Genomic DNA, 144,179 nt, shown 5'->3' on the forward strand with positions numbered 1-144,179 from the left:
GTTCTCAGCGGGGGGTCGACTGGGCACGTGGGTAACGCGCCCGGTGAAATCAGTGTGCTCCGCACGGAATCGCAGGCTAATTAGAGCCACTTACCTTTGCTTCCGGGTTTCCCGCTGGAAAGCTGCGCGGCGGGCGGACTGCGCATTCGCAACAAGGTCTGTCAGCTTGAGGAGCCCTATTTAAAGGGGCAGTCCACCAATGCTCCTCCTGCAGCAAACAACCAATTCTGAACCATGGAGCAGGCCAGAGGGAAGGCTGCCCCAAGATTTTTGGACTCCTCACTCCAGCTGCTGCTGGATGGGGTGAGGAGGAGGAGGGAAATCCTTTTCCCGTCTGATGGGAGGAAGTGCCCTCCCTCCACCACGAAGAAGGCTTGGCTGGAGGTGGCCGAGGAGGTCACCAGCAGCGGCAATGTGCTACGAACCTGGGTCCAGTGCAGGAAGAGATTTAATGACCTAACCAGGTTAGGCAAAGTGAGTATACTTACGCATTCTCCCACACTCCGTCTTCCACATCACCTCCACCACCACACAACCCCTTCTGCACTGCCACCACAACGCTCTCGCATCACTCCTCACATCCACTCAACTATCATCCTCACCTTGCCTGCACGTACGCACCGCCCCTGTCCCCATTCGAACACTACCACGCAACCCAATCCTCATACAATATCATGGCTATGTTGTACACGCACCCTCCCATGCATCTCCCTCACGCTCAACCCCACCCACACCAATGCATGCAGCGGCTCACCATGCAACCATCATTCAATCACGCCTCTGTGTTTTGCCTTGATAGGAGAAGAGATGCCAGAACACCCGGGAGAGGGCACGGACTGGATGGGGCCCGCCACACCAGCTGGTCCTAACAGACGCGGAGCAGCAGGCATTGGACATCAGCCGCACGCTGGAGTGCCTGTCCGTGGCGGATGCCGAGACTGGGAGTGCACAAGCAGCCGGTGACAGAAAGCTAACACTCAGCACTCATGATAGTGAATGATCTTAGCATCATTTGGCATCTGCAGCACCTCAACATCTGTCCATATGCCTAATATTGCTTTCTGTTCTCTTGCAGGGCCATCTGCGAGCGCCGTGACCGTGGAGGGCGATTCCTCAGAGGACCTGCCAGCCTCTGAGGGTCCATCGTCACATCTGAGACATGCATCCACCAGCGCAGATACATACACCTCGGTGGGTCCCCGTCCTCACTTAGTTGGGCTTGCACATGGTGAGTCACCACGCACATGTGAGCATGAGCAGACCCTGGTGGCAGGGGCAACCGTGGAGAGTCCGCGTCGGTGGGAGCACTCTTCTCTAGGCTCTGCTCAGCTGGACCCCGATGCTGAACCCTGGGGGCCAGCCGTGAAAGGGAGAGTCATCGAGGGGCAGCAGCACATTGCCGAGGTACTGGAACAGTGCCACGCGCACTCTCCACAATCGTGCAGAGGATGGTGCAGTCCAACTCCTGCATGAAGGGAATGGTGGCACAGGTACAGGAGGGTATCTCCGAGATAGTGTCACAGGGACGTGACGGCATCTCTGAGATAGTGTCGCGGGTAGGTGCGGGAATGTCTGCGATGGAGGAAAGGCTAGCCTCCCTCGAGTGTCAAGCACGGCTCAACAATGAGTCCATTTAGGCGCTGACAATGGCCGTTCAGATTCAGGGTGAGCAACATTCTGCTGCCTTGAACAGGCTGACAGATACTTTACAAGTGGCCTTCCAAGGCCTCCAAACTGCCGTCCAGCAGGGTGGAAGGAGTGATGTGGGCCTGGGCCATGAGAGGGATGATGGTGAAAGGGGACATGGAAGTGGGGACGCCACTCAAGGCGCTCCCACGTCTCACCCGTTGTCCCCCTCTCAACCAGTACCCGCAATGCTGCCCCCTCTCCAGGTGGCCGAATCTGCCCCTGCACAGGTGCAGGTGGAGCAGTCTTTGGAGGGGCCCTCACGGGCACCCAAACCCAGAGGGCATTGGCCCAAAGCATCTCATCGGTCAGGGCATGGACAAGAGCAACCTGCCACTACCTCTGCTGAAGCCACAGGGGTAGCACCATGTAGGGGTTCCCGGAAACGCAAGGCAAAGGTTTTGTGAGCACAAAGGGAATGCACAAGGGTGTCTGACGATTTGTCATGTTTTTTATTTATATTTGTTTTCTTTCACATGCACAATAAATATTATAATTATCACCACTACTGCCACGTCTTGCCCATTCTTGACTGGCTTGTGGAATAGGTCCCTTTCATGGGGTTCACCATGAACACACACACTTGATGCCACCCATTGAGTCACTGCAGAGTGGGTGTAGGTGTATTTGCAGGGCTCTTTTGTGCAGACGACTGAGAAACGTCGGCGATGACCCCGGTGGCACCCTGGAAGGATGTGGAGGAGAAGTTGTTGAGGGCAGTGGTGACTTTGACAGCGACAGGTAAGAAGATGGTGCTCGGGCCAGCCGGGAGCAGCTTGGCATGAAGGAGGCCGCAGATGTCCACGACTACATGTCGGGTGACTCTGAGCCTCCGTGTGCACTGCTGCTCAGAGAGGTCCAGGAGGCTGAGCCTCGGTCTGTGGACCCTGTGGCGAGGGTAGTGCCCTCTGCGATGCATCTCTCTCTGCGGTAGCCCTCCCTCCTGCTGTACAGGTGGATGTGTCACAGCACTCTGTTGTGGAGCTCCACGTGTCAGAGGTGGACGGCGTGGATGGCGAGGCTGGCGAGGCTGGTGATGCTGTTCGCCCTCCGAGGAGGTCATGACTGCAGCTACGGCGGCCCCCATCCACAAGATGTACATCTGAGGGGGTCCGCAAGGTAGGTACATGTCTCCGGACCCCGGGGTAAGTGTGCAGGTTGGTGACTTTGACTGTCAGGAGGAGGGTGGTGGAGGCCAAACTTTGTCCCAAGTGACAGAGTGGCCTCCTGCAATGGGTGAGGGTCTCCCCCGCCCCACCTGTCAAATGGACCTTTGCAGCTGCCACAGGCTGACAGCTGCAACACGTCCATTTGACCTGGGAGTGTTTCCCGCAGTGTGGGAAACAGTCCCAGTTTGCTCTAAAATCCCAACCCACCTCACATAATCCCTTAATCAGGTCAGTTAATGACCTGAAATACCTAAATAAATACTTTCAAGTGGCATCCCACTGGCTTTAATTGCCTGCGGGATTCCCACCAGCGGGGGCTGCGCGCGCACGCTGGCGCGTCAGCGGGGAATCCGGAAGTGCACGGGTTCGGGGCGGGCTCCGGTCCCGCGCCGGGATTCTCCGATTTTCGGAGCCCACCCGCCGAGAACGCACCCGATAGCGGGTGCTAAAATGACGCGCTCTGTCTCCCAACCATTTACTAAGCCATATTACAAGGTTACCTCCAATTCCACGTGCTCTCATTTTTACAAATAATCTCTTATGCGGAACCTTATAAAATGCTTTCTGTCCACATAGACAACATCCATTGATACTCCCCTATCCACCATGCTGGAGACCTCCTCAAAAAAATCAACTAGATTAATTAGACATGACCTACCCTTTGCAAATCCATGCTAACTCTCTTTGATCAACTGATAACTGTCTAAGCATTCAATCACTCTGTCTCTGATGGTAGATTCTAGTAACTTCCCCATAATTGATGTTAACCTGACAAGTCTGTAGTTATTTGGTTTCTCCATCCCTCCCTTCTTAAATAATGGAGTGATATTTGCAATTTTCCAATTTGAAGGCACAATTCCTGAATCTAGAGAGCTTTGAAAAATTATGACTAATGCATCTGCAATTTCCTCACCTATTTCTTTTACTAGCCTGGTGTGGAGCCCATCAGGTGTGGGAGATTTGTCTATCTTCAATCCCATTATTTTCTCCATTACCATTTATACTACTTATACTAAAGCCACTATGTTCCTCCCTTTGTCTTATTTTTAGGTTCCCTTGGACCACTGGTATTTTGTCCTCTTCCTTCACTGTGGAAACAGATACAAAGTATTCATTTAACAAATCTGCCAATTCCTTATTTTCGATTACAGTGTCACCTGTCTGTTTTTAATGGGTCCACATTTCCCTTAGCCACTCACTTTCTCTTAATATATTTATTAAAACTTTTGCTGTTTGCTTTTAAGTTTATTTTTCATATTCCCTTTTGTCACCTCTTATTCCTTTCTTTGTATCCCTTTATTGTTTTTAACTATTTACTTCCTGCACCACACATTCCTGTTTATTTTACCATGGGCCTCCATTGCTGCCAGATCAAGCAAAGTCACTGTTTATATTTCCAAGTGGAGCTGATGGTCGATGAACCTCACATTTGACATTGGTTGGTAGAGCAAAATGTCTTTGAACAGACTCTTATTGCTAATGCCGCACAACAATGGGAGAAGGATATACTTGCCTTAGAGGGGGTACAAAGAAGGTTCACTAGATTAATTCCTGGGACGAGAGGGTTGTCCTATGAGGAGAGATTGAGTAGAATGGGCCTATATTCTCTGGAGTTTAGAAGAATGAGCGGAGATCTCATTGAAATGCATAACATTCTTAGAGGGCTTGACAGGGTAGATGCTGAGAAGCTGTTTCCCCTGACTGGAGAGTCTAGAACTGGGGGTCATAGTCTCAAGATAAAGGAATGGCCATTTAGGACCGAGATGAGGAAAAATGTCTTCACTCAGAGGGTTGTGAATCTTTGGAATTTTCTACCCCAGAGGGCTCAGTCATTGAGTAAATTCAAGATTGACTTTGACAGATTTTTGGACAATAAGCGAATCAAGGGATATGGGGATCGGCGGGAAAGTGGAGTTGAGGTAGATCATCAACCATGATCCTATTGAATGGCAGAGCAGGCTTGAGGGACTGCATGGCCTACTCCTGCTCCTATTTCTTATATTCTTATAAGAACATAAGAAGTAGGCCAATCGGCCCCTCGAGCCTGCTCCGCCATTCAATAAGATCATGGCTGATCTGATCCGAACCTCAAATCTAAATTCATGTCCAATTTCCTGCCCGCTCCCCGTAACCCCTAATTCCCTTTACTTCTAGAAAACTGTCTATTTCTGTTTTAAATTTATGTTCTTATGTTCTCATAGTTCAGAGTGCACATATGTGTATATTGGATTTTTTTATCTATAATGAATAAAATTATGGGCCAGATCTTGCTGGAGCAGGGCATCTCATGCCATGTCCCATTCATTAGATTTTTTTCTGCACCCTTCAACTCAAAAATGTTTTGTGCCGTAACTTGCTGGAGGTGCGAGATGATAACGGTGTGGCGCGGACAACGGAGCATCTGGGACCTCAGCGAACGATGGGACCAACAGTGTATCTCTTTAACCAATGAGATTTAAGGATTGAGAAAGTGATAGAGGAACGACTGAGAAGGAGGGTGAATTACAGTTAAATCAGGTACAGAAAGAGAAAGAGAAAACAGGGAGGCCATTTGTGCGAAGCAAAGAGTGGAGCATCAAAAATCGACCAGCAAATTCTGGAGATTCACAGCTCACAGCTTATCTCTTAATCCCCTGAACTTGCCGGCCAATTTGCATTTTAATAATGGTGTCCATCGTTAACATACTGTTACTTTTCCAGCAAGATCTGGCCCTATGCAATTTAGATTATATGACATTTTAAAAAGTTGGGATAAATGGTTCATTTTCGGACTGGCAACCAGTAACCAGTGGTGTTCCACAGGGGTCGGTGCTGGGTCCCCAACTCTTTACAATCTATATTAACGATTTGGAGGAGGGGACCGAGTGCAACATATCAAAATTTGCAGATGATACAAAGATGGGAGGGAAAGTAGAGAGTGAGGAGGACATAAAAAACCTGCAAGGGGATATAGACAGGCTGGGTGAGTGGGCGGAGATTTGGCAGATGCAATATAATATTGGAAAATGTGAGGTTATGCACTTTGGCAGGAAAAATCAGAGAGCAAGTTATTTTCTTAATGGCGAGAGACTGGAAAGTACTGCAGTACAAAGGGATCTGGGGGTCCTAGTGCAAGAAAATCAAAAAGTTGGTATGCAGGTGCAGCAGGTGATCAAGAAAGCCAACGGAATGTTGGCTTTTATTGCTAGGGGGATAGAATATAAAAACAAGGAGGTATTGCTGCAGTTATATAAGGTATTGGTGAGACCGCACCTGGAATACTGCATACAGTTTTGGTCTCCATACTTAAGAAAAGACATACTTGCTCTCGAGGCAGTACAAAGAAGGTTCACGCGGTTAATCCCGGGGATGAGGGGGCGGACATATGAGGAGAGGTTGAGTAGATTGGGACTCTACTCATTGGAGTTCAGAAGAATGAGAGGCGATCTTATTGAAACATATAAGATTGTGAGGGGTCTTGATCGGGTGGATGCAGTAAGGATGTTCCCAAAGATGGGTGAAACTAGAACTAGGGGGCATAATCTTAGAATAAGGGGCTGCTCTTTCAAAACTGAGATGAGGAGAAACTTCTTCACTCAGAGGGTGGTAGGTCTGTGGAATTTGCTGCCCCAGGAAGCTGTGGAAGCTACATCATTAGATAAATTTAAAACAGAAATAGACAGTTTCCTAGAAGTAAAGGGAATTAGGGGTTATGGGGAGCGGGCAGGAAATTGGACATGAAGCTGAGTTCGGATCGGTCAATGCCCTGTGGGTGGCGGAGAGGGCCCAGGGGCTATGTGGCCGGGTCCTGCTCCGACTTCTTGTGTTCTTTAGATTTGTGGTTGGGATCAGATCAGCCATGATCTTATTGAATGGCGGAGCAGGCTCGAGGGGCCGATTGGCCTACTCCTGCTCCAATTTCTTATGTTCTTATGTTCTTATGTTCTTATATCATAACATCCCTTAAAAGCATAAATCCACATTCTCGTGACATTCAAAATGCTGTGTCTGATAGCATGACAACAAAAGGTCATGGCATTCAATTTGCTGGAACTGGAATGTAATCAGACGTGTTCTTTCTAATGTTTCAGTTACAGTGAATGTGCTGTTTTTTAACAAAAACATTCATGTGAAGTCGCTCATAACTAATTAGTTTCCGTGTAGATGCAGGAGGAAAAGAAGTTTAAAAATTCTTAAATAATATACATTCTAATAAACACTCTAATTATTTTAGCTCTAAGAATAAACTAAGTCATAGAATCTTAGAATCTTAAGTTCAGAAGGAGCCCATTTGTCCCATTGTGCCTGAGCCAGCTCTTTGAAAGAGTTGTCCAATTTAGTCCTACACCCCAGCTTTTTCCCCATAACCCTGCAAATTCGTCCTCTTCAAGTACATGTCCATTTGCTTACTGAAAGTTCCTATGGTCATAGTTTAAAATGCTGTGGACTCTACCTCCTGTCCTTGGTTCACCTGAAAGTATGAACGTTTGAACCTTTTGCTACGTCATATGTGGCCTTGATGAGCCAAATAAGCCATGGAGGATACTGTTACTTTTTAAAATGTCATATAATCTAAATTGCATAGGGCCAGATCTTGCTGGAAAAGTAACAGTAGAGCTTGATCATTTACTCACTCATCATCCATATACATGTTCTTTACAGCAAGACTCACACAATAGCAATAAGGAGCAACTTTTTTCCCTCTTCTAAGACAGGTGCAGTACCTGAGCAGAAGTAAGAATGCATGATTTTCCTGTCCTGGGCAATTTGCATGGCCCAGGCACACTCCAGGTTCAGACCCACTCCCTAGCTGCACGTGGCACCCAAAAATTAGGGAGCTCAGCCAAAAGGTTCTGAGGCCCAAAGCTCCTCAATGGGGGTGAAGATCCTGCCTTCTGCCCCAAATCTTTGGTCTGCCTCAGGACTCGCATCCTTGGGGGCTTTAGGGCACCAGATTTCTCCAGATGCATCAATGCTGTGGCACCCAACTGACATAAATAGCAAAATGAGGTGGGAGGCCAGTATTGCCTCCTCTCGTGTCATTACATTGGGCTGCGCCCACTCCAGGCACAGGCCCAGTGGCATAATGCCCAGGATATCTCAGGGGAGGCCGAGACATGATTCTCTGCCTCTTTCTCCTCTTCACTGCACCTGGGGAACATCAAAATCTAATGGAAATCAGGTAAAAGGATTGCACTGCCAGACATATCTGGCTTGAAAGCCCTAAATTCTTCCTCCTGTAAACAAAAATGCATGTTTCAATTTCTCACGTAAGTTAACCATAGAATTGTAATTAATTACCACATGCACTGGAAGTAGCATTGCGAACAGTAATACAGCAACTGCTTATGCTAGAAATCAGATAACATTGCAAATGGAATACTCCTAGAGCTTGCATTGGCAGGATGGGCCGAATGACATCCTCTGTACGGTAGATTCTGAGGTTTTTGGGGAACTTCTTTTAACTTGCGACATTCTGTTCATCTGCCCAGAAATATGGGGGTCCTAGTGCAAGAAGATCAAAAAGTTAGTATGCAGGTGCAGCAGGTGATCAAGAAGGCCAACGGAATGTTGGCTTTTATTGCTAGGGGGATAGAATATAAAAACAGGGAGGTATTGCTGCAGTTATATAAGGTATTGGTGAGACTGCACCTGGAATACTGCATACAGTTTTGGTCTCCATACTTAAGAAAAGACATACTTGCTCTCGAGGCAGTACAAAGAAGGTTCACTCGGTTAATCCCGGGGATGAGGTGGGGGACATATGAGGAGAGGTTGAGTAGATTGGGACTCTACTCATTGGAGTTCAGAAGAATGAGAGGCGATCTTATTGAAACATATAAGATTGTGAAGGGGCTTGATCGGGTGGATGCGGTAAGGATGTTCCCAAGGATGGGTGAAACTAGAACTACGGGGCATAATCTTAGAATAAGGGGCTGCTCTTTCAAAACTGAGATGAGGAGAAACTTCTTCACTCAGAGGGTAGTAGGTCTGTGGAATTTGCTGCCCCGGGAAGCTGTGGAAGCTACATCATTGAATAAATTCAAAGCAGAAATAGACAGTTTCCTAGAAGTAAAGGGAATTAGGGGTTACGGGGAGCGGGCAGGAAATTGGACATGAATTTAGATTTGAGATTAGGATCAGATCAGCCATGATCTTATTGAATGGCGGAGCAGGCTCGAGGGGCCGATTGGCCTACTCCTGCTCCTATTTCTAATGTTCTTATATGGTGGGTAGGGGGATTTGAACATGACTGGGAGCACGCAGAGAGGCCACGCAGAGCAGGACAAGGAGCCAGAAGAGGGAGGAGGAGGAGGAGGTGCAGGGCACTCAGCAGGAGGCCATATCCAACGAGGGCCTTCAGGGACCAATTCTCTTACCTCAACTTCAGCGACGACCAGTGCATCCGATGGCTGCGGTTCACGAAGGGGTCATGACTGAGATTTGTTAACTGCAACAGCCACACCTGCAGCCTCAGAGCAGGGCTAGAACAGCATTGCCTGTGGCTGGCAAGGTCACCATGGCACTTAATTTTTACAGCTCTAATTCCTTTCAGGCTGCTGGTGATATAAGCAACATCTCGCAGTTTGTAGTGCACTGCTGTATAAGGGAGGTCATGGAGGCTCTGTACGCATTCAGAAACAGATTCATCACGTTCCCTCTTGACAGAGACAAGCATGAGTGAGCACGGGGGTTTGCTCACATTACAGGCAATGCACCCTACACCCATGGTGTATATTGCCTTGCGTGCTCCACATCAGAACTTGGCCATATTCATGAACAGAAAGGAATTCCATTCCCTCAATGTGCAGCCAGTGTGCGACCTCTCGCAGTGCATCATGCAGGTCAATGCCCACTATCCTGACAGCAGTCATGATTCCTTCATTCTGCGGCAGTCCAACGTGCCACCTATATTTCAACCAGCACGGCAAGTCAAAGGCTGGCTACTGGGCTACAAGGGTTATCCCCTCATGAAGTGGCTCATAACTCCAGTCCGGAACACAAGCACACATGCACAGCAGGCATACTGTGAGAGCCATGTTGCCACACAGAACATCATCGAGCATGCCATAGGCATCCTCAAGTAACGCTTCTGCTGCCTGGACTGCCCTGAGCGTGTATCAAGATTTGTCGTTATATGCTGCATGCTGCACAACCTCGCAATTAACACATGATATGATTGAAACAACGTGAGACTATTCACCCTTGTGCATTCCCTTAGTGCCTGTTATTCGTGTGCCTTTTCCTTTTCTTGTGTTCCTACAAGTTGCATCCCTAGTAGCTGGAGCATAGGTGGTGGAAGACTGCTGACCTTCAATTAAGGAGCGTGTAGAAGGCTTTGGTGGACAACTTGGTGCAGCTCTGGGCCTGGAGGGCCCGGCTTCAGACTGCACCATTTCAGCCTGGGCTGCTGAAGTCTGGCTTGGCTGGCTGACAGGCAACAGCAAGGGTACTGGCGGAGTAGCAGGGGTGGGAGCAGGAATGCTGTTATCCTGAGAGAGGATAGCAGGTTCGTCTTCCATGGCACCACTGTCCCGGGGCGGTGCCTCAGCAATCCTGGTGACCTGCTGGAGAATAGATTGCTGGAGCGCTGTGACGCCCTGGAACCCCATTCCACAGTGGAATCCAGAGCCACGGTAGCAGCAGTCTTGGCTTCTAAGGCTGTAGTCTGAGCTCCAAATGCAGCAGTCAGACCTTGGACGACAGATGTCTGTGCTGAAAAGGAAGCTGTGACATTGGTCATCAGACGCTGCACTATTGTGGGTTCCACAAGTGTGCTGATGGAGGTGACCACCCATTTCATATGTGCAACGATGGGCGCCAAGCTCTGTGCAAAGCCCTGTGCCAAGTTAGAGCTGGCCTCCTCCATGCTGCTTGACATTGTGCGCAGGCTTTCTGGCAAACTTTCCAGCGTACCAAGCATTTGGTGGTGTAAGCCCATCAGCTGTCGTCTGTAGCCTGGCCCATCGAAGTCATCATCTGACTCCTCTGCAGCAGAACTAGTGAGTGACCTCGTCCTCTGTTGAGCTGGCACCTGCGGTATCTGTTCCCCCCGTCCCAGCTCCTGCGCACTTGTGCCCGATGTCTCACCACGTGCAGATCTTTCTGCTATGCTAGCCTCTAAAGTAAGCGCAGTGTCAGTATCTGAGCTGGTGGCTGCGAGTGTAAGATCGAGTGACGGTGTGTCTGCATCATCACTGTCATCTTCTTTTGCCTCCTCTGACGGTACTGGTTCCAGTTCTTGGGTATCTGAAATGACAAAGGGACACAGGTTGAGTTGTGGTGAGCGGAGAGGAGAAAGTAAGACGTTCGTGCTCACACCATCTGCAGCACGTGAGTCAGAATAGATTGTGGGCTGAGGGAAAAGTGGGATGTAGGAAGGAGGATTAGGTATGCAGAGACCCTCATAATCGATACCTCCAGCACCTCCAGTGGCCACGGCCTCAGCGACGGCCCATCCAATGATGGACAACACAATCTCCTCCATTGGGGTGAGGATGTATAGACGCGTCTGGCCTCCCCCAGGTCTTTCCTGCTGCCTTCTCCTGCAAGAAAGAGGGAAGTGTGTCAGTGAGTGTCCTGCAAGATATTTGGGTGATGCGGCTGTCATGGTTGTGTGTGACCTGTGAGTTGTGGGTGTGCGGCTTACTAGAGTGGTACTGCGTGAGGGTGAGATGCAGCATCTGATCTGAAGAGTTGCTTACTGTTGGAAAGAGTTTGCTGGTAGGTGAGTGACAGGGGATTTATTGCTGAGGACAAGGCTAGTGGTGCAGTGGATGAGGCTAGTGGTGCAGTAGGATATGCTGCTTGACTGTTGAACTCACTCACCTTGACCACTCGTGTCAAATTTCTTCCTGCACTGCATCCATGTGCGCGGTGCGGTCCTCCTGGCATTTACATCATGTGCCACAGCCTCCCACTGCCTCTTCAGCATGTGTCGAAATGGCCTCCTGCCCCCCTGCAGATAAAGAATTCCCCTCCCTGCGTCCAAGGCCTCTCTTGCACCAAGGCCTCTAGTGCATTGTCCGAGAACCTTGGCGCGTGCTGGCTCGTAGGCGCAGCCATTCCTCGCTTTCCTAAGCAGAGTTAGTTGACAAACAAATTCCAGCCAGGTCAGGCTAGGGTGTGTGGCCCAACTAAGAGTTCTATATACAAATGCACGGAGTATAAGGAATGAATTAAATGAACTACAGGTTCAAATTCAAATTGGAGGGTATGACATGATAGCTATTACTGAGACATGGCTGCAGGATGGTCAGGATTGGGAACTAAATATACCGGGTTATAAGGTCTACAGGAGTGATAGGGAAAATGGAAGAGGGGGAGGAGTAGCCTTCATGATTAGAGATGAAATCACTTCAATGATAAAGGGGGATATAACGAGGGGTAAGCAGCCAACAGAGACCTTATGGGTTGAATTGAGAAATAGGAAAGGATCTAAGACTATTGTGGGAGTTGTATATCGGAGCCCTGGCAGCAGCTCTGAAGTGCTAGATTGTATAAATGCAGAGATTAGACAAGCGTGTAAGAAAGGCATAGTGGTCTTAATGGGGGACTTTAACCTTCACATAGATTGGGAAAAGCAGACTAGCAACTGTCAGTAAGGTAGTGAATTTCTTGAGTGTGTCCGGGATAGTTTTCTGCAGCAGTATGTCCTAGAGGCAACAAGGGGGCAAGCCATACTAGATTTAGTAATGAGTAATGAACCAGATTTAGTTAACGGCTTAACTGTGCGTGAACATCTATCCAATAGTGATCATAACATGATCGAGTTCAATGTAGTGTTTGAAAGGGAAAAAAGTGAATCAGCTGCTAAGATTCTAGACTTGGGCAAGGCCGACTTCAATGGGATGAGACAGGGACTGTCCACAGTAAACTGGGCAAATCTGTTCATGGGTAAAACGACTTATGATCAGTGGGAAATATTGAAAGAAACATTTAACGTGATACAGAATCGGTTTATACCCCTGAGGGGCCAAAAAAAACAGCCATGGACAACTAAAGAGGTAAGGGACAGTATAAGAAATAAGGAAAGGACATACAAAAAGGCAAAAAATGGCACAGATCCTGGCGAATGGGAAAGATACAAAGAGCAACAAAGGGTCACAAAACAGATAGTAAGGGCTACAAAAAGAGAGTATGAAAAGAAACTCGCAAGGGATATCAAAACCAATACGAAGAACTTTTATAGTTATATTAGGAAAAAGAGGGTGGTCAGGAGAAGTGTTGGCACCTTAAAAACTGAAAGTGGGGATATTGTCATTGACAATGGGGAAATGGCGGACATGTTGAACAATTACTTTGCGTCAGTATTTACAGTCGAAAAAGAGGATAGCATGCCAGAAATCCCAAGAAAACTTATATTGAATCGGGGACAGGGACTCGATAAAATTAACATAAGTAAAGCAACAGTAATGAAGAAAATAATAGCACTAAAGAGTGACAAATCCCCAGGACCAGATAGTTTCCATCCCAGGGTTTTAAAGGAAGTAGGTGAGCACATTGCGGATGCCCTAACTATAATCTTTCAAAGTTCTCTAGATTCAGGAACTGTCCCTCTAGATTGGAAAATTGCACATGTCACTCCGCTTTTTAAGTAAGGAGAGAGAGGGAAACCGGGGAATTATAGTGCTGTTAGCCTAACATCTGTTGTGGGGAAAATGCTGGAGCCTATAATTAAAGATAGGGTGACTGAACACCTCGAGAATTTTCAGTTAATCAGTGAGAGCCAGCATGGATTTGTGAAAGGTAGGTCGTGCCTGACAAACCTGATTGAATTTTTTGAAGAGGTGACTAAAGTAGTGGACAGGGGAATGTCAATGGATGTTATTTATATGGACTTCCAGAAGGCATTTGATAAGGTCCCACATAAGAGACTGTTAGCTAAGATAGAAGCCCATGGAATCGAGGGAAAAATACGGACTTGGTTAGGAAGTTGGCTGAGCGAAAGGCGACAGAGAGTAGGGATAATGGGAAGGTACTCACATTGGCAGGATGTGACTCGTGGAGTCCCGCAGGGATCTGTCTTGGGGCCTCAATTATTCACAATATTTATTAATGGCTTAGATGAAGGCATAGAAAGTCTCATATCTAAGTTTGCCGATGACACAAAGATTGGTGGCATTGTAAGCAGTGTAGATGAAAACATAAAATTACAAAGCGATATTGATAGATTAGGTGAATGGGCAAAACTGTGGCAATTGGAATTCAATGCAGACAAATGTGAGGTCATCCACTTTGGATCAAAAAAGGATAGAACAGGGTACTTTCTAAATGGTAAAAAGTTAAAAACAGTGGATGTCCAAAGGGACTTAGGGGTTCAGGTACATAGATCATTGAAGTGTCATGAACAGGTGCAGAAAATAATCAAGAAGGCAAATGGAATGTTGGCCTTTATATCTAGAGGACTAGAGTACAAGGGGGGCAGAAGTTATGCTGCAGCTATACAAAACCCTGGTTAGACCACACCTGGAGTACCGTGAGCAGTTCTGGGCACCGTACCTTCGGAAGGACATATTGGCCTTGGAGGGAGTGCAGCGTAGGTTTACTAGAATGATAGCCGGACTTCAAGGGTTAAGCTACGAGGAGAGATTACACAAATTGGAGTTGTATTCCCTGGAGTTTTGAAGGTTATGGGGTGATCTGATCGAAGTTTATAAGATATTAAGGGGAACAGATAGGGTGGATGGAGAGAAACTATTTCCGCTGGTTGGGGATTCTAGGAGTAGGGGGCACAGTCTAAAAATTAGAGCCAGACCTTTCAGGAGCGAGATTAGAAAACATTTCTACACACAAAGGGTTGTAGAAGTTTGGAACTCTCTTCCGCAAACGGCAATTGATACTCGCTCAATTGCTAAATTTAAATCTGGGATAGATAGCTTTTTGGCAACCAAAGGTATTAAGATATATGAGCCAAAGGCAGGTATATGGAGTTAAATCACAGATCAGCCATGATCTTATCAAATGGCGGAGCAGGCACGAGGGGCTGAATAGCCTACTCCTGTTCCTATGTTCCTGCAGCCACGGTGCATCTCCCCTTTAAGAGGTTCAGGCTGCCTTTAAATAGTGCCAGCCACTCCCGATATCGAGGCCCCCTGCTGGTGCGTGCAGCCATTCAACAACGTAGGTAGCGCTGGCTGCACGCTGTAATCACAGAAATCATCAGGCAGCAGGAATGTTACGTGCTGCCTCATCTCAACGACTGGGCATGGGATAATTGCGCACAGTGCCTGTTTTTGAGGGTTAACCAATTTAACCCCCAGTAAATCTGATCATTCCTGTTGCTCTTTTTTATCGCCTTACTGTGAAATAAAGCAGCTTAATGATTTGTATCAATCGCCTCACCTAATGTTAACTTGGTCCACCTTCAGTTATTGAAGAAAGATCATAGAACCATAGAAAAGATACAGCACAGAAGGGGGCCATTTGGCCCATTGTATCCGCACCGGCTCAAAGAACAACCAGGTGCCCATTCTAATCTCACTTTCCAGCACCCGGTCCGTAGCCCTGCAGCTTACAGCACGTTAGGTGCAGGTCCAGGGACTTTTTAAAAGAGTTGAGGGTCCCTGCCTCTACCACCAATTCGGGCAGCGAATTCCATATACCCACCACCCTCTGGGTAAAAAAGTTTTTCCTCATGTCCCCTCTAATCCTTCTGCCAATCAACTTAAATCTATGTCCTCTAGTTCTTGAACTATCCGCTAGGGGAAACAAACTTCCTGTCTACTCTATCTGGGCCCCCCATAATTTTGTGCACCTCAATCAAGTCTCCCATCAGCCTCCTCTGCTCCAAGGAAAACAATCCCAGCCTATCCAATCTCTCCTTGAAGCTGCAATTTTCAAGCCCTGCCAACATTCTTGTAAATCTTCTCTGCACTCTCTCCAGAGCAATTACGTCCTTCCTGTAATGTGGTGACCAGGACTGCGCACAATACTCCAACTGTGGCCTTACCAGCATTTTATACAGTTCCATCATTACATCCCTGCTTTTGTATTCTATACCTCGGCTAATAACAGAGAGCATTCCGCATGCCTTCTTCACAACCTTATCTACCTCTACTGCCACCTTCAGGGACCTGTGCACATGCACTCCAAGGTCTCTCACTTCCTCTACCCCTCTCAATATATACCTGTTTACTGCGTATTCCCTTTTACTGTTTGCCCTCCCTAAGTGCATTACCTCACAGTTCTCTGGATTGAACTCCATTTGCCACTTTTCCGCCCACTCCACCAACCCATTGATATCTTCTTGGAGTCTACAGCTATCCTCTTCACAATCAACTACACGGCCAATTTTTGTGTCGTCTGCAAATTTGCCAATCATGCCCCCTACATTCAAGTCCAAATCATTAATATATACCACAAATAGCAAGGGACCCAACACTGAGCCCTGTGGCACACCACTGGAAACAGATTTCCATTCGCAAAGACATCCATCGACTTTTACCCTTTGTTTCCTGTTACTGAGCCAATTTTGGATCCAATTTGCCACATTTCCCTATATCCCATGGACTTTTACCTTTCTGACCAGTCTGCCATGTGGGACCTTGTCAAATGCCTTACTAAAATCCATGTAGACAACATACACTGCACTACCCTCATCAATCCTCCTTGTCACTTCCTCAAAGAATTCAATCAGATTTGTAAGGCATGACCTTCCCTGAACAAATCCATGCTGACTATCCCTGATTAGACCATGCCTTTCCAAGTGACAGTTTATCCTATCTCTCAGTATTGATTCTAATAGTTTGCCTACCATCGAGGTAAGACTGACCGGTCTATAATTGTTCGGCCTTTTCCTCGTACCCTTTTTAAACAATTGTACTACGTTTGCAGTCTTCCAGTCCTCTGGTACCTCCCCTGTATCTAGTGAGGATTGGAAAATGATCCTCAGAGCATCCGCTATTTCCTCCCTGGCTTCCTTCAATAGCCTAGGAAACAATCCATCCGGTCCTGGTGACTTATCAACTTTCAAGGATTCCAGTCCCTCTAGTACTTCTTCTCTCGTTATGTTTACCTTATCCAATATTTCACACCTCTCCTCTTGACATGAGTATCCGGTCCAGATCACCAGGGGATTGCATTGTTACACCCCTGGTTTATGCTATCATACATGTAGATATCGGGCAGTGTGAGTCAACTGCCAAAAAGGCAACATGCTCAGTCAAGACCATTTATAGGAAGTGACTGATGCAACTGAACCCAAGAAGGCAGGTCCGAATTTGAAACAGCTTTAGTAGCTCTAGTTGCAGCGTTCATAAGAGAAACTGTTTGGCTTTTATTCCCTTTTTACCAAGGGACTCCCCTGCAGATATCTCTGAAATTGCCACACACTCCAGGGTGCACTGCAGTTGTGAAAATCCAGCATGCATTGATTATATTTATGTTTATATTTATGTGTTGAGGATGAGGATGAGAGCAAGTACAAACCCAAAGCACCAAGATGGCTCTGGATCTCTGTGAGGTTGCACACCAGATGAATCGGCTTCAGGCTAAAGCACTTCTGCTGCTGCGAGTACAGCCTTGACCTACATGCTTTCAGGCCCTTGTGCAGTCCAGGGTTGGTGGGGGGGAGGGGTGTGGTATGGGGCGTGTCTGGTTGCTGTATAAGTGGAGTGACCTATAGAGATATCACTGACATTCACTGGCTGTTTCAACCTGCCCCTTCTTCTGGTCTCTTTGCCACACTGCCAGTAGGCCTGAGGGTTGCCAGACCGCATGACAGTATTGGCACAGTACATGGTGAATAATATTTCCTCTTTTGTTTGAGCTACCTCTCCTGTGACCCTGTCTGTGGAGGCTTCCACAATGCATCCAAGGACCTGTATTGACCCAGCTGGAGCATTTGTGAGAGAATCTAAGATCTCAGCCATGAGATGCTGTGCCAGATCAATGTGGAGTCGCTACTCGCTCCAAGAATGTCGGCATGTCTGTGCAGGAGGACTCTCTCTCACCCTCCAATGAGGGGCCTTCTCTTTTCCTCCTACTGCTCTAGCTGTTCGTGCCCTCCAGTGTTCAGGGATTCCACCTCAGTGATCCCCTCATACTCTATCTATATTCCCCTGTGTGGATGTAGCTGGGCTGCTACGTGCCAAGTCTTGGAATTGTGACAAGGTGGCAGATGAGATGCTTCTTGTAGGTTCCATGGGGGGTCCAGCCGCTGATTGCTCGGTCATTCCAGTGAAGACATAAAGAGGGATAAACTTATAGTCAAATTAATAATTAGGTGAATGTGTATTCATGGGCTTCATTATCACTTTCATTAGCACGGGACGATCCTGCAAGTTGATATTTACAGACACATTAACCACGGACTGGGAGGGAAGGAATGAAAGAGAACATTGAATCCTCAGTGGGGACATGCCCATTCATTTCACCATCTCCTGCCACCTATCTTAAGTTGTGTTTCTGCAGCTGCATTGCCCTTTTCTCAAATGGGGTGACTGGCTGAATTGTAGCAGGTTCTTCTGTTACATGTCACCTTCTCCTGCAGAGATATATAAGATTCCCATGACTTACTGCAGTGTCAAGACCCCCTACAACACTAGCAATGCCTTTTTAAGAAGTAGTCGCAATTACTGGGAAGGTGGTGCTGCTTTAACCGATCTTTCATGCATTAGATCATTGTAGATGATTGTATGGAATGAGTGTGACTTGTGACCACTGAGTCAATCGTTACTGTGCATAAGACTCATCTGATGCTATTCTAAGTAGCTGATTACATTGAATGCTAGGAAAACACGAGCGGCTCGATTTTAACTCCTGGGCGGGAACACATCAAAGCGAGCAGCGTGTCCGTCCAGGAGTGGAAGGAGGCAGGATCAGATAATTTTAATGGCCGGGCCTCATTAGCATGCTGCTTGTAGATTTCCTGACCACATCGGCCCTGGGATACGGTCTCCGGCACAAGGAAAGTGCTCCGGGAGGGGAGTCCTAGATGGCTTAAGACTTTATGGCTCACAAACAATTTTTAAATTGCATAAACGTTCACACTTACTTTGCTGGTGTGGCCATTAACCTTCTTTTGGCATTGCTCCCATTTCGTTGGCATGTTCCTGCTGCCATTGATGACCTCATCCACCCCTTGCCATGCCCTGTCTTCCACTGTCTTTATGACCTTCTTTCAATGGCAAGGAAATTGGGCATCCCTCCTCTGCTCCACTTCCTGCAACAGCTATTTAATTACCTTGTCATCAAAACAGGGAGCACTTCTGAGACCAGCCTTGTTTACCAGCATGCTGATGGATTGCAAACTGTTTTCCCACTGCTGCCATGAAATCTTGCTCCTTTGCACTGCCACATTATAATGTATCTTCTGGCAAAGCTCACTTCTCAGAAGCAGTCCAGGATATTTGTCTGCAACTTGTAGGCTTCCATGATGCTCATCTAGGCTCAGGCTTCCTTGTTCCCTCCACAGGCTCTCCCAAGATCCCAAGATGCTCCAACCCCATTAAGCAGCCACCTACCTTTAAGGCCTGCAGCAGTGCCTCATTTTCCTGTGCCTCATGACTGCACCCAATAGGAGGCCTTAGCGCCAATGCGCATAATGCCCATGGCATGCAAATTAGTCCAAGAAGAAATTGGGGTGCAATGAAGTTACATCAGGCACAGTGCTATTCCAGTGCATTGCCTAGATGTCGCGTTCATTTCTATGGGCCCTAGAATAATCGCCCCCATTAATTGGCCATTTATCTTGTGCAATTTGTGGGACCTTACTGTGTGCAAATTGGCTGCTGAATTTGCCTCCATTAGCAACAGTGTAACACTCTAAAAGCAATTAATTTGCTACAGAGCACTTTGGGACATCCTGAGGATGCGAAAGGCCCTATATAAATGAAAGTTCTTTATTTATAACTACTGAAATACTTCTTCTTGAATGCCAGTTATTGAATTAAACCCTCATGTAACTATTGTGACTTTCTCTTGTGGTGCATAAGACTTCATTTTGTTTCAGGATTTTCTTGAAAATATCCCATTATTTTTGTGTGCCTCAGTCATCTGCACCCAGCTCCCTCTCCCATTTAATTGCTGCTAAATCTCTGTTCATTACTGTAAACTGAGTCTTCTTAAAATGTGGCCTCAGTATACTATTTGCCTACATCACAACAGTGACTACTCCTTGAGTAATTAATTGGCTGTGTCGTAGTTTGGGAGACATATAAATGCAAGTTTGTTTTCTCTTTAAAAACTATTTTGTGATTAAGTGAGAGTCTGATAGTGAGCTGCATAAAAATGGCATCTGTGAGTTGTGTAAATAATTATGGGTTGTCATTTATCTTGACTGTACCATTTTTATGTCCCTTCCTTGTTTTCTTGAGTTTTAGCGATGTTCAAAATAAAAACTAGTGTTTACTTCTTTTCCCTGAATTTACCAGAGTTTTATGGGGTGACTTTATTTCTCACTTCGAATTGATTTGCAGAAAATAGTTTTTTTCCCTTGACTACTCAAAGGGTCAGATGTTGAGACATACGTCAGAAAGTGAAAATTAAAACAACGCACTGGGAAATGAAAGTGAAATCATAATTTACCAGCTTGACGTAACTGACTTTCTCAAATTACACCAGTTGGACCGATACTGGAAAAATATACGATAAACATTGAGTCAGATGTTTTATAAGAACAGAGGCATAATAACAAGTAGTTTTATCAGGGACACTAATTTATTAGCACTGGGGGTGACCCTGACCTCTGGGAGCACTGAAAATGGGGTTAGGATCTGGAGGTACTGGACTCTTAGAATCTAGCAGTATTTTGAGAGGAATCTTAGAGCACCGAGATAGAGGCCCTAGGGTCTATAAGCCCTGCAAAGAGGGGTTCTGGGAGCATTGGGAGGAAAGTTCTTGGATCTGGGAACACTGGGAGTGGTATGGAGGTTTGTTAGCACTGAGAACAGGTCCAAGCGACAAGCAATCTGAAAGCAGGAGGGGAGTCCTTGGAAGGGGGATCAAGGATAGACCGCACAAGGTGGGGAACAGGTAGGTAACAGCCTGGGGCCTGAAATTGAGGGGATTGCAACAAATGACTTCCGTGTACCATTAACATTAGGTGAAAAACCTGAAATTTACATTCAAAACACCTCAAAATACAGGTAAAAAAACAAAATAATGGATGGGCCTGGGCGATTTGCAACACAGCACCACCTAGTGATAGGAGACTTGCAACTGCAGCACAACAAGGAAAAAAGGTTTTGTCATTATGAAATGTCGACATAGAAAGCGTGACTCAAAAATCGTGTCAGAAGAAGTAAACTTAATGCGGACAGGGCGTTTGCATCATACAAGGAGAACCTGGTGTGTGATAAAGCCCTATATAAATCCAACTTTTTTCTTCTGTGCTCATGAACTAAAATAACTAAAGGATAGATTTTCCACTGCTATCCACCTGTGGACATGCCCATACAGGGGCTGGGGGATTGGCTAAAATTTTGGAGCGGGGTGGTTACCCTGAAAATGTGCCAACGGCACACACCCTGCCATTTTCTGACTAGACCACAATGGAGGTGCTCAAGTGGCTTGTGCTGTGAGAGAGTGTGGGTCTCATTAAGGCATTAAAAATTATGTAACTGAAGGCAAAGCTTCCATTGACAAAGTCCGTGGGATTGCTCTCACATAGTTCCACTCTTACCTATCCGTTCACAGCCAGAGTATCTCCAGCAATGCCTTCTCTTCCTACCCCCTTACCTGTTACCTCTGGAGCCCCAAAGGATTTATCCTTGGCCCCCTCCTTTCCTCATCTACATGCCTCTTGGCGACATCGTTCAAAGACTTGGGGCTAGCTTCCACATGTCGCTCACAAGCCCAACTCTACTTCTCCACCTTCTATCTTGATCCCTCCACTGCCTCCGTGTTGTCAGACTGCTTGTCTGACATCCAGTCTTGGATGAGCCACAATTTCCTCCAGCTAAACATTGATAAGAACAAAGCCATCATCTTCAGCCGCCACCACAAACTCCATACTCTTGCCACTGATTCCATCCCCTTCCTCGGCCACGTCTTCAGTTAAACCAGACTTTTCGCAACCTCCCTATTTAACCCCGAGTTGAACTTCCCACGCCATATCCTCTCCATCACAATGCCTGACCACTTCCACTTCTGTAACATCGCCCGCATTTGTCCCTGCCTTAGCCCATCTGATGCTGAACCCCTCCTCCATGCATTTGTCACCTCCAGATTCGACTATTCCAATGCTTTTCTGGCTGGCCTCCCATCCTCTATGGTCTGTAAACTTCAGTTCATCCAAAACTCTGCTGCCCATATCCTAGCCCAGACTTGATACCACTCACCCATCACTCCTGTCCTTACTGATCTACATTGGCTCCCCCAATACCTCCAATTTAAAATTCTTATCCTTGTACTTAAATCCCTCCCTGACCTTGCTCCTCCCTATCTCTGTAACCTCCTCCAGCCCCACAATCCCTTAACCCGCGAATTCTCCATTCCGCTGACTCTGGCCTTTTGTGCATTCCCTCCACCTTTGCCCTACCATTGACAGCTGTGCCTTCAACCACTTAGGCCCCATGCTCAAGAATTCCCTCCCTACAACCCTCCACTTCTGCACCTCTCCTCCATTAGGACTCTCCTTAAAACCCATCACTTTGACCAAACTTTTGGTCACCCCTCCTAATATCTCCTTCTTTTGCTCAGCGTCCGTATTTTTGATCATGCCTCTGTGAGGCACCTTGCAACATTTTTTCCTTTTAACTATCCTGATAGACAAAATTATTATTATTTTTAGCTATCAGGAACTGAATATACAAGGTTATCAGGTTTTACAGGGGCAATAGGGAAACTAGTAGATGGGGAGGAGTAGTCTTAGTGGTTAAGGATGAAATTATTTAATTGATAAGAGAGGATAAAACGAGAGGTAAGCAGACAGCGGAAACGTTATAGGTAGAATTAAGAAATAGAAAAGGATTTAAGATTGTAGTGGGAGTTGTGTATAGGCCCCATGGTAGCGGGTGTGAAGTGGCAGAATGTATAAATGCAGAGATTAGACAAGCATGTAGCAAATGCAGAGTGGTTTTAATGGGGGATTTTAACTTTCATATAGATTGGAATAAGCAGATGAGCTCATATGAGAAAAGTAACAAATTACTTGAGTGTGTTCAGGACAGCTTTCTGCAACAAATGTCCCAGAACCAACAAGGGGGCAGGCCATATGAGATATAATAACGAGTTAACAGCCTAACGGTGCATGAATATTCATCTAATAGCCATCATAACATGATCGAGTTCCACGTTGTGCTTGAAAGGGAGAAACCCGTAACCCGTAACAGCTACCAAGATTCTAAATAGGTCAGGCTGACTTCAACGGGATGAGACAGAGACTGTGCACTGGGCAAACCTGTTAACGGGTAAAATGTCAGAAGATCAGTGGGAGGTGTTCAAAAAAAATTTAATGTGATACAGAACCAGTTTATAACCCTATGGGGCAAAAACTCGTCTTACTAAAAAAAACAGCCATGGACAACAAAACCATACAAAAATGCAAAAAAATAGCACAGATCCTGGCGACTGGCAGATATACAAAGAATAGCAAAGGGTGACAAGTTAACATGCAGGTACAGGAAGCAATTAGGAAGGCAAATGGTATGTCAGCCTTTATTGCAAGGGGGTTGGAGTACAAGAGTAAAGGAGTCTTGCTGAAATTGGACAGGGCTTTTGGTGAGACCACACCTGGAGTACTGTGTGCAGTTTTGGAATCCTTACCTAAGGAAGGATATACTTGCTTTAGAGGCGGTGCAATGAAGGTTCACTAGATTGATTCCTGGGATGAGAGGGTTGTCCTATGAGGAAAGATTGAGTAGAATGGGCCTATACTCTCTGGAGTTTAGATGAATGCGAGGTGATCTCACTGAAACATAAAAAATTCTGAGGGGGCTTGACAGGGTAGATGCTGAGAGGATGTTTCCCCTGGCTGGAGAGTCTAGAACTAGGGGACGTAGTCTCAGGATAAGGGGTCGGACATTTAGGACTGAGATGAGGAGAAATTTCTTCACTCAGAGGGTCGGGAATATTTGGAATTCTCTACCCCAGAGGGCTGTGGATGCTGAGTCATTGAGTATATTCAAGACTGAGATCAATAAATGTTTGGACTCTAAGGGAATCAAGGGATATGGGGATCAGACGGGAAAGTGGAGTTGAGGTCGAAGATCAGCAACGATCTTATTGAATGGTGGAGCAGGCTTGAGTGGCCGTATGGCCTACTCCTGCTCCTAATTCTTATGTTCTTATGCTGTTATGACAAAACAGATAGTAAGAGCTACAAAAAGGGAGTATGAAAGGAAACTTGTAAGGCATATCAAAATCAACACAAAAAATTTTTACAATTATATTTGGAAAAAGAGGGTGGTCGAGAACAATGTGGGCCCCTTAAAAACTGATAATGATGATATTGTAAATGAAAATAAGGAAATGGCGGACATTTTAAATAATTAGTTTGCTTCAGTATTTACAGTAGAGAAAACTTGGGGTGCCCGGGACGGGGACTCACCATAATTAACGTAAGCAAATTAACTGTAATTAAGAAAATAATGGCACTAAAGAGTGACAAATCCCCAGGACCAGACGGTTTCCATCCCAGGATTTTGAAGGAAGTAAGTGAGAACATTGCAGATACCCTAACTATAATCTTCCAAAGTTCTCTCATTCAGGAACCATTCCTTTTGATTGGAACATTGCACATGTCACTCCCCTATTTAAGAAAGGTGAGAGAGGGAAACCAGGGAATTATAGACCAGTTAGCCTAACATCAGTTGTCGGGCAATTACTATAATTAAGAATAGAGTGACTTAACAGCTTGAAAATTTTCAGCTGATCTGAGAGAGCCAGCATGGATTTGTAAAGGGTAGGTCATGCCTGATGAACCTGATTGAATTTTTTGAAGAGGTGACTAAAGTAGTGGACAGGGGAATGTCTATGGTTGTTGTTTATATGGACTTCCAAAAGGCATTCGATAAAGTCCCTCATGAAAATGTTGCACCCTTGTTCAAAAAAAGGTGTAAGGATAAACCCAGCAATTACAGGCCAGTCAGCTCTTAGAAACGATAATCCGGGACAAAATTAATCGTCAATTGGACAAGTGTGGATTAATAAAGGGAAGCCAGCACGGATTTATTAAAGGCAAATCGATTGATTGAATTTTTTGATGAGGTAACAGAGAGGGTTGATGAGGGCAATGTGGTTAATGTTTTGTATATGGACTTTCAAAAGGTGTTTGGTAAAGTGCCACATAATAGGGTTGTCAGCAAAATTGAAGCCCCTGGAATAAAAATGGCAGTGGCAGCATAGATACGAAATTGGCTAAGTGACAGGAAACAGAGAGTATTGGTAAATGGTTGTTTTTCGGACTGGAGGGAGGTGTACAATGGTGTTCCCCAGGGGTCGGTGCTGGGACCACTGCTTTTTGTGATATATATTAATGACTTGCACTTGGGTGTACAGGGCACAATTTCAAAATTTGCAGAGGACACAAAACTTGGAAGGGTAGTGAACAGTGAGGAGGACAGTAATAGACTTCAAGAGGATATAGACAAGCTGGTGGAATGGGCAGACACGACAGATGAAATTTAATGCAGAGAAGTGCGAAGTGATACATTTTGGTAGGAAGAATGAGGAGAGGCAATATAAACTAAATGGTACAATTCTAAAGGGGGTGCAGGAACAGAGAGACCTGTGGGTATTTGTGCACAAATCTTTGAAGGTGGCAGGACAGGTTGAGAAAGCGGTGAAAAAAAAAATGGGACCCCGAGCTTTATAATAGAGGCATAGAGTAACCCGCCCAGTAAAATCCGTCCGTTCCACATGCAATTGCGGGTAAATTGAAGCCACCTAATGTGGCTTCCGGGTTTCCCGTCGGAAACCTGCGCAGCGGGCGGACTGCGCACCTGCATCTCAGACTGTCAGCTGGAGGAGCCCTATTTAAAGGGGCAGTCCTCCAATGATCCTGCAGCAAAGAACCACACAGCACCATGGAGCAGCCCAGGGGAAAGGCTGCCCCCAGGTTTAAAGATGCCTCACTCCAGGTCTTACTGGATGGGATGAGGAGGAGGAGAGAGATCTTCTACCCGGCGGACAGGAAGAATTGGCCTGCCTCTGCCGCCAAGAAGGCGTGGCTCGAGGTGGCAGAGGAGGTCAGCAGCACCAGCAACATCTCCCGCACCTGGATCCAGTGCAAGAAGCGCTTCAATGACCTAACTAGGTCAGCCAAAGTGAGTACACCTACTCATTCTCCTACACTCCATCTTCCACATCACCGCCCCCACCCCACAACTCCTTTGGCACTACCAACACTACTCCATCACATCACTCCTCACACCCACTCAAAGCTCATCCTCAACTTACCTGCACTTACTCACCTCCCCATTACTCATCCCACCACTACCACTCAACCCAATCCTCATGCAATGTCATGGCTCTGTCTCATACTCACCCTCTGATGCATCTCTTTCACGGTCAGCCTCACCCAAACCAATGCATTCAGCGGTTGGCCACGTCACCATCCCTCACTCACGCCTTTCTACTTTCTCCCCTTATAGGAGAAGAGAGCCCAGAATGCATGGGAGTGAGCAATGACCGGAGGGGGACCGCAACATCAGGTCGTCCTCACGGACGCGGAGCAGGAGGTTCTTGAATTAAACCGCACCCTCGAGTGCCTGTCCGTCAGGAACGCCGAGACTGCCACCCGACAAACGGCTGGTGAAAGAACTTTAACATTCAGCACTCACAATAGCAAATGATGTTAACAAGCCTTGCCATCTTCAGCACCTCAACATTTGTCATCATGCTTAATATTGCCTTCTGTTCTCTTAGAGGGCCTTCAGTGACTGCTGTGTCGGTGGAGGGCGATTCCTCAGAGGACCTGCCGGCCTCTGAGGGGGCACCGTCACATCTGAGGGAGCCATCCACCAGCGCAGATACACACACTTCGGTGGGTCCCCATCCTCACTTGGTTGGGGTCTCACATGGTGAGTCACCACACACGTGAGCACGAGCAGACACTGGTGGCAGGGGCAGGTGTGGAGAGTCCGCCTCGGTGGGAGCACTCTTCTCCAGGCTCTGCTCAGCTGGACACAGATGCTGAACCCTGGGGCCATCCTTTAAAAGGAGAATGATCGAGGTGCAGCAGCATATTTGCGAGGTGCTGGAACAGGTGCCACGTGCACACTCCACAATCATGCAGAGGATGGAGGAGTCCAACTCCTGCATGAGTGGAATGGTGGCACAGGTACAGGAGGGGATCTCTGAGATACTGTCACAGGGACATGAGGGTATCTCTGAGATAGTGTCGCGGGTAAGTGCAGGAATGTCTGCGATGGAGGGATGGCTAGCCTCCATCGAGCTTCAAGCACGGCTCACCAATGAGTCCATTGAAGCCCTGACAACAGCCCTTCGGACTCAGGGTGAGCAACATTCTGCCACCTTAAACAGGCAGGCAGATACACTAGCACTGGACTTACAGGGCTTCACACGTCCTCCAAACTGTCGTCCAGCAGGGTGGTAGGAGTGATGTGGGCCTGGCCCAGGAGAGGGATGATGGCGAAAGGGGACATGGAAGTGGGGATGCCACTCAAAGCACTTCCACATCTCACCTGTTGCCCTCCTCTCAACCAGTACCTGCATTGCTGCCTCCTCTCCAGGTGATCAAGTCTGCCCCTGCACAGGTGCAGGTGGAGCAGTCTTTGGGGGGGCCTTCACGGGCACCGAAACCCAAAGGGCGTCAGCCCAAAGCATCTCATCGGTCAGGGCATGAACAAGAGCAACCTGCCTCTGCTGCAGTCACAGGGGAAGCATCACGTAGGAGTAGTCAGAAGTGTAAGGCAAAGGTTTTGTGAGCACCAAGGGGATGCACAAGGCTGTTTGACGGTTTGTCATGTTTTTTATTTATATTTGATTTTTGTTCAACTCACGTTAAATATTATATCGTCACCACTGCTGCCACGTCTTGGCCATTTTTGACTGGCTTGTGTAATAAGTCCCTTTCATGAAGTTCACCATGAACACCCACACTTGATGCCACCCATTGGGTCACTCTACAGTGGGTGTATGTGTAGTTGCACGTCTATTTTGTGCAGGGGCGGGGGAGGGGGCTGATGTAGCCGCTCCTCTGTCCAGGTGGTGAGGACTGGACTCTTCACTGTCTGATGGTAGGAGAACCGTTCACCTATCAGTGACTCCCTGGCCTCACGAGCATCCAGGTGAGCCGCTGTTCTGCCCAGGATTGCTCCTCCTCCTCGTCCTCCTCCTCCTCAATATGAGTGGCAGATGTGGATGGGGCCTCCTCCAACGGCACCTCTCTCTGTTGTGCCCTGTTATGCAGAGCACAACAGACGACTATAATGTGTCCCACTTTGTGTGGAGCGTATTGAAGCACTCCCCCAAGAATGATCAAGGCACCTGAAGCACATTCTGAGCAGCCCTTTAGCATGCTCAATTGCAGACCTGGTAGCGATGTGGCTGTTGTTATAGCAACGCTGTTACTCGGTGGTGGGGTTCCTCAGAGGTGTAATGAGCCACGTGTGCATGGGGTATCCCTTGTCCCCGAGGAGCCAGCCCTTGCGGGCGTTCGGTGTGCGGACAACGGGCGGGATGTTGGATTCCTGGAGGATGAAGGAATCTCTTGCGGTGGTCACAGATGAGCTGAGTGTTGATGGAGTGATAACACTTCCTGTTGATGAACAGTCCTGGCTCGTGTGGAGGTGCTCGTATTGCTATATGAGTGCAATCGATTACACCCTGCACACGTGGGAAGCCAGCCACAGCGTGAATTCCCACTGCCCTCTCAGTCTGGCTGAGGTCATCCATGGGGAAGTTGATATTACGCGAGGCCCTGCGAAACAAGCCGTTGGTGACCTGCCTTATGCATTTGTGTGCAGACGACTGAAAGACTCCAGCGATGTCCCTGGTGGCACCCTGGAATGATCCGGATGTGAAGAAGTTGAGGCCAGTGGTGACTTTGACAGCGACAGGTAAGAAGATGCTGCTCGGGCCAACCGGGAGCAGCTCGGCATGAAGGAGGCTGCAGATGTCTGCGACTACCTGGCGACTGACTCTGAGCCTCCGTATGCACTGCTCCTCAGAGAGGTCCTGGAAGCTGAGCCTCGGCTTGTGGACCCTGTGGCGAGGGTAGTGCCTCCTGCGACGTCGCTCTCCCTGTTGTTGCCCTCCCTGCTGTTGTGCAGGTGCCTGTGGCGCAGCACTGTGTTGTGGAGCTCCACATGGTGGAGGTGGACGGCATGCCTGGCGAGGCTGGTGATGTTGCTCGTCCTCGGATGAAGTGATGAATGCAGCCATGGCACCCCCCATCCTGACGGTGTGAGTTTGAGGGGGTCCGCAACGTAGGTAAATGTGTTTGCATGGCAGAGTTTAGGGTATAAAATAAGAATTTTGAGTGGAAAGACAAAGGTGTTGCAGCCAAAACTTTATCTGATGTGACAGAGTGCCCTGCGGCAATAAATTAGGTATGTCCCCCACCTGTCAAATAATCCTTTGCATCTCCCACTGGCTGCTGGCTGAATCACGTCTGCTCCAACAGGGAGTGTTTCCCACAGCACGGAAAACACGCTGAGGATCCTGCAAAATTGCACCCCTGCCAAAATCTCCAGTCAATGAGGTCTATCAAGTACCTCAACTATCTAAATAAGTATCTAAATTATCATCCCGCCGGCTTTAATTGCCGGCGGGAGTCCCGCATGCGGGAGCTGCGCGCACACCCGAATGCATCATTGGAGCATGGCTCCGAACCCACTCCGGGATTCCGCCATTTTCGGAGCCCCCCTGCCCCCAATGCACCCGCTCAGCCATCCCAAAATTGGCCCCATTGTGTCCAATTCTGGGCACCGCACTTTAGGAAGGATGTGAAGGCCTTAGAGGGGGTGCAGAAAAGATTTGCTAGATTAGTTCCAGGGATGAGGGACTTCAGTTACATGGATAGACTGGAGAAGCTGGGGTTATTCTCTTTAGAGCAGAGAAGGTAGAGAGAAGATTTGAAAGAGGTGTTCCAAATCATGAATTGTTTAGATAAAGTAAATAAAGAGAAACTGTTTCCATTGGTGGAAGGGTCGAGAACCAGAGGACACTGATTTAAGGTGAGTGGCAAAAGAACCAATGGCGATGTGAGGATAAACTTTTTTATGTAGTAAATAGTTATGATCTAGAATGCACTGCCTGAAAGGATGGTGGAAGCAGTTTCAATCGTGGCCTTCAAAAAGGAATTGAATAAATACTCGAAGGGGAAAAATTTGCAGGGCTAAGGAGAAAGAACGGTGGAATGGGACTAACCAGATTGCTCTTACAAAGAGCCGGCCTCGGCTTGATGGGCCGAATGGCCGCCTTCTGTGCTTAATTCTACGATTGTATAAGAGACTGTCAGCTAAAGTTGAAGCTCATGGAATTGAAGGCAAATTATTGACCTGGTTAGGAAATTGGCTGAGCGGCAGGAGACAGAGAGTAGGGATAATGGGCAGGTACTCAAATTGGCAGGATGTGACTAGTGGTGCCCCACAGGGATCTGTGTTGGGGCCTCAGCTATTCACTGTATTTATTAACGACTTAGATGACAGGATAGAGAGCCAAATATCCAAGTTTGTCAATGACACAATGATAGGCAGCATTGTAAGCAGTGTCGATAGAAGCATAAAATTACAGAGAGATAGTAATAGATTAAGTGAATGAGCAAAACTGTGGCAAATGAATTTCAATTTAGGTAAGTGTGAAGTCACCACTTTGGACCTATAAAGGATAGATCAGAGTACTTTCTAAATGGTGAAAAGCTCGAAACATTGGAGGTCCAAAGAGAATTCGGGGTCCATGTACATTCATTAAAGTGTCATGGACAGGTACAGAAAATAATCAGAAAGGCTAATGGAATGCTGGCCTTTATATCTAGAGGACTAGAATACAAGGGGGCAGAAGTTATGCTATAGCTATACAAAGACCTGGTTAGACCACACCTGGAGTACTGTGTTCAGTTCTGGGCACCGCACCTTAGGAAGGATATATTGGCCTTGGACGGAATGCAGCATAGATTTACTAGACTGATACCTGGACTCCAAGGGTTAAATTATGAGGAGAGATTATACAAACTAAGGTTGTATATCCTGGAACTTAGAAGATTAAGGAGTGATTTGATCGAAGTTTTCAAGATATTAAGGGAAACTGATAGAGTAGATAGAGAGAAACTATTTCCACCAGTTGGGGAGTCTAGGACGAGGGGACATAGCCTAAAAATTAGAGCCAGGACTTTCAGGAGTGAAGTTAGGAAACACTTCTACACGCAAAGGGTGGGAGAAGTTTGGAACTCTCTTCCGCAAACGGCCGTTGATGCTAGCTCAATTGTTAATTTTAAATCTGAGATTGATAGATTTTGTTAATCAAAAGTATTAAGGGATATGGGGCTAAGGAGTTAGGTCACAGGTCAACCACAATCTCAATAAATGGTGGAACAGGCTCAAGGGGCTAAATGGCCTATTCCTGTTCCTATGTTCCTGTTAGTTTCACATAGGAATACTCCCAAGATTATGTGTTCTTAAAAATATTTCTGCTTTGCTTGTCCCCCTGCTTTCTTCTGCCGCAGTTTCTTCATCCTGGGAGGTGAGGCAGTTAAAGTTGTGAAATACAGCAGCCAAATTCAGTGTGACATTTCAGATGGCATGAATGGAGAGGGGGTGAGGTGGGAAAACCGGTCCTGCAACATTTTCCTCATTTCTAATTTGGAAAGTTCTGCTTTTACAGAGTTTTTGTTTTCATAAGCTTTTGTAAAGCTTCTTTCTGAAACCTGATGAAACGTAGTGAGAGGAAGAGGCAGAGAATAGGATTGTCACCTTTTTCCAAGGCCAAAACTATTTGGCAGATTCCCTGGCTGCAGGCTCTTTCTCTTTTTAAAGACAGACTTCAAAGAAGTCGCGGGGGACGATAAAAAAGTGCAGCAAAACCTGCAAATTTTAGATCTGTGACACCCAATCTGAGGCCACAACACAATAAGATGCTAGGGGAAACTTCACTCACTCTTAGAAATAAAACAATGCTAAGAACCCCTGGGACCATTGAAATTTATCTTTGACTTACATGTTTACATCTTATCTTAGCCACATTGACATTTGACTTGGCCAGATTTAGAAAAGATTCCCCTCAGCACTGCAATTATCTGATTTAGGAGTTATCCATCAACAGCAGCACTGTAAATAGCAGTTATTAAGCCCACAAAATTGAAATGGCTAAATTCAGCAGAGGGAAAAAATAGAAAGCATTTTGCACATCGCAAATTTGCATTTTACATCACACCTATGCTAGATCTCTGAAACATCTATCCATTTAGTTTCATTCCCCTGCCCTTTCTCCCTACCCTCAGATGTCAGCCTTGGCTCTGAGTCAGAAAGTTGTGGGTTCAAGTCTCATTCCAGAATTTTAAGCACATCATCCAGGCTGACATGAAGGAGTTCTGTTGGAGGTGCCATCTTTCAGATGAGGCATTGAACAAAGGTTGTCTGCTCTCTCAGATGGATGTAATAGATCCAATGGCAGAATTCAAAGAAGAGCAGGGCAGTTCTCCTGGTATCCTGGCCAATATTTATCCCTTAAACAACATCATTAAAAATAGATTATCTGGTCATTTATTTCATTGCTGACCGTGGGACTTTGCTGTGCGCAAATTAGCTTCAACATTTCCCTACAACAGGGACTACGCTTCAAAAATACATGATTGGTTGTGAAGGACTTTGGGACTTTCTACGGTTGTGAAAGGCACTATATAAATGGAAGGTCTTTCTTTCTCTCAGCTTAAATGAACAGAAAATACTTTCTGTTTCTCTTGCATCAGGTTTATCAGTGAGAAGATCTGGATTTCACTATTTTCACACAAGATTCTGCACAATTCTAACCTTTGAAACAACTTAGCCCATGCCCCAGGCTTTATGAAATTGAATGGAAATGATTCCTGGACACAGTGGTGTGAGACAACATTGAAAAGGCTGTCTCACATTAGAGAAGATTGACACCATGTGCAGTATGATTCCAGTGTGGTGTCAAACCAAGTTAAAAAGTGCTCATGGGTCCATTGCACCCTCTGCATGATTTATGAATTTGAGCAGAATTTTTAAAAAATGTTTTGAAATTTTTTAAATGTGCAGCCTAGGAGTGAAGCTTTCTTCCAATAATACAGCAGAACTGCACTTTAAATTACTCTGGGGATTTAATTAAAATGCTGTTGTTTTTTTCTGCTCTTCATCTTTCGGGTTTTTGTGACCTACTGCACTCCTGGTTTCATTTTGTTTTTAGGGCTCTCTCTCTCACTTTTTTTTTGTGAAGTACACCAGGTGGTGCTGTGGGTTCTCCTGATCAGACTCAGACATGAGGAGAAATAAATAAATGAATTTTAAATCAACACAAACTATTCTACCTCCCAGCACATACATCTCTGCCTGTCTTTCCTGCTAATTCCATGTTGTTTATTTGAGGCTCCTAAAAATGCATATGTAATAGCATATGTAAGCTAAAAAACTGAAAACAACTATGTGTACCTGGTTGCCAAAATAATCGCAAATCATTGACCCCAAGAGAAATGAAACAATCTCATGTTTTACTCTTTTACAGGGCTATTAGGTGAATACATTTGAGAGGTCCTCTACTCTGCACTTTTTGCAGATTGACTGGAATTGAAGAAGTATTCTGGAGAATTAGGACATTGCTGAGAAATGGTGAAGCAATGCAGAACAGTCTTTCTCAAATAACCAGAGGCATCTGAGAGATTGTGGATGGGATGTTGGTCAATGGAACATTGAATGACCCATAAAAATGTGAGATACAGATTCAGAAAGTGAATGGGGGATGTTTCACTCCGATTGCATTTGGGAGGAGTATTTTCAGGCAGGATAACAATATGAAAAGCACCCCAAAAACAGCATTTCATAGCTAAAGTGGTGCAAGATGAAAGAAGACAGGACAGGGAGATCTTCAGGTACCAGAGACTGACTACCAAACAAGCCATTATGCCACCAACTATATGTTATGCCACCAACTAGCTAGCAATGATCAAGGGGAACTGACTCAACATGCTCTGGAAATTGAAGTTCTTCCAGGCTAGCATTGGAATCATCTGCAGCAGCAGCCAAAGTGCTGCCCACACATGTATCAAACAAGTGATCACTACGGCCAGCACAAGAGTGAGGGTGGCAGATAGAAGCTGGACATTTTCAGGTGAGAAATGAAGAGCATTACTTATCCATGCTGCTCTTGTGAAGTCAGTGAACCTCTTTCTGCGCTGTACAAAGGTCCTGGGGGTGATGCCGGTGGCACTGACCCTTTCAGTCACCTTTGTCCAGGCCTGCTTCAGGGCGGCCTTGGTTACACCCTTGCGGGATTTGGGGAAGACCTGCTCCCTTCTTGTCCTCACTTCCTCCACGAGGGTCTGGCTCCTAAAAAATATGTTCCACAGTTGCGCAATGAACCATGCAAGCAAGGAATGCAACCTCGCTTTGAGATGTGCGTCCCCGCTTTAAGTAGGAATCGGGAGTAGTGCTGGAAATTGAGTGCAAGAGTTCCCCACGCACCTCCGGTACCTGGGAGTCTACCTCGGGCCTGCCGAGGAAGCCTGGCCGGCGAACTGGGAAGAGCTGGAGGCCAAAGTCACCGCTCGCCTGGCGCGCTGGACAGGACTGCTCCGAGTGTTATCCTACAGGGGTCGTGTGCTGGTCATAAGCCAGCTGGTGGCCGCCATATTGTGGTACCTTTGTGGTCACTTTGACCCCCCCCACCCCCCGCTGAGTTTGTCGCCAAGATTCAGAAGAAGTTCGTCGACTTCTTCTAGGCCAAAGGGATGCACTGGGTCGCTGCAGCGGTCCTGAGTCTCCCGCTTAGGGAGGGCGGTCAGGGGCTGGTGTGCGTCCGCACCCAGGTGGCAACTTTCCGCCTTCGGACGCTGCAGCGATACCTGTACGTTGAGCATCCTCTTAGATGGCGTGCGCTGGCGACGTATTTTTTCCGCCAGCTGCACGGCCTGAACTACGACACGCAGCTCCTGTTCGTCTCGCTGCTGGGCGGCCGCACGTCTTTGCAGGAGCTGCCTGTCTTTTACCAGGATCTGCTCAGGGTCTGGACCATGGTTGCCTCCAGTCAGAGCTCTCGCCTGTCGGGGGTAGCGGCCGTCCTGCAGGAGCCGCTGCTCGGGAATCCGTTCCTCCGCGATGTCGGCTTCGGCCGCTCGTGGCTGACGGAGCGGAGGGCTGTGGCCGGTCGGGTGACCAGAGTCAGGGACGTCCTGGATGGCGGAGGGTCGGGTTGGCTGGAGCCGTGGGCGCTCGCCGCTCGGATGTCCTCGTGGTGTGCCGGGGACACGGCCGCCGCCATCCAGGCGTTGAAATCGGCGCTCGGCCCTGACTCCACTCGGGGTGTGGAGGCGGCTCAGGCGTGCGGAGCCATCCCATCCTACCTGACCCCCGTTCGGACGGAATTCCTCCTCGGCGGCAAAGCCCGAAACGTCACTCGGAGGGCTGCGCCTCACAACTTGAGCCATCTCTCGGAAATTCCCTCCGTGCCGTTTCACTCCGCGCGGAGGGAATTCCTGTACAGGCTGCTCCTGCACACTCTCCACTTCCTCGTCCCTCGCCCGGACACACCCGTCCTGCCGTCCGGCGGAGACGGGGGTCCCCAGTGGGGGGGCTCTCTACACAGGGGTCCTCCCGTGCTACTTCGGGGATCTGAGGTGGAGAGTGTTGCACGGAGCGGTCGCGTGCAATCGGCGTCTACGCCATTTTACGGACACCCAGGCCGCTTGCATTTTCTGCGGCCTGGAGGAGTCCGTATTCCACATGTTCACTGGGTGTGAGAGACTGCAGCCCCTGTTTCATTATTTGGAGGGGCTGCTCCTCAAGTTCTGGCTGCATTTCAGTCCCACGCTCCTAATCTTTGGCCGTCCGGTGAGGAGGGGGGCGGGCAGGTCGATGGATGTCCTCGTGGGCCTGCCCAAGGTGGCTATCCACAGGTCTAGGTTGCTCGCGGCCTGTGGGGGCGGTCGCTCGGCCTGTCTGCCTCTCTTTCGTGGACTGCTCCGCGCCCGGGTGGCCCTGGAGATGGAGCACGCGGTGTCTGCCGGTACGCTTGAGGCTTTCCGCGACCGGTGGGCACCGCAGGGGCTGGAGTGCATCCTGAGCGAGGAGAATAAAATTTTAATTTGAAACATGGTCTTGGTTCTTTTTAGTTTTTTAAGCACACCCTACACCCCCCCTTCTTATAAAAGGGGGGCCTAATCTGGAAATAATTTGGAGAAAAAAAAAGTCCTAATCAGCCTGAGGCAGAGTCCGAGGCCCACGGGCTCCTGAACATCAACGCGCATTCAAAGAAAAAGTGCAAGAGTCCCAGGTGTTAAAATGGCCGGGACCTCACGGCTAAAAACATCACAGCAGTGTGACGCCGCCCCGCCCCCTGAACGCACGATTCGCACCCCTGGTTAAAATCGTGGCTCATGTGTTAATATCTTGCTGGCTGCTTACCTAAAGAGAGCAGTGGGCTTGAATGGTGACAATGTGATGAGGCAGCACGCTTTTTGTGTGCTGGTGCCTGTCCTCGAGAGCTGGTGGCGGCGGTTGACTCGACCTAAGGGATGATCGATTAAAATTCTACATTTCCTTTAATCCTCCCCGCTTCCTTCTATCTCCTGGAGTTCAGGGCCTGACAAAGACCAAGCCTGTGGGGCTTTGGTGACACGGAGGTCGATCTTGACTTTTGGGCAACGGACGGGGTCACTCGCTGGCCGATCGCTCGTATCCATGGCGACGAAGCGGCCGCAATTAAAAGTCACCGACCTCATTAACAAGGGGCCAGCGAGCTGTGGGCATCCCAATGCCGCTCGCCATATTGAGGCCTCTCAATATCGGGCCGGCCCTGCCACGAGTAAGTTGTGGCGTTGTGTGGCAGGGAAGTCATGAAGTTAATATATAATAGATATTAAAAATCTTACATTTGCATGTACTTCCTGTCAATTTTCTACATTAAAAATGGGAATTACCACGGTAAGTTTGCCGTACTGTAATTATACTCTTCACCTGAGTGATTATACTCTTCACCTGAGTGGAGATGCTGCAGGCCAGTGGGAGTGGTTAGAGGATTCCAGGTGACAGCACAGCAAGGGGGAGGGGAGGATACAGCAGTTGAATTATCGTTCAAAGGGGAAGAGGTGGGGTAGTGATGGGAGTGAAGGGGTGGTGGAAGGAGCACGAGGTAATGGGAAGGTGAAAGGATAAGAGCACAATGGGAGTGAATGGGTGGGGGTAAAGGATGAGTGACTGGGGGACTGGATGAGAACCAAGCTGATGAGAGCCTAATTTTCCCTCCAACTCCCACCCCAAATGCAGCTATCAGTGGCTCTTCTCCCTGCCACACCGCCTCATGCTACCCACCATCTCCCATTCAAAAAGAAAGAAAAAATAAGTAAAAGACAGACACTGAAGGAGAAGAGGACAGTGAGAAAAACAGAAAGCAGAGTTAGGGAGAAAGAAGAAGGAGAAAAGAGAAAGAGAGTGACAGAAGTGGAAGAGGAGAGAGGGACGAGCAGAAACACAAAGACAGCAGAAACAGGTAAGAGAAGGGATCATACTCTGCAACTTATCAGTTGTATTATGAAAACTTCAACACTGAGCAGCACAATGTCATTATTTTCTTTAAATACACCAAGATTTTAATTGGTTTTGTAATACAATCATTACAATTATACACATTCAGATAATCTTTCATCTTGTTGTTTTAGATAGTAAACGACATAACTTGCAGCCATTGTTTCAGTCTTCTGCGGGCCTCCTATGCTGTCTATATTTCCTATCCTTGCTACAAAATTGCAGCAAACAGAATCTTTCCAAATTAGTTTAATTTTTTTTTTATTTGTTCATGGGACGTGGGCGTCGTACAACATGGGCATGTAATTGTTCCTTTTAATGCCTTTCTATAGCAGAACATCCCCGGCCCCCCCCACCATGATCACTTGCCACCGTTTTGCGAGCTATTCTCTCTGTACCTGAAGCATGTTCAGTAAATGCTGGAGAAATAAAATGAAATCCCTTTTTTTTGGCTTTTCAATGCCATTCTTTTCTTGACCATCAACGTAAGTGAGAGTTGCTTGTGTTTTGTTTTCTGGTTGCACTACCCCACAAGCAATGCTTTAAAAATCACTAGCTGCATCTAACTTAGCCAGTGAATCTCAAAGATTTTAGTACGATGTGGCACAATCACCCCCAGAAATTCCTGAGCACAGGAGACCCCAATGTCACTTGAACAATATCCACTACATCATCTTGCATGTCCAACATTTGCCAATTTATTTTCATAATCAGGAATAATTATTTATATTTATCCAATATGGGGTAATTTTCTGACAGTGCTCACAGCTGGGAGTCTTGCATGCCAGGTGTGCATATTGAAAATGTGGGCATGTACCACACAATCGAATTTCTAATATGCATTGTCAGTAGGCAAGGCTCCCCACTGGGAACATGAATTCAGAAAATTATCCCTGTAATGTCAACAAATCGACTGCACTCATTGATATTACAGCCTTTATGAACGGACGTAGCAATGTCATAGAAAATACTTTTTAAAATACAATTTTTAAAAATTTGTTCATGGGATGTGGGCGTCGCTGGCAAGGGCAGCATTTATTGCCCATCCCTAATTGCCCTTAGAAGGTGGTGGTGAGCCGCCTTCTTGAACTGCTGCAGTCCGTGTGGTGAAGGTTCTCCCACAGTGCTGTTTGGTAGGGAGTTCCAGGATTTTGACCCAGCGACGATGAAGGAACGGCGATATATTTCCAAGTCGGGATGGTGTGTGACTTGGAGGGGAACGTGCAGGTGGTGTTGTTCCCATGTGCCTGCTGCCCTTGTCCTTCTAGGTGGTAAAGGTTGCAGGATTGGGAGGTGCTGTCAAAGAAGCCTTGGCGAGTTGCTGCTGTCCAATCTGTAGATGCGCAGAAAATCAGAAACACTTACTTAGGCCTTGAACTGTGCAAATATTATCAAGTGAATGTTTAATGCCTTTGTCCCCTATTCTAGCAGAGGCCAAAGCACCTCCACCAAGATAGTAGAGAAAAGGAATTTTGTAAGAATTCATTAAGCATTTCTCACTGTCATTGCCTAAATTAATATCACTTTAAATTCCTATTGTGTATTCTCAGGGGGTAGATTTTGAACATGCTTCCCGAGTGTAAAACCGTGTTGCGGATTGGCCATCCAATAGAGAAACCGCCCAATTTTCATTTACGTTGGTTTCAATGTTGAACATTCAAAATCTGCCTCCAGGTCTTTCTGAGTAATTGTACTAAAATTGTATGGAGTAGCCTTTCAAATATTCTAGCACCAGTTTTGTTAAATTTAAAATGTGCCATTTGTAAAACAGTTTCATGCACTTTAATAGTGGAAACATCAATCTTTCTGGTATATTAAAATTTTCATTCATATTGATAAATCAACAATTATACATTTAGAGTATCGGCAGTAGAGGTCAGAGGAATGGAGTCCAACGTATAGTTAATCTTAAATTAAACTGTACAACAATGAGGCATTCCTGTTCCACTTGAAGAATAATGAAGATCATACACTGTGACTCAGGTTGATACGTAATGTGCATTATAGTGTGCATTGTTGGAGATTCCTCTTAACTGATTTTCTCTCCTTTTCCAATGTTACCTCTGTTTGCAAATATCTGCTCAAAAGCAATTCATTACTACAGTATTAGTACAATGTAGACTGAGTTTAGTTTACAAATAGCGGTGTTTATACTTCAGAATGGATTAAATTACTATTGGGATTATTATCTGAAATATATTTTATTGCATTAGTTTATACAAAACTGCAAACAACATTAATTTAATGATTTTCTTCAAAGAGGCAGGCACTGGTAAATAAAAAATTACTATTAATCCCCAGCACAGGCACAATGGGGGTGACTTTAAACCCCAAGAACGGGTGGGTTGGGGGCGGGTCGGAGTTGAAAATAGTTTTTTTTTGGGCCGCGACCGATAAATGTTTGGACTTGGCATTCCCAGTGGGAAGCCTGTACATTTCCGCGCCAACGTTAAACCCGGAAATAAAGCCGGGTTGCGGTCGCGACCCAAAAAACAACTATTTTCAACTCCCACCCACCCCCAACCCACCCGTTCTTGGGGTTTAAAATCACCCCCAATATGTTTGATGGAATTCTTCTGTGCTGAAATTTCGATCTTTCTATAATTGCTGTCAAATTATATGTAAAGCAAAAAAGGTGCTTTCTACATCTTAATAATTACCCATTAGTAAATCAAAATGTTGCCTTTATTATGAAAGTATCCTGCATGAAGTTTGTGGTTGATCTCAGTTGTTCCCAGTATTTAGCATTGAGTTTAGGCAGAAAGCCATTCACAAAATAACATGAATTAATAATAATATTCTTTCACAAACCACTCAGCCTTTCAGTTGTGGAAGGGTCAGTCAATAACCCAGAATGTCCACATTTGATGACTATTTTCCACAACATACCTGTTGAAGATGTTGACGAATGTTCTCTCTTATCTGTTGATCAGCCAAGTTCAGATTGTCACTTGTGACCGTAACTCTTAGGATATATTTCCGTTGTGCTGCACATGATGTAAAGAAGTGATTAATGATTGAAGCAAATTGTAGGCAGGATGTTCCTTAAATATTTCAGTTCTCTATGGATAATTGTATAGATACAGACACGATAACCAAATGCTCTATGAAACATGATGGTAATCTGGTTACTTGACTGGTGAGTGCAAAACCGGTGGGCGTGCATGTAAATGTCAGGTAAAATAAAAAGAAAAACTCCAGACGCTGGAATTTTGTAATAACAACAGAAAATGCTGTAAATACAGAACAGCATCTGTAAAGAGAAATGATAGGTTATTCACATTTGAGGTGTATAACTCTTCAAGAGAACTGAAGATCGAAAGATAAACAAGCATTTTAATAGGTTTGGAAAAAGAAAAGAAGGAATGAGGGCAGACAGAGATAAACATTAACAGCAAAAATCAAACATGTATGGTACACATTTTGCTGCTTAGACCATCAAATAATTATTTCACTGCAAAAAAAAATCGAATGTGGTAAACTGACAAAGTGGGCAAATTTAGTAGTCACTTGTGCACTGAAATTATACTATGGGAGACAAACTAATGAACTATTGCTAATGAGCTCATCTGAAATGGCAATCTATATTCTGTTAGCAGACATGAAATCATTTACTTTAAACCGATTATTGCCTCAAATAAAGGAGAAAGGAAAGTCAAAAGATGGCATTAAAGTCATTACGAAAATTTTATATTCCAATATTTATGCTGTCCAATTAATGTTAAATAGAACATTACTCATACAGCTGGATTGTGCAAAAAAATAAACTTTAGAGTTAATAGGAATTGTGCAAATGAAATGTACCATCACAAAGGGAAGAATTGACTAAGTTGATGTGGAAGAAACGATGACAGCTGCAGTTAAAGCCTCCGATTGTATTGCTGCAGATTTGTTGACAGGTTGATGTGTTGGTTGCACATTCATCGATATCTGGAGATAAAAGTCCAATTACTCCTCACTCAGTTTAATTGACATTAGACCGTACATTGTCAACCTACATCACATGTTTTCAACACATCATGATGCGTGATATAATATCAGATTTTTCTTTACATTCAACAGCAATAACATTAGTGTTGTTCTTCTTTCAATATAAAATTGGCATTATGAAACCCTACTAAATGTATGGATACTATTCACTGTGACTTTCCTCTCCCGCCCTCACCAAACCATAATGTTTCTACCACCATTTATGTTAAATGACAGGAACATTGATTGATGGCGAGTCCAGAGCTGCAAAACACAGGCCTTTGATTCAAAACTGAAACTTGGTTGAAATTTCTGAGTAACTCACTGATTTACCAGAATAGTTTCATCAAATTCTGCAATCAAAACATCCCTACTGTTTAGGGACACAGAAAATGATAGTGAGTCTCTGATCGTTTAATTATTAACAAGCACAAAAAACTTTGCTTGAAGCCATTTAGATTGTGTAGGGAAATGAGAACTGCTGAAATGAGTGTAATTTCCAAATCATCAATTGCAGAGCATCTGTATGTTTGAAGACTTCCTACCATCACAAAGAGAAGTGTTGGTGCCGTTGATGCTGAAGCCAGGATGGCAACTGCAGTTAAAGCCTCCGATTGTATTGTTGCAGATTTGTTGACAGGTCGATGTGTTGGCTGCACATTCATCAATATCTGGAGACACAAGTTCAATCAGTCTTTAGTCAGTTACTGAATTTCTTAGGCATATTATGTCAAACAAATGATGTGTTTTCAACAGATCCCGATGCACGTTAAATTGCCAGATTGCTGGATACATTCATCAGTAACATCACGGGTTTTGTTTTTCTTCAAAATATAAAATTGTCATCAAAGCACTTGCTGAAATTATGGATACTATGTGGGTAAAATCGAAGGTCTGCAGACACACATATTGGGTGGTAGTGTATCAGCCATCCATTATACACCCAGCCTCATTTTACCCGTGTTGGCCCCTTGGGAAAATCTTTGATGAGTGCTCCTTGCACTGTGCCAATTCAGACAGTGTGTGTTTTGCTATGATGGGTTTGTATTCCCCTTATCTTGTTCTTGAAGACTGGCTTATTGGTATTCCTTTTCGGTAAGTATGCATACACCTCTTTCAGTTCCAATATTTTGGGTGATCTGCACAGGTATCAACAGCTGCTTTTAGCATGTTTCCCAGAAGCTACCCTTCCATTCTGTTTTCACCTCCAAATGGCTGGGGTATGGTTAATTGTATTACAACAGATAGGCATGAACATTTGCAGGAAAATGAGCATTAATTTGAATATTTTTTGCTTGTGACCACATACAATCTAGCCATTAATTGAGCAATGAATCTTCCTGTTGATTAAGGAGAGGCCATTGCTTATAGGCACACACGTGACATGATTGTAACAAATGGCACCACGTACCTACAATTAAGAAAATTGGATTTGCCTGCCTGGGTGCTGCTGAATACCAGTGTAGGACTTTTTGGGTGCTAAATTGGGCTGTGTAGCCCCCATTGTTTCGGTGCTACGCGGCCTCTTGAATGTCCAAGATGGCGCCTCGGCTGCACACACACGTTTCCAGCATGACAATGCGCCGAATTCCATCTTGGTATAGGAGTTAGCGCATGCGCAAATACCGAATGCCGGAAGCATGTAAAGTAAGGAGAAAATGAATACAATCAGTGTGCAACGCTGATTTAAAGTGATAAGTCCCAAAATGGTGTCTAACGCTCAACTCAATGCACAGTCTTAACCCCGACCATCTGAACGTGTCTAAGAGTGCCTGGATGACCCCCCCCGCCACCGCTATTTAAAGGGACCATGTAGGATTTACAGGTTAGTAGCTGTACCATGTAGGATTTACAGGTTAGTAGCTGCCGAGACATTTGTAACTGTTTTTGGACGTCTCCTGTACTTGAATATCAGGACGTGAGGACATGGCCTAACATTTAGTGCCAGGATATGCAGGAGTGAAGATAGGAAATGTTTCTACAGGCAAAGGGTGGGAGAGGTTTGGAACACCCTTCTGCAAATGGCAGTTGAAGCTAGCTCAGTTGTGAATTCTAAATCTGAGATTGATAGATTTCTGTGAACCAAGGGTGCTAAGGGATATGGGAATATGGAGCTAGGTCACAGGTCCAGCATGATCTCATTGAATGGAGGAACAGGCTTGAGGGGCTAAATGCCACTGTCACTTGCTGCCTCCTGTTATGCCCCACCTTCTGCAAGAAATCGAGACGTGTGCCTGGGTGATGTGCCTGTCATGGTTGAATAGCTGCCAGTGTGTGTGGCCTGTGAGTTGTGGGTGGGCGGCTTGCAACAGGAATCATCTGATTGAAAGAGTTGAGTACTGATGGAAAGAGTTTGTTGGTAGGTGGGTGATGGGGGATGTAGTGCGTCGTGCAATTGGTAGGAGACGCCACTTGACAGTTGATCTCACTCATCTTGACCACTCATGTCAAAGCATTGAGCTGCTTCCTGCACTGCATCCATGTTCATGAAGCTATGCGCCTGGCATTGACATTGTACCCCACTGCCTCCCACTGCCTTTGGAGCATATGCCTGGAGGGCCTCTTGCCCCCCCGCCCCACCTCGTGGATATAGGATGTCCCTCCTGTCCACCTTTTGCATAAAGGCCGCTAGTGCATCAGCAGAGAACCTTGGTGCATGCACTCTCGCAGGCCTGATATCAACTCAGATCGGCAGATTGGTGAGGTCAGGCATGCAGATTGGAGGATGTGGGATTTAGTAGTGTGCACCCTTTAGTCAATGTTTTAACATAACTCACAAGTGTGTAAATATAGGGACGGGACCTGCATCTGTGTTTTACATGTACGATGTCTGATCTCCGTTCAGACTCCGTGCAGACAGCAAATTTTTCCCCTTTTGTGTGCAGGTGCATATTAACAGAGGGGAGGAAAAACAGTGGATAAGGCCAATTTTCGGGCGTAGGTAGAGTGATCCGCTATTAACCCGTGCCCAATGGCCCCTGTGCAGGCAGGACAAGACTTTCGGCTGGCTTCATTATTCACCTTCAAGCAGCTTTGGAATCAGCGTCGACACCAGGATTCAATGCAATTTGCACTTTCCACCAGGAGGGGGAGCCCCAATCTCTTAAAGGGAGGATGGCTCTTAAAATCTCTGAAAGGTAGCCGGTACCTGCTACTTGCTAAAAATAGAAGTCTGCTGTCTGCACAGAGTCTGAATGGAGATCAGATATCGCACACGTAAAGCACAGGTGCAGGTCCCATCCCTATGTTTACACACTGTTGAGTTATGTTAAAACATTGAATAAAGGTTGCGCACTACTAAATCCCACATGCTCCAATCTGCATGCCAGACCTCACCAATCTGCCGAGTTGAGTTTCTACCATGCCTGTGAGAGTGCGTGCACCAAGGTTCTCTGATGATGCACTAAAGGCCTTGGTGCAAGAGGTGGACAGAAGGATGGATATCCTATATCCGCGAGGTGGGGGGGGGAGCAAGAGGCCCTCCAGACATATGCCCAAAAGGCAGTGGGAGGCAGCGGGGGAAGAAGTCAATGCCAAGCACACAGCACCATGAACATGGATGCAGTGCAGGAAGAAGTTCAATGCTTTGACATGAGTGGTCAAAGTGAATGAGGTCAACTGTCAAGTGGGGTCTCCTACCACTGGCCGCATCCACTGCTCCACCACTACACCCCCCCCCCCCCCATCACCAACATACCAACAAACTCTTTCCATCAGTACTCAATTCTATCCCTCTAGAAATTAACCCGAGTGCTTGGTTTGCTTTTTTTAAGGCCTTATTAACCTGCGTCACTAGGTTTGGTGATATGTGCATCTGTACCCCCCGGATCCTTCTGCTCTTCTACCCCATTTAGACTCTTGGTTTCCAAGGAGTATGTGGCCCTCCTTATTCTTCCTACCAAAATGTAAACCTCACACATCTATATTGAAATTGGTTTGCCAATTGCACACCCATTGTTCAAGTTTATTAATGTCTTCCTATATTTTGTTGCAGTCGTCCTCAGCATTAACTATACCCCCACCCCCCCCCCCCCCCCAATTTAGAAATTGTACTTCCGATTCCCGAGTCCAAATTGTTTATGTAAATGGTGAACAACAGTGGTCCCATCACCGATCCTTGTGGAACACAACTTCCCACCTTTTGCCAGTCTGAGTAACTACATTTAACCCCTACTCTGTTTTCTCTTTTTTAGCCAGCTTGCTATCTATTCTGCAAATTGTTCCGTGACTCCACACGCTCTGACCTTAGTCATGAGTCTACCATGCAGTACCTTATCGAAAGCCTTTTGAAAATCCAAATATTTTACATCTATTGCGTTATCCTTGTCTACCCTTTCTGTTACTTCTTCAAAGAATTCAATAAGGTTGGCCAAACATGACCTTCCCTTTTGAAATCCATGCTGACTATTCTTTATTATATTTTTGGTTTCTAGATGTTTTTCAATTATATCTTTGAGTAAAGATTCTATTATCTTTCCCACCACCGACATTAAGCTAATTGGTCTATAGCTAATTGGACTTGTTCTATCTCCCTTTTCAAATATAGGAATCACATTAGCTGTCCGCCAGTCCTCTGGCACTATTCCCTTTTCTAATGAATCTTTATACATATGTAATAGTGTCTCTGCTATCTCTTCTCTAACTTTTTATGAACATAAGAAATAGGAGCAGGAGTAGGCCATACGGCCTCTTGAGACTGTTCCGCCATTCAATCAGATCATGGCTGATCTTCGTCCTCAACTCCACTTTCCCACCCGATCCCCATATCCCTTGATTCCCCTGGAGTCCAAAAATCTATCCATCTCAATCTTGAATGTATTCAACAACTCAGCATCCACAGCCCTTTTGGGTAGAGAATTCCAAAGATTCACAACCCTCTGCATGAAGAAGTTCCTCCTCATTTCAGTCTTGAATGGCCGACCCCTTATCCTGAGACTATGCCCCCTAGTTCTAGACTCTCTAGCCAGGGGAAACAACCTCTCAGCATCTACCCTGTCAAGCTCCCTCATAATCTTATATGTTTCAATGAGATCACCTCTCATTCTTCTAAACCCCAGAGAGTACAGGCCCATTCTACTCAACCTCTCTTCATAAGACAACTGTCTCATCCCAGGAATTAATCTAGTGAACCTTCATTGCACTGCCTCTAAGGCAAGTATATCCTTCCTTAGATAAGGAGACCAAAACTGTATGCAGTACCTCAGGGGAGGTCTCACTAAAGCCCTATACAACTGTAGTAAGACTTCCTTACTCTTGTACTCCAACCCCCTTGCAATAAATGCCAACATGCCATTTGCATTCCTAACTGCCTGCTGTACCTGCATACTAACTTTTTGTGTTTCTTGTACGAAGACACCCAAGTCTCTCTGAACACCAACATTTAATAATTCTCACCATTTAAAAAATATTCAGTTATTCTGTTCTTCCCACCAAAGTGAATAACCTCACATTTCCCCACATTATACTCCATCTGCCACCTTCTTGCCCACTCACTTAATCTGTCGAAATCCCTTTGCAGTCCTCCTCACAGCTTACTTTCCCACCTAGCTTTGTATCATCAGCAAACTTGGACACATTACACTGGGTCCCTTCATTTAAGTCATTAATATAGATTGTAAATTGCTGAGGTCCAAGCACCGATCCTTGCGGCACCCCACTGGGTACAGCCTGCCACCCTGAGAATGACCCGTTTATCCCTACTCTCTATTTTCTGTCCTTTCACCAATCCTCTATCCATGCTAATATATTACCCCCAACCCCACAAGCCCTTACCTTGCGTAACAACCTTTTATGTGGCATCTTATTGAATGCCTTTTGAAAATCCAAATATACTACATCCACTGGTTCCCCTTTATCTGCCTTACTAGTTACATCCTCAAAAAACTCTAATAAATTTGTCAAACATGATTTCCCATTCATAAAACCATGTTGACTCTGCCTAATCATATTATGATTTTCTAAGTGCCCTGTTACCACTTCCTTAATAATGGATTCCAGCATTTTCCCAACGACTGATGTCAGGCTAACTGGTCTGTAGTGTCCTGCTTTCTCTCTCCCTCCTTTCTTGAATAGTGGGGTAACATTTCTTCTAATATGCGCAGATGCAATCCATCCTGACCAGGGGTTTTATTCTCTCTAATTTTGATTAGTTTATCAATTATCTCCCCCCTTTCTATATTAAATGTCTTTATATATTTTTTGATCTCTCCTTCTAATGTCATGTTAGTCTCCCTGGTAAATACGGAGGCAAAGTAGCTATTCAATACTTCTGCGATTTCCCTGTTGTTACCTGTGAGTTTATATTGTGCATCCCTTAGTGGCCCTGTCCCTATCCTGATTTTTCTTTTGTTATTTATGTGTCTGTAAAATACTTTACTATTTCTTTCCGTATTCCTTAATAATTTAATTTTGTAGTCTCTCTTTGCCTTCCTAACTTTTTTCGACTTCTTTCCTAACCTTTTGTATTCCCTTTTGTCATCCTTTTCTTTGTTGTCTATGTACTTAGTGTATGCCTTTTTCTTTAGTTCCAATTTTCCCTTTATTTTGCCCTTTATTCATCCATGGTGTGTCATCACTGGCTCGTTTGTTCTTGCTTTTTAGTGTGACATGTTTCTCCTGGACTCTATTGATCACTGTTTCAAATGTTTCCCACAGCGATTCTATTTTTTTGTTTGTCAGTAAATATATCCATTTTATTTTTGCTAGTTCCATTCTCATCCCCTTAAAATCAACTTTTTTCCAGTTGATTTTGTTATGATTAACACACATGAAAAACAAACGTATAGTACTAATTTGCGTTAACATACTTGTTTACTCCTAGAAGTAATTTTAGGAGCATGGCGAAACATTAACAACTACTCCATTTACACTAATGCATCATATTATTGCACCTTATTGCACAGTTAGTGCACGTGGTAGCGCTAATACAAAAAGGGTATCACCCTTATTCAGGCTATAATTCTTTTGTGTGCTTTCTTTTTAGCACTGATTAATGCATTGGTGTCAAAAGCCTATGTGTGCTATTTTAACAAAACCGTTAACGTATTTAATGCAGGTCCTTTTAAGAGACGGATTGACCACCTGAGGAGATGCCCTCCAGCAGCGCCAGTTATGCACAGACCCCGGCTGAGGCACAGAAGTGACCAAGTGGCTGAGATGTCAACATGAGCTCTGTCTTAGCAAGCATCAGGGCCTACACAATAACTTCCAGAGGCAGTAACACCTCATCAAATCAAACACGTAGCACTGAGAAAGCGGAGTCATTTTCAAATATAGTGCTAATTGGGTGGAGCGTGCACTCTGTTCACCCAAGGGAGTCGTTGATGGACCCAAGCCATTTTTGTGGTCGAGCTTCATTTAAATGAATACAGCGAGCTGTCAGCACAAAATTTGGCAGTGTGGCCGATTTTGATGTGTCTGCAGCAGCACCTTAAAGGCAAGGGATATGTTTTGATACCTCTCAGAAATCTTTCTAGATTTGCATTACTTTTAAAAGAATCAGTCTGAAATATCCAACAAAGAAAACTTTTTATTCCTACCTGTTGTAGAACTGACTGTGCTTGTTGCAGTTGTGATTGTGGAAGTTGCTGTTGATTGAAGTATGGGTGGTTGAGTAAAGGTCTCACTAGTTGTTTGCATTGTTGTGCTTGTTGAGCCTAAAGTAGACACAAAGGTTGGTATTGTACTCATTGATGATATGGATATAGATGTGTCTGTTGTTGCTGTTGAAGTACTTAATGTAGCTGTTCAAACAAGATCTAAAGTTCGATGTAAAATAAAAGACCAATTATGTCTTTCCCTGAAAAGAACGACAAAGGGGGGTAGAGCTTGACTTTGTGTGATAGTGTAAAACAGGTGCTAGCACAACAGCAGCCCGTTTTACATCTCTCCCAATTTTTATATCAATTGAAGTCATTGCATATGTGTACCCTTCGAGTCCACAAACATTACTTCCTGTTGTCACGATTTTTGGTCACAGCTGTCATGTCACATTTAAAATTGAAACCGCTTACATAAACATTTATAATGGGAAATCCCAATGTAAACAATTGGCTAAAATGACTTGTTGATGAACCAAACAAATCACTCAAAATGCTTTTGCAAGAAATTTTCATCTGCCATTTTTTCTCAATAACAAAAATTTAGAATGTCAAAAATAAGATTTTAAACAAAATTTTAAAAATCTAAAAATTAAATATTTCACAATAACATGATTAAATTTACCCATTGAATCATCTTTCAGAACCTGAAATTGAACTCCTGGTGTGCTGCCAGCATAGGAGCACTTTGCACAGCTGCCACGCGAAAGAGATCTCCCCAGATTTTGTGCTATCTTTATTAGCATATGAGTGTTTTGCTGACAGCACACATTATGCAGCTCATACAGGTAAGGCAATTTCTAGAGAAGTGCCTTGAAAGTGAAGGTGCACCACCTTAAAGCTGCACTGACACTTCCTGTGGGGCACAAAAAGGGTGGTTTTGAGACGAACTATGGTGAAAGTGGTGGAAAATGAATACAAAGTTTGACAATTTCCAGAGTAGAGGCGGGAATTCTGCCTTTACTGAGAGAGCCTTGAACATCATGTTAAACAATGTGCAGACAAGGAGGCATGCCACCTTTCAGTATAAGGGGCACTCTCCTCAACAAAATTCAATCAGGGCTGTGTGGGAAATTGTGGCAGAGCAGGTGAGTGCAATCTCTGAAGTTAAGAGGACAGCCTTCCAGATAAGTAAGAAAGACATTCAAGAAGTTTGTCAAAGATGTACCTATTTTACAATGCCATACCTATAAAACACATCCTTTTTCACTTTCAGTAGTTTCATGATCACCTGGAATGCTTTCTTATCTCTACATGCCCCTTACCTGGAACCCTTTTACAAATGGCGGGAAGGCACATTAAAGATTTCTTCACTACTCTTTTGCCGTGGGGAACCTGTTTCAAAAATGCTTCTTCAGGTTTCTGCTCCAGGGGCCATATACTGTGCCTCATGTTCTGGCTCATCTGTGGCCTCCTCTTCTTCATGCTCTATCTTAAGGAGAGTTGGTGGAAACCCAAAAGGAATATTCATGTTGTGTGTCAAGTTGCCTTGACCAGGAAAGATGTCTGGATGTTTTAGGGTGTGGAAGTCAAGTTCTCAAACAAATGTCTCCAGACGGCTGCTCCACTCATATTAAAGAGAAGTACGCAGAAATTCCAAGGCTGTCACAAGTCACAAAAGCCCAATAAAATAAAACTGGCACAACAAAGAGGAAGCAACAAGCTCACCAAAGTAGGATATGAGGGCAAAGGTCTGGAAATTCCAAGGGCCCAACTCTCCCAGTCTGAGTATGGTGGAGTGGAACCTATGCCCGCTGAAGTCAGAGAAGGCTGACCCCACCAACAATTCGGATGTCAGCTAATTTAAATACTACTGGTGGGACACGAGCAGGATCTCACCAGCAAGGGGCCAAATACACGAAGGGGACCAGGAAAATTATGGGAGGGAGCGGAGCAAGTGCGGTACTTCCCTATTTAATGAGCTCCATCTAGAAGAGGGACTGAAATGGCTGGAGCTAAAGACGGAAAAGGTGAGCTTCCAAATTTGAATAAAGGATATTTGGTTGACTCTCTCTGTGATTGAAGGGTCTTGCTGATTCTGTGAGGTCCATTCTCCCACTGAACGTTGGGAACCAGAATCCTGTTCCCTGCACCAGTGGAGAAGCTGGTGTGTGTGCCTCAGAGCTTGCTTCCCTTCATAGCAGCAGCATAGAGAATCATTCCATTAGCTCCTTGCTGCACCCTTCATTCTTGCAGGACCAGGATGCCAAGGAGCCTATGACAAAGAGTTAACCTGTCCTCTATCCATCCTATGACTTGGGGGCCTTGAAAGAAGCGCCACCTCTATCCCAAAAGACTCATGCTATTTTGCAGCAACCATCTACATCTTAGAAGCCAGTTCATAAGGTGCACGTAGATGAAGTGTTACAATAGGGCAGATCAAATCCTATGTGATCACAAGGGGTGTGCAGAGTAACAGAACCAAATAATGTTTTTGTAAGTAGTTATAATAAATCATTGCAATATTTGATGTAAGGATTGCTTATTGTTTGATTCACTTTTATGACAATGGGGAACAGATAATATGTTGAGGCTTAAGATTAGAATGTGATGGCTAGCTATGAGGAGCAAGGGTTTTACATAGGCCATGGAGTGCTTGATGAGAGGAGGCAGATCTTTGATGGGCTGAGACTTTCAAATAATAGTGCTCAATTCATCTGTTAAGGTGTGCTGAATGAGTCTGTCTCTCAGGTGTCTAGCAGCTGTTGCCATTGCACTTGCTTCCAGTTCTTCATAGGTCAGGTCTACAGCATCAGCAGTATCATCATCAGCTCTGTGGCATCTTCTGGGACAATCCTTTCCTAATTGCAAACTTGTGAAGCACACAACATGCTACCCCAATTTGCAAGACAATGCTGGGACAACCTGCAAGGCATCCCTGGACACCAACCTGAATATTCAAACACCAGAAACTTCCTTTGAGCATCCCAAATGCTTGCTAAATTTTTATCCTTGCCTTCATGTGTGCAGCATTGTAGTGCTCCTCTGTAGCACTGGTGATCCTATGAAGAGGTGTTATGATCCAGAGGAGTAGTAAGTATCCCTTGTCAGCCAGCAGCCATCCTAACCCTTGTTGCTGCTGTTGAAATAGACCTGAGGCACAGGACTGATAAGTATGAAAGCATCATGACAGCTCCCAGCATGTTGAGAACTCACATGCAAGAGGCTGTGCCTGTTATCGCAAATGAGCTATACGTTTAGGGAATAGATGCCTTTGCAGATCATATAAATATGAAGGTTGCATTTGGGGCATGCAATTCCACATGAGTTCAATCAATAACCCTGACAACCCTGGGGAATCTAGTAATTCTGACAAATTTGATTGCTCTCCAGGTTCTGTGTGGGAACATTCTCAATTTGTAAAAAATGACCTGCCTTGGCAAAGAGGGCATTGGTGACTTGCCTTTTAGAGGAGTGCACAACAAATTGGCTGATCTGACAAAAGTTCTTTATGGCCCTCTGGAATGAGCTTGTGGCATAAAAGCTGAGAGCTGTGGTAAAATTCCGTGTGACAGTGAGGGTCGTGCGTGCTGTGGATCTTGGTTGCAGATATGGCTGCAGCAGCAAACAGAGCTCTTCCAAAGCTTCATGCCTGAAGCCTCCTGAGACAGAGCTCCTGGGAAATATCTCAGGAAGTGGACCTGGGTCTATATATCTTGCTGAGTAGGGAGTGCTGGGATCTCTGGTGCTGCCAGACTAATCTTGCTTCCTTTATGGCCTCCTGTAGCCTTCAGTTCCTAGCTCCTTTACAGCCTCCTGCTCTCCCCCAGCAATTGGTCATGTAAAGTGGGATTCCCATTGGTAAGCCCATTGTGCAGCCTTCAGTTCCTTGCTCAGTAATTCTCTTGAAATAGAACGCTCTCGTAGGGGTGGGCTTCCTCAGCTTATGAGTGTTTTTTTTTCCCCAATACATGCAGTGAGTTCCAAGATATGGCCAAAAGTGCCCACAAGCAATTTCATTTCAGCAGTGTCCCTGTAACCAAATGCTTCCGCCATGATGAGCAGGTCCTGGAAACTTCATCTTTTCAGCAGTGGAGCACATTCTTAGGAGCATATGGGAAGAAGGAAGTCATGAAATGTAGGATGGATGATGTCATCCCATCCTAACTTTATCATTTGCATGTGGCTGCCACTGTACAGATGGGTGCTTCTTCAGCCTGCCCTGAAATTGAATTTATGTCAGGATGCTTCTGCAGTGGAACCCTGGCGTAACTCGGCCCTGTCAGAAATTCCCGGCCCTCAAAGATGGAAATTTTCACTTATACCCCGCCGCAACTTCTTTACCAGGAATTCTTTTTAACTTTAAGAGGATCCAGGGGCTATTGCTTTGGCCGCCCTACCCTGCAACTTCTTTTGGCATACAAGGATGACAGATTTTGAAATTGCTCCTATATCCTGCATCAACTGCATTATTGTCAACAATATCAGCAGGAAATGCCTATTAAAGATGAGGTCTGATCCTTACTATTTCCTGTTGTTGTGGAACTGACAGCGATTGTTGAGGTTGTTGTGGATTCGGTTGTCGAAGGTTGAGTGATGTTCTCTGGAGTTGTTGGAACTGTTGTCCCTGAAGTCCATGTAGAGGTCAGTGTTGCAGTTGTTGATTGTACTGAGGACGGAGTGGTTTCTGTTGTTGTTGCAGTGTTTGACGTAGCTGCTTGAACAAAACGGAAAAATCAGTGTGGGACACTGTAATTAGTGCATTACAGACTGCGCTGTCTTTTCTGATTCAGTAGAAGCTTAGTACATAAGAAGAATTCTACATATTATCAAGTTTATCAATAATATTCTCACATATTAATGCTTCAGGCGCTTCCTCATAAAATATATGCATGAGTATAGACTAAACAAAGCAACAATCTGAAATATGTTGTAAACTCTGGCATGAGTTGCATTATTATCAGCAGCATCAGTACCAAATGCCTCCTATTAACAACTTGCATTTAAGTAGCACCTTTAACGTAGTAAATCTTCCCAAGGCCCTTCACAGGAGTGTCTGAGCCACATATAGAGAAATTAGGACAGGTGACCAAAACCTTGGTCAAAGAGGTAGATTTTAAGGAGCATCTTAAAGGAGGAGTGGGAGGTAGAGAGGAAGAGAGGATTCGGGAGAAAATTCTGGAGCTTACGATCTAGGCAGCTGAAGGCATGGCCACCAATGGTGGAATGATGAAAATTGGGATGCGCAAGAGGCCAGAATTGGAGGAGCGCAGAGATCGCAGAGGGTTGTAGGTTTGGAGGAGGTTACAGAGATAGGGAGGGACAAGGCCATGGAGGAATTTGAAAACTAAGATGAGAATTTTAAAATCAAAGCCAATGTAAGTGAGCGAGCACAGGGGTGATGGGTGAACAGGACTTGGTGTGAATTAGTATCCGAGCAGCAGAGTTTTGGATGATACCAATTTTACGGAGGGTGTAAGGTGAGATGCCAGCCAGGGGAGCACTGGAATAGTCAAGTCTACAGGTAACAAAGGCTTGGATGGGGATTTCAGCAGCAGATCAACAGAGGCAAGGGCGGAGACGGGTAATGTTACGGAAGTGGAAGTAGGCAGTCTTGGTGATGAAGAGGATATGGGGTCGGAAGCTCAACTCAGGGTCAAATAGGATGCTATGTTAAGGATAAGATCAGATCTTACTGAGAAACTGAGTGCTGCTGAGGGGTTTGTTGCTGAGTCAGATGTAGATGGTTGAGATTGGTCTCTGTAGTTGTGTTTGTTGACCCTAAAGTAGATGTAGGGCTCGATGTTGCAAACATCAGTTCTACAGATATAAAAGGTGTTTCTGTGATAACTGTTGTAGTAGTTGATGCAACTGTGTAAATGAAATGGAAATTCAGTATAAGGGCTTGACATGACACTCTATTTTATTTATTAAAGGTTACTTCATACTAGTTACATTTTGAGAAATAAAACATTGCAATGCTCAACTGGGCCTTTGATGAATTAATGTTGCCAATTGTTGCTGCTACAGTTCTGATTATAAACCAATATAAAGTTACAGGTTTTGATAGCATTCAGAAATTATATTCAGTTGCATTATTTTCACCACCATCAGTGCCAAATGCCTGTTAAAGATAAGGTCTGATCCTTACTATTTCCTGTTGTTGTGGAACTGACAGCGATTGTTGAGGTTGTTGTGGATTCGGTTGTCGATGGTTGGGTGGTACTCTCTGGAGTTGTTGGTACTGTTGTCCCTGAAGTGGATGTAGAGGTCAGTGTTGCAGTTGTTGATTGTACTGAGGAAGGAGAGGTTTCTGTTGTTGTTACAGTGCTTGATATAGCTGCTTGAACAAAACCTAAAAATCAGTGTGGGATACGATAATTAGTGCATTATTTAATGCGCTGTCTTTTCTGATTATCATATTGGCAGTTTCAACAATAATTTCTTCACACACTAATGTTGCAGGCTCATGTTCATAAAATATATGCATGAGTATAAACTATAAAATAGATGGGATGAACCTTGCTGGAAAAGTAACGGCCTGTTTACAACGCACACTGTTATTAATGAGTAAATCGGCCAGCAAGTTCAGGGGATTAAGAAATATGCTGCAAGTTGCGAACCTCCAGAACTTGGTAATCGATTTAAGCCGGTCCACTGTTTGCATCGCACAAATGGCATCTCACCCTTAGCCTCACATTATTTTTAAGAACTTGCTGGATTTGCATATTAATTGCCCATTAAACTGACTGCAGAAAGTTAGGGATGGAACTTAACAGCGTCAGTACCTTTTTAACAACATGATGATTGTTAATACAATGGCAATCAACCTCTCTGTCCCAGAGAGGGAATATTTAAACTGTTCAACCTCATTCCTGCATGTAGTAAATTGTTGTTAGAGATTTTCAAAATGTCAAATTTTATATTTTAATTTTTTTTCTTATTATCCCTTTCTGCCTCTTTTTTCTCTCTCTATTAATCCAATCTTTCTTTCCTTCTATTTATTTCTCTTTCTGTACCTGATTTGACTCTAATTCACCCACTCAAATTCACCCACTCGAATTCAACCTCCTTCTCCGTCATTTCCCTGTTTCTTTCCCAATCCTTAAATCTCTCTGGATAAGGAGATACATTGTTGATCCTGCCGTTCACTGAGGTCCCTACTGGGCTGGAACTTGATGGTGTATACCGTTAGTTAGACATTGTCCTGCACCCTTCAACTCAACATTTTTTTGCATCATAACTTGCTGGACATGCGAGATGACGACGGTGTGGCAAAGACAACAGGGCATCTCCTCAACCTCAGTGAATGGTGGGATCAACAGTGTATCTCCTTAACCAGGTACAGAAAGAGAAATAAAGTAGGGAAAAATGATTGGATTAAGAGAGCGATAAAAGATGCGGTAAGGAAAAGATGTACGAGCCGCAGCCTATTCAATCTTTCTTGATAGGCATAACCTCTCGTTTCTGGTATCACCCAAGCAAATCTTCTTTGGACCTTCTCCAGTGCCTCTATATCCTTTTTACTGAGACCAGAACTGAACGCAGTACTTCGACGCAGGTCTAACCAAGCTTCTGTACAAGTTTAGCATAACTCCTCTACTTTTCAATTCTATCCTTCTAGATATGAACCCCAGTGCTTGGTTCAATTTTTATATGGTCTTATTAACCTGCGTCGCTACTGTGTATCTTTACCCCTGAATCCCTCTGCTCCTCTATCCCAAGTCTCCTTATTATTATTCCTACCAAAATGTACCACCTCACACTTATCTATATTAAAATTCATTTATTTTTAATTCATTCATGGGATGTGGGTGTCGCTGGCAAGGCCAGCATTTATTGCCCATCCCTAATTGCCCTTGAGAAGGTGGTGGTGAGCCATTTTCTTGAACCACTGCAATCCGTGTGGTGAAGGTACTCCCACAGTGCTGTTAGATAGGGAGTTCCAGGAATTTGACCCAGCGACAATGAAGGAATGGCAATATATTTCCAAGTCAGGATTGTGTGTGACTTGGAGGGGAACATGCAGGTGGTGTTATTCCCTTTCGCCACCTGCCCTTGACCTTCTGGGTGGTACAGGTCGCGGGTTTGAGAGTTGCTTTTGAAGAAGCCTTGCCATGTTGCTGCAGTGCATCCTGTGGATGGTACACACTGCAGCCACAGTGCGCCGGTGGTGGAGGGAGTGAATGTTTAAGGTGGTGGATGGGGTGCCAATCAAGTGGGCTGCTTTGTCCTGGATGGTGTCAAGCTTCTTGAGTGCTGTTGGAGCTGCACTCATCCAGGCAAGTGGAGAGTATTCCATCACACTCCTGACTTGTGCCTTGCAGATGGTGGAAAGGCTTTGGGGAGTCAGGAGGTGAGTCACATGCTGCACAATACCCAGCCTCTGACCTGCTCTGGTAGCAACAATATTTATGTAGCTGATCCAGTTAAGTTTCTGGTCAATGGTGACCCCCAGGAAGTTGATGGTGGGGGATTCGGCAATGGTAATGCCGTTGAATGTCAAGGAGAGGTGGTTAGACTCTCTCTTGATGGAGATTGTGATGTGGTGGCAGTTTGTGGTGTCGATGGTAGCCATGATGTGGTGGCAGTTTGTGGTGTCGATGGTAGCCACACACAACCCTGCCACGGTAACCTCTGCAAGACATGCCAGATCATCGACACAGATACCACCATCACATGAGAGGACACCACCCACCAGGTGCACGGTTCATACTCCTGTGACTCGGCCAACGTTGTCTACCTCATACGTTGCAGGAAAGGATGCCCCAGAGCATGGTACATTGGCGAGACCATACAGACGCTGTGACAACAGATGAACGGACACCGCGCAACAATTGCCAAACAGGAGGGTTCTCTCCCTGTCGGGGAACACTTCAGTAGTCATGGACATTCAGCCACCGACCTTCGGGTAAGCATACTCCAAGGCGGCCTTCGAGACACACGACAACGCAAAATATTCGAGCAGAAATTGATAGCCAAGTTCCGCACCCATGAGGACGGCCTCAACCGGGATCTTGGGTTCATGTCACACTACACGTAACCCCACCAGCGAACAAATCTTATCTGTTTTTAATATAACGGGTCATTGACTGTCTTCCTTCTCTCTCTCTCTTTTTTTTGGGGGGTTTGTATATTCGGTGGCCTTTTAGGTGACACCTTTCTGTCTGCTCACTGTGATTGCCTTGGCAACGGGCAGTAATCACCAGGCATTGTTCTGTGATTTTCAAATGCGAAGGATTCGAAAATGTCATTTCGACACGATTCACCTGAGGAAGGAGGAAGCCTCCGAAAGCTTGTGGAATTTAAAATAAATTTGTTGGACTATAACTTGGTGTTGTAAAATTGTTTACAATTGTTGGAGATTGTCATTGCCTGGCACTTGTCTGAAGCGAAGGTTACTTGCCACTAATCAGCCCAAGCCTGAATGTTATCCAGGTCTTGCAGCATGCGGGCACGGACTGCTTCATTATCTGAGGGGTTGAGAATGGAACTGAACACTGTTTAATCATCAACGAACAGCCCTACTTCTGATCTTATGATGGAGGGAAGGTCATTGATGGAGCTTCTGTCGATAGTTGGGCCTAGGACACTGCCCTAAGGAGCGACTGCAGTGATGTCCTGGGGCTGAAATGATTGGCGTCCAACAACCACTACCATCTTCCTTTGTGCTAGGTATGACTACAGCCACTGGAGAGTTTTCTCCCTGATTCCCATTAACTTCAATTTTACAAGGGTTCCTTGATGCCACACTCTGTCAAATGCTGCCTTGATGTCAGGGGCAGCCACTCTCACCTCACCTCTGGAATTCAGCTCTTTTGTCCATGTTTGGACCAAGGCTGTAATGAGGCTCAGAACCCAAACTGAGCATCGGTGAGCATGTTATTGGTGGATAAGTGCCGCTTGATAGCACTGTCGACGACACCTTCCATCACTTTGCTGATGGGGCAATAATTGGCCGGATGGATTTGTCCTGTTTTTTGTGGACAGGACATACCTGGGCAATTTTCCGCTTTGTTGGGTAAATGGCAGTGTTGGAGCTGCACTGGAACAGTTTGGCTCGAGGCACGGCTAGTTCTGGAGCACAAGTCTTCAGCACTACAGCTGGGATGTTGTCGGGGCCCATAGCCTTTGCTGTATCCAGTGCACTCAGCCATTTCTTGATATCGTGTGGAGTGAATTGAATTGGCTGAAGACTGGCTTTTATGATGGTAGAGATCTCAGGAGGAGGCCGAGATAGATCATCCACACGACATTTCTGGCTGAAGAAGGTTGCGAACGCATGTGCTGGGCTCTGATCATTGAGAACGGGGATGTTCACGGAGCCTCCTCCTCCGGTTAGTTGTTTAATTGTCCACCACCATTCACGACTGGATGTGGCGGAACTGCAAAGCTTTGATCTGATCTGTTTGCCAATTACACGCCCATTCTGCAAGTTTATTAATGCGTTCCTGTATTTTTTCGCTGTGTTGCTCAGCATTGTCTACACCCCCCTTAATTTGGTGTTGTCTTCAAATTTAGAAATCGTACTTCCGATTCCTGAGTCCAAATGGTTTATGTATATTGTGAACAACAGTAGTCTCAGCGCTGATCCATGTGGAACACTACTTCCCACCTTTTGCCAGTTTAGCAAGTACCTTTAACACCTACTCACTCTTTTCTGTTTTGTAGCCAGCTTGCTATCCATTCTGCTACTTGTCCCCTGACTTCCTGTGCTCTGACCTAAGTCATGAGTCTACTATGCAGTACCTTATCGAAGATCTTTTGAAAATCTTAATATATTACATATACTACTTTGCCCTTGTCTACACTTTCTGTCACTTCTTCAAAGAATTCAATAAGATTGGTTAAGCATGACCTTCCCTTTTGAAATCTGTGCTGACTAATCTTTATTATATTTTTGGTTTCTAGATGTTTCTCCATTACATCTTTGAGTACGGCTTCCATCAGCTTTCCTAACACCGACTTTAAGCTAATTGGTCTACATTTCCCTGGATTGTTTCATCTCCCTTTTTAAATATAGGAGTCACATTAGCTGTCCGCCAGTCCTCTGGCATATTCCCTTTTCTAATGAATTTTAATACATATGTAATAGTGCCTCTGCTATCTCTTCTCTAACATAAGAAATAGGAGCAGGAGTAGACCATGAGGCCTCTCGAGCCTGCTCCGCCATTCAATCAGATCATGGCTGATCTTCGACCTCAACTCCACTTTCCCACCTGATCCCCATATCCCTTGATTCCCCTAGAGTCCAAAAATCTATCTTTACATCTTTTTTGATCTCTTCTTCTAATGTCATGCACACTGTACTGAAAATACTGAAGCAAAATAATTATTTAATATTTCTGCGATTTTGCTGTCGACCCCATTAAGTTAAATATAAAATTAAAGCAAGTGGAGATAAAAAGTCATTTCTCCAAATTAAAGAATAACAACACACTGCGCCTTGTGTCCCTACAGACTGATCCTTACTACTTCCTGTTGTAGTTGAACTGATCCCTGTTGTTGAGGTTGGCGCTGATTCAGAGGTAGATGGCTGAATGGAGGTCCCTGTCGTTGTTGGTAATGTTGTGCTTGTTGTGCTTGAAGTAGATGTAAAGATTGGTGTGGTAGGTGTTGATAGTACAGGTGTAGAAGATGTCCCAGCAGGAAAAGTTATAGTAGGAGTAGTTGATGTAGCTGTGGAAACAAAATGGAAATTCAGCCTCAGAATGTAATATGCAACTCAAATTCACTTGTTCTATTAAAATTACATTATGTAACATCTGAGAAATATAATATTGCAATGTCCAACTATGATATGTTTCTATACTTACATTGTTAAGCGTTGTCACTGCAGCACAGTATAAAGCAACAAAATATAACAGGTTTTAAAATCTGTCCTAATCTTTAGCATGAGTTGCATTATTTTCAGCATCATCAGCACTAAATGCCTGTTAAAGATAAGGTCTGATCCTTACTACTTCCTGCTGTTGTGGAACTGTCAGCGATTGTTGAGGTTGTTGTGGATTCGGTTGTCGAAGGTTGAGTGGTGCTCTCTGGAGTTGTTGGAAATGTTGCCCCTGAAGTAGATGCAAAGATCGATGTTGCAGTTGTTGATTGTACGGAGGAAGGAGAGGTTTCTGTTGTTGCAGTGCTTGATGCAGCTGCTTGGACAAAACAGGAAAATCAGTGTTGGACACTATAATTAGTACATTACAGACTGCGTGTTTTTTCTAAGTCATTAGAAGCTTAGTACATGAGAAGAATTCTGCATATTATCATATTGGCAGGTTCAACAATAATTTCTTCACACACTAGTGTTGCAGGCTCATGCTTACAAAATATATGCAAGAGTACAGACTAAAAAAGAGATATTTAGTTTAGATATTGATAAAAGATCATCCTGCTATTGCTTTCCTTCCAGAACATGCAGTGTAAAATGCCTGATGAAGATAATTTCTCTTGCTTACCACTTCCTGTTGTAGTTGAACTGATCCCTGTTGTTGAGGTTGGTGTTGGTTCAGATGTAGATGGTTGAGTGGAGGTCCCTGCACTTGTTGGCACTGTTGTGCTTGTTGTGCCTGATGTGGATGTAAAGATTGGTGTTGTAGTTGTTGATTGTACAGATGTAGCTTTGTAAACAAAATAGAAATTCAGCCTGAGAATGTAACATGAGACTCAATATAACTTGTTACATTTAAATTACATTATGTAACAGCTCAGAAATAGAATCATAGAAGCCGACAGCACTGATGGAGGCCATTCCGGCCGTTGTGCCTGTACCGGCTCTTTGAAAGAGTTGTCCAATTTAGACCCACTCCCCAGCTATTCCCCCTAACCCGGCAAAGTAGTCCTCTTCAAGTACAAGTCCAATTGCCTTTTGTATGTTCCTATGGAATCTGCTTCAACTGCCCTTTCAGGTAGTGCATTCCAGATACTGACAATCCTCTGTGTGAAAAAAATTCTCCTCATTTCCCCTCTCGTTCTTTTGCTAATTATTTTAAATCTATGACCTCAGGATACCGACCCGCTTGCCACTGAAAATAGCTTCTCCCTATTTGCTCTATCAAAACCCCTCATTATTTTAAATGCCTCCATTAGGTCTCCCCTTAATCTTCGCTGCTCGAAGGAGAACAATACCAGCTTCCACAATCTCTCCACATGACTGAAGACACTCATCCCTGGTATCATCCTGATAAACCTCCTCTGCAGCCTCTCCAAGGCCTTGACATCCTTCCTACAGTGCGTTGCCCAGAATTGTACACACTATTTCAGCCGAGGCCTCACAAGTGACTTTTGAAGGTTTAGCATGCCTCCTTATTATTATATTCAATGCCCCTATTTAAAAGCCAGGTATCCCATATGCATTCTTAACTGCCTTATTGACTTGTCCTGCCATCTTCAAAGTTTTGTGAATATTCATCCCCAGGTACCACTGCTCTTGCACCCCCCCCTCAAAATAGTACCATTTTAATTATACTGCCTCTCCATGTTGTTCTTCCATAGGCGCATCTCTCTTTTCTGCATGAAATTGCATCTGTCATGTGTCTGCCCATTTCACCAGCCTGTCTGTGTCCTCATGAAGTCTGCTACTATCCTGCTCACTATTTACTATGTGGCCAAGTTTTGTATCATCCGCAAACTTCGAAATAGTGCTCCCTATACCCAAGTTCAGGTCATTCATCTATAACAAGAAAAGCAATGGTCTTAATACGAACCCTGTGGGATCACACTGCATACTTCTCTCCTGTCAGAAAAGCTTCTGTTTACCACTACTCTCTGCCTCCTGTCCCTTAGCTAATTACGTACACAAGTTACTGCTGTCCCTATAATGCTATGTGCTCTATTCTCCAAAAAGGTCTGTTATGTGGTACTTTATCAATTGCCTTTTGAAAATCCATGTATACAACATCCACTGCACTACCTTCATCGACCCTCTACGATACTTCATCAAAGAACTCAATCAGGTCAGTCGGACACAATTTGCCTGACTATAATATTTGCAATGTCCAGCCAGGACGTCTCTCTGTACTTATGTTGTTATGTCATGTCACTTCAGCTCTGATTTTAAAAGCAACAAAATATGACAGGTTTTGAAATCTGATATAAACTCATTATATTCATCACCATCAGTACCAAGTGGGTGTTAAAGATAAGGTCTGATCCTTACTACTTCCTGCTGTTGTGGAACTGACAGCGATTGTTGAGGTTGTTGTGGATTCGGTTGTCGATGGTTGAGTGGTGCTCTCTGGAGTTGTTGGAAATGTTGCCCCTGAAGTTGATGTTGTAGTTGGTGTTACAGTTGTTGCTTGTACAGAGGAAGGAGAGGTTTCTGTTTTTGTTGCAGTGCTTGATGAAGCTGCTTGAACAATACAGAAAAATCATTGTGGATACTATAATTAGTGCATTACGGACTTCACTGCCTTTTCTAATTCAGTAGAAGCTTAGTTCATGCGAAGAATTCTACATATTATCATAATGGTGGGCTCAACAATAATTTCCCCACACACTAATATTGCAGGCTCATGCTCATAAAATATGAGTACGAATATAGACTAAAAAATAGCGATTTCGTTTTGATATCTGATAACACTCATCCTGCTATGGCTTTCCTTCCAGCACGTGCAGTGTAAAATAGCTGATGAAGACAATTTTGCTTGCTTACTATTTCCAATTGTTGTTGTGGTTGAACTGATCCCTGCTGTTGAGGTTAGTGCTGATTCAGATGTAGATGGCTGAACGGGGGTGCCTGTAGTTGTTGGTACTGTTGTGCTTGTGCCTGAAATGGATGTAAAGATTGGTGTTGTAGTTGTTGATTGTACAGATGTAGAAGATGTCCCAGCAGGAGTAGTTGCAGTAGGATCAGTTGATGCAGCTGTGTAAAGAAAATGGAAATTCTACCTTAGAATGTATCATGAGAATCAGTCTTACTTGTTACATTTAAATTGCATTATAGAACGTCTGAGAAATCTAATCTTTAAATGTCCAAACAGGACGTCATTCTATACAGATGTTGTTAAGGGGTTTCATTCTAGTTCTTGCTGTGAAGCAACAAAAGAAGACATGTTTTGAAATCTGTCGTAAACTCTGGCATGAGTGTAGAGACATGGATGTAGGGAAGAGAAGCAGTGTGAAGACTGATAGGGTTGAATAGCCTCCCAATTAAAGGGAAGCTAGACAGATGATCAATACTGGTATAAATTATAGGGAGTTCCTCAGAACAAACAAATCAAAACATGTCAATTGACTTTCTATTGTGTAGATGAAAATGGTGTCACTCGAGAATAGGGAGTTTGACCAGCTCACACTCACCTGACGAAGGAGAAAGTCTACGAAAGCTTGTGATTTTAAAATAAAACAGTTGGACTATAACCTGGTGTTGTAAGATTCCTTACATTTGTCTTATCAAACAAATTGTAAACAATTTTACAACACCAAGTTATAGTCCAACAATTTTATTTGAAATTCACAAGCTTTCGGAGGCTTCCTCCTTCCTCAGGTGAATGTTGTGGAAATGAAATCCTCGAGCCCTTCGCATTTATAAATCACAGAACAATACCTGGTGATTACAGACAGTCTTTCCAACTATTTATAAATGCGAAGGGTTCGAGGATTTCATTTCCACAACATTCACCTGAGGAAGGAGGAAGCCTCCGAAAGCTTGTGATTTTCAAATAAAATTGTTGGACTATAACTTGGTGTTGTAAAATTGTTTACAATTGTCAACCCCAGTCCATCACCGGCATCTCCACATCATTATCAAACAAAGGAAACAAAGATAATCTCATTGACTGTTGAATTACTTTGGGCGACTTTGGCCTCGTTAATTAATCAACAACCAACAAAGACAGTCAGTCTTGGGAAAGATCAGTCAAATACCAGGAAGTCACACTTCACTCTAAGCAAGGACAGAATCATTTGCATAAGATCAGTGGATGCGAGGAATGACACACATGGTTTGAGTGAACAAAGACACGACAATCTTTGTGGGGAAATGGCCGTTTCAAAGCCAGTTATTTTTGAATAGTGTTCGAGTGGCAAACAGATACTCAGTCTGAGTGTGTTAAATAGGTTTCGGTGGGCGTGTCCAAAGTATGAGGAAAAGACCATGCTTTTTGCTGTTCAGTAGTACAATACTGAAGGAGATGCCTCTACTGTAACAGAGACAGACTGGAATTAAAGAACGCATATCTACATTTGATTGTACTCAGTTTGTTCAACTGCTCTCCATGCTGAACTTAATAAAGGATAGACTTTCTTTTAATTGGAAGAAGGAATGTATTCTGTTTACTACACGTATTCTTTAACATTGGCGAGCCTACCCCTGGCCTTTTCTTGTGCGCTTTTCGAAAACGCCTCGGGCGGTTGACACGGAATAGATAGTAAAGACGCACATCATCACGGACTCGAGCTTGTCGAGCTCTGGGGGATAAACGGCCCACTATACCTCATAAAATATGTGCATGAGTATAGACTAAAAAAGAGATATTTCTTTTAGATATCTGATAAAAGATCATCCTGCTATTGCTTTCTTTCCAGAACATGCAGTGTAAAATGCCTGATGAAGACAATTTCTCGTGCTTACTTCTTCCTGTTGTAGTTGAACTGATCCCTGTTGTTGAGATTGATGCTGATTCAGTTGTAGATGGTTGAGTGGAGGATTCTGTATTTGTTGGCACTGTTGTGCTTGTTTTGCCTAAAGTGGATGTAAAGATTGGTGTTGTAGTTGTTGATTGTACAGATGCAGCTGTGTAAAAAAAATGGAAATTCAACCTTAGAATGTAACATGAGACTCAATCTTATTTGTTACATTTAAGTTACATTATGTAATGTCTGAGAAATTGAATCATAGAATCTTACAGCATCGTTGGAGACCATTCCGCCCATCGTGCCTGTGCTGGCTGTTTCATAGAATTGTCCCATTTAGTCCCACTCCCCAGCATTTCCCCCCATAACCCTGCACTTCAGTCCTCTTTAAGTAAATGTCCAGTTCCCTTTTGTAAGTTGCTATGCAATTCAGGTAGTAAGTTCCAGACCCGAACAGCCCTCAATGTAAAAAAATTATCCTCATTTCCCCTCTATTTCATTTGCCAATTATTTTAAATCTATGACATCAGGATACTGACCCACTTGCCACTGGAAATAGTTTCTCCCTATTTGCTCTATCAAAACCCCTCATTATTTTAAATGCCTCCATTAGGTCTCCCCTTAACCTTCGCTGCTCTAAGGAGAACAATACCAGCTTCCAAAATCTCTCCATATTGCTGAAGACACTCATCCCTGGTATCATCCTGGTAAACCTCCTCTGCAGTCTCTCCAAGGCTTGACATCCTTCCTAAAGTGCGTTGCCTAGAATTGTACACAATATTTCAGCCGAGGCCTAACCAGTGATTTGTGAAGGTTTAGCATGTCTTCCTTGTTTTTATATTCAATGCCCCTATTTACAAAGCCAGGTATCACATATGCTTTCTTAACTGCCTTATCGACTTGTCCTGCCAACTTCAAAGTTTTGTGAATATTCATCCCCAGGTACCACTGCTCTTGCACCCCCCCCTCAAAATAGTACCATTTTAATTATACTGCCTCTCCATGTTGTTCTTCCATAGGCGCATCTCTCTTTTCTGCATGAAATTGCATCTGTCATGTGTCTGCCCATTTCACCAGCCTGTCTGTGTCCACATGAAGTCTGCTACTATCCTGCTCACTATTTACTATGTGGCCAAGTTTTGTATCATCCGCAAACTTCGAAATAGTGCTCCCTATACCCAAGTTCAGGTCATTCATCTATAACAAGAAAAGCAATGGTCTTAATACGAACCCTGTGGGATCACACTGCATACTTCTCTCCTGTCAGAAAAGCTTCTGTTTACCACTACTCTCTGCCTCCTGTCCCTTAGCTAATTACGTACACAAGTTACTGCTGTCCCTATAATGCTATGTGCTCTATTCTCCAAAAAGGTCTGTTATGTGGTACTTTATCAATTGCCTTTTGAAAATCCATGTATACAACATCCACTGCACTACCTTCATCGACCCTCTACGATACTTCATCAAAGAACTCAATCAGGTCAGTCGGACACAATTTGCCTGACTATAATATTTGCAATGTCCAGCCAGGACGTCTCTCTGTACTTATGTTGTTATGTCATGTCACTTCAGCTCTGATTTTAAAAGCAACAAAATATGACAGGTTTTGAAATCTGATATAAACTCATTATATTCATCACCATCAGTACCAAGTGGGTGTTAAAGATAAGGTCTGATCCTTACTACTTCCTGCTGTTGTGGAACTGACAGCGATTGTTGAGGTTGTTGTGGATTCGGTTGTCGATGGTTGAGTGGTGCTCTCTGGAGTTGTTGGAAATGTTGCCCCTGAAGTTGATGTTGTAGTTGGTGTTACAGTTGTTGCTTGTACAGAGGAAGGAGAGGTTTCTGTTTTTGTTGCAGTGCTTGATGAAGCTGCTTGAACAATACAGAAAAATCATTGTGGATACTATAATTAGTGCATTACGGACTTCACTGCCTTTTCTAATTCAGTAGAAGCTTAGTTCATGCGAAGAATTCTACATATTATCATAATGGTGGGCTCAACAATAATTTCCCCACACACTAATATTGCAGGCTCATGCTCATAAAATATGAGTACGAATATAGACTAAAAAATAGCGATTTCGTTTTGATATCTGATAACACTCATCCTGCTATGGCTTTCCTTCCAGCACGTGCAGTGTAAAATAGCTGATGAAGACAATTTTGCTTGCTTACTATTTCCAATTGTTGTTGTGGTTGAACTGATCCCTGCTGTTGAGGTTAGTGCTGATTCAGATGTAGATGGCTGAACGGGGGTGCCTGTAGTTGTTGGTACTGTTGTGCTTGTGCCTGAAATGGATGTAAAGATTGGTGTTGTAGTTGTTGATTGTACAGATGTAGAAGATGTCCCAGCAGGAGTAGTTGCAGTAGGATCAGTTGATGCAGCTGTGTAAAGAAAATGGAAATTCTACCTTAGAATGTATCATGAGAATCAGTCTTACTTGTTACATTTAAATTGCATTATAGAACGTCTGAGAAATCTAATCTTTAAATGTCCAAACAGGACGTCATTCTATACAGATGTTGTTAAGGGGTTTCATTCTAGTTCTTGCTGTGAAGCAACAAAAGAAGACATGTTTTGAAATCTGTCGTAAACTCTGGCATGAGTGTAGAGACATGGATGTAGGGAAGAGAAGCAGTGTGAAGACTGATAGGGTTGAATAGCCTCCCAATTAAAGGGAAGCTAGACAGATGATCAATACTGGTATAAATTATAGGGAGTTCCTCAGAACAAACAAATCAAAACATGTCAATTGACTTTCTATTGTGTAGATGAAAATGGTGTCACTCGAGAATAGGGAGTTTGACCAGCTCACACTCACCTGACGAAGGAGAAAGTCTACGAAAGCTTGTGATTTTAAAATAAAACAGTTGGACTATAACCTGGTGTTGTAAGATTCCTTACATTTGTCTTATCAAACAAATTGTAAACAATTTTACAACACCAAGTTATAGTCCAACAATTTTATTTGAAATTCACAAGCTTTCGGAGGCTTCCTCCTTCCTCAGGTGAATGTTGTGGAAATGAAATCCTCGAGCCCTTCGCATTTATAAATCACAGAACAATACCTGGTGATTACAGACAGTCTTTCCAACTATTTATAAATGCGAAGGGTTGGAGGATTTAATTTCCACAACATTCACCTGAGGAAGGAGGAAGCCTCCGAAAGCTTGTGATTTTCAAATAAAATTGTTGGACTATAACTTGGTGTTGTAAAATTGTTTACAATTGTCAACCCCAGTCCATCACCGGCATCTCCACATCATTATCAAACAAAGGAAACAAAGATAATCTCATTGACTGTTGAATTACTTTGGGCGACTTTGGCCTCGTTAATTAATCAACAACCAACAAAGACAGTCAGTCTTGGGAAAGATCAGTCAAATACCAGGAAGTCACACTTCACTCTAAGCAAGGACAGAATCATTTGCATAAGATCAGTGGATGCGAGGAATGACACACATGGTTTGAGTGAACAAAGACGACAATCTTTGTGGGGAAATGGCCGTTTCAAAGCCAGTTGTTTTTGAATAGTGTTCGAGTGGCAAACAGATACTCAGTCTGAGTGTGTTAAATAGGTTTCGGTGGGCGTGTCCAAAGTATGAGGAAAAGACCATGCTTTTTGCTGTTCAGTAGTACAATACTGAAGGAGATGCCTCTACTGTAACAGAGACAGACTGGAATTAAAGAACGCATATCTACATTTGATTGTACTCAGTTTGTTCAACTGCTCTCCATGCTGAACTTAATAAAGGATAGACTTTCTTTTAATTGGAAGAAGGAATGTATTCTGTTTACTACACGTATTCTTTAACATTGGCGAGCCTACCCCTGGCCTTTTCTTGTGCGCTTTTCGAAAACGCCTCGGGCGGTTGACACGGAATAGATAGTAAAGACGCACATCATCACGGACTCGAGCTCGTCGAGCTCTGGGGGATAAACGGCCCACTATACCTCATAAAATATGTGCATGAGTATAGACTAAAAAAGAGATATTTCTTTTAGATATCTGATAAAAGATCATCCTGCTATTGCTTTCTTTCCAGAACATGCAGTGTAAAATGCCTGATGAAGACAATTTCTCGTGCTTACTTCTTCCTGTTGTAGTTGAACTGATCCCTGTTGTTGAGATTGATGCTGATTCAGTTGTAGATGGTTGAGTGGAGGATTCTGTATTTGTTGGCACTGTTGTGCTTGTTTTGCCTAAAGTGGATGTAAAGATTGGTGTTGTAGTTGTTGATTGTACAGATGCAGCTGTGTAAAAAAAATGGAAATTCAACCTTAGAATGTAACATGAGACTCAATCTTATTTGTTACATTTAAGTTACATTATGTAATGTCTGAGAAATTGAATCATAGAATCTTACAGCATCGTTGGAGACCATTCCGCCCATCGTGCCTGTGCTGGCTGTTTCATAGAATTGTCCCATTTAGTCCCACTCCCCAGCATTTCCCCCCATAACCCTGCACTTCAGTCCTCTTTAAGTAAATGTCCAGTTCCCTTTTGTAAGTTGCTATGCAATTCAGGTAGTAAGTTCCAGACCCGAACAGCCCTCAATGTAAAAAAATTATCCTCATTTCCCCTCTATTTCATTTGCCAATTATTTTAAATCTATGACATCAGGATACTGACCCACTTGCCACTGGAAAAAGTTTCTCCCTATTTGCTCTATCAAAACCCCTCATTATTTTAAATGCCTCCATTAGGTCTCCCCTTAACCTTCGCTGCTCTAAGGAGAACAATACCAGCTTCCAAAATCTCTCCATATTGCTGAAGACACTCATCCCTGGTATCATCCTGGTAAACCTCCTCTGCAGTCTCTCCAAGGCTTGACATCCTTCCTAAAGTGTGTTGCCTAGAATTGTACACAATATTTCAGCCGAGGCCTAACCAGTGATTTGTGAAGGTTTAGCATGTCTTCCTTGTTTTTATATTCAATGCCCCTATTTACAAAGCCAGGTATCACATATGCTTTCTTAACTGCCTTATCGACTTGTCCTGCCAACTTCAAAGTTTTGTGAATATTCATCCCCAGGTACCACTGCTCTTGCACCCCCCCTCAAAATAGTACCATTTTAATTATACTGCCTCTCCATGTTGTTCTTCCATAGGCGCATCTCTCTTTTCTGCATGAAATTGCATCTGTCATGTGTCTGCCCATTTCACCAGCCTGTCTGTGTCCACATGAAGTCTGCTACTATCCTGCTCACTATTTACTATGTGGCCAAGTTTTGTATCATCCGCAAACTTCGAAATAGTACTCCCTATACCCAAGTTCAGGTCATTCATCTATAACAAGAAAAGCAATGGTCTTAATACGAACCCTGTTGGACCACACTGCATACTTCTCTCCTGTCAGAAAAGCATCCGTTTACCACTACTCTCTGCCTCCTGTCCCTTAGCTAATTACGTACACAAGTTACTGCTGTCCCTATAATGCTATGTGCTCTATTCTCCAAAAAGGTCTGTTATGTGGTACTTTATCAATTGCCTTTTGAAAATCCATGTATACAACATCCACTGCACTACCTTCATCGACCCTCTACGACACTTCATCAAAGAACTCAATCAGGTCAGTCGGACACAATTTGCCTGACTATAATATTTGCAATGTCCAGCCAGGACGTCTCTCTGTACTTATGTTGTTATGTCATGTCACTTCAGCTCTGATTTTAAAAGCAACAAAATATGACAGGTTTTGAAATCTGATATAAACTCATTATATTCATCACCATCAGTACCAAGTGGGTGTTAAAGATAAGGTCTGATCCTTACTACTTCCTGCTGTTGTGGAACTGACAGCGATAGTTGAGGTTGTTGTGGATTCGGTTGTTGATGGTTGAGTGGTGCTCTCTGGAGTTGTTGGAAATGTTGCCCCTGAAGTTGATGTTGTAGTTGGTGTTACAGTTGTTGCTTGTACAGAGGAAGGAGAGGTTTCTGTTTTTGTTGCAGTGCTTGATGAAGCTGCTTGAACAATACAGAAAAATCATTGTGGATACTATAATTAGTGCACTACGGACTTCACTGCCTTTTCTAATTCAGTAGAAGCTTAGTTCATGCGAAGAATTCTACATATTATCATAATGGTGGGCTCAACAATAATTTCCCCACACACTAATATTGCAGGCTCATGCTCATAAAATATGAGTACGAATATAGACTAAAAAATAGCGATTTCGTTTTGATATCTGATTACACTCATCCTGCTATGGCTTTCCTTCCAGCACGTGCAGTGTAAAATAGCTGATGAAGACAATTTTGCTTGCTTACTATTTCCAATTGTTGTTGTGGTTGAACTGATCCCTGCTGTTGAGGTTAGTGCTGATTCAGATGTAGATGGCTGAACGGGGGTGCCTGTAGTTGTTGGTACTGTTGTGCTTGTGCCTGAAATGGATGTAAAGATTGGTGTTGTAGTTGTTGATTGTACAGATGTAGAAGATGTCCCAGCAGGAGTAGTTGTAGTAGGATCAGTTGATGCAGCTGTGTAAAGAAAATGGAAATTCTACCTTAGAATGTATCATGAGAATCAGTCTTACTTGTTACATTTAAATTGCATTATAGAACGCCTGAGAAATCTAATCTTTAAATGTCCAAACAGGACGTCATTCTATACAGATGTTGTTAAGGGGTTTCATTCTAGTTCTTGCTGTGAAGCAACAAAAGAAGACATGTTTTGAAATCTGTCGTAAACATTGGCATGAGTGTTGAGACATGGATGTAGGGAAGAGAAGCAGTGTGAAGACTGATAGGGTTGAATAGCCTCCCAATTAAAGGGAAGCTAGACAGATGATCAATACTGGTATAAATTATAGGGAGTTCCTCAGAACAAACAAATCAAAACATGTCAATTGACTTTCTATTGTGTAGATGAAAATGGTGTCACTCGAGAATCGGGAGTTTGACCAGCTCACACTCACCTGACGAAGGAGAAAGTCTACGAAAGCTTGTGATTTTAAAATAAAACAGTTGGACTATAACCTGGTGTTGTAAGATTCCTTACATTTGTCTTATCAAACAAATTGTAAACAATTTTACAACACCAAGTTATAGTCCAACAATTTTATTTGAAATTCACAAGCTTTCGGAGGCTTCCTCCTTCCTCAGGTGAATGTTGTGGAAATGAAATCCTCGAGCCCTTCGCATTTATAAATCACAGAACAATACCTGGTGATTACAGACAGTCTTTCCAACTATTTATAAATGCGAAGGGTTGGAGGATTTAATTTCCACAACATTCACCTGAGGAAGGAGGAAGCCTCCGAAAGCTTGTGATTTTCAAATAAAATTGTTGGACTATAACTTGGTGTTGTAAAATTGTTTACAATTGTCAACCCCAGTCCATCACCGGCATCTCCACATCATTATCAAACAAAGGAAACAAAGATAATCTCATTGACTGTTGAATTACTTTGGGCGACTTTGGCCTCGTTAATTAATCAACAACCAACAAAGACAGTCAGTCTTGGGAAAGATCAGTCAAATACCAGGAAGTCATACTTCACTCTAAGCAAGGACAGGATCATTTGCACAAGATCAGTGGATGCGAGGAATGTCTCACGTAGTTTGAGTGAACAACGACACAACAATCTTTGAGGGGAAATGGCCGTTTCAAAGCCAGTTGTTTTTGAATAGTGTTCGAGTGGCAAACAGATACTCAGTCTGAGTGTGTTAAATAGGTTTCGGTGGGCGTGTCCAAAGTATGAGGAAAAGACCATGCTTTTTGCTGTTCAGTAGTACAATACTGAAGGAGATGCCTCTACTGTAACAGTGACAGACTGGAATTAAAGAACGCATATCTACATTTGATTGTACTCAGTTTGTTCAACTGCTCTCCATGCTGAACTTAATAAAGGATAGACTTTCTTTTAATTGGAAGAAGGAATGTATTCTGTTTACTACACGTATTCTTTGACATTGGCGAGCCTACCCCTGGCCTTTTCTTGTGCGCTTTTCGAAAATGCCTCGGGAGGTTGACACGGAACAGATAGTAAAGACGTACATCATCACGGACTCGAGCTTGTCGAGCTCTGGGGGATAAACGGCCCACTATACGTATTGTCAACAAACATGCAATGACTTCGTGAAACCACAGGACTTAGGAAATAGAACATATTTTACATGTGAGCAGTACTTAAATAAGAGCGTAACAAACATAAAGTTGTGCAGCGTTATAACGTGATAGTGGCCGGGATACTACTATATTAGTTATACCGTCCACAGTCTCTATAGATATCACGGAAAGGGGAGGTTGTTGTATGGAAAACTTTGAAAGTAGACTAATCACCTCCAAATAGGCCAAATCCAAGAAGGATCAGGCTATTCTGCTAGGATGGCAGAAAAAGAAATAATAAATAGTGATGGCGGGATGCCATGCGCGATGGAATGGGCTTAGAATCATTTTGATGCAGTCGCCTTGTCTGGCCTTGTCTTTCTTTTCCGTTTTTCTTTCCTGGTACTTTTCTGTAGATTTGTAATGAGGGTTGTTTGTGTTGTTGCTAACATTAAAACAGCCTATAAAGAGTTGTGGGGGATCCACCCCGATAACAAGGACAGGGAAGTCAAGGACAAATTAAGGGAGGAAAGGAGAGCGAGGAAAGGTGAGCAGGAATTGAACAGATACGGGTCGCCGCCTTGTCACTCGAACATGAGGAGGAAGCAGAGTCCAGTTTCGATTCCAGTGGGGAGAACCCCCTCCCTCAAACACGGGGAAGAAGCAGAGTCCAGTTCAGATTCCAGTGGGGAGAACCCCATCCCTCAAACACGTGGAGGAAGCAGAGTCCAGTTTTGATTCCAGTGGGGAGAACCCCATCCCTCAAACACGGGGAAGAAGCAGAGTCCAGTTTAGATTCCAGTGGGGAGAGCCCCATCCCTCAAACACGTGGAAGAAGCAGAGTCCAGTTCAGAGTCCAATGGGGAGAACCCCATCCCTCGAACACGGGGAAGAAGCAGAGTCCAGTTCAGATTCCAGTGGGGAGAACCCCATCCCTCAAACACGGGGAAGAAGCACAGTCCGGTTCAGATTCCCGTGGGGAGAACCCCATCTCTCAAACACGGGGAAGAAGCAGAGTCCGGTTCAGATTCCATTGGGGAGAACCCCATCCCTCAAACACGGGGAAGAAGCACAGTCCGGTTCAGATTCCCGTGGGGAGAACCCCATCCCTCAAACACGGGGAAGAAGCAGAGTCCGGTTCAGATTCCAGTGGGGAGAACCCCATCCCTCAAACATGGGGAGGAAGCAGAGTCCGGTTCAGATTCCAGTGGGGAGAATCTCATCCAGAGATGGGAGGAAGGGGATCAAAGGGAAACCATCAGACAAGAACGGGAGGAGGAGAGTGGTGGCAGTCAAGGGGCAAGCTCTCCATCCAGTCGAAGTGCTAGTAGTACTGGCGCAAGTAATGTAAATCATGAGTCTGGCCGTACCCAGTCTCAAACAGCGGGGGGTGTGGAGATGGCTCCTGTTGTAACTGAGCAAGTCCGAGTTAGCGGGGACACTGATGCGATCACAGGACGAACAACGTATTATTATGAGGATCAGCAGGTCGATAGGATTTGACCCTTACTGAGCTATGTGTCCTTGGGGAGCAAGTACCCAAGTATGAGGGTATAGGAGATCCAACCCAGATGCTTAATAAGGTACGGGCACTGTAACGGACCCATGCCTTGACTAATAAGGATGCATGCAGGTTGATTCAGGCAGCCCTCCCTCCAAGTGTCCCTTACCAGATTAATGGTCGGTCCGCGTTGATGTATGAATGCGATCAGTCTGTGAAGCAGTGGGCTATCTTGTGGTGGCCAACGTGGAGAAGATAATAGACCATAAGCCAAAAGACAAGCACCCAACTCATTACCACAGGACCTTTTTGGAGGTATATAATCGTAATATGGATAGAGGAATGGTGAAAGGACAGAAAACAGAGGGTTGGAGCACAAGAGTAAGGAAGTCTTACTACAATTGTACAGGACTTTGGTGAGACCTCACCTGGAGTACTGTGTGCAGTTTTGGTCTCCTTATCTAAGGAAGGATATACTTGCTTTAGAGGGGGTGCAACGAAGATTCACTAGATTGATTCCTGGGATGAGTGGGTTGTCCTATGAGGAGAGATTGAGTAGATTGGGCCTATGGTCTCTGGAGTTTAGAAGAATGAGAGGTGATCTCATTGAAACATATAAGATTCTGAGGGGGCTTGACAGGGTAGATGCTGAGAGGTTGTTTCCCCTGGCTGGAGAGTCTAGAACTAGGGGGCATAGTCTCAGGATAAGGGGTCGACCACTTAAAACTGAGATGAAGAGGAATTTATTCACACAGAGGGTTGTGAATCTTTGGAATTCTCTATCCCAGAGGGCTGTGGATGCTGAATTGTTGAATATGTTAAAGGCTGAGATAGATCGATTTTTGGACTGTAGAGGAATCAAGGGACATGGGGATCGGGCAAGAAAGTGGAAGATCAGCCATGATCTTATTGAATGGCGGAGCAGGCTCAAGGGGCCGTATGGCCTACTCCTGCTCCTGTTTCTTATGTTCTTACAACCCACGGGCTGCCCTTAATTAAAATTATCCCATGTTCTGGGGTTTGGTTATTAGTAAATATAAGCAGAAGGTTAATAATGTGAGTCAGTATGTAGATGATCTATTACTTCAGTTGGAATCCATGGAGGAACATTATCTCCTCCTAGAAGCGGTTTTGGGTCTTCTACAAGGAGCTGGGTTTAAAATCAATCCTTGAAAGGTGGCATTAGTACATAAGACTGTTATATTTCTCGGGGTAAAAATCGAGGAGGGTGGTAACAAGCCTGACCCCACTAAGATTAAGCTTATAGCTGATCTGCCATGGCCCCACATGGTAACGGCATTGTGGTCCTTTTTGGGAATTGTTGGATTCTGCAGGGAATTTATAGAAGGGTTTAGTGAAATAGCAGCCTCACTGTATCAGCATTTTCAGGGTAATCCCACTAAGGACGATGCAAAGATGGAATGGGATTCCGAGTCACATCAGTCCTTTGAGAACCTTCAAAAGGCCCTTACACAAGCCCCTGATCTGCGTAGTCTGGACCCCTCAAAGCCCTTTATCATGGAAGTAGCGGTATCAGAACAATGTATCTCTGCAGTGGTGATGCTAGATGTGCATGGTAAATGTATTCCGGTGGGATACTTTTCCTGCATCCATACTCCGGTGGAAAGGTCTTTCGACCAATGCACAATGCAAATTTTGGGAGTGCATTGGATCATTAAACACACTGAATACTTAGTTCGATTTAATCAGATCATTCTCCATACACCACATACCCCTGTGGCATCACTAATGAAAGGTCAGGTGACAGGTGTCTCACCAACCCGATGGGGAAGGTGGGTCTCCATGTTAGGGGATAAAAACACTGAGGTCCGACATTCCCAGAACTATCAGTTGGCCGATATATTGCAATATGAAGGGGAACCACATACGTGTGAAGTAAAGGAAATTACTTTAACTGGTCCCATAGGAACTGTACCTATACTGGGATTGATCAGTCCCATAGGAACTGTACTTATACTGGGGTGGATCAGTCCCATAAGAATTGTACCTATACTGGGGTCGACCAGTCCCGTAGGAACTGTACTTATACTGGGGTGGATCAGTCCCATAAGAATTGCACCTATACTGGGGTCAACCAGTCCCATAGGAACTGGACCTTTACTGGGGTCGATCAGTCCCATAGGAACTGGACCTATACTGGGGTCGACCAGTCCCATAGGAACTGGACCTATACTGGGGTCGACCAGTCCCATAGGAACTGGACCTATACTGGGGTCGACCAGTCCCATAGGAACTGGACCTATACTGGGGTCGACCAGTCCCATAGGAACTGGACCTATACTGGGGTCGACCAGTCCCATAGGAACTGTACTTATTCTGGAGTCGACCAGCCCCATAGGAACTGTACTTATACTGGGGTCGACCAGTCCCATAGGATCTGGATCTATACTGGGGTCGACCAGTCCCATAGGAACTGTACCTTTACTGGGGTCAACCAGTCCCATAGGAACTGGTCGATAGGATTTGACCCTTACTGAGCTATGTGTCCTTGGGGAGCAAGTACCCAAGTATGAGGGTATAGGAGATCCAACCCAGATGCTTAATAAGGTACGGGCACTGTAACGGACCCATGCCTTGACTAATAAGGATGCATGCAGGTTGATTCAGGCAGCCCTACCTCCAAGTGTCCCTTACCAGATTAATGGTCGGTCCGCGTTGATGTATGAATGCGATCAGTCTGTGAAGCAGTGGGCTATCTTGTGGTGGCCAACGTGGAGAAGATAATAGACCATAAGCCAAAAGACAAGCACCCAACTCATTACCACAGGACCTTTTTGGAGGTATATAATCGTAATATGGATAGAGGAATGGTGAAAGGACAGAAAACAGAGGGTTGGAGCACAAGAGTAAGGAAGTCTTACTACAATTGTACAGGACTTTGGTGAGACCTCACCTGGAGTACTGTGTGCAGTTTTGGTCTCCTTATCTAAGGAAGGATATACTTGCTTTAGAGGGGGTGCAACGAAGATTCACTAGATTGATTCCTGGGATGAGTGGGTTGTCCTATGAGGAGAGATTGAGTAGATTGGGCCTATGGTCTCTGGAGTTTAGAAGAATGAGAGGTGATCTCATTGAAACATATAAGATTCTGAGGGGGCTTGACAGGGTAGATGCTGAGAGGTTGTTTCCCCTGGCTGGAGAGTCTAGAACTAGGGGGCATAGTCTCAGGATAAGGGGTCGACCACTTAAAACTGAGATGAAGAGGAATTTATTCACACAGAGGGTTGTGAATCTTTGGAATTCTCTATCCCAGAGGGCTGTGGATGCTGAATTGTTGAATATGTTAAAGGCTGAGATAGATCGATTTTTGGACTGTAGAGGAATCAAGGGACATGGGGATCGGGCAAGAAAGTGGAAGATCAGCCATGATCTTATTGAATGGCGGAGCAGGCTCAAGGGGCCGTATGGCCTACTCCTGCTCCTGTTTCTTATGTTCTTACAACCCACGGGCTGCCCTTAATTAAAATTATCCCATGTTCTGGGGTTTGGTTATTAGTAAATATAAGCAGAAGGTTAATAATGTGAGTCAGTATGTAGATGATCTATTACTTCAGTTGGAATCCATGGAGGAACATTATCTCCTCCTAGAAGCGGTTTTGGGTCTTCTACAAGGAGCTGGGTTTAAAATCAATCCTTGAAAGGTGGCATTAGTACATAAGACTGTTATATTTCTCGGGGTAAAAATCGAGGAGGGTGGTAACAAGCCTGACCCCACTAAGATTAAGCTTATAGCTGATCTGCCATGGCCCCACATGGTAACGGCATTGTGGTCCTTTTTGGGAATTGTTGGATTCTGCAGGGAATTTATAGAAGGGTTTAGTGAAATAGCAGCCTCACTGTATCAGCATTTTCAGGGTAATCCCACTAAGGACGATGCAAAGATGGAATGGGATTCCGAGTCACATCAGTCCTTTGAGAACCTTCAAAAGGCCCTTACACAAGCCCCTGATCTGCGTAGTCTGGACCCCTCAAAGCCCTTTATCATGGAAGTAGCGGTATCAGAACAATGTATCTCTGCAGTGGTGATGCTAGATGTGCATGGTAAATGTATTCCGGTGGGATACTTTTCCTGCATCCATACTCCGGTGGAAAGGTCTTTCGACCAATGCACAATGCAAATTTTGGGAGTGCATTGGATCATTAAACACACTGAATACTTAGTTCGATTTAATCAGATCATTCTCCATACACCACATACCCCTGTGGCATCACTAATGAAAGGTCAGGTGACAGGTGTCTCACCAACCCGATGGGGAAGGTGGGTCTCCATGTTAGGGGATAAAAACACTGAGGTCCGACATTCCCAGAACTATCAGTTGGCCGATATATTGCAATATGAAGGGGAACCACATACGTGTGAAGTAAAGGAAATTACTTTAACTGGTCCCATAGGAACTGTACCTATACTGGGATTGATCAGTCCCATAGGAACTGTACTTATACTGGGGTGGATCAGTCCCATAAGAATTGTACCTATACTGGGGTCGACCAGTCCCGTAGGAACTGTACTTATACTGGGGTGGATCAGTCCCATAAGAATTGCACCTATACTGGGGTCAACCAGTCCCATAGGAACTGGACCTTTACTGGGGTCGATCAGTCCCATAGGAACTGGACCTATACTGGGGTCGACCAGTCCCATAGGAACTGGACCTATACTGGGGTCGACCAGTCCCATAGGAACTGGACCTATACTGGGGTCGACCAGTCCCATAGGAACTGGACCTATACTGGGGTCGACCAGTCCCATAGGAACTGGACCTATACTGGGGTCGACCAGTCCCATAGGAACTGTACTTATTCTGGAGTCGACCAGCCCCATAGGAACTGTACTTATACTGGGGTCGACCAGTCCCATAGGATCTGGATCTATACTGGGGTCGACCAGTCCCATAGGAACTGTACCTTTACTGGGGTCAACCAGTCCCATAGGAACTGTACCTATTCTGGGGTCGACCAGTCCCATAGGAACTGGACCTATTCTGGGATCGACCAGTGTTCAAGTTGATTATTCACGGTTTTACAACCAAGGCCAGAATCACACTGGAGCAGCCTGCTGGATTCCTCAACAAGATCCGCAGTCACCCTCAGCCAATCAGGAGATACTAATTAAATGTCCCCCTCAGTATTCAGCCCAAAAGGCTGAGGTCGTTGCATTGGTTACTGCACTACAGACCCTCACTGGGAAAGCAAATACTTATTCTGACAGTTCATTTTTGTGCAATTCTCTAACTGAGTATCTGCCAGTATGGCAGGAAAGGGGTTTTGGTACAGCTGAAGGCAAACCACTCATGCACCAGACGGAGTGGGATGCCATATGGAAATATGCTGAGGAGCGACCTGGGCAAATAGCCATCTGCAAAGTCAAAGCACACCAAAAAGAGGGCGTCAGTTTGCACGGTGATCACAATAGCCTGGCCAATCAGCTAGCCAGGAAAGCAGCCATATTTGGTGGGTTTCCTTGGTGGAGCTGCTATCAGGACCAAGCCCAACCTCATGAATCTCAAGGCCTGTTGGCCACCGATCCTGACATACAATTTACTTGAGATGCTCTCCAAAATGGGACAGATCTGCCATTATTATTCCAGCCATATAAAGACTCCCCGATTGTTAAGGATAATGTAATGTATTATCAGCATGACCAACACCTCACATGGGTTACACCGTTATGCTTATTCAAGGAGCTAATAGTGGTTTTACCCCAAGTAGGAGGTCATGCATCTACCCAGTCCCAGACATGCATCACAGCTGTTACTGGTGTCCAAAAATGAGGGTCGACATACAGCATCGCCTCAGTCTATGTTTGGTCTGTGCCCAGATGAATCCAGCCCCTGCAACCAAGAAAGTGCCCACGGTTACATCCCACCTTAACAATGACCCTTTGGAGTCATTACAAATTGATTACACCGGCCCTCTGCCCACTGCTAAGGGTGGATATCGGTATATTTTAGTTGTAATTGATATTTTTACCCGATGGATAGAAACATTCCCAGCACAAAAGAATGATGAGGTTATAACCGCCAGGATCTTATGGGAACAAATTTTCACCCGATGGGGCTTCCCTCCCTGCATAGAGAGTGACAATGGATCACATTTTATGCCGGATGTCGTTAAGCAATTGTGTCACCTGATGGGAGTGCAGCTGCATTTTCACATTCCCTATCACCCCAAGTCTAGTGGGATGGTAGAACGACTTAACCGCGCCCTTAAAGCAGCACTCAAAAGAGCTGTGCTTAAAGGAATGGGTGACATGATCCGACACCACACTGACTGGGTTGCTGCATTACTCGGGGTTCTCATGGCTATCAGGGCAACGCCTGTGAGTTCCACAGGGCACAGTCTGTTCAAACTCATGGCGGGACACCAGAAGCAGATCTCTCACCCCACAGGTGGACCACTTCCTATCACTACCCGCCATACCCATGATCAATTCCTCCAGAATTTGCAGCGATCCTTGGAGTCCACTCTCCTGTCGGCTGCAAATAAAATGGATCTACAACAGGATCATCTACTTGTTTGAAGGGTCTGCTATTCCGTTGGGGATCAGGTTATGCTGAAACCTTTTCTAAAAGGGGGTGGCTGGGAAGCCAATTGGGAAGGTCCATGTGAGGTGATGGATAAATTAGGAGAAACTAATTTGAAATTGGCCATGCAAAAACGGTGAAGGAAAATACTGTACAGGTGGTATCACGGAGACCAGTGCAAGCCCTACAAAGAGGGCGGGGTTGCTGCTTAAGGACAGATATAACATTTGGTCTTTGTTACATGTACACTGTGCAGGCGTTTGCCATCCACATCTTGGCAACGCAACATGGACCATAATGAGGAAGGAATAGGCTGTCCGACAACAGCAAAAGTGCGGCATCGGTGCAACATCCCAGAATTCCGATTGAAGAAAAGGTGAGACTGAACAGGATGTGACTGACCGAGATATGGAGACGACCTGCCCAGGAATAGAGAATAATCTGAGTAAAAGTGGACTGAAAATCATTGTCAGGCACTGTATTGTATAATGATGTATTATATTCTTGATCTTTACATTTACCTGTCCATAATGGTTAAAAAGTTTTTAGAAAGGAACAACTGCTCTCAAAGGCAATTGTGTATGAAGGTTTTTTGTTTACTTAAATCTGATTCAAAAAAGGGTTAAATGGTATCAGTAAACAATTGGATCCCAAATTTTATTAAAATAAATCTGGAAATTAGAAATGAATATGGTTTGGTGTAAAGTACGAAGACTCCGATTGGTGTGTTATGCCAGGAAGACACAAGCGAAATGTTATTATTTCAAGGATAATTCCTGTGACAATGGCAATGCTATCGCTATCTGTTGATGAAAGACTGATGAAAATATTTAAAGTGGACTTAATAGACTTTTTGGAAGAGGATATACATAAGGAGTTTGTGAACTATCTAAGGAAATTGGTTGGTGGGAATGAGGGAATCTGGAAAGCCCCAGATACCTTTTGTTGTTCCAGGAATGGCTATTTGGCTGTGATGTGCTGTAGAGCTTGCAGGTGGCTTCACCCTGGATGAAAAATCCCCCAGCTGTTCTCGACAGGAGAACTGAGATGGCATATTCGAAGAGACGAACATATTGCATTACACTATATATCTGGTTTGTCAATCAACATGACATTTTGCCTCACACCAACCGGGGATGACCAAAATTGGGAAGATTATTGGTGCCTGTTGGGCCCCACAATATTCCAAAAATCCTTCAGACAGAAGCCCTCTAAACAGTTGTGGATTTTGCCCATCTAATTCCACACATTTTCTTGAGTTTTAAATAATTGTATTAATTGTTTTAATTATTTTTTGTTGCCTTATGTTGTGTTAAGTATTTAAGAGAAGAGAGGGAATGATAAAATAAAAAAAGTGAGGTATGTTGAGACATGGATGAGGGGAAGAGAAACAGTGTGAAGACTGATAGAGTTGAATAGCCACACAACTGAAGGAAAACGAGACAGATGAAAGATACTGGTATAAATTATAGAGAGTTCCTCAGAACAAACAAGTCAAAACATGAATATTGACTTTTTATTGTGTAGATGGAAAAGGTGTTACTTCAGAATAAGGAGTTTGACCAGCTCTGTCTTATAAAACAGATAATCTCGTTGACTGTTGAATTACTTTCGGCGCCTTTGACCTTGTTTATTTGATAAACAACCAACAAAGACGGTCAGTCTAGGGAACGATCAATCAAGTACCAAGAAGCTACACTTCACTCGAAATGAGGACAGAGTAATCTGCATAAGATCAGTGGATGGGAGGAATGTCGTGCATAGTTTGAGTGAACAAAGACATAGAAATCTTTGTTGGGAAATGGCCGTTTCAAAGCCAGTTGTTTTTGAATACTGTTTGAGTGGCAAACAGATGCTCGGTCTTTGTGTGTTCAATAGGTTTCGCTGGGCGTGTCCAAAGTATGAGGAAAAGTGGCTAAGAAAGACCATGCTTTTTGCTGTTAGATAATACAATACCTGAAGGAGATGTCTCGACTGTAGCAGAGACAGACTGGAATTAAAGAACGCATTTTTTTTTAATTCATTCATGGGATGTGGGCATCGCTGGCAAGGCCAGCATTTATTGCCCATCTGTAATTGCCCTTGAGAAGGTGGTGGTGAGCCGCCTTCTTGAACCGCTGCAGTCCGTGTGGTGCAGGTTTTCCCACAGTGCTGTTAAGTACGCAGTTCCAGGATTTTGACCCAGTGACGATGAAGGAACGGCGATATATTTCCAAGTCGGGATGGTATGTGACTTGGAGGGGATCGTGCAGGTGGTGTTGTTCCCATGTGCCTGCTGCCCTTGTCCTTCTAGGTGATAGAGGTCATGGGTTTGGGAGGTGCTGCCGAAGAAGCCTTGGCGAGTTGCTGCAGTGCATCCTGTGGATGGTACACACTGCAGCCACTGTACGCCGGTGGTGAAGGGAGTGAATGTTTAGGGTGGTGGATGGGGTGCCAATCAAGCGGGCTGCTTTATCTTGGATGGTGTCGAGCTTCTTGAGTGTTGTTGGAACTGCACTCATCCAAGCAAGTGGAGAGTATTCCATCACACTCCTGACTTGTGCCTTGTAGATGGTGGAAAGGCTTTGTGGAGTCAGGAGGTGAGTCACTCGCCGTAGAATACCCAGCCTCTGACCTGCTCTCGTAGCCACAGTATTTATATGGCTGGTCCAGTTAAGTTTCTGGGTCAATGGTGACCCCCAGGATGTTGATGGTGGGGGATTCGGTGATGGTAATGCCGTTGACTGTCAAGGGGAGGTGGTTGGACTCTCTCTTGTTGGAGATGGTCATTGCCTGGCACTTGTCTGGCGCGAATGTTACTTGCCACTTATGAGCCCAAGCCTGGATGTTGTCCAGGTCTTGCTGCATGCGGGTTCGGACTGCTTCATTATTTGAGGGGTTGCGAATGAAACTGAACACTGTGCAATCATCAGCGAACATCCCCATTTCTGACCTTATGATGGAGGGAAGGTCATTGATGAAGCAGCTGAAGATGGTTGGGCCGAGGACACTGCCTTGAGGAACTCCTGCAGCAATGTCCTGGGGCTGAGATGATTGGCCTCCAACAACCACTACCATCTTCCTTTGTGCTAGATATGGCTCCAGCCACTGGAGAGTTTTCCCCCTGATTCCCATTGACTTCAATTTTAGTAGGGCTCCTTGGTGCCACACTCGGTCAAATGCTGCCTTGATGTCAAGGGCAGTCACTCTCTACTCACCTCTGGAATTCAGCTCTTTTGTCCATGTTTGGACCAAGGCTGTAATGAGGTCTGGAGCCGAGTGGTCCTGGCGGAACCCAAACTGAGCATCGGTGAGCAGGTTATTGGTGAGTAAGTGCTGCTTGATAGCACTGTCGACGACACCTTCCATCACTTTGCTGATGATTGAGAGTAGACTGATGGGGCGGTAATTGGCCGGATTGGATTTGTCCTGCTTTTTGTGGACAGGACATACCTGGGCAATTTTCCACGTTGTCTGGTAGATGCCAGTGTTGTAGCTGTACTGGAACAGCTTGGCTCGAGGCGCAGCTAGTTCTGGAGCACAAGTCTTCAGCACTACAGCTGGGATGTTGTCGGGGCCCATAGCCTTTGCTGTATCCAGTGCACTCAGCCATTTCTTGATATCACGTGGAGTGAATCGAATTGGATGAAGACTGGCTTCTGTGATGGTGGGGATATCGGGAGGAGACCAAGATGGATCATCCACTCGGCACTTCTGGCTGAAGATGGTTCCATCTTCCTTTGTGCTAGGTATGACGACAGCCAATGAAGAGTTTTTCCCCTGATTCCCATTGACTTCAATTTTACTGGGGCCCCTTGGTGCCACACTCAGTCAAATACTGCCTTGATGTCACTCTCACTTCACTCTGGAATTCAGCTCTTCTGTCCATGTTTGGACCAAGGCTGTAATGAGGCCTGGAGCCGAGTTGTCCTGGCGGAACCCAAACTGAGCATCGGTGAGCAGGTTATTGGTGAGTAGGTGCCGCTTGATAGCACTGGGGATGACACCTTCTATAACTTTACTGATGATTGAGAGTAGACTGATGGGGCGGTAATTGGCCGGATTGGATTTGTCCTGCTTTTTCTGGACAGGTCATACCTGGCAATGCTAGTGTTGTAGCTGTACTGGAATGGTTTGGCTGGAGGCGCAGCTAGTTGTGGAGCACAGGTCTTCAGCACTACAGCTGGGATGTTGTCGGGGCCCGTAACCTTTGTTGTATCCAGTGCACTCAGCCGTTTCTTGATATCACGTGGAGTGAATTGAATTGGCTAAAGACTGGCTTCTGTGATGGTGGGGATGTCGGGAGGAGGCCCTTCTGGCTGAAGATGGTTGCAAACACTTCAGCTTTGTCTTTTGCACTCACGGACTGGACTCTGCCAACATTGAGGATGTTAGACCACACTTGAAGCACTGTGAACAGTTCTGGTCTGCATATTATAAAAGGATATAGAGGCACTGGAGATGGTGCAAACAAGGTTCACTAGGATGATACCAGAACTAAGAGGTTATACCTGTCAGGAAAGATTGAGGAGGCTGGGGCTCTTTTCTCTAGAAAAGGTGACCTGATAGAGGTCTTTAAGATTATGAAAGGGTTTGATAGGGTAGACGCAGAGAAGATGATTCCACTTGCAGGGGAGACCAGAACTAAGAGCCATAAATATAACATAGTCACTAATAAATCCAATAGAGAAACTTTTTTACCCAGAGAGAGGTTAGAATGTGGAACTCTCTACCACAAGGAGTAGTTGAGGTGACTAGCATAGATGCATTTAAGGGATGCTTGATAAGCACATGAGGGAGGAATAGAAGAATATGCTGATAGGGTTAAATGAAGTAGGGAGGGAAGAGGCTCTTGTGGAGCATGAACAACGGCATGGACCCGTGGGGCCGAATGGCCTGTTTCTGTGCTGCACTTTCTATGTAATTCATAGAATCATCAGAATCATAGAAAGTTACGACACAAAGGGGGCCATTCAGCCTGTCGTGTCTGTGCCGGCCTAAAAAGAGCTATCCAGCTTAATCCAACTTTCCAGCACTTGGTCTGTAGCCCTGTTGGTTACAGCACTTCAAGTGCACATCCAAGTACTTTTTAAATGAGTTGAGGGTTTCTGCCTCTACTACCCTTTCAGGCATTGAGTTCCAGACCCCCACCACCCTTTGGGTGAAAACATTTCTCCTCAGCTCCCCTCTAATCCTTCTACCAATTACTTTAAATCTATGCCCCCTGGTAACTGACCCCTCTGCTAAGGGAAATTGGTCCTCCCTATCCACTCTATCTGGGGCCTTCATAATTTTATACACCTCAATTAAATCTCCCCTCAGCCTCCTTTGTTCCAAAGAAAACGACCCCAGCCTATCCAATCTTTTCTCAGAGCTAAAATTCTCCAGCCCTGGCAACATCCTCGTAAATCTCCTCTGTACCCACCCTAGTCCATCACATCTTTCCTGTAATGTGGTGACCAGAATTGTATGCAGTACTCAAGCTGTGGCCTAACCAATGTTTTATACAGTTTCAGCATAACCTCCCTGCCTCGGTTACGAAAGGAAAGTATCCCGTTTGCCTTCTTAACCACTTTTTTTTACTTCTCCTGCTACCTTCAGGGATCTGTGGACATGCACTCCAAGATCCCTCACTTCCTCTACACCTCTCAGTACTTCCCATTTATTGTATACTCCCTTGCCTTGTTTGCCCTCCCCAAATGCATTACCTCACAATTCTCTGGATTGAATTCCATTTCCTACTTTTCTGCCCACCTGACCAGTCCATTGATATCTTCCTCATACATATAATAAATTCTATGTATTTATTAAAGGTACTTTATATTAATTAATTTCTGAGCAAGTAAGTGTTGCAATGCTTAACTGGGACCGCTTTATGAATTAATGTTCCGAACTATTGCCGCTACAATTCTGATTATAAACCAATAAAAAAATGACAGGTTTTGATATTGCTCATAAAATTATCACGAGTTGCATTAGTTTCAGCACTATCAGTACCAAATGGCTGTTAAAGATAAGGTCTGATCCTTACTACTTCCTGCTGTTTTGGAACTGACAGCGATTGTTGAGGTTGTTGTGGATTCGGTTGTCAATGGTTGAGTGGTACTCTCTGGAGTTGTTGGAACTGTTGTCCCTGAAGTGGATGTAGAGGTTGGTGTTGCAGTTGTTGATTGTACGGAGGAAGGAGAGGTTTCTGTTGTTGCTACAGTGCTTGATGTAGCTGCTTGAATAAAACAGAAAAATCAGTGTTGGATACTATAATTAGTGCATTGCGGACTGTGCTGCCTTTTAAAATTCAGTAGCTTAGTACATAAGAAGAATTCCACATATTATCATATTGGCAGGATCAACAATAATTTTTTCACACACTAATGTTGCAGGCTCATGCTCATAAAATATGTGCATGAGTATTGACTAAGAGATAGATAATTCTTTTAGATCATCCTGCTATTGCTTTCCTTCCAGAACATGCAGTGTAAAATGCCTGATGAAGGAAATTTCTTTTGCTTACTACTTCCTGTTGTAGTTGAACTGATCCCTGTTGTTGAGGTTGATGCTGAATCCGATGTAGATGGCTGAGTGAAGGTCCCTGTACTTGTTGGCACTGTTGTGCTTGTTGTGCTTGAAGTGGATGTAAGGATTGGTGTTGTAGTTGTTGATTGTACAGATGTAAAAGGTGTCTCAGCAGGAGTAGTTGTAGTAAGATTAGTTGATGTAGCTGCGTAAAGAAAATGGAAATTCAGCCTCAGAATTTAACATGAGACTCAATCTTACGTGCTACGGACCAAGAGCTGGAAAGTGGGATTAGGCTGGATGGCTCTTATTCTGCCAGCACATACACGATGGGCCAAATTGCCGCCTTCTGTCTTAAATTTCTATGATTCTATGACGTCTTTCTAAACGGGCTGCTGATTTACCACCCAAGGTGTATTTCATCCCCAATGGGCCAAATGGCCTCCTTCTATGCTATAAATGTTATGGTTCTATGATACGACTTTTGATATTTCTTGGAAATCTTTAATGAGTTGCATTATTTTCAGCACCATTAGTATGAAATGCCTGACAATTTTTACACTTAGCATTGTGGAACTGACTGGTGTTGGGGTTGGTGCGGATTCAGTTGTAGATGGCTGAGTAGAGATATGTGTAGTTGTTTGCAAGGTTGTGCTTCTGACTAACACATATGTAAAAGTCAGTGTTGCAGTTATCGATTGTATTTAGATAGGAGATACTTCTGTTGTTGCAGTGCTTGATGTAGCTGCTTGAAAACAATTGAAACTTAGTGTGAGATATAGGAGCAGTGAACAGGATTGAGGTTTATTCTATTAAATTCAAATTACAAGATATCTGAGGAGTGTAAAATTAGAGGTTCAGCAATTATTTCTTCACAGAATACTTCTGCAGGTTGTTACTCCATGTGCATGAGTATAGGCTAAAACAAATTAATTAGTTTAGCTATCTCCCTAAAACTCTTCATGGTATCACTTTACTTCCAGCACAATCAATGTGACAAAGATAACTTGTGATCCTTACTACTTCATGTGTGGAACTGACTGGTGTTGTTGTGGTTTTGCTGATTCAGTTGCAGATGTCTGAGTTGAGGTCCCTATAGTTGTTTGTACTGTAGGGCTGGTTGTACCTGAACTAGATGTAGAGTTTGCTGTTGCAGTTGTTGATTGAACAGATGTGGAAGATGTTTCCGTTGTTGCTGCAGTGCTTGAACAAAATAAAAAGTTCAGCATGAGACACTGCAGCCAGTGCATCAGAGATGGAGTTGCCTTTTCTCTTTTATTACATGCAAATTATATCACGAGAATTCTGAAAAATATCGGGCAAGATTCTTCTCTCATTTGCGATTTAATGATGGGGCAAGACTGCTGCCGCCTAGGCCCTCATTATCAATCCAAGGTGGATTAGGAGGAGAAATACCCCTCCTCATTGGTTACTGCCGCCAGGAGAGATGAAAATAGAGTGCTGTTGCAGCCTTTTCAAAGGGGCGGGAAGGTCACCAGTAGGAAGGACTTCCAGATTCCCCGATTCATCTGTGGACGTGCAGCTGGCTGAAGAAAAGATTAAAAGGAAGTGACTATTGAGCACTAAGGGCAGGAAGCCCCATAAGATGGTGGTTCAGGCTGTGTGGAGGGAGGTTGCTGAAACAGCCACCTCGCCAAGAATTGGTATAAAGTGTAGGAAGAGGTTCAATGACCTGTCAAGGGTAGCCAAGGTAAGTCAGGACACTGTTGCTAATTCGCATCCTGTACTATTGATACAGTCTTCACTCACCTTCATACCTCTCATGCTCTTTCTCTCTCAACACCTGAATTGCCTCCTCCAATTCTGGCTGCTTGCACATCGCCGATTTACTTCGCTCTATCATTGTTGGCCATGCCTTTAACTGCCTAGGTCCTAAGCTCTGGAATTCCCTCCTCATACCTCTCCACGACTCTACCTCTATCTCCTCCTTTTAGTCGATCCTTAAAACCTCCCTCTTTGACCAAATTTTTGGTCACCTGTCTTAATATCTCTATGTGACTGTGTCACGTCTTGTTTGATAACGCTCCTATGAAGTGCATTGAGATGTTTTATTACATTAAAAGTGCTATGTAAATGCAAGTTGTTGTTGTTGAATGCCAGAGAAACTTATTTATGCAAAGGGAACCTCTGCAAACACTCAAGCTCCATTTTAATTCACAACCACTCTGTTAACTCACATAACTTCCCATAAGAGGTTTTGATAGTCTTCAGGGACATTTGATTTAACAGGAAAATGAATCTACATCTCTCATCATCATGCACTGCCTATGCTCATGTTGGGGAAAACAAGTGTCCATGCAACTCATTGGGGTCAATTTTCACTGCCTTTGCCTGGCTTTAATGAGGCGGTAACAGCCTCAAAATGGCATTGGTAGCCTTACAGCCCCGCTAACACTGTTGACGCGGCCGGCTCCATTTTGAAAGAGGCCTATCGCTGGGTGTCTAAAGCCCCTCCCCTGACTGTTTCAGGCAATAGGCCCTTTTAATATGCATATTATGATGTGAATAGGACCCTGATTGCCATATTTGGTCACAACTGGTCGGAGCCTGCACCATGTAGGCTCCAATCAGTTCCACAGTCGATGGAACCGAAGAGGCCCACCAAAGGTAAGTGTCAAATTCATTTTGTGGGCACTGGAGCAGCAGGAGTGCTCCTCTGAGGCCCATAAAAATAATCTGGGCCGCTGTCGCTGACTTAACTTGTTGGCGGCCGCTCCAGCCCAATCTTGAAGCTTCAATGCGGCGAGTTGTATCAGGATACTGTTTGGTGCCCAGCAGCTCGCCTGCCAAATTTAAATCACGCCAAGGTCTCAAAATCGACCCCATATTCCTTTAACATTGTGTTCTTTCCCCACAAAGGGAAAGGTCACACGTAACCAATGACAATGAACTGCAACTGGGAGAGGAAAATCAATACTGAAACCCTGATCTGCAGAAAAAGGAATCTTTGCAGATAACAGAGAGAAAGGCAAGAGGCTGTGGGAGATGGATAAGCTGTGGGGGAAGTGGCAAGAGAAGGTTGGTAATGGGAGGGCAAGGCTCATGATAGTGTCAGCTTCATGCAATTTCTCAAAGTATTACAAGAGGGAAAAAATTTACAGAGCTATGGGGAAAGAGCAGGGAAATGGGACTAATTGGATAGCTCTTTCAAAGAGCCGGCACTGGCACAATGGGCCGAATGGCCTCTGCCTGTGCTGTACCTACTATGAAATGCCCTTATGCTCCGTTACTATTTCTTCAAGAGGATAGGTGCACAGCTAAATGAGCTCTTCTGTGTTTTACATCGTGAGGGTTGCCATGGAGAAAGAGGCCAGCCACTCCGTTGACTACCTGGGCACTTCCAAATATACAACTGCTGACACTTCCAGATCTACAACTGCTGACACATCTTCACCAACTCCATCATTCTATCTCACCTACCAGCCCAGAGACACTCACGGGGGAGAAATAGTTAGTGAGTCAGAAGGGTTTTTACTGGGTGAAGTACTGAACACTAGTAAGCATGAGGACCTGGAAATGCGAGAGATGGAGAGTCCATTTCCTCCATGGTGGGGGGAAAAATGTCTGCCCTCAATTGAGGAGCCTAGGGACCCAGATCTCAGGATCCCTGTCTTCAAACAAACTTTGATTAAGGAGCATCGATTTCATGCGCAGGTGGTGGAAACAGTTTTCATGCATATGGTTGAGGTGATAGAGAAGTGGGATGAGTCCAATACACACGTCTCCAACACCTTGTAGAAAGTTTCACCCTGGAGAGAATGACAATGCAGGAGATTTCTGTATCAACAAAGCACCAGGAGGGAGTAGTAAAGACAGTGGTGGTTTCTGCAGTGGCAGCTACAATTGTTTCAATAGATGGCTGGAGGGTCAGCCTCATCACCACACTTGTACAGGGCTTCCTAGACCTGGTTGCGACTATTTGTTCTGTAACAACACCAGCCAGTGTTAGCTCTGAGTTTGTAACGTGCACCAATCAACTGTAGCCATTGAAGCCATTGTGGCTTTCCCACCAGGTGAAGTCAGCGGGAAGAGGATCCAGGGCCTGAAGAGGCTCAAACAGGTCAGATTTATTTTTACCTGTTTTTACTTTCCTTGTGGGGCCAGGAGGAGCTGGAGTGACTGGGGACATTCAGATGAGGCCCGAGAGTTAAAATCACCTGGGCCTTATGCTGCCAAGGTCAGGAGGGTTTCGTGCTGGTCTCGCCCCTCTACCCACAAAATTCCCACTCTGGCTCAAATCTGGGCTATATTGCTTTAAATTCATTAAAATATATACATGAGATGGAATGGAATGAGAAAAAGAAGGTTCTGGGGAGAAATTACTTTCAGCCCATTTTCGAGCCTGAAATAACTGGGAGGCCCGAGGCCAGCCTGAAATTGGGTCTCATTAATATTATTTGGGTGAGCCGCCCATACCTGTCGCCCTCCACAGGCAGCTCACCCATTTTTTAAAAATCAGCTAGAGGTTGCACGGAGGAAAGAAACTTATTTCTTTATCAGGTAGTTTCCCATTACGAGTTTAACGATCCATGACGCAACATCATCAGCCTTCCGAATTCAGGCTTTTGGTTCACCGTAAACACATCTTTTGGAATTGGTTTTCTGCCACTGAGAGCTCAATTGTTAGAAGCCGCCCTATTTCCAAAATGGACAGTAAGAGTCAGGAGAAAAAGACAGATGAGACAGAGCTTTAGAGAAAAGGGAGTTAATTATAACTTTTATTGATGGTGTAAAGTGGGCGATATCTTGATTTTCCCATTCCATTGAAGTCATTGGAAAGTAAAATCAGGCATGGTGTACGATGGGCAGGTAACTCAATATCGCCCTTTTTACACAATCACCAAAAGTTAAAATTACCCCCAAGAAGTTAGAATAAATAAATAACCAAAATAATAGAAATAGAAGAGAATATTAAGAAGAGTTATAGAATGGGGGAAAAGGGAGATTGATCAAAGTTCCTTCTGTGTGCTATGTATAGTCATTGTTTACAACTGGATGGCTTGCTAGGCCATTCAGAGGGCATTAAGAGTCAACAACGTAATTTGTCACATGTAGACCACAGAGAACATGTTTAAAAGTATAATGCTGAACATGCATGATAAATGTTTTTGGAAAACCAACAAGTTCAAACTAAAGAAATGTGAATCTAAATGGATTAGCAAACAAATTAAAAGTGAGATAAAGAGGAAAACCAGCCATACAAATCCTCTGGAAGAAAGGAGAAGGGATTAATACAAATATGTCTGAACACGTTAAAAGTGTGATGAAAGAAGCAAACAGACACTTGTAAAAAAGCATAATTTAGCTAAGCAGAACAGTAAAAAAAATTTCAGTACCACAAGAGGGCACTTAGAAAAAAGGTAAAAACCATAAAAGATGCAAAATTATGGCTCAAATCTGAGGATGAGCACAAAAGAGTAAATATTCTAAACAACTACTTTGTCCAAATATTCACAAGGGAAGACATAAGCAATATGCTCTCCCCAAAGTTATCCCAAGTAAAATCAATGATTTTGTTACAAACAAAACTGATGAAAGTCCAAGATCAGCTAAAAGGGATCAAAACAAATAAACCCCTAGGGTTCAATGGTATTTATCCCAGAGTGTTGAGAGAGACTAAGGAGGAGATTTGTGAGTCACTGACAATTATTGTGATGGAGTTAGTTGACACTGGGGCGGTTCCAGTAGTTTGGAAACAGGGTAATGTGATGCCTGTGTTCAAAAAGGGTAACAAAACAGACAGAGACAGCTACAGACCTATTAGTTTTACTTACTTTAAATTTAAAATAAAATAATCAATTATTAAGGATCATCTGAACAATAACAATCTAGTAAACAGCAGTCAACATGGATTCAGAAGGGGAAGATCTGTCTGATCAACCTTCTCAACCGCTTTAAGGAAGTGACAACCCAAGTGGACTGTGGAAAGCCCTATGACATGGTGTACCTTGACTTCCAAAAGATGTGATAAAGTTTCACACAAGAGACTATTAATTAAACTCAGTGCTATGGGGATTCAAGGTAAACGGCTGGAAGTGGGTAAGAAACTGGCTAAAGAAATCAATTAGTACTCATTAAAAGAGTAATATCAGAATGGCAGAAGTACTGAGTTGGCTGCTCAGAGCCTGGTGTTGGGACGACTACTGTTTCTAATTTACATAAATGACCTGGATTCAGTAACTCAATCCAAAGTGGTCAAATTTGCAGATGGTACCAAACTAGAAGGGGGTCAGAGACGACAGAATAAGTTGAACAAAATATGTAAGTGGGAAGAACAATGGCAGATGGCATTCAATGCAGACAAGTGTAAATCTGATACATAGGAAGGAAAACTAGATGACACCTGTACTTAATGAATGGTGCTGAAATATCTAAGAAGCTAAAAGAGACCTAGGAGCCTTAGTAGACTTGACGCTAAACATATAGGAACAATGCAGAGTAGCAATCAACAAAGTCAATAGAAGGTTGAATGACATAGCCATAGTCGTGGAATATAACTTATGAGGAGGTAGTGATCAAACTTTATAGTGCTCTGCTTAGAGCAAACCTTGAATATTGTATGCAGTTGTGGTCGCCAAGCAACAGGAGAGACATTCAAGCCGTGCAAAGAGCCATAAGGCTGATTCCCAATGTCAGGATTCTGAGTTACGAGGGAACACTGGAGAAATGTGGGCTTTTCAGCCTGGAAAGGAAGCATACGAGTGATGAACATATAAAGGTTTTAAGGATTGTCAAGGATATAAAATAGTTAACCTGGAATATTAATTTAAATTCAACTGTGGGCGTAGAACTAGGCGACGGGTTCCAACTAAGTAATTTTAGGAAATTCGCCTTCACTCAAAGAGTGACCCAAGTGTGAAATAGACTTCCAAATAGAGTAATAGAAGCAAAACCCCTGGAATCATTTAAGAAAGAATTGATGCTACAATAGGGGACTGTTAGAATTTCTAAGGATAGATGAATTAAAATGAGCCAAATGGCCTTCATCATCTGTAACTATCTTGTGATCTTATGGAAAGCAAATCCAGTTTAGGTTTTAGTTAATTTTTTTCCATTTTATGTCATCCCATAGAAAATTTTTACACAGACACAACGGGGCTGATTTTATGAATATGCACTGCTACTAGCTGGCTGTGCATATCAGAAATCACAGGCTCACTGATCATGCAGTACACTCATAATTATTCAATATGAACAACAAACAGATGAGAATCCATATCAGTATTGCACATTCGTAATGTTAGTTGAGCTAATGATTAGGCAGCAGATCCAGATTACTTCAGACGCAACACAATGATCCATCACAATTTCAGCATTTCCATACATACTTAAAGGATGCATGCTTTAAATATCACACTGTCTGCAGAATTGAAAAATACATTTGCCCCAAAATATGCCGAAATATTAAGAAATCAGCTCTCCTGCAAGGTCAGTGGGCAAAGACAACAAGTAGTTGAGTGATATAGACCAGAAAGTTTGAGGTTTTCTTCCCAATCTGTGCAGAGTTAGGATCCCACAAATAGTGCTCCTTGGCTCCTAATTCTGTTCATTGACCAATGCTGAAAAGTTTAAAGTTTTGGTTTTGAAGCCCCCATAAATGAATAGACTACTACTTATAGATTACTTATGGTCTTACACAAAGGATGGCTACTTAGGCAAGGTACCACAATATGACTTGCATCCGTGGGACTGTACTCCAGCACTTGTTGATGCCTTCAGGAGACAAGAGGAGAAAGCAGAGAAACTTGCAAAAATATTCGGAAAGTAATGCATTCTACAATATTTCCATTCCAATTTACGAATGTGCCAACAGTTCTGATATATAGAAAGAACTTGCCACTTAATATTACTGTTCACATACTCAACACATCCCAAAGTTTCACAGCTAATTAATTACTTTTGAATCTAGTCACAATTGTTATGTAGTCAACCATGGCAGCTAATTTGCAAACAACAAGATCTCACAAGCCGGACGTGAGATAAATGATTAATTATCTGGTTTTTGGTTGGTTGAGAGGTATTGGCCAGGACACCAGGAGAACACATGCTCTTCAAATAATGCCAAGGAATCTTTTGCTGTCCTCAAAAGGCTGTTGCAGCCTTGATTTAACAGTGTAAATTTGTTGAGACCCCATGCCATTGGCAGGGGTTCAACTCTGCAAGCATGAGTTGAAAAATCTCAGGCACACTGCCTGCAATTCTCCGACCCATGACCAGAGGGTGCAAGGTCCTTTTAAACTGGTACTAACATTTTATCTGAAAAGTCAGCGCTACGACAGCACGGAATTCTTTCAGTACTATGTTTAGGAGGAAAGGAAATCAGGTGGTGCCGCCAGCTCTTAAAAGATAGATGCACTTTTCAAAGGTGGTCAGTGGACTGCACAATACTGAGGAAGCAGGCAGCATGACATCGGCCAGAGCACCCCGATTCTCTAATGCAACCATGATGGTCCTCGTAAAACAACATGGAATAGGAAGGAGGCCCTCTTTCCTTCAAATAGGTGCACCATCAAATTAGCCAGCAACAATGGAAAGAGGTGGCTGAGCAGGTCAATGACAGGAGCATAGTTCCTATGACCTGGCTGCAGTTCAGGAAGAAATTTAATGACCTTACCAGGATTACCAAGGTAAGACTCCGCTTCATATCTCTCTTACTACACAAGCCTGCAAAGCCTGACTTTATCCCTAACACTAGCAATCCTTCCCTCCTCCACTTCACAAGTCCATCCTTCAATCATAAAGGGACTCTTCACTACACCTCTTTCTGCTTGCACTCACACGACTGCCCTAACAACGATTTCCCCCTCTTACCAATGGAGGACACCCATCATCAACTTCATTGGCAGAGGAAGGACATGCAACTTTGGAGATGGCGAGACTGGAGACCATTCATAGCAGAGAGTTTGGGGCATCGTCCTCTCCTTTTCTCTATAAAATTAATTCTCCACCTCACTTACACACACAGCTTGACAACTTGGGACTACATTGAGCTGCCAATCATCTGCTCCTGCTTACATTTGCCATTAAATTTGAACCCTTGCTCCTCTGTTCTTTTACTAAATCCTTCTGATGACTCAATCTCTGCACCCACACAGACAGAAGCGAACAATCCCTGAAGATGCCCCATCACTTGCTCTTACCTTTTCAAGAACCGGCATAGATATCGGCACCTCAGGTTGTATAGATAGTGTTACAGAGGACTGCACAGGGTGATTCACAGAACACAAGTGAGCAGGAGTAGGTGCAAGTAGAGAGAACAGCCCAAGAAATGGCTCACCAGAGGGCAACCTTGGGTCCTGTCTCCGCTGAAGAGAATGGAGATGCAGATTTTAGGGGCCCAGTCTTCAAAATAAGATTGCTTTCTATGCACTAGCAATTGCTAAATGTAATGGACTGCCTGCCAGGGAGCAACTGAAACATGTCAGAAACTGTGGAGAAGTCCACTACTCCAAAGAAAGAAAAGACAGAAGTTTAGGGCTACAATAGCAGCTGGTTACAGGTCTTGTTGCCGAAGGCGACACACCTTTGTGTTTGTCTCTATGGAGAAGCACAGCCTCCTCATGCACTGCTCCTCAGATAACTGCAGGTGTGTTGTCCTGGGCCTCTACACTCTACTGGGAGGGGAAGGATTCCTGCGAGCGTGCCTCTTTCAATCTGGTCTCCCTGCAGCTGCAGCTCCATTTGCTTCTTCCTCTCCTCAGAGTGGACTTGCCAGGGTGATCCCTATGTAGAAATAAGTGTCGCCAGAAGCCCCTTAAGATTACAGAAGATTGTGCGGCCACTACAAGCAGTTCAAAATTTAGTAAGTAGCTAAAAGCCCTAGAAACTACCAGCAAAACGTATCCCAAACCTTTGCAGCATTTTAATGGAACCAGGCAGGTATCGCTGTAATGGCTGCCTCCCAAGCTGTACCGTCCATACTTTGCAGGTGGATTGATGAAGTAGCTGCTGCAGCACTGAATGACATGAAAATGGCATCCTGACAATTGTTTAAATATTGTAATTAGACCCAACCTGTTTCCAGTGGGAGCTCTGGCTGCCAAAACGAGATCTGCCCAAAAATCAGAAAGGGCAGATCTCCAGTGGTAAGTCAGTATTTATTTCACGATTTTTGTCTCATGCTGGCTCTGTTTACAAGCATAAACAGGACAGTAGTGAGATGAAAATCAGCCTCATTACGTCCTGATTATTTCAGTCCCCTTGTATTTCTATAACCCACCATCCCATTCCCAAACAGATAGTTATCCAACTCCTTTTTAAAAGAATCAGTCGACACATCATCAGCTGATTTTGCTGTTCCACATATTGCCCATTCTGTGGCAAAAACTGTCTTCTAATCTTTAGACTCCAATAAGATTTAATAATTTTCACCCTGTGTTCTCCAGCCTGTGCTCACAGCCCATTAAATAGTATGTGACTCACTGGTACATTTTTAAAAACACATTTGCAGGGTATGAGTGATGATGGCAAGGTCAAATTTATTGTCCATGCCTAGTTGCTTTGAGAAAGTCTGGGGTCTTTTTGCACTTGGTGAATCACATAGTATGTGACTGGAATTATTTTTGTTCAATAGTGAGGAAAATGCTGGAGTCTATTATAAAAGATGTGATAACAGAACACTTGGAGGGCATTAACAGGATTGGACAAAGTCAGCATGGGTTTATGAAAGGGAAATCATGCTTAACAAATCTACTGGAGTTTTTTGAGGATGTAACCAGTAGAATACATAGGAGAGAACCAGTGGATGTGGTGTATTTGGATTTTCAGAAGGCCTTTGATAAGGTCCCACATAAGAGGTTAGTGTGCAAAATTAAAGACCATTGGATTGGGGGGAATATACTGGCATGGATTGAGGATTGGTTGACAGACAGGAAACAGAGAGTCGGAAAACAGGTCTTTTTCCGGGTGGCAGGCAGTGACTAGTGGGGTACCACAGGGATCAGTGCTTGGGCCCTAGCTATTCACAATATATATCAATGATTTGGATGAGGGAATGGAATGTAACATTTCCAAGTTCGCAGACGACACACAGCTGGGGTGGAATGTGAGCTGTGAGGAGGAGGCAAAGAGGCTCCAATGTGATTTAGACAAGTTGGGTGAGAGGGCAAGAACATGGCAGATGCAGTATAATGTGGATAAATGTGAGGTTATCCACTTTGGTTCTAAAAACAGAAAGACAGATTATTATCTGAATGGTGATAGATTGAGAAAAGGGGAGGTGCAACGTGACCTGGGTGTCCTTGTACACCAGTCGCTGAAAGCGAGCATTCAGGTGCAGCAAGCAGTTAGGAAGCGGAATGGTATGTTGACCTTCATTGCAAGAGGATTTGAGTACAGGAGCAGGGATGTCTTACTGCAGTTATTCAGGGCCTTGGTGAGACCACATCTGGAGTTTTGGTCTCCTTATTTGAGGAAGGATGTCCTTCCCATGGAGGAAGTGCAACGAAGGTTTACCAGACTGATTCCTGGGATGGCAGGACTGACGTATGAGGAGAGATTGGGTCGACTAGGCCTATATTCACTAGAGTTTAGAAGAATGAGAGGTGATCTCATCGAAACATATAAAATTCTAACAGGACTAGACAGACTAGATGCAGGGAGGATGTTCCCGATGGCTGGGGAGTCCAGAACCAGGGGTCACAGTCTCAGGATACGGGGTATGCCATTTAGAATCGAGATGAGGAGAAATTTCTTCAGAGTGTGGTGAACCTGTGGAATTCTCTACCACAGAAGGCAGTGGAGGTCAAGTCATCAGATCTATCCAAGAAGGAGATAGATATATTTCTTAATGCTAAAGGGATCAAGGGATATGGGGAAAAAGCGGGAACAGGGTACTGAGTTAGATGATCAGCCATGATCTTTTTGAATGGCGGAGCAGGCCCAAAGGGCCGAATGGCCCACTCTTGCTCTTGTTTTCTATGTTTCTATGTTTAAGGTGATAGGTTCCCTTCTCTGAAGAGCATCAGTAAATCATTAGGTGTGTTATGACAATCCAGCAGTTTTATTAGTCTGTAAATTTTCAGAAATATTGAAATCAGTTTTATAACTTGCTGTGGTGGGATTATGAAGTCATGACTTTTGGATTGGTAGTCCAGTACAATAACCACTTCACTACCATACCCTATCACAAAATCCTGGATCATGTTGTCATAAAATCATAGAATGGTTACAGCACAGAAAGAGGCCATTCGACCCATCGAGCCCTTGCCGGCTCTTTGTAACAGCAATCCAGTTAGTCCCATTCTTCCTCTCTGTTCCCGTAGCCCTGCAAATTTTTTCCCTTCATGTATTTTCATGTATTCCCTCCATTCAATTCCTTTGTGAGAGCCACGATTGAATTTGCTTCCACCACCCTCTCAGGAAGCGCGTTCCAGATTGTAACTGACTTTTTCCTCATGTCGCCTTTGATTTTTTCACCAATCACATTAAATCTGTGTCCCATGGTTCTCGATCCTTCCACCAATTGGAACAGTTTCTCTTTATTTACTTTATCTGAACCCGTCATGATTTTAAACACTTCTATCAAATCTCCTCTCAACCTTCTCTGCTCGAAGGAGAACAACCCCAGCTTCTCGAGTCTATCCACGTAACTGAAGTCCCTCATCCCTGGAACCATTCTAGTTAATCTTTTCTGCACGCTCTCTAAGGCCTTCACATCCTTCCTAAAGTGCGGTGCCCAGAATTGGACACAGTATTCCAGTTGTAGCTGAACCAGTGTCTTATAAAGGTTCAATCATTTTTGTCTGCAATGAAAGCAAGTTAACCTCTCATATCTCTCCTTGTAATTTGGAGCTCCAATTCCTGAAATCATCCTAGTCACTCTTCTCTGAATAACCTCCAATGCATCAATGTCCCTCTTGAAGATAGGGTGCCCAAATTTATACGCAATAGGACCAATTTGCTGCGTCTATTCTGCCAGTAGGGAGCATTACCCACTGGCCATGTACAATGGGAAACCACAGGCATGTTGCCCTCAATTTTCTATCCATTAAGATTAAAGGAAAATTACCTCCAGCGCACCCATAATTTGCTGATATATGCAGCCAGCAGGCAAGGCTTCCCACCAGCACTGCAAAATCTGTCCTAATCTCACTTTAGTACCTAATGTGAGATTGATAAATTTGGAATACATTCTTTGAACCTTTTGTGAAATGTTATTATCCTAGTATTTGATTAGCTTTGTTAATTTCAGCGAATAGTCAATATTTCCCTTCTCCACATTTGGTAATGCATACCCATCCATCCAGCACACAAGTTTTCTGTTTCCTTGTGCCCTGTAACCAGACATTAGAAGATGGGACAGAGGTCCATGGTGATTTGACCTCTGACTGTTGCCTCATTCGCTTTCCTCAATACTTCCCTCTGATGGACTGGACAAATTTAGGTACTTACCATGTGGAGATTACAGACAAGAACCTCCATCCGACCTCTACACGTGTCAACTCATCTCTAACATTAGACCTTTATTTTGCATGTATGATTAAATGAAAATTAGAAACATATTTGATAAAAATACTTTTAAATACACATTTCCAACAAAAAGAATAATTGAACTTTTTTAGCACCTGGTATTAAATGAATGTCAATATCTGGTTAAAGTCAGTGCTGTTTACCAACATAACACAACCAATACCTGGTTTCATTGCTAGCTTATTACACATCATTAAGCCATGTACATTTTTTAATTACAAAGTTCCTGTAACTTAAAACAAAGTATTGTTAAAAATCTTGAAAAATCAGCAGGTTTTAATGGTTCATCGGAACAGATAAAAGACCAGCTGGTCCCTCAGGCCTGCCTCACATTCTTGATGCCTGGAGCAAATTGACTGAATATTTTCAACCCCCCGCACCCATGTAAACCCATTGTTACAAGTGTAAATTATATTTGAGTACAACTGTGATGAAATATCCTGAGCCCTGGTTCTACCGGTTGGGCCTCACACAGGCCAGGCAGCTGATCAGAAAACCATGGAACAAAAATTCAACTCTCGGCTGTCGGTTTTGCGCCTGAAAAATGATCGGCTAGGAGTTGAAAATTTGTGGTGAGGGGAACAGGGCACCTCGTCCGTCCCATTGATTCCCAAGGTCCGCCTAATGCCATATTCAGTCAGGCCTGGAAATGAGCGAACAGCCCGCCTGCCTGAAACAGGCTGTGTTACCCTGCAAACTGGTTGTAGGACCCCGATGCAAAAGTCAGGTACAAATGGGACTGCTGGAGGCTGCTCAAAGAACGGCCACAAAATTATATTTTTATTGTGCTCCTTCTGGCTCCATGAAAATACTGTGGGCTGCTGCCGGCCCGAGCTCACAACCCTCGGCTTCACCTCCCCCCCAGCCTCCCAGGGGGCCCCTCCCAGGACCTACTGGTGGCTCAGCTCAGCTCTGCTCAGCATTGGAGCCCACCATAATTCATTAGGCCCCGACCAGCAGGCTACATCCAGGTGCCTGTTTGTTGCCCGCAGCTCGTGGCTTCTATTTAAATGAAGCTTGATGCCAAATTTAGCTCGGGCCTCAGGCTGGCACAGACTGGCACACGGAGCAATCGCTCCATCGATTTGCCGCCCATTTCGGCCACAAGTCAGATTTCTCCCCCTTGAGTCCACTGGGATCTCAAAAATGTTGCTGTTAATCTAATAAATGAGGGGAATGTTTTCTCTGTGTGATATGTGTAGCAAAGTTGGGGGTTTTTTGGTCAGCTAAGTGTCTGACATGCTTATGAGTTTCCAAATCAAGCTATTATAAAATTCACATAGTGAGAGTTTCCCGATATAGAGTCCACATTCTTACCCATAGAAACACAATGCACTTCTCTAAGTCAAGCGGTTTTAGGCACAGGTTAGCAACAGCCAAAGCTTAGCGACCACTAAGTGTGCACAGAGGTTTAACCAGCTAAAACCACGCGGCTTACCAGCAGAGCGCACTAAAATATCATAAAGAATGCATTTTCTTTAAAACTAGTGCCCAGGGAAAACTTTCCTTTAATGTTTATTGTTCCATAAGGAATTCCATTTCTTGCATCTTACAGCCATAACGATCACAGAAAATAAAGATTCCAGATTTGTTTACCTGTTGTAGACAGTTCGTGATGTAAGCCACCAACAACCAATAAAAGAAAGGGATAAATCCATGGTGCTGCTCTCCTCATGTTGCTATATATTTGTCTTTGTGCCCTTGTACACGATATTATTGCAGTCTGCATTAACTTTCTTAAAGCAAATGACTCAGTTGCAGTCAGGTCTCAGCCCTCAGTGTCTGTCAACACTCCTCCCTCCTTTGGAATTTTGCCCAGCTGTGATATTTCAGACACTTTTTTCCGGGTTAAGTTAACTTCTCACATTTCAGAGGAGAGTTCATCTACTGTATGAGATCCTTGTAAAAACTCCAGCTCTTCAACCATATAGATAGATTTCTGATGTTTATGCTTAGGTATTTACACTGGAAAACTTAGAGATTATAGGGTAGTACACACATGGTAATAGAAACTATTAAATAATTAATTTTTCTGTTTCAATTGAATACTATTACTTCAGGAAAACATTATAAAATATGTAAATATATCAGAGTAATAATGAACAGGCTGAAATCCAACCATGAGTGAACTGACTTGAGAACACTTGGGTCATTTTAATCTTCTTTGTATTACAGAATGCAGCAAACATCTTCCAGTTTTGATGAAAGGTCTTCGACCTGAAACGTTAACTCTGTTTCTTTCTCCACAGGTGCTGCCTCACTTGCTGACCTTCTCCCCTTCTCCAGCATTTTCTGTTTTTATTTCAGATTTCCAGCATCCGCAGTATTTTGCTTTTGACTACAATGATGTGGCTCATTTTATCTGGGCCATGCTGTAAGGAGCTCCCAGAGCAATCAATGCTCCTGTGCCTTTGCTTCAATATGGAAATGTTATGTTCTGTGATGTTCCTGGTGGTCCTATGGCTCTAATTTTATCTCTGTTGCTTGGGAGTGGTGGGGTTGCAAAAAAGCGTCATCAGCCAGGTTTAGAGAGGGTATCTCTTATCCCTTTGACATGCCTGGATGGCTGGAAAATTGAGGGGAATGGATAAGTGTGGCAGAATGAAGGTGTTGTGGCAGCTGCCAGCAATTCTTACAGAGCTGCGTGATCACACACCAGTTAAACATTGATGGAACGGAATGCTTCCTGTTCCTATAATCTGCTGGCTTGCCTTCTGGTGCCCTGATAACTACATGAGTGCTGTCTGTTATGCTCTGGACGTGAGGGAAACTGGCCACTGCTGCAAATCCCAGACCTCTCTCATTCTGGCTGCTAGTGTCCATTGTGGAAGTAATGTACTGGCTTGCTCTGGTACGCAGGGCATTGGTCACCTGTTTGATGCAGCAGTGCACTGCAGGCTGGGAGATGCAAGTGATGTCCTGTAGCAGCCTGGAATGTGTCCTTACTAGATTTCTTAAGTGTGCCGTCCACGTATGCATCTGTTCTCAGATTCTTCAGGTCATAAACACACTGTTGAGCCTGGTTACCAGCTGTAAACAAGTATGATGCTCCGGAGCGGATGGCCTGAAGTGCCAAAGAAGGCGACCAACTTCGCATCCACCTCATGCACCTGCATGTCATTTTCGCCATGCAATAAAGAGGGGGTTGGATGCTGCACTGCTCCATCACTTGCCAACAGAATCTGCTTTGGCTCACCAGTTTACATAATTTTTGGAGGTTTGAGGCTTGCATTGGTTGTCAGCACAGCCTGAAAAACACTACCCATTTTCTTTGCCAGAGGAGATGCTCACTGTCTCTATCTGTGGGCTTATACTAGATATTGGTTGACAGCCTATCTCCAGAAATGGAGAGAGAGAAGTCGAGGAAGGGAAGGGAAGAGTCGGAGATGGACCATATGAAGGCGAGGGATGGGTGGAAATTGGAAGCAAAGTTGATAAAATTTTCCAGTTCGGGGCGAGAGCAGGAAGCAGCACTGAAACAGGCATCAATGTACCGGAAAAAGAGGTGAGGGAGGGGACCTGAGTATTGCTGGAACAAGGAACGTTCCACGTATCCCACAAAAAGGCAGGCATAGCTGGGACCCATATGGGTTCCCATAGCGACACCTTTTATTTGGAGGAAGTGAGTGGAGTCAAAGGAGAAGTTGTTCAACGTGAGAACAAGCTCAGTCAGGTGGAGGAGGGTGGTGGTGGATGGGGATTGGTTGGACCTCCGTTCACAGAAGAAGTGGAGGGCCCGCAGGCCGTCCTGGTGGGGGATGAAGGTGTAGAGGGACTGGACGGCCATGGTGAAAAGGAGACAGTTAAGGCCGTGGAACTGCAAACTGTTAAAGTGGTGGAGGGCGTCAAAAGAGTTGCGGATGTAGGTTAGAAGAGACTGGACAAGGGGAGAAAAAAAAAGTTGGGATAGGAGGGAATAAGTTCCACGGTGCAAGAACAGGCTGAAACGATGGGTCTTCCAGGGCAGTCCTGTTTGTGGATCTTGGGAAGGAGGTAGAAGCGGGCTGTGCAGGGTTGGGGGACTATGAGGTTGGAGGCCATGGGGGGATGATCTCCAGAGGAGATAAGGTCAGTGACGGTCTGGGAGACTATGGCTTGATGTTTGGCGGTGGAGTCATGGTCCAGGGGGACGTAGGAGGAGGTGTCGGAGAGTTGGCATTCAGCCTCCGCAAGGTAGAGGTCTGTTCGCCACACAACAACAGCACCATTTGTCCGTAGGTTTAATGACAATGTCAGGGTTGGACCTGAGAGAACGGAGTGCTGCAAGTTCAGAGGGAGGGAGGTTAGAGTGAGTGAGGGGAGTAGAGAAATTGAGACGGCCAATGTCACGCCAGCAGTTCGCAATGAAAAGATCTAGAGAGGGTAAGAGGCCAGAGGGAGGGGTCCAGGTGGAACGAGAATTCTGAAGATGGAAGAAAGGGTCCGCTGTGCGGGGAGAGGACTCCTGGCCAAGGAAGTGGGTGCGGAGGTGAAGGCGACAGAAGAAGAGCTCATGTTGAGCTCGAAATTCATTGTGAGGGCGTAAGGGAATGACGTTAAGTTCTTTGCTGGGGACTGATCATTCGGGGTCAGAGAGGGGAAGGTCAGAGTGGAAACACGACAAAGGGTGAGATTGGAGGGAGGGACGGGGTCTTCTGCCACAGTTTCTTCATCATGGGAGGTGAGGCAGTTAAAGTTGTGAAATGCAGCAGCCATAATCAGTGTGACTCAGATGGCACGAAATGAACTTGTGTATGAATGGAGAGGGGTGAGGTGGGAAAACCGGTCCTGCAACATTTTCCTCATTTCGAATTTGGAAAGTTCTGCTTTTTTCAGGGTTTTTGTTTTCATAAGCTTTTGTTGAGCTTCTTTCTGAAACCTGATGAAACTTAGTGAGAGGAAGTCACTGACTGCTGGTTGAGGCAGAGAATAGGATCGTCACCTTTTCCCAAGGGCAAAACTATACTTTGTCAGATTCCCTGGTTTGGAATGAGATTATAAGGATCAGAGATGCAGGGGGTAATTTTAGACATATCGAGGGCACTTCTCTGAGTAAGCAAGTGGGAATTCTGCATATGGAGGGGGCAGGGTATTATGAAAGTGAGCATCTCAGTGATGTAAGGTTGTCCATCACACCCATGATAGATCTCTGAAACATCTATCCATTTAGTTTCATTCCCCTGCCCTTTCTCCCTACCTTCAGTGTCAGCCTTGGCTCTGAGTTGGAAGGCTGTGGGTTCAAGCCACATTCCAGAAATTTAAGCACATCATCCAGGCTGATGCTGAAGCAGTTAAGAACATAAGAAATAGGAGCAGGAGCAGGAGTAGGACGTACGGCCCCTCGAACCTGCTCCACCATTCATTAAGATCATGGCTGATCTTTAGCCTCAACTCCACTTTCCAGCCCGATTCCCATATCCCTTGATTTCCCAAGAGTCCAAGAATCTATCTATCTCAGCCTTGAATATATTCAATGACTTAGCATCCACTGCCCTTTGGGGTAGAGAATTCCAAAGAGAGTAAACTAGCAAGAAATATAAAAACTGACAGTAAAAGCTTCTACAAGTATATAAAAAGGAAGAGAGTAGCTAAAGTAAACATTGGTCCCTTACAGGATGAGACTGGGGAAATAATAATGGAAAACAAGGAAATGGCAGAGGAATTGAACAGATATTTTGTATCTGTCTTCACAGTAGAAGACACTAGAAAATCAAGGGGCATAGGGGAGAGAGGAACTAAAAACAATCACGATCACTAGAGAAAAAGTACTAGGTGAACTAATGGGTCTAAAGGCTGACAAGTCCCCTGGACCTGATGGCTTGCATCCAAGGGTCTTAAAGGAAGTGGCTACTGAGATAGTGGATGCATTGGTTGTAATCTACCAGAATTCACTGGATTCTGGAAAGGTCCCAGCAGATTGGAAAACCACAAACGTAACACCCCTATTCAAGAAGGGAGTGAGACAGAAAGCAGGTAACTATAGACCAGTTAGTCTAACATCTGTCATTGGGAAAATGCTCGAATCCATTATTAAGGAAGTAGTAGCAGGACATTTGGAGACTCATAATACAATCAAGGAGAGTCAGCATGGCTTTATGAAGGGGAAATTGTGACTGACAAATTTATTAGAGTTCTTTGAGGAAGTAACGGGCAGGGTGGATAAAGGGGAACCAATGGATGCAGTATATTTGGATTTCCAAAAGGCATTCGATAAGGTGCCACATAAAAAATTACTGCACAAGATAAGAGCTCGTGGTGTTGGGGGTAATACACTGGCATGGATAGAGGATTGGCTAACTAACAGAAAACAAAGAGTCGGGATAAAAGGATAATTTTCAAAATGGCAATCTGTAACTAGTGGGGTGCCGCGGGGTTCAGTGCTAGGGCCTCAACTATTTGCAATATATATCAATGACTTGGATGAAGGAACAGAGTGTCCTGTGGCCAAATTTGCTGATGATACAAAGATAGGTGGAAAAGCAAGTTGCGATGAGGACACAAAGTGTCTGCAAAGGGATATTGACAGGTTAAGCGAATGGGCAAAAATTTGGCAGATGGAATATAATGTGGTAAAATGTGAAGTCATTCACTTTGGGAGGAAAAATAAAAAAGCAAAATATGATTTGAATGGAGAAATACTACAAAATGCTGCGGTACAGAGGGATCTGGGTGTCCTCGAACATGAAACACACAAAGTCAACATATAGGTGCAGCAGGTAATCCAGAAGGCAAACGGAATATTGGCCTTTATTTCCAGGGGGATGGAGTATAAAAGCAGGGAAGTCATGCTACAACTGTACAGGGTGCTGGTGAGACCATACCTGGAGTACCTCGTACAGTTCTGGTGCCCTTATTTAAGGAAGGACATACTTGCATTGGAGGCAGATCAGAGAAGGTTCACTGGATTGATTCCGGGTATGGAAGGGTTGTCTTATGAGGAAACATTGAACAGGTTGGGTCTATACTCATTGGAGTTTAGAAGAATGAGAGGAGATCTTATTGAAACATACAGGATTCTGATAGGGTAAATGCTGTGAGGATGTCGCCCCTCATGGGGGAATCTAAAACTAGGGGGCATAGTCTCAGAATAAGGGGTTGCCCGTTTAAGACGGAAATGAGGAGGAATTTCTTCTGCCAGAGGGTCGTGAATCTTTGGAATTCTTTACCCCAAAAAGCTGTGGAGGCTGAGTCATTGAATACATCCAAGGCTGAGTTAGACAAATTTTTGATCAGCAAGGGAGTCAAAGGATATGGGGAAAAGACGGGAAAGTGGAGTTGAGATTAAAATCAGATCAGCTATGATCTCATTGAATGGCGGAGCAGGCTTGAGAGGCCGAATGGCCTACTCCTGCTCCTATCTCTTATGGTCTTATGGTCTTATCAACGATTCACAAACCTCTGAGTTAAGAAATGCCTCCTCATCTCAGTCCTAAATGGCCGACCCCTTATCCTCAGACTATGCCCCCTAGTTCTAGACTCTACAGCCAGGGGAAACAACATCTCAGCATCTACCCTGTCAAGCCCCCTCAGAATCTTATATGTTTCAATGAGATCACCTCTCATTCTTCTAAACTCCAGAGAACATAAACCCATTTTACTTAATCTCTCCTCATAGGACAACCCTCTCATCATAGAGTCATAGAGAGAGTCATAGAGTCATACAGCACGGATAGAGGCCCTTCGGCCCATCGTGTCCGCGCCGGCCATCAGCCCTGTCTACTCTAATCCCATATTCCAGCATTTGGTCCGTAGCCTTGTATGCTATGGCATTTCAAGTGCTCATCCAAATGCTTCTTGAATGTTGTGAGGGTTCCTGCCTCCACAACCCTTTCAGGCAGTGAGTTCCAGACTCCAACCACCCTCTGGGTGAAAAAGTTCTTTCTCAAATCCCCTCTAAACCTCCCGCCTTTTACCTTGAATCTATGTCCCCTTGTTATAGAACCCTCAACGAAGGGAAAAAGCTCCTTAGTATCCATCCTATCTGTGCCCCTCATAATTTTGTACACCTCAATCATGTCCCCCCTCAGCCTCCTCTGCTCCAAGGAAAACAAACCCAATCTTCCCAGCCTCTCTTCATAGCTGAAGCGCTCCAGCCCTGGTAACATCCTGGTGAATCTCCTCTGCACCCTCTCCAAAGCGATCACATCCTTCCTGTAGTGTGGCGACCAGAACTGCACACAGTACTCCAGCTGTGGCCTAACCAGTGTTTTATACAGCTCCATCATAACCTCCTTGCTCTTATATTCTATGCCTCGGCTAATAAAGGCAAGTATCCCATACGCCTTCTTTACCACCTTATCTACATGTTCCGCCGCCTTCAGGGATCTGTGAACTTGCACACCAAGATCCCTCTGACCCTCTGTCTTGCCTAGGGTCCTCCCATTCATTGTGTATTCCCTTGCCTTGTTAGTCCCTCCAAAGTGCATCACCTCGCACTTTTCCGGGTTAAATTCCATTTGCCACTGTTCCGCCCATCTGACCAACCCATCTATATCGTCCTGCAGACTGAGGCTATCCTCCTCACTATTTACCACCCTACCAATCTTTGTATCATCAGCGAACTTACTGATCATACCTTTTACATTCATATCCAAGTCATTAATGTAGACCACAAACAGCAAGGGACCCAGCACCGATCCCTGTGGTACCCCACTGGCCACAGGCTTCCAGTCACAAAAACAACCTTCGACCATCACCCTCTGCCTTCTGCCACTAAGCCAGTTTTGTATCCAAAGTGCCAAGGCACCCTGGATTCCATGGGCTTGTACCTTTTTGACCAGTCTCCTGTGGGGGACTTTATCGAAGGCCTTACTGAAATCCATGTATACCACATCCACTGCGTTACCCTCATCCACACGCCGAGTCACCCCCTCAAAAAATTCAATCAAATTAGTCAGACATGATCTTCCCTTGACAAAGCCATGTTGACTATCCCTGATTAATCCTTGCTTCTCCAAGTGGAGACTAATTTTGTCCTTCAGAATTTTTTCCAATAATTTTCCTACCACTGATGTTAGGCTCACTGGCCTGTAGTTCCCCGGTTTTTCCCTACTCCCCTTCTTGAATAATGGTATTACATTAGCGGTTCTCCAGTCCTCTGGCACATCCCCTGTGGCCAGAGAGGTTCTGAATATATGTGTCAGAGCCCCCGCAATCTCCTCCTTTGCCTCACACAGTAGCCTGGGATACATTTCGTCCGGGCCTGGGGATTTATCCATTTTTAGGCCTGCTAAAACCGCCAATACCTCCTCCCGCTCGATGTTAATATGTTCGAGTATATCACAGTCCCCCTGCCGTATTTCTATGTCTACATCGTCCTTCTCCATAGTGAAAACAGATGCAAAAAATTCATTTAGAACCCCTCCTACATCTGCCGGCTCCACACACAGATTGCCATTTTTGTCCCTAATGGGCCCTATTTTTTCCCTCGTCATCCTCTTACCCTTAATATACTTATAAAACATCTTAGGATTTTCCTTTATTTTGCTCGCCAGTGTTATTTCATGGCCCCTCCTTGATCTCCTAATTTCTTTTTTAAGTATCCCCCTGCACTTTTTGTACTCCTCTAGGGCTTCCTCCGTCTTTAGCCTTTTGTATCTGCCAAAAGCCCTCCTTTTTTTCCTAATCCATTCTCGTATATCCCCTGACATCCAAGGTTCCCTGGAGTTCTTGGAACCACCCTTGACCTTTACGGGAACATGTTGCCATTGTATGGTCTCAATCTCCCTTCTGAAAGACTCCCATTGCTCCGATGCGGATTTTCCTACAAGCAGCTGATCCCAGTCCATTTTGGCCAGATCCTGCCTTATCCTATCAGATCCTGCCTTATCCCAGGAATAAATCTAGTGAACCTTTGTTGCACCGCCCCTAAGGCAAGTATATCCTTCCTTAGGTAAGGAGACCAAAACTGTACACAGTACACCAGGTGTGGTCTCACCAAAGCCCTGTATAATTGTAGCAAGACTTCCTTACTCTTGTACTCCAACCCCCTTGCAATAAAGGCCAACATGCCATTTGTCTTCCTAATTGCTTGCTGTACCTGCATGCTAACTTTCTGTGTTTCTTGTACAAGGACACCCAGATCTCTCTGAACACCAACATTTAATAGTTTTCACCATTTAAAAAATATTCTGTTTTTTTATTCTTCCTGCCAAAGTGAATAACCTCACATTTCCCCACATTATATTCCATCTGCCACCTTCTTGCCCACTCACTTAACCTGTCTATATCTCTTTGAAGACACTTTGGGCTCAAATTTCAAATGAACGTTTGGGGGTGGGGTGGGGGGGGGGCAGCGAAAATCGGTAAAATCCCGAGCGGGTAAGGAACCCGTCTCCAACCCGCCGACATCCGCATCTCACACAGATGCATCTTTGTGTGCACAGGGTTCTGGAATCCGGAAGTCAAGCTGGCTTAAGGTATTTAAAGAAGCAAATGTACCTCATTGAGGTACTTAAGGTATTAAGATACTTTATTTGTTACATAGTAGGTAGTTACAACGATTTTCAACTAACCTGGGCGGCTTTCCTATGGCTTCTGATTCATGTTTGGTGTGAAACCAGGTGTGAAGAGCAAGATCAGGCAAAAATAAATTAAATAAATTCAATCAAATAACATTTCACAAAGTTAAAAAAATAAATAAACCTACCTTTCAAACAATGTCACCTGCAGCCCCCCTGCTCCCGATGTCCGATGTCTCACCCCTCCGATATCTCTTCTCTGATGTCTCACCCCCGCCGCCGATATCTCTTCTTTCCTTAAATAAGAGCATCAGAACTGTACGAGGTACTCCAGGTGTGGTCTCACCAGCACCCTGTACAGTTGTAGCATGACTTCCCTGCTTCTCACCTCCCACCCCGATATCTCTTCTACGATGTTTCACCCCCCCGATATCTCTTCTCCGATGTCTCACCCGTGATATCTCTTCTCCGATGTCACTGCCCCCCCCCCGATACCTCTTCTCTGATGTCTCACCCCCCCCCCCAATATCTCTTCTCCGATGTCTCATCCCCCCCCCCGATACCTCTTCTCTGATGTCTCACCCCCCCGATATCTCTTCTCCGATGTCTCAGCCCCCCCCATATCTCTTCTCCGATGTCTCACCCCCAACCCGATATCTCTTCTCCGATGTCTCACCCCCCCACCCCAGATATCTCTTCTCCGATGTCTCACCCCCCCGATATCTCTTCGCCGATGTCTCACCCCCCAATATCTCTTCTCCGATGTCTCACCCCTCCGATATCTCTTCTCTGATGTCTCACCCCCCCCCCCAGATATCTCTTCTCCGATGTCTCACCCCCCCACCCCCAGATATCTCTTCTCTGATGTCTCACCCCCCCACCCCCAGATATCTCTTCTCCGATGTCTCACCCCCCCCCCGATATCTCCTCCGATGTCTCAGCCCCCCCCCCCCATATCTCTTCTCCGATGTCTCACCCCCCACCCCGATATCTCTTCTCCGATGTCTCACCCCCCACCCCGATATCTCTTCTCCGATGTCTCACCCCCCCCCCAGATATCTCTTCTCCGATGTCTCACCCCCACCCCGATATCTCTTCTCTGAAGTCTCACCTCCCCCCCCAGATATCTCTTCTCCGATGCCTCACCACCCCCCCCCCCCCTCAGATATTTCTTCTCCGATGTCTCACCCCCCCGATATCGCTTCTCCGATGTCTCACCCCCCCGATATCTCTTCCCCGATGTCTCACCCCCCCACCCCACCCCCGGTAACTCTTCTCTGATGCCCCCCCCCCGATATCTCTTCTCTGATGTCTCACCCCCCAGATATCTCTTCTCCGATGTCTCACCCCCCCCCCGATATCTCTTCTCCGATGTCTCACCCCCCCCGATATCTCTTCTCCGATGTCTCACCCCCCCCCCCGATATCTCTTCTCCGATGTCTCACCCCCCGATATCTCTTCTCTGATGTCTCACCCCCACCCCGATATCTCTTCTCCAATGTCTCACCCCCCGATGTCTCCCATTGTCCCCCCCTGACGATGTCCGATGTCCCCCCCATCTTTGTTCCCCCCCCTGATCTTTATCCCCCCCCAACTCTCTGTTCCAGCGCCCGATGAAATCTCTCTCTCTTTTTCCAACCCCCCCCACCTCGACGTTGCAGCTCCTGTCGGGAGCCAGCCTTTCAATCAGGCTGGCCGCTGGGCTTGAAACCCGGAAACAAAATTAATGAACATCAATTAGCTCGCGATCGCGTGGGGAAAGGTAAGTTTTTTTTATTCGGGTTTGCTGCTTGCCTATTGTAACGCCCCCCACCGGCTGCCATCCCGCCACCCTTTTAAAATTGAGCTCTTTGTGTCCTCCTCACAGCTTACTTTCCCTGTTCTGTTGGAGGTGCCAGCTTTCAGATGAGGCATTAAACTGAGGCTCTGTCTGCTCTCAGTGGATGTAAATGATCCATTGGCACTATTCGAACAGCAGGGCAGTTCTCTTGTTATCCTGGCCAATATTTACCCCTTAACCAACATCACTAAAAACAGATTCTCTGGTCAGATTGACACCATGTGCAGTATGATTCCAGTGTGGTGTCAAACCAAGTTAAAAAGTGCTCATGGGTCCATTGCACCCTCTGCATGATTTATGAATTTGAGCAGAATTTTTTTTAAATGTTTTGAAATTTTTTGAATGTACAGCCTGGGAGTGAAGCTTTCTTCCAATAATACAGCAGAACTGCACTTTAAATTACTAATTAAAATGCTGTTTTTTTCTGCTCTTCATCTTTCTGGTTTTTATGACCTACTGGGTGCAGCCTCCACTCCACTTCAGGTTTCATTTTGTTTTTAGGGCTCTCTCTCTCCATCTCCTTTCTCTCTCGCTTTTTTTTCGTGAAGTACACCAGGTGCCACCAGGTGATGCTGTGGGTTCTCCTGATCAGACTCAGACATGAGGAGAAATAAATAAATGAATTTTAAATCAACACAAACTATTCTACCTCCCAGCACATACATCTCTGCCTGTCTTTCCTGCTAATTCCATGTTGTTTTAAGGAGACAGTTCTTCTATTGTTTGAGGCTCCTAAACATGCATAATGTATTAGCATAGCCCTGTAAGCTAAAAAACTTAAAACAACTATGTGTACCTGGTTGCCAAAATAATCGCAAATCATTGACCCCAAGAGAAATGAAACAATCTCATGTTTTACTCTTTTACAGGGCTATTAGGTGAATACATTTGATAGGTCCTCTTCTCTGCACTTTTTGCAGATTGACTGGAATTGAAGAAGTGTTCTGGAGAATTAGGACATTGCTGAGAAATGGTGAAGCAATGCAGAACAGTCTTTCTCAAATAACCAGAGGCATCTGAGAGATTGTGGATGGGATGTTGGTCAATGGGATATTGAATGACCCATAAAAATGTGAGATACAGATTCAGAAAGTGAATGGGGGATGTTTCACTCCGATTGCATTTGGGAGGAGTATTTTCAGGCAGGATAACAAACACTTGTAAAAATATATATAAACAACATGAAAAGCACCCCAAAAACAGCATTTCATAGCTAAAGTGGTACAAGATGAGATCTTCAGGTACCAGAGACTGACTACCAAACAAGCCATTATGCCACCAACTGTATGTGCAGACACACCTAGCTGGCAATAATCAAGTGGAATTGACTCAACATGCTCTGGAAATTGAAGTTCTTCCAGGCTAGCATTGGAATCATCTGTGGCATCAGCCAAAGTTCTGCCCACACACGTATCAAACAAGTGATCACTACGGCCAGCACAAGAGTGAGGGTGGCAGATAGAAGCTGGACATTTTCAGGTGAGAAATGAAGAGCATTGCTTATCCTTGCTGCTCTTGTGAAGTCAGTGAACCTCTTTCTGCACATTACAAAGGTCCTGGGGGTGATGCTGGTGGCACTGACCCTTTCAGTCACCTTTGTCCAGGCCTGCTTCAGGGCGGCCTTGGTTACACCCTTGCGGGATTTGGGGAAGACCTGCTCCCTTCTTGTCCTTACTTCCTCCACGAGGGCCTGTCTCCGAAAAATGTGTTCCACAGTTGCGCAATGAACCATGCAAGCAAGGAATGCAACCTCGCTTTGAGATGTGCGTCCCCGCTTTAAGTAGGAATCGGGAGTAGTGCCGCAATTTGAGTGCAATGTGGGTGGGAGGCCAGCCTGTCAATCTTATTAAAATGAGTCCTGGGAGTTAAAATGGCCTGGACCTCACGGCCAAAAACATCACAGGAGCATGTTGCCCCCCATCCTCCAACTCCGCTCCGCCCCCTGCACGCACGATTCGCACCCCTGGTTAAAATCGTGGTTCATGTATTAATATCTTGCTGGCTGCTCACCGAAAGAGAGCAGTGGGCTTGAATGGTGACAATGTGATGAGGCAGCACGCTATTTGTGTGATGGTGCCTGTCCTCGAGAGCTGGTGGTGGCGGCTGACTCGACCTAAGGGATGATCGATTAAAATTCTGCATTTCCTTTAATCCTCCCCGTTCCCTTCTATTTGCTGGAGTTCAGGGCCTGACAAAGACCAAGCCTGTGGGGCTTTGGTGACACGGAGGTCGATTTTGACTTCTGGGTAATTGAAGGGGTTGCTCGCCGGCCGATCGCTCGTACCCGTGGTGAAGAAGCGGCCGCAATTATGAGGCACCGGCCTCATTAACATGGAGCCAGCGAGTTGTGGGGCACCAAACAGGAGTTCCAAAGCAGCGCTCCATATTGAGGCCTCCCGATATAGGGCCGGCCCTGCTATCAACAAGTTTAGTGCAGGGGTCGCGATTGCGGAGGAGGAGGATCCCGGGACGGCAGCAGTTCAGATTATTTTTGCGGAGCCTGGCGGAGTACTTCTGCTGCTTCGGGCCCCACAAAAATAATTCCAAACTTACGTTGGCTCAGCCTTTTCGGCTCCATCGCCGGAAGTCTCTGGAAATAAAAATCGGAAGAGATGTAAAACGGGCTGCCGATTCACTATCACCGAAGTTAAAATCTACCCTATTATGTCCCCAGGCGTTGTGTGGCAGGGAAGTCATGATACCTACATGCCTAACAGGTATTGCAGGTGAATGTAGAAACATTTAAAATAGGATTTTCTATTTGAGGAGGTTGACGTAGAAGTTTTCAGTGGATTGCATGCCCCACTTCCTGAAGTTAATATATAATAGATATTAAAAATCTTGCATTTGCATGTACTTCCTGTCAATTAGCTACATTAAAAATGGGAATTACCACGGTAAGTTTGCCGTACTGTAATTATACTCTTCACCTGAGTGGAGATGCTGCAGGCCAGTGGGAGTGGTTAGAGGATTCCAGGTGACAGCACAGTAAGGGGGAGGGGAGGATACAGCAGTATCATTCAAAGGGGAAGAGGTGGGGTAGTGATGGGAGTGAAGGGGTGGTGGAAGGAGCACGAGGTAATGGGAAGGTGAAAGGATAAGAGCACAATGGGAGTGAATGGGTGGGGGTAAAGGATGAGTGACTGGGGGACTGGATGAGAACCAAGCTGATGAGAGCCTAATTTTCCCTCCAACTCCCACCCCAAATGCAGCCTGAAGCTATCAGTGGCTCTTCTCCCTGCCACACCGCCTCATGCTACCCACCATCTCCCACTCAAAAAGAAAGAACAAATAAGTAAAAGACAGACACTGAAGGAGAAGAGGACAGTGAGAAAAACAGAAAGCAGAGTTAGGGAGAAAGAAGAAGGAGAAAAAAGAAAGAGAAAAAGAGTGACAGAAGTGGAAGAGGAGAGACGGACGAGCAGAAACACAAAGACAGCAGAAACAGGTAAGAGAAGGGATCATACTCAGCAACTTATCAGTTGTATTATGAAAACTTCAACACTGAGCAGCTCAATGTCATGATTTTCTTTAAATACACCAAGATTTTAATTGGTTTTTGTAAACAATTTTATAACACCAAGTTATAGTCCAGCAATTTTATTTGAAATTCACAAGCTTTCGGAGGCTTCCTCCTTCCTCAGGTGAATGTGGAAATGAAATCCTCGAACCCTTCGCATTTATAAATCACAGAACAATACTTGGTGATTACAGCCAGTCCTTTCAACTGCCCGTTGCCAAGGCAATCAGTATGCAGACAGACAGGTGTTACCTACAAGGTCTCCGAATATACATGATGTGGAGATGCCGGTGATGGACTGGGGTTGACAATTGCAAACAACTTTACAACACCAAGCTATAGTCCAACAAATCTACCCTAAACCCCACAAGCCCCCGGAGGCCCCCTCCCCCCCCCAGGCGAATGCCGCTGAAAATCCACAACATTCACCTGAGGAAGGAGGAAGCCCCCGAAAGCCCGCGAAATCCAAAATAAACCTGCTGGACCACAACTTGGTGTTGCAAAATTGCTCCGAATATACAAACCACCAAAAAAAAACAGAGATAGAGAGGCAGAAACATAGAAAAGACAGCAAATGACCCGTTATATTAAAAACAGATAACATTTGTTCGCTGGTGGGGTAACGTGTAGCGTGACATGAACCCAAGATCCCGGTTGAGGCCGTCCTCATGGGTGCGGAACTTGGCTATCAATTTCTGCTCAACGATTTTGCGTTGTCGTGTGTCTCGAAGGCCGCCTTGGAGTACGCTTACCCGAAGGTCGGTGGCTGAATGTCCTTGACTGCTGAAGTGTTCCCCGACTGGGAGGGAACCCTCCTGTCTGGCGATTGTTGCGCGGTGTCCGTTCATCCGTTGTCGCAGCGTCTGCATGGTCTCGCCAATGTACCATGCTCTGGGGCATCCTTTCCTGCAACGTATGAGGTAGGGTTCGAGGATTTCATTTCCACATTCACCTGAGGAAGGAGGAAGCCTCCGAAAGCTTGTGAATTTCAAATAAAATTGCTGGACTATAACTTGGTGTTGTAAAATTGTTTACAATTGTCAACCCCAGTCCATCACCGGCATCTCCACATCTTAATTGGTTTTGTAATACAATCATTACAATTATACACATTCAGATAATCCTTCATCTTGTTGTTTTAGATAGTAAACTACATAACTTGCGGCCATTGTTCCAGTCTTCTGCGGGCCTCCTATGCTGTCTATATTTCCTATCCTCGCTACAAAATTGCAGAAAACAGAATCTTTCCAAATTAATTTAATTGCACAACATGGCCATGTAATTGTTCCTTTTAATGCTTTTCTATCGTAGAACATCCCTGCCCCCCCACCATGATCACTTGCCACCGTTTTGCGAGCTATTCTCTCTGTTCCTGAAGCATGTTCAGTAAATGCTGAGAAATAAAATGAAATCCCTTTTTTTTGGCTTTTCAATGCCATTCTATTCTTGTCATTGTAAGTGAGAGTTGCTTGTGTTTTGTTTTCTGGTTGCACTACCCCACAAGCAATGCTTTAAAAATCACTAGCTGCATCTAACTTAGCCAGTGAATCTCAAAGATTTTAGTACGATGTGGCACAATCACCCCCAGAAATTCCTAAGCACAGGAGACCCCAATGTCACTTGAACAATATCCACTACATCATCTTGCATGTCCAATATTTGTCCATTTATTTTCATAATCAGGAATCATTATTTATATTTATCCAATATGGCGTAATTTTCTGACAGTGCTCACAGCTGGGAGCCTTGCATGCCAGGTGTGCATATTGAAAATGTGGGCATGTACCACACAATCGAATTTCTAATATGCATTGTCAGTAGGCAAGGCTCCCCACTGAGAACATGAATTCAGAAAATTATCCCTGTAATGTCAACAAATCGACTGCACTCATTGATATTACAGCCTTTATGAACGGACGTAGCAATGTCATAGAAAATACTTTTTAAAATACAATTTTAAAAAATTTGTTCATGGGATGTGGGCGTCGCTGGCAAGGGCAGCATTTATTGCCCATCCCTAATTGCCCTTAGAAGGTGGTGGTGAGCCGCCTTCTTCAACCGCTGCTGTCCGTGTGGTGAAGGTTCTCCCACAGTGCTGTTTGGTAGGGAGTTCCAGGATTTTGACCCAGCGACGATGAAGGAACAGAGATATATTTCTAAGTCAGGATGGTGTGTGACTTGGAGGGGAACGTGCAGGTGGTGTTGTTCCCATGTGCCTGCTGCCCTTGTCCTTCTAGGTGGTAGAGGTCGCGGGTTTGGGAGGTGCTGACGAAGAAGCCTTGGCGAGTTGCTGCGGTGCAATCTGAAGATGCGCAGAAAATCAGAAACACTTACTTAGGACTTGAACTGTGCAAATATTATCAAGTGAATGTTTAATGCCTTTGTCCCCTATTCTAGCAGAGGCCAAAGCACCTCCACCAAGATAGTAGAGAAAAGGAATTTTGTAAGAATTCATTAAGCATTTCTCACGGTCATTGCCTAAATTAATATCACTTTAAATTCCTATTGTGTAATCTCAGGGGGTAGATTTTGAACATGCTTCCCGAGTGTAAAACCGTGTTGCGGATTGGCCATCTAATAGAGAAACCGCCTAATTTTGATTTACATTGGTTTCAATGTTGAACATTCAAAATCTGCCTCCAGGTCTTTCTGAGTAACTGTACTAAAATTGTATGGAGTAGCCTTTCAAATATTCTAGCACCAGTTTTGTTAAATTTAAAATGTGCCATTTGTAAAACAGTTTCATGCACCTTAATAGTGGAAACATCAATCTTTCTGGTATAATAAAATTTTCATTCATATTGATAAATCAGCAATTATACATTTAGAGTATCGGCAGTAGAGGTCAGAGGAATGGAGTCCAACGTATAGTTAATCTTAAATTAAACTGTACAACAATGAGGCATTCCTGTTCCACTTGAAGAATAATGAATAACACACTGTGACTCAGGTTGATATGTAATGTGCATTATAGTGTGCATTGTTGGAGATTCCTCTTAACTGATTTTCTCTCCTTTTCCGATGTTACCTCTGTTTGCAAATATCAGCTCAAAAGCAATTCATTACTACAATGTTAGTACAATGTAGACTGAGTTTAGTTTACAAATAGCAGTGTTTATACTTCAGAATGGATTAAATTACTCTTGGGATTATTATCCGAAATATATTTTATTGCATTAATTTAATACCTGGTGTGCCTGCTTCTATAGTTTATACAAAAATGCAAACAACATTAATTTAATAATTTTCTTCAGAGAGGCAGGCACTGGTAAATAAAAAATTACTCAAACAGATTGAATCTTGTGAGGTAACGTCTCAAATGTATTGTTGGGACAAAGTGTGCCTGCATTTGGGAGGCACTAGCTTCTCCGACAGTATTGGGCTATTAATCACCAGCACAGGCACAATGGGGGTGTTTTTAAACCCCAAGCACGGGTGGGTTGGGGGCGGGTCGGAGTTGAAAGTAGATTTTTTTGGGCCGCGACCGATAAATGTTTGGACTTGGCATTCCCAGTGGGAAGCCTGTACATTTCCGCGCCAACGTTAAACCCGGAAATAAAGCCGGGTTGCGTTCGCGACCCAAAAAACAACTATTTTCAAATCCCACCCGCCCCCAACCCACCCGTTCTTGGGGTTTAAAATCACCCCCAATATGTTTGATGGAATTCTTCTGTGCTGAAATTTCGATCTTTCTATAATTGCTGTCAAATTATATGTAATGCAAAAAAGGCGCTTTCTACATCTTAATAATTACCCATTAGTAAATCAAAATGTTGCCTTTATTATGAAAGTATCCTGCATGAAGTTTGTGGTTGATCTCAATTGTTCCCAGTATTTAGCATTGAGTTTATGCAGAAAGCCATTCACAAAATAACGTGAATTAATAATAATATTCTTTCACAAATCACTCAGCCTTTCAGTTGTGGAAGGGTCAGTCAATAACCCAGAATGTCCACATTTGATGATTATTTTCCACAACATACCTGTTGAAGATGTTGACGAATGTTCTCTCTTATCTGTTGATCAGCCAAGTTCAGATTGTCACTTGTGACAGTAAGTCTTAGGATATATTTCCGTTGTGCTGCACATGATGTAAAGAAGTGATTAATGATTGAAGCAAATTGTAGGCAGGATGTTCCTTAAATATTTCAGTTCTCTATGGATAATTGTATAGATATAGACAAGATAACCAAATGCTCTATGAAACATGATGGTAATCTGGTTACTTGACTGGTGAGTGTAAAACCGGTGGGCGTGCATGTAAATGTCAGGTAAAATAAAAAGAAAAACTCCAGACGCTGGAATTTTGTAATAACAACAGAAAATGCTGTAAATACAGAACAGCATCTGTAAAGAGAAATGATAGGTTATTCACATTTGAGGTGTATAACTCTTCAAGAGAACTGAAGACCGAAAGATAAATAAGCATTTTAATAGGTTTGGAAATCAAGAAAAGAAGGAAAGAGGGCAGAGAGAGAATCAAAAGACCAACAACTCACAGAATGGCCATCAAACTGCTTAATACATATCATTAAAAGATCATTAGCAAGATGATCCTGAGATATCAAAGAGACAAACGAATGTACTAAAACACAGCAGAAGCCCACACAAACATTTCCTGTTATCACTTTTTATCACACTTTTATGTCAACTTTTTTACATATAAATTCCTTTGTCCGGATTTATAATGGTAACTGCCTATGTAAACGTGTCACGCTGAAGTTGCAACCTCCCACCAGTAGTTCATTGCCCAGTTCTGTTGCCAATGGTGGCTCTGTATCACTTGTCACTTTTTCCTAGCTCTTGAATTTGCAGCTTCCCTGGTGACCTCACTCCGTTGTCCTTAAAAAGTGGTGTAAAAAGCCAGTCATGCTGCTCCAGGCCCCATTCTAAGAAACACCATTTTCTTGAAAAGTTGGCCCTACTTTTCCTAAGCTCCGACAGAGCTTTGTGCTCCAAGTTTTAAAAAAATCATGTTTAATGATCAGCTTAAGCTCCATGCTACATTTCTCATCGCAGCAAGGACCATGCCCTCTGTAATTAAATTGCCTACTCTCGACCGTTTCGCCTCACAAATTCATAACCCTACTTGGAGACCTCCCTCTCCTGAAGTAGGAATTTCAGCCACTCCGTGGCCACAAAGATCACAATCGCCATTCTAGGTGGCACTCTCTATTCCTGGTGGCAAGTCAGCTGAAGAACTGTGAACCAGGATAATATTACATCCTGAGGAAAAAAAACAGGAAAAATCATGGAGGACAAAAAGCGAAAAAAAGCAAAGCAAAAATGAAAAGAAATTAGAGAAATCATGGAGAGAAAGAGTGACATGTGGAAGATAGAGCTATAAGATATAGAAAATTATTTAGAAGAGAGAGAGATGTCAGAAAGGTCCGTAAACGACAGAGAAATCAGGGCAAAGAGAGGCAGCTGGAGACCGAGAAAATGGGGGAGAGACAGAGGGACAGATAGATCAGGGACAGAGAAAGAGGGACAGATCAAAACAGAGAGAAAAACACTAAGGGATACAGAAATCAGGATAACAAAGATTAAGGGGACAGAGCCACAGATGCAAAGAGAGATTAGGGCCCAGATAAAAAGAACAATTGAGGGAATAGCCATTGACAAAGACACAGATTCACACAAAAATCAAGATGCGGTCAGATAGAAAAGTCACAAGGACAAAGAGAGAAGGAAAAATCAGGGATGGACAGAGATCACAGAAAGAGCTTCAGACATTTTAAAACACCGCACAACCCTATGCCCAATACTCTCACACTCTCAAACCATCTCTACCACTCTCGAATCCCAAGCATCCACTGCATTTTGTCCAGATCCTAATACTGACCTCCGACCAATACCTCATACTCACACACTACTTCCACATCTCATGATTCGTACTCATACTCCTCCGACCCAACACTTGCCACTCCTCACCGTCAGCACCAGCGTCTTCACCCATTCTCATGCCCGTCGAGCCCATGCCAGCTCTCTACAAGAGCAATCCAGTTAGTCCCACTTCCCTGCCCTTTCCCCATAGCCCTGCAGATTTTTTCCCTTCAAGTACTTATCGAGCTCCCTTTTGAAAGCCACGATTGAATCTGCCTCCACCCCCATTCAGACAATGCATTCCAGATTATAACCACTTGCTGCGTAAAAAAGCTTTTCCTCATGTCGCCTTTGGTTCTTTTGCCAATCAACTTAAATCTATGTCCGCTGGTTCTCGACCCTTCCAATGGGAAGAGTTCTCACTATCTACTCTGTCTAGGCCCCTCATGATTTTGTACATGTCGATCAAATCTCCTCTCAACCTTCTCTGCTCTAAAGAGAACAACCCCGGCTTCTCCAGTCTATCCACGTAACTGAAATCCCTCATCCCTGGAACCATTCGAGTAAATCTTTTCTGTACCTACTCCAAGACCTTCACAATAGAATCATAAAATACTACCAAACTTAATACTACCACTCTCAGAACACTTCAACCCAGAAGCTACTCTTTACTTAAAGAACCCATAAGCCCTCCCCCCAACTCCACATTATTACCATGCCAATAATTGTGTGTATATATTTTATCACCAAGCTTTCAATATTTTAGCATTGCTGCTTTTTTGATTATTGAAGAGGTTTAAGGAGGGAATTCCAGAGATTAAGAGGAAGGTGGCCGAAGGGCTTATATCCAGTAATGAATATCAAGGTCAAATGAAGCACTCCCAATTTATAGAGTTAAATCATTGGCTTGAGACAGGATAAATGAAAGTTTGTTTTCAAGATATTCAGAGGTTGAATCAACCAATTGATCAAATCAAAGCTCTGCAACCCTCCCCCATCCACTTGTGAATGGTGGTGGACAATTAAGCAACTAACGGGAGGAGGAGGGTCCATAAACACGCCCATCCTCATCGATGGTGGAGCCCAGCACGTGAGTGCAAAAGACAAAGCTGAAGCGTTTGCAACCATCATCAGCCAGAAGTGCTGAGTGGATGATCCTTCTCGGCTTCCTCCTGAGTTCTCCACCATCTTCAGCCAGTCTTCAGCCAATCTGCTTCACTCCACAGGACATCATCCAGAATGCACTAGACACAGCAAAGGCTATGGGCCCCAACAACATCCCAGCTGTAGTAATTGTATGTTTTTGGAGGCCAATAATCTCAGCCCCAAGACATCACTGTAGGAGCGTCTCAAAATCCTAGGCCCAACCATCTTCAGCTGCATCATCACTGACCTTCAGTCCATCATAAGGTTAGAAGCGGGGGTGTTTTGTTGATGACTGCACAGTGTTGTTCAGCTCCGTACGCATTTCTTCAGATAATGAAGCAGTCCCTGCCTGCATACAGCAAGACCTGGGCAACATCGCAGCTTGGGCTGATAATTGGCAAGTAACATTTGCACCACACACGTGCCAGGCAATGTCCATTTCCAACAAGAGAGAGCCTAATTACCTCTCCTTGACAATCAATGGCATTACCAATGCTGAGTCCACCACCATGAACATCCTGGGGGTCACCATTGACCAGAAACTCAACTGGACCAGGCACATCAATGCCATGGTTACTAGGTCAGGTCGGATGCTGGATATACCGCATCATGCGGCTCACCTCCTGACTCCCCAAAGCTTCTCATAATTGGAATAATACCAAAATTCAGTGGAATATGGTTGTATTAGAGGTGCTTTTTGATGTAAGTTCCTTCCCATTTTCATTAATATAGTGGAAAAAAGTAAATATTCTTTAGACCATGCCAGCAGAGCCTGGCATATTGGTCAATGGTTGGGGGGGTTTACTGTGACTTCAATTTTCCAAAATGCTCTGGCTACAGGCAAGGCCCTTCAGTGCCACTTGCATTCATAAAATTTACTACAAAATGCATGAATTCAAATGAAAGTGTATAAATTAAATGGTTGTAATAACATTGCTATCATTGTTGGCAACTGCAATAATAATTTCACTGCCAAAAATACATTAATTGTGTTAAACTGATAAAGTGGGCAAATTCAGTAGTCACTTGTCACTGAAATTATACTGTGGGAGACAAACTAATGAACTATTGCTAATGAGCTCATCTGAAATGGCAATCTATATTCTGTTAGCAGACATGAAATCATTTACTTTAAACCGATTAATGCCTCAAATAAAAGAGAAAGGAAAGTCAAAAGATGACATTAAAGTCATTTCAGAAATTTTGTATTCCAATATTGATGTTGCCCATAGAACATTACTCATACAGCTGGATTGTGCAACAAAATAAACATCTCAGTTAATAAGAAACGTGCAAATAAAATGTACCATCACAAAGGGAAGAGTTGGCAGTGTTAATGCGGAAGAAATGATGACAGCTGCAGTTAAAGCCTCCGATTGTATTGTTGCAGATTTGTTGACAGGTCGATGTGTTGGTTACGCATTCGTCGATATCTGGAGATAAAAGTCCAATTACTGCTCACTCAGAATGATTGACATTAGACCGTACAATGTCAACCGACATCACATGTTTTCAACACATCATGATGCGCGATATAATGTCAGTTTCCTCGTTACATTCAACAAAAATATCATTAGTGTTGTATTTCTGTAAAATATAAACTTGGCATTATAAAACCATACTAAATGTATGGATACTATTCACTGTGACTTTTCTCTCCTGCCCTCACCAAACCATAATGTTCCCAACCCCCAACTATTTTAAATAACAGGAGCATTGAGTGATGGCGAGTCCAGAACTGCAAAACACAGGCCTTTGATTAAAAACTGAGAAATTTTCTTGAAATTTCCGAGTAACTCACTGATTTACCAGAATAGTTTTATCAAGTTCTGCAATCAAAATACCCCTATTATGTAGGGACACAGAAAATGACAGTGAATGTCTGAACGTTAAATTATTAAGGAACACAAAAGAATTTGCTTGATGCCATTTAGTGTAATTTCTAAATCATCAATTGCAGAGCAACTGTATATTTGAAGACTTCCTACCATCACAAAGAGAAGTGTTGGTGCCGTTGATGCTGAAGCCAGGATGGCAACTGCAGTTAAAGCCTCCGATTGTATTGTTGCAGATTTGTTGACAGGTCGATGTGTTGGCTGCACATTCATCAATATCTGGAAATACAAGTTCAATCATTCTTTAGTCAGTTACATAAATTCTAAGGCATATTATGTCAAAATAAATTATGTGTTTTCAACAGATCCCGAGGCACGATAAATTGCTAGATTGCTATGTGCATACAACAGTAATATCACGGGTTTTGTTTTCCTTCGAAATATGAAATCGACATCAAAGAAATGGGTGAAATTATGGATACTATGTGGGTAAAATTTAAGGTCTGCAGACACTCAAATTGGGTGGTAGTGTATCAGCCATCCATTATACACCCAGCCTCATTTTCCTTTGCATTGATTTCAGTAGAAAGAAATCACGGGCAGGTATATAATGGGCGAACGATCCACTATTGCCCATTTTGTGCCCCTGCTGATGTTTGATGTTGTGGCCAGGATGGCAACTGCCTGTCTAGACTCCAATTGGTTTGTTGCAGATTTATTAATAGGTTGATGTGTTGGTTGCGTATTCATCGATATCGGGAGACACAAGTTTAAAGGGGCAGGCCTGGTGGAGAAGACCCTAATAAATTCAAATAACTTTATTAAACATTCTCAATATTAAAGACACTTACACATATTAAAACTAAGAAGCTGCAATATCAGCAGGTTCCAAGAGGTCTTGTTCAGGGCAAGGTTAGAACCTGTGAACAAACATTAGTGGACTAATAATCTACAAGAACAGGCATGGTATGTTCCAGACATCGAGCCAGATCGTAAGGAGATGAACTTAATACAAAGAAAATTCTTCAGACCATCAGAAAAAGATGTGAGAGTGAGGTAAAAACCGTGAGAAAAGCAAAGAACTTCTAGCTTCCAGCTCAAAGACAATCACTTTCAATATGTACGGAGGGTATGTGCTGAATTAAGTTCAAAAGGGGTTAACCGATATAGAAAACAATCGGATCAATAATTTTATATTGGACAAGCAAATTAAAATCTGCAGATCAGATTGGGATATGGGTCGGTGTAATGTGTCAAGATACGGATCATTATTTTGGGTACGATTCCTGTGATAGTGGCAATACCATTGCTAACTGTTGATGAGAAACCAATGGAAGTATTCAAAGTTGAGTCAAAAGGGTTGTTGGAAGATGATCTACCCAAACAATATGTGAACTATCTGAGGATATTAGTAAGGGGAAAGGAAAGGATCTGGAAAACACCGGACACTTCATGTTGTTCCAGGAGAAGTGAGGCCTGGGAGTGCCGATGTGACATTTTATAAAACGCACTGTCAGCCCGTGGTTTCACCCTGGTCGAAGAAACCCCTAATGGAAACATAGACAATAGGATCAGGAGTAGGCCATTCAGCCCTTCGAGCCTGCTCCGCCATTCAATATTATCATGGTTGATCCTCTATCTCAATACCATATTCCTGCTCTCTCCCCATATCCTTTGATGCCTTTTCTGTCGAGAAATCTATATAACTCCTTCTTAAATATATTCAGTGACTTGGCCTCCACAGCCTTCTGTGGTAGAGAATTCCACAGGTTCACCGCCCTCTGAGTGAAGAAATTTCTCCTCATCTCAGTCCTAAATATCCTCCCAGGATCCTGAGACTGTGACCCCTCGTTCTGGACCCCCCAGCCAGGGGAAACATCCTCCCTGCATCCAGTCTGTCTAGCCCTGTCAGAATTTTTAATGTTTCAATACGATCCCCTCTCTTCAAAACTAGAGTGAATACAGGCTGAGTCGACCCAATCTCTCCTCATACGACAGTCCTGTCATCCTGGGAATCAGTCTGGTGAACCCTCGCTGCACTTCCGCCATGGCAAGTACATCCTTTCCAAGGTAAGGAGACCAAAACTGCACACAATACTCCAGGTGTGGTCTCACCAAGGCCCTGTATAACTGCAGTAAGACATCGTTGCTCCAGTACTCAACTACTCTGGCAATGAAGGCCAACATACCATTTGCCTTCCTAACTGTTTGCTGCACCTGCATGTTTGCTCTCAGTGACCCAGGTCCCTTTGTACATCAACATTTCCCAATCTATCACCATTTAAATAATACTCTGGCTTTCTATTTTTCCTTGCGAAGTGGATAACTTCACATTTATCCACATTGTACTGCATCGGCCATGTATTTGCCCACTCACTCAATTTGTCTAAATCGCCTTGAAGCCTCTTTGCATCCTCCTCACAACTCACGATCCCACCTAGTTTTGTGTTGGCAGCAAACTTGGAAATATTACATTTGGTTCCCTCATCCAAATCATTGATATATACTGGGAATAGCTGGAGCTCAAGCACTGATCCCAGCAGTACCCCACTAGTTACTGCCTGCCACCCCAAAAAAGACCTATTTATTCCTACTCTCTGTTTCCTGTCTGTTAACCAATTTTCAATCCATGCCAGTAGATTACCGCCAATCCCATGTGCTTTAATTTTGCACACTAACCCCTTATGTGGAACTTTATCAAAGGCATTCTGAAAATCCAAATATAACACATCCACTGCTTCTCCCTTATCTGTTCTACCAGTTACATCCTCAAAAAACTCCAGTATGTTTGTCAAACACGATTTCCCTTTCATAAATCCATGTTGACTTTGCCTATTCCCGTTGATATTTTCTAAGTGTCCTGTTATCACGCCCTTTATAATAGACTCTCGCATTTTCCCTACTACTGATGTTAGGCTAACCAGTCTGTAGTTCCCTGTTTTATCTCTCCCTCCTTTTTTAAATAGTGGGGTTACATTTGCCACCCTCCAATCTGCAGGAACTGTTCCATAATCTATAGAATTTTGGAAGATGACAACTAATAGAATCATAGAATCATAGAAGTTTACAACATGGAAACAGGCCCTTCGGCCCAACATGTCCATGTCGCCCAGTTTATACCACTAAGCTACTCCCAATTTCCTGCACTTGGCCCATATCCCTCTCTACCCATCTTACCCATGTAACTGTCCAAATGCTTTTTAAAAGACAAAATTGTACCTGCCTCTACTACTGCCTCTGGCAGCTCGTTCCAGACACTCACCACCCTTTGAGTGAAAAAATTGCCCTTCTGGACCCTTTTGTATCTCTCCCCTCTCACCTTAAATCTATGCCCCCTCGTTATAGACTCCCCTACCTTTGGGAAAAGATTTTGACTATCTACCTTATCTATGCCCCTCATTATTTTATACACTTCAATAAGATCACCCCTAAACCTCCTACTCTCCAGGGAATAAAGTCCCAGTCTGTCTAACCTCTCCCTATAAGTCAAACCATCAAGTCCCGGTAGCATCCTAGTAAATCTTTTCTGCACTCTTTCTAGTTTAATAATATCCTTTCTATAATAGGGTGACCAGAACTGTACACAGTATTCCAAGTGTGGCCTTACTAATGTCTTGTACAACTTCAACAAGACATCCCAACTCCTGTATTCAATGTTCTGACCAATGAAACCAAGCATGCTGAATGCCTTCTTCACCACCCTATCCACCTGTGACTCCACTTTCAAGGAGCTATGAACCTGTACTCCTAGATCTCTTTGTTCTATAACTCTCCCCAACGCCCTACCATGAACGGAGTAGGTCCTGGCCCGATTCGATCTACCAAAATGCATCACCTCACATTTATCTCATGCATCCACTATTTCCATGGCGACTTCTTTTAGTACTCTGGGGTGCAGATTATGAGGCCCTGGGGATTTATCGGCTTTCAGTCCCATTAATTTCTCCAGCATTATTTTTTCACTAATACTAATTTCCTTTAATTCCTCCTTCTCACTAGTCTCTTGGTTCCCTAGCATTTCTGAGAAGTTATTTGTGTCCTCTTCCGTGAAGACAGAACCAAAGTATTTGTTTAATTGCTCTGCTATTTCCTTGTTCCCCATTATAAATTCTCCCATTTCTGACTGTAAGGGACCTATATTTGTCTTCACTAATCTTTTTCTTTTTACGTACTTGTAGAAGCTATTACAGTCCACTTTATGTTCCTTGCAAATTGACTCTCATTCAATTTTTCCCCTCTTAATCAATCTCTTGGTCCTTTTTTGCTGAATTCCAAACTGCTCCCAATCCTCAGGCTTGCTACTTTTTCTGTCAACTTTACATGACTCCTCTTTGGATCTAATACTATCCTTAATTTCTTTTGTTAGACATGGTTGGGCCGCTTTTCCTTTTGTCTTTTTGTGCCAGAAAGGAATGTGTAATTGTTGCAATTCATGCATTCGTTCCTTAAACGTTAACTATTGCCAATCCACCGTCATGCCTTTTAATGAAGCTCCCCAATCTATCATAGCCAACTCACTCCTCATACCTTCAGTTTCCTTTGTTTAGATTTGTATTTGTTTAATTGAACTATTCAATTCCACGATGGAATTCAAAAAGGACTAACTACGCCTACTCAGAGAGAGGAAGGTATTGTGTTACAACTAATAAGAAGCAGAAAACACACGAGGACACTTCATGCCCGATTGTGCGGTCAACATTTTGCCTTACACCAGTGAATATGTCTAAAATTGAGGATAGAGTAATGGTGCCTGTGAGGACCCACAATATTACAGAAATTCAAGTAAACTCACGGATTTACCAGAATAGTTTTATCAAATTCTGCAGTCAAAATATCCCTATTGTGTAGGGACACAGAAAATGATAGTGAGTTTCTGATCACATAATATTAACGAGCACAAAAGACTTTGCTTGAAGCCATTTAGTTTGTGTATGGCAATGAAAACTGCTGGATGGAGTGTAGTTTCTAAATCACCAATTGCAAAGGATCTGTAAGTTGAAGACTTCCTACCATCACAAAGAGAAGTGTTGGCGCCGTTGATGCTGAAGCCAGGATGGCAACTGCAGTTAAAGCCTCCGATTGTATTGTTGCAGATTTGTTGACAGGTCGATGTGTTGGCTGCACATTCATCAATATCTGGAGACACAAGTTCAATCATTCTTTAATGATTTACATAATTTTTTAGGCATATTATGCCAAACTAAATGATGTGTTTTCAACAGATCCCGATGCACGATAAATTGCCGTATTGCTACGCACATTCAACAGTAATATCACGGGTTTTTTTTCAAAATATAAAATCGTGATCAAAGAACTTGCTGAAATTATGGATGCTATGTGGGTAAAATTTAAGGTCTGCAGGCACTCAAATTGGGTGGTAGTGTATCAGCCATCCATTATACACCCAGCCTCATTTTCCTTTGCAGTGACATCAGTAGAAAGAAATCACGGGTGGATATTTCACAAACGACTGGTCCACTATTGCCCATTTTGTGTCCCTGCTGATGTTTGATGTTGTGGTCAGGATGACAACTGCATCTCTGGACTCCAATTATTTTGTTGCAGATTTGATGACAGATCAATGTGTTGGTTGCGCATTCATCAATATCGGGAGACACAAGTGTAGACATGGGCAGGCCAGGTGGGGAAGACCTTAATGATTCAAATAAATTTATTAAACATTTCTCAATATGAAGGACACTTGCACATATTAAAACGAAGAAGCTGCAATATTAGCAGGTTCTAAGAGATCTTTTTCAGGACAAGGTTAGAACCTGTGAACAAACATTAATGGACTAATAATCTATAAGAACAGGCATGGTATGTTCCAGGACTAACTTCGGCTGCTCGGAGAGAGGAAAGTATTGTGTTACAACTAATAAGAAACGCAACACATACGGGGCTCTTCATGCCCGATTGTCCAGTCAACATTTTGCCTTACACCAGTGAATATGTCTAAAATTGAGGATAGAGTAATGGTGCCTGTGAGGACCCACAATATTACAGAAATTCAAGTAAACTCACGGATTTACCTGAACAGTTTTATCAAATTCAGCAATCAAAATATCCCTTTTTTGTAGGGACACTGAAAATGATACTGAGTCTCTGTCCTTTAATTCTGATTGTCTAATATTAACGAGCACAAAAGACTTTGCTTGAAGCCATTTAGATTGTGTAGGGCAATGACAACTTCTGGATGGAGTGTAGTTTCTAAATCATCAATTGCAGAGCATCTGTATGTTTGAAGACTTCCTACCATCACAAAGAGAAGTGTTGGTGCCGTTGATGCTGAAGCCAGGATGGCAACTGCAGTTAAAGCCTCCGATTGTATTGTTGCAGATTTGTTGACAGGTCGATGTGTTGGCTGCACATTCATCAATATCTGGAAATACAAGTTCAATCATTCTTTAGACAGTTAAATAAAACCTTAGGCATATTATGTCAAACTAAATGATGTGCTTTCAACTGATCCCGATGCACGATAAATTACCAGATTGCGATGTACATTCAACAGTAATATCATGGGTTTTGTTCCTCTTCAAAATATAAAATCATGATCAAAGAACTTGGTGAAATTATGGATGCTATGTGGGTAAAATTTAAGGTCTGCAGACACTCAAATTGGGAGGTAGTGTATCAGCCATCCATTATACACCCAGCCTCATTTTCCTTTGCATTGACTTCAGTAGAAGGAAATCACAGGCGGGTATACAACGGGCAAATGGTCCACTATTGCCCATTTTGCGCCCCTTCTGATGTTTGATGTTGTGGGCAGGATGGAAACTGCATGTAACGTCCACGCCAGACAAGTGCCAGGCAGTGACCATCTCCAACAAGAGAGAATCTAACCACCTCCCCTTGACATTCAATGGTATTACCATTGCCGAATCCCCCACCATCAACATTCAGGGGGTCACCACTGACCAGAAACTGAACTGAACCAGCCACATAAATACTGTGGCTACAAGAGCAGGTCAGAGGCTGGGTATTCTGTGGCAAGTGACTCACCTCCTGACTGCCCAAAGGCTTTCCATCATCCACAAGGCACAAGTCAGGAGTGTGATGGAATACTCTCCACTTGCCTGGATGAGTGCAGCTGCAACAACACTCAAGAAGCTTGACACCATCCAGGACAAAGCAGCCCGCCTGATTGGCACCTCATCCACCACCCTAAACATTCAGTCCCTTCACCACCGACGCACAGTGGCTGCAGTGTGTACCATCCAAAGGATGCACTCCAGCAACTCACCAAGGCTTCTTCAACAGCACCTCCCAAACCCGCGACCACTAACACCGAGAAGGACAAGGGTAGCAGGCGCATGATGAACAATACCACCTGCACGTTCCCCTCCAAGTCACACACCATCCCGACTTGGAAATATATCGCCGTTCCTTCATCATCGCTGGGTCAAAATCCTGGAACTCCCTCCTATCAGCACTGTGGGAGAACCTTCACACACTGACTGCAGCGGATCAAGAAGGCGGCTCACCATCGCTTTCTCAAGGGCAATTAGGGATGGACAATAAATGCTGGCCTTGCCAGCGATGCCCACACCCCATGAACAAATTAAAACAAATTGTCTGCACTCCAGTTGCTTTGTTACAGATTTGTTGACAGGTCAATGTGTTGGTTGCGCATTCATCGATATTGGGAGACAAATGTGTGGACAGGGCAGTCCAGGTGGGGAAGACATTAATAATTCTAATAACTTTATTAAACATTTCTCAATGTTAAAGACGCTTACACGTATTAAAACTAAGATGCTGCAATATTAACAGGTTCTAAGAGGTCTTGTTCAGGACAAGGTTAGAACCTGTGAACAAACATTAATGGACTAATAATCTACAAGAACAGGCCTGGTATGTTCCAGCAACCGAGCCAGATGATAAGGAGATGAACATAATACAAAGAACATTCTTCAGACCATCAGAAAAAGATGAGAGAGGTAAAAACCATGACAAAAGCAAAGAACTTTGAGCTGAACGACAATCACTTTCAATATTCACGGAGGGTATGTGCTGAATTAAGTTCAAAATAGGTTAACCGATATCGAAAACAATCGGATCAATAATTTCATATTGGACAAGCGAATTAAAATCTGCAGATCAGATGGGGATATGGGTGGGTGTAACGTGCAAAGATATGGATCATTATTTTGGGACTGATTTGGGACAGTCTTAACCTCGACCATCTGAACGTGTCTGTGAGTGCCTGGAAGACCCCAACCAGCACTATTTAAAGGGACTATGCAGGATTTACAGGCTGGTGGCTGGATTATTGCTTCTGCTGCTGAGACATTTAGAACTGTTTTTGGAGGTTTCCTCGACTTGAATACTAAGTTGTGGGGTCATAGCCTAACATTTAGAGCCAGGACGTGCTGGAGTGAAATGAGGAAATGATTCTACACGCAAAGGGTGGGAGACGTTTGGAACGCTCTTCTGCAGATGGCAGTTAATGCTAGCTCACTTGTGAATGTTAAATCTGAGATTGATAGATTTCTGTGAACCAAGGGGATAAAGTGATATGGGGTTAAGGTGGGTATATGGAGTTAGGTCACAGGTCCACCATGATCTCATTGAATGTTGGAAAGGGCTTGAGGCGCTAAATGCCACCGCCAGTTGCTGCCTCCTGATACGCGCCACCTTCTCCCGCAAGAAAGCGGGACGTGTGTCTGGGTGATGTACCTGTCGTGGTTGAATAGCTACTGCGTGTGGCCTGAGAGTTGTGGGTGGGTGGCTTGAAATAGTGGTAATGTGTAAGGGTGAGAGGAAGCATCTGGTGGTAAGAGTTGAGTACTGATGGAAAGTGTTTGTTGTTATGTGGGGGATGGGGGGGTGTAGTGCGTGGTACAGTTGGTAGGAGACGCCACTTGACAGTTGACCTCACTCACCTTGACCAATCATATCAAAGCATTGAACTTCTCCCTGCACTGCATCTATGTTCATGATGCTATGCGCCTGGCATCGCCCGCTGTCTCCCACTGTCTTTTGGATATGTGTCTGCAGGGCATCTTGCCTCCCCCCGCACCATCCAGAGCCACACTGCCCCCCCACAACTGTAGATATAGGATGTCCCTCCTTCTGTCCACCTCTTGCACCACGGTCTCTCGTGCATCAGCATTCTTCAAATTATAGAATCGTGATGAAAGAACTTGGTGAAATTATGGATGCCATGTGGGTAAAATTTAAGGTCTGCAGACACTCAAATTGGGTGGTACTGTATCAGCCATCCACTATACACCCAGCCTCATTTTCCTTTGCTTTGACTTCGCTCCTACCAAGACTAAGGTGAAAAGGGTGGTCTTAAGATTTCAGCCATTCAATGATATTCCATGGAATATTATTAGACAGCTAGTGCTAAGCAAGAGAAGCTATGGTCCTGTGGTGTTGCCTCTTAGAATTCTAAGCATAGTTCGTGTCATAAACTGTTGTTCAGCCATGGTCACTCACCTTTAAGTTGCCGGTACATTGTCCTGGCTTTTCTATGTTTGGAGAACCAAATTTTTCACCACTGATTTCATTGATCCAGAATCATAGAAATTTCAGCACAGGAGAAGGCCATTCAATCCATCACGCCTGTTGTGCTAGATCTTCAATTGGAACTATTTATTCTAATCTAATTTCCCTGCCCTTTTCCCATATCCTTTCATATTTTTCCTTTTCAAAATCTCATTCCAATTCCTTTTTAAATGCTGTTAATATTTGTTGTCTCAATGGTTACTTGTGATCAATGCTTTAAAAATCCTCAGAGAAAATAATTTTTCGAACTTCTTCGAGTGACAATCCTGAGTCTGCTTTTCATTAAACTTTGAATCTGGAAATTTTCCAAATATCTTCTTCAGTTGCAAAAATGAGGGCGTGGATTGCCTGTTGATTAGCTAATAAGAACAACGTATATTCAGCATAATTATTTTATAAATTTCTTCTCCCAATTCTATTCCCTGGACGATGGACAGCAGTCAGAGTGGGTATATGGGGAAACCTTGTGTGGTTTGTTTTTGAAGCCCATCTGTACACAAGCCTGCAGCATGATGTATGGTGGCTGTATCCATTGAGAAAATCATAAACAAAAAAAACAAATCCGTGGAGGCATACAAGTAACAAAGAAAAACACATTACTTTTAACACTGATCTAATAGTTATTATTTGTTCTCATTCATGGGTTGAATTTGAACTCAAATCCTTAAGTGGAGGATAATTATAAATATTTCCATCTTTAATATATTGTGTGGTTTTAAAATAAGCATGAATATATATTGATCAAAACTTAAACTGTACCAACCAGAAAACAGCTATCGAATTGTTACTGAACCTTTGCAGTTTCAACATAATTTCAAAGACCTATGAAATTTAAAGGAACAGTGAATAAATTTTCATCTTCATGATAAACCTTAACACATAATGACTGTCTGACATGCAAGTTAAACTAATAATTACAAAACATATTACATCCTATTTGTATAATTTTTCAGGAACTATTTGGACAGAAACTATTTCCTATTCTAATGTTTTATTGGAAAGCACAGAAACGGGAGTAGATTTTGACCTTTGGGTGGCCGACCAGCGGATCGGTGATTTTGAGGCTTGAGCCTCATTTGAATCTAACTGGCGAGCTATGGACGCCAAATGGGCCGATTTTGGGCCACAGGAATGTCGGCTGGTTGGCAGCTGCAGATAGGGCCCAGTACTTTCCTGAAATGGGAATAGGGATCCTTGGACCCCAATTTGCATTTTAAATAGCCTACTGCATGACTCAGGGGTCAGCCTGGCCGCTGAGTTGTAGATTGCTGCGACCACAGCGATGGCAGGAACAGTCACTTAATTTATAATACAAAGAATTGAAATTAAAAATTCTGAACCTAATTATTATTTCAGCATGGTTGAACCAATAACATGTTTTAATTGATGTTATAAAACATTATAGCTGATGTTTCTTTTAGGCTCTAATGTTCTATTGGGAACAGAGTGCAAATTCTAATGAATCAAGCCTGTTCTATCCAGATCCCATGTGCGATTATTCTATCATTGACTATCCTGCACACATCACCTGTTGATCTCCTACTTTATGGATACTATTTTCCTTCCCCTAACTTTGTGAAAAAGCAATTACATAGTGTTGTTAAAAATCTCTAACTCTCGCTCTCCTCTTTCAACAGATATTGCTCAGCTTATTTAAGATGCCATTTGACACTGAATCAATCATTTGTTACTGCTATCTGTTGGTCACCATCATAATTCCCCTCAGAACTGGACCTGGATACTGCAATGCTTAGCTGACCCAAGTTATACTGTCTGCTCCTGTGATGCTCTCAGCCCAGGCCCAATGGAGGTGCATTGGTACTAAATTTGCTCGATGGCTTCCAAATATTGGTTGTATTTTTAATTTTTTTTTATTCGTTCATGGGATGTGGGCGTCGCTGGCGAGGCCGGCATTTATTGCCCATCCCTAATTGCCCTTGAGAAGGTGGTGGTGAGCCGCCTTCTTGAACCACTGCAGTCCATGTTGCGAGATAATTCATGCCTATTGTCTGCTGACATTAAAAAGATTGAAAGTGAAGCTTCAAAGTTCCCAGGTGGCTCAATGGGCTATCCTAGGAATTTAACTCAGCTTTGCATGAGACTGCAGCCAGTATGAAACCCAAGCAGTGTGAGACTACCTCTTGGAGATGATCTCACACATCTTGCACTTAGAATGGTCCACAGTTAGATTGCTGACCTAATACCTGAGTTACACGTCTGTTTCACACTGACACAAATACAACATTATAATTCGCCAATTAGATTGATTAAGTCGATTAAGCATTTTTACAATATTGGAGAACACTTGTAAGAATTTATTATCTTAAAAAATTTACATTTATATCATCTTATTTGCGCTGTCAGGCAAATTATTGACTTGGTTAGGAGATTCACCAAATGTTACCAGAGCGCCAAGGGTTAAGTTATGAGAATAGATTACATTAACTAAGCTTGTATTCCCTGAAATATAGAAGGTTAAAGTTTGATTGAGGTTTTTAGGATTTTGAAAGGAATTGATAGGGCAGATAGAGAGAAACTTCTTCCGCTAATGGGGGAGTCTAGGACAAGGGGAGAAAACATTAAAAATCAGAGTCAGGCCATTCAGGAGAGAAGTCAGGAAAGACTTCTTTACGCAAAGGGTGGTAGAAGTGTTGAACCCTCTCCTAGAATAAGCAGTAGATGTTAACTCAATTAATAATTTTGAATCTGAGATCAATAGATTTTTGCTAGACAAGTGTGTTAAGGGCTATGGTGCCAAGGTGGGTGGATGGAGTTAGGATACAGATCAGCTATGATCTCATGGAATGGCGGAACAGGTTTGAGAGGCTGAATGGCCTACTCCTGTTACAATGTAACAGATACAACAGTATATCAGTTGAAACAGTTTTGATTGTCACTAAGCAAATGTTAAACAAGCAATGGAAAATCAGATCATACCTTTGCTGTGGTGTTACTTGTCAGAAATGTGTAGTCTGTGCTGTTTCTGTTATTTAAAACACTCACATTAACACATCGTAGTGTCAAATTACAACTGGCTGATCTCTTTGGAATAGCTGAAAATAAAAACATCAAAATGTATTTTCCCACAATTGATATTTAACGATGCTTAGGTATGTGTCATTGCCAATCAAAGTAAAGGAAGAACATCCAGAAATCTGACAACTATTTTCTACTTTTCACCCACTGACAATGCAAACTGCTTCTAGGAAAGGGAAAGTTCCTTCATTACTCTTGTAAGGTAATATGTGGTTCAATTCCAACCTCTCAGCAGCACCATTATAACACTAGTATGACATTATGATCCCTTCAACAATGTGGTAATGACAGTTCATGTCCAGGCAGACATAGTCCAGGAGTGTTCGAAACAGTATCCTTGATTATCATTATTGCATTAAATCCCACTATAGAATGATACTGTGAGCTGCCTCTCATTTCTCTCCTGTCACCTTTAAAATGTATTTTTGTCAGATTAGCAGGAGTACATAGATTCATAATGCCATGTGAACAAAAAACACAATTAAAAAAAAACATTCACTGTTAGAATTCTGAATATGGAGAGAAAATATATTCTAACAATTTCAGTTCCTTGTAACTGTGATAATTTTTTGATAAAATTATAATGGGCTCGAATTTAGCAGGCCTGCGGGTTCCCAGCGGGTGGTCCTCCGGGAGCGTGGTCAACACGCTCGGCGTAATTAGTGGGTTGCCCGCGCGATCGTAGCAGGCAACACACTAATAGGAATCAATTACCTGCTCCTCCGGGGTCCGCGGCTCTGGCCTGCGTGTCGGGCGGGCTGCGCATGCGCAGTACGATCTGTCAGCTGGAGGCTCTCTAGTTAAAGGGGCAGTCCTCCACTGACAGATGCTGCAACCAGTGGAACAAATTGCAGCATCGAGCAGCCCAGGGGGAAGGCTGCTCCCAGTTTAATGATGCCTCACCCCAGGTATCATCAGATGGGGTGAGGAGGAGGGGGAGGACACAGATCTTCCCCCCGGCGGGCGGGAGGAAGCGGCCTGCCTCTGCCACCAAGAAGGCCTGGCTCGAGGTGGCAGAGGGGGTCACCTGCGCCACCAACATATGGCCCACCTGCATACAGTGCAGGAGGCGCTGCAATGACCGCAGTAGGTCAGCCACATTGAGAACACGAAGTCTTCCCCCTACACTCCGTCTGCCACAACACTGCCCCCACCCCACATCTCCTTCGGCACCGCCAACACTACTCTGTCACATCACCCTTCATACCCACTCAAACCCCATCCTCATCTTACCTCCACCTACTCACCTCGCCAGTACTCATCCTGCCACTAACACGCAACCCAATCCTCATACAATCTCATTGCTCCATCCCATACTCACCCTCTCGTGCATCTCCCTCACGGCCAGCCTCACTCAACCTGCCACCACCTGTGCTGCAGCCACAGGGCATGCATCACATATGTGCAGTAGGCAGCGTAAGGCAAACGTGTCGTGAGCATGAAGGGGGTGCACAAGGGTGTCTGAGGGTTTATCATGGGTGTTACCTATATTGAATTTCAGAGCAACAAACAGCACACATTATATTGACACCACCACTGCCATGTCTCCGCGAATCCTGTCCGTTGTGTCCAATAATGCCCGCTCCTGGGTATCACTATGAGGACCCACCACTGATGCCACCCATCGTGTTACTGCAGAGTAGGTGCAGGTGTATTTGCAGGGCTCGTCCGCGCAGACGACTGAGAGACATCGGCGGTGTAGCCGGCTGCACCCTGGAAGGATGCGGAGGAGAAGGTGTGGAGGGCAGTGGTGACTTTGACAGCGACAGGTAAGCAGTTGGTGCTGGGGCCAGCCAGGAGCAGCTCGGCATGAAAGAGGCTGCAGATCTCCACGACTACATGTCGAGCGAATCTGCGCCTCCTCCCTGTGCACTGCTGCTCGGAGAGTTCCGGGGAGCTGCGCCTCGGTCTGTGGACCCTGTGGCGAGGGTAGTGCCCTCTGCGATGCGTCTCTCTCTGCGGTAGCCCTCCCTCCTGCTGTGCAGGTGGGCGTGCAACAACACCGTGTTGGGGGGCTCCACGTCTCTGCGGCGGACGGCGTGGACTGCGAGGCTGCTGGGGCTGGTCATGCTGTTCGTCCTCCGAGGGTGTCCACACACCACCCATCTGGCAGGTGTTGGTCTGAGGGGTTGTGCAGGGTAGGTGGGTGGTTCCTCGGACTGGGGCTGCGGTTTCGTGTCGGTCTGTCCTCTGGCTTGGCGGCGGGTGGTGGGGGGCAGGGGTTGCCCTATGTGACGCGGTGGCCTCCTGCGTGGGTGAGGGCTCTCCCCCGTGGAGTGCACCTTGGCACCTGCCACAGGCTGCTGGCCGCAACACGCCTGGTTGGAGAGAGACTGTTTCCCCCAGTGTGTGAAACTCACTGCCTTGAACCTAAAATCCCACACTTCCTCTTTTGACAGCTGATTCAGCTCATTAACTGACCTCAACAAGCAAGGTAAGTACACTCAAGTGGAACCCCGGAAGTGGCCGGGATTTCGTCGCGATCCGGTCACGTGACCGGATATCGGGATTTTCCGGGCCCCCCCCCTGGAAACCCGCCGGAAACCCGACGCCAAAATCGAGCCCAAGGAGTCTGCAAAGGGATATAGACAGGTTAAGTGAGTGGGCAGGAAGGTGGAAAATGGAGGTTATTCACTTTGGTAGGAAGAATAGAAAAATGGAATATTTTTTAAATGGTAAGGAACTATTAAATGTTGGTGTTCAGAGATTTCGGCTTCCTCGTACAAGAAACACAAAAAGTTAGTATGCAGGTACTGCAGACAATTAGGAAAGCAAATGGCATGTTGGCCTTTATTGCATGGGGTTTGGAGTACAAGAGTAATTAAGTCTTACCACAGTTGTACAGGGCTTTAGTGAGACCTCACCTGGAGTACTGCGTACAGTTTTGGTCTCCTTATCTAAGGAACGTTATACTTGCCTTGGAGGCGGTACAACAAAGGTTCACTAGATTAATACCTGGGATGAGAGGGTTGACCTATGAAGAGAGGTTGAGTAGAATGGGCCTATTCTCTCTGGAGTTTAGAAGAATGAGAGGTGATCTAATTGAAATATGTAATATTATGAGGGGGCTTGACAGGGGAGATGCCAAGAGATTGCTTCCCCTGGCGAGACAATCTAGAACTAGGGGGCATAGTCGCAGGATAACGGGTCGGCCATTCAAGACTGAGATGAAAAGGAATTTCTTCATACAGATGGTTGTGAATCTTTGGAATTCTCTATCCCAGAGGGCTGTGGATGCTGAGTCATTGAATATATTCAAGGTTGAGATGGATAGATTTCTGGACTCTAGGGGAATCGAGGGACATGGGGATCGGGCGGGAAAGTGGAGTTGAGGTCGAAGATTAGCCATGATTTGATTGAATGGTGCAGCAGGTTCGAGGGGCCGTATGGCCTACTCCTGCTCCTATTTCTTATGTTCTTATAACCTCACCCTGCCCTATCTCTATAACCTCCTCCATCCCTGCAACCCTCCGAGAACTCTGCGTTCCTCCAACTCTGGCCTCTTGTGCATCCCCCACTTTCTTCACCTCACCTTTGGCGGCCGTGCTTTCAGCCGTCTAGGCCCTAAGCTAAGCATTTGATCACCTGTCCTAAAGTTTCCTTCTTTGGCTCAGTGTCAATTTTTGTCTGATTACGCTCCTGTGATGCGCCTTGGGACGTTTTACTACATTAAAGATGCTATATAAATGCATGTTGTTGTTAAAGCGAGTTTTGCTGATAGCTTTGACAATCCAATTCCGACTTTATAACCTCCAACCATAATATGTCAAAACACGTACCACTCAAATTTATGGATGTTATGATACTGTTGGAAAAATTTTGAATATCTGTAAACTTGCTCCTTGGGTTCTATTATTTCACAAAATAATGGCAAAGTGTTGTGGTTTAAGGTGTGTTTTTGAAGTAGACATAAGAACATTTGTTAAACTCTACAGATTCAGGGGCAAGATAGTCAATGGTGCAGAAGTTTGTATGTCACATTATGGCTCTTTTGGGGTTCATTTGCTTCCCTTTCTATTTTTTTGGAATGTGTGTTGGTGTAGTTTTGTAGCACATTTTCTGATAATTATCCAATCAATTGTTTCTGCATTGTGTGTGGCAAGTTGCTTGTTCATCTGTGTATTGTCATGATGGAATTGGATCATGTGTCCATAGAAACATCCTGAGCCTGAGGTGCAGTAAAGGCTGAACAATTACCTGCACATACTTGCATTATGTAACACCAGTTATTGTGAGAGCTGAATGTAGTGCTTGGGGCAACAACAACTCTTCTAGCTGAAGCCTCTGGCTTTGCGTGCATAATATAAACAATCAAAGAGGTAAACTAAGTTGTCAGAAGTGTAGTGATTTTAGTGTAGTCAGAAAAAAGAATCGGCTGAAGGGAATGAAATTGTAAGTCACTGCAGCCTAATGGATCAAAATGCAGAGAAAAGTTACTTTGGACCTTGAGAATTATGATCTCTATTACATCTGAGCTACAGAATGTACCAAAAAATGTTGTTAAATTAATTTTTAGTCACTAAATGATACAGCAGTTCAGTAATTTTTTAAAACTTGTAATAAAAATAGTGGAAGTACCAGAACAAAACAGTTAGAAATTAAGGCAAAGGATATGCAGCAGTACTGCAAATACTGGGGAGTGTTAGTTCACTAGTGTCGAGTATATAGGTTGGGACAATACTGATGTGTAAAATTGTATTACACTGTGGAAGCATCTTACCTGTGCAAGCACCAGCACAGAAACAACCACTCGCAAGGAATTAGTTGGACTGTTACAAGGGTTCTCACCAGGTCACTTACTAAGCACTAAATGAGATTGAGGATCTGGGAGTGGAAAAGAGGGAGAGTGTCATTTCTCCATGTAGAGGGGAGAAATTACCTAAGGATCCTAGGGACCCAGATCATTGGGGCCAAGTCTTGAAAAGAACAATGATTTGGGAGCATCAATCTGATGCAGGCAGTGGAGGTGGTTTCCTCCACTGAGGTTGTAATGATGTCAGTCTGAGCTCAGTTGTAGCACTCTTGCCCTGGAGTCAAAAGATCAGGACTTCTAAAGCTCACTCCAGAGACTTGAGTGCATAATCTAGGTTGACACTTCATTGCAGTACTGAGGGAGTACTGCACTGTCAGAGGTGCCATCTTCCAGATGAGGCGTTAAACTGAGGCCCTCTCAGGTGGACATAGAAGTTCCCATGGCACTATTCTAAGAAGACAAAGGGAGTTTTCCCGATGTCCTGGCCAACAATTATCATCAACCAACAGCACCAAAACATATTATCTGGTCATTTATCTCACTGCTGTTTATGGCCTCTTGCTGTGCACAAATTAGCTACTGTTTTTGCCTATATTACAACAGTTAATACGCATCCAAAGTATTTCATTGGCTGAGGACATGAAAGATGCTATATAAATGCAAATTCTTT

The 144,179-nt window shown here is 44.2% G+C and overlaps 1 protein-coding gene and 2 long non-coding RNA genes across 3 annotated transcripts; all 3 read right to left on the reverse strand.

The window, feature by feature from the left end:
• Nucleotides 1–37,683: 37,683 nt before the first annotated feature.
• Nucleotides 37,684–41,360, reverse strand: LOC137331396 (uncharacterized). The gene is made up of 3 exons (XR_010965452.1): nt 41,240–41,360; nt 40,325–40,422; nt 37,684–38,768 (listed from the first exon to the last, which is right to left on the reverse strand). It is a non-coding gene; the product is annotated as an uncharacterized lncRNA (long non-coding RNA).
• Nucleotides 41,361–41,911: 551 nt separating this feature from the next.
• Nucleotides 41,912–82,691, reverse strand: LOC137331703 (mucin-2-like). The gene is made up of 17 exons (XM_067995695.1): nt 82,552–82,691; nt 81,509–81,564; nt 71,787–71,996; nt 71,292–71,480; nt 69,608–69,769; nt 67,690–67,899; nt 67,195–67,383; nt 65,510–65,671; nt 63,590–63,799; nt 63,095–63,283; nt 61,395–61,556; nt 60,903–61,088; nt 60,415–60,621; nt 55,094–55,297; nt 53,468–53,656; nt 48,943–49,059; nt 41,912–42,075 (listed from the first exon to the last, which is right to left on the reverse strand). The coding sequence occupies exons 1-17, from the start codon at nt 82,689–82,691 to the stop codon at nt 41,912–41,914; spliced, it is 2,946 nt and encodes a 981-aa protein (XP_067851796.1).
• A 4,937-nt stretch (nt 82,692–87,628) lies between these two features.
• On the reverse strand, nt 87,629–103,319 carry LOC137331405 (uncharacterized). The gene is made up of 3 exons (XR_010965462.1): nt 103,192–103,319; nt 88,103–88,309; nt 87,629–87,814 (listed from the first exon to the last, which is right to left on the reverse strand). It is a non-coding gene; the product is annotated as an uncharacterized lncRNA (long non-coding RNA).
• Nucleotides 103,320–144,179: the final 40,860 nt, after the last annotated feature.

This window comes from Heptranchias perlo, chromosome 13 (assembly GCF_035084215.1).
Source record: "Heptranchias perlo isolate sHepPer1 chromosome 13, sHepPer1.hap1, whole genome shotgun sequence".
Taxonomy (NCBI): domain Eukaryota; kingdom Metazoa; phylum Chordata; class Chondrichthyes; order Hexanchiformes; family Hexanchidae; genus Heptranchias; species Heptranchias perlo.

Coding starts and splice junctions, on each gene's coding strand:
- LOC137331703 (XM_067995695.1), bottom strand. CDS start 82,691: ATGCAATATGTTCGTCTCTTCGAATATGCCATCTCAGTTCTCCTGTCG. Junction 55,298..60,414: donor TTCAACTACAACAGGAAGTA/GTAAGGATCAGT, acceptor ACTGATTTTTAG/GTTTTGTTCAAGCAGCTATA. Junction 49,060..53,467: donor TTCCACAACAACAGGAAATA/GTAAGGATCAGA, acceptor TGTCTACTTTAG/GCTCAACAAGCACAACAATG.